The sequence below is a fragment of the Narcine bancroftii genome, chromosome 4 (assembly GCF_036971445.1).
Source record: "Narcine bancroftii isolate sNarBan1 chromosome 4, sNarBan1.hap1, whole genome shotgun sequence".
Taxonomy (NCBI): Eukaryota; Metazoa; Chordata; class Chondrichthyes; order Torpediniformes; family Narcinidae; genus Narcine; species Narcine bancroftii.
The window spans coordinates 189,514,182-189,645,711 of NC_091472.1; the positions used below are offsets into that span (position 1 = coordinate 189,514,182).

At 39.7% G+C, this 131,530-nt stretch overlaps 2 protein-coding genes and 1 long non-coding RNA gene across 11 annotated transcripts; 2 read left to right on the forward strand and 1 right to left on the reverse strand.

Moving 5' to 3' along the window:
* The first annotated feature begins 4,938 nt into the window (after nt 1-4,938).
* anapc5 (anaphase promoting complex subunit 5) lies at nt 4,939-37,271 on the forward strand. 3 transcript variants are annotated; one of them, XM_069933304.1, is made up of 18 exons: nt 4,939-4,957; nt 11,392-11,624; nt 11,700-11,779; nt 15,477-15,586; nt 16,851-17,055; nt 19,356-19,422; nt 19,865-19,966; nt 20,506-20,696; nt 22,956-23,037; nt 23,207-23,299; nt 26,527-26,708; nt 28,213-28,348; nt 29,391-29,465; nt 31,647-31,768; nt 32,001-32,108; nt 33,495-33,642; nt 34,995-35,157; nt 35,936-37,271. In XM_069933304.1, exons 2-18 carry the CDS (start codon nt 11,412-11,414, stop codon nt 36,139-36,141), a joined length of 2,283 nt encoding a protein of 760 aa, XP_069789405.1. In that variant the 5' UTR covers nt 4,939-4,957; nt 11,392-11,411; the 3' UTR covers nt 36,142-37,271. The 3 variants fall into 3 exon arrangements, with proteins under 3 accessions (XP_069789405.1, XP_069789403.1, XP_069789404.1); XM_069933302.1 differs by lacking the exon at nt 4,939-4,957 and adding an exon at nt 10,952-11,254; XM_069933303.1 differs by lacking the exon at nt 4,939-4,957 and adding an exon at nt 10,952-11,100.
* Nucleotides 37,272-37,572: 301 nt separating this feature from the next.
* Nucleotides 37,573-115,741, forward strand: LOC138761352 (calcium/calmodulin-dependent protein kinase kinase 2-like). Of its 7 annotated transcripts, none has more exons than XM_069933311.1 (17): nt 37,573-38,914; nt 43,359-43,393; nt 62,645-62,692; nt 63,169-63,222; nt 64,935-64,986; nt 68,239-68,372; nt 75,206-75,242; nt 82,162-82,183; nt 84,196-84,284; nt 85,421-85,620; nt 86,324-86,377; nt 86,506-86,579; nt 86,784-86,871; nt 86,984-87,112; nt 87,829-87,929; nt 110,150-110,200; nt 113,735-115,741. In XM_069933311.1, the coding sequence occupies exons 1-17, from the start codon at nt 38,776-38,778 to the stop codon at nt 113,805-113,807; spliced, it is 1,380 nt and encodes a 459-aa protein (XP_069789412.1). In that variant the 5' UTR covers nt 37,573-38,775; the 3' UTR covers nt 113,808-115,741. The 7 variants fall into 7 exon arrangements, with proteins under 7 accessions (XP_069789412.1, XP_069789406.1, XP_069789408.1 ...); XM_069933305.1 differs by having other exon boundaries at nt 38,825-38,914; nt 42,826-43,393; XM_069933307.1 differs by lacking the exon at nt 113,735-115,741 and adding an exon at nt 112,587-112,659 and having other exon boundaries at nt 38,825-38,914; nt 42,826-43,393.
* Nucleotides 57,923-61,673, reverse strand: LOC138760017 (uncharacterized). Its single transcript, XR_011355329.1, has 2 exons — nt 61,506-61,673; nt 57,923-61,420 (listed from the first exon to the last, which is right to left on the reverse strand). It is a non-coding gene; the product is annotated as an uncharacterized lncRNA (long non-coding RNA).
* Nucleotides 115,742-131,530: the final 15,789 nt, after the last annotated feature.

Sequence of the window (131,530 nt, forward strand, 5' to 3'; positions counted from 1 at the left end):
ACTCACACACCACCGTAAGCAATCTCTTACCAATCACAGAGCACTTAGGTGAACTGTGGAGTTTAGGGGGCAGTTGGAAAGCCACTGCTCTAAACCTTTCCTACCCATACGTCTGTACACTTGCCTTTTGAATATTGTAATTGTACCATTTTCTGTAGCTTTCTCTGACAGCTTGTTCCAGTAACGGACTACCGTGAAAAGTGATATTGCCCTTCAGGTTCCCTCGTCTCAACTTAAACCTATGATCTCTACTTCTAGAATGATCCAACCTGGAAATTAGATTATTCCTGCCCCTTCCAACCTACGTAATGCTATCCTTCCTTCGTATTGCTGGGTGACCATAACTGAACAGATTAACATCTTGTACAACTGTATCCTGAAGTTCCACTTTTGTACTCCATACTCAGCCATGAAGGCAAGCATACCAAATATCTTCAGTACTCAGAGTCGCATGAAAGTATACCCACACCACTCTCTGGACCCTGCCATGTAATGTTCAAGTCTTGCCCTGGTGTGACTTAACAAATACCAATCCATGGGGGAGAAATCAGATATTAACACCCACGCACCTTACTGTTCGCTTGTCAGAAAAGTATTTTTGTCTGGATATGAACACAGCTTGTATCCTTTTTTGAACTGGGACTGTGGTGATGGAAAGAAAACTAACCAGAGGCCAAGGACGGAGAGCTTCGCGTTTGTACAAGTTCCTGGAAGACACACACGGCCTTTTAGAGACCAGAGAAAAATTCCAAACCTAGACCAGGCTATTGCCAACGCTCCCCCCCCCCACCCACCCCTCTTGTGCGCTTCATTTCATCGGTTTCAGATTCCAAGTATAACCACCAACCGCTTACATTTTCTCTGCCCTCCCCTCCTTCCCCCAAAGCAGCAGCAAGTGATGTCTGGTGGAATTCCCAGATCCCGCTGCAGTTTGTTCGAGACAGCCTTCAATGTCCAACTCGAGCACAAGGGACGACGGCCAGACGCGACAGTACCTTCATGACAGTTCCAGCGCCTCCCGCTCCAGAAGCTACAGCCACATGTCGGTCCTGCGAACACCGCAGGCGGATTGGCAGTCCCGCCTCGCGCTCGGGGTTCGTTAAACGGTCGCCCGCTCGCGCTGCAACGCCCGTCCGCTGACAGCCAGGCAACACGGTGGGACAATGCCTGACTTCGACCAACCCGTCAAACAGCGGGCTCTGCTGCGCACAGGAAATGACGGAAGGCCCCGAGAAAGCGCGCGGGGAAACGTGGCATGGACTGGGGGAGCCCATAGGTGTGTGACTTTAGGTTCATTCCTGTCAATCCGATGATTCCAATTTGTTGCTAAATTATTTTTCAACCATGCACTCAGTTTCAATCTGACGCAAAATAATGGCGTTTAAATCGACGTGCTTAAAAAGAATACCCCACAAAACTTGCAATCTCTTTCACAAGCACCAGCTTTGGAGTGAATTGTTGATGTCCAGTTCTCCTCAAATGGACTGAGCAACTAATCATATTAAATAATTTGAAGACATTACTACAGCACAAACCGAAACATTCAAACTGTTTCAAACAAGCATCAATGTACTGATGTACGCTCAAGGAGAGTGTGGTAACCTGCCTAAATGACTATCGACCAGTGACACTCACAACAGTTTTGAAAGGCTGGCGTTGAAGCATTCCTGCCTGAGGGGCGACATGGATCCGTTCCATTTTGCCTGTTGTAGCAAAAGGTTTATGGCAGATGCCATCTCACTGGCTCTACACAAAGTCCTGGAGCACCTAGACATCAAGGGTGCATACATATCAGGATACTCATTATTGACTACAGTTCAGCATTTAGCACTATCATCCCTTCAAAATTTATCAGCAAACTCCAAGACCTGGGACTCAACACCCCACTGTGTAATTCAGTGGTTCTCAATTTTTTTTCTTTCCACTCACATACCACTTTTAAGAATTCCCTATGCCATAGGTGCTCTGATTATGCTTAAGGCATTATGTGGGTGGAAAGAAAAAGTTTGAAAACCACTGCTTTAATTGTACCTAATTGACTCGTTATGTGCATGATTTCAAAACTCCAAAGGAAATGGGCCAATGACAATTTTTCACAAGCAAAATATTTCAGTAACAATGGGGTCTAGAGCAGTGATTCTCAACCTTCCCTTCCCACTCACACACCCCCTTAAGCAATCCCTTACTAATCACAGAGCACTGATGGCACAGGGATTACTTAAAGTGGTATGTGAGTGGGAAGGGAAGGTTGAGAATCACTGCTCTAGACCCCATTGTTACTGAAATATTTTGAGAACCACTGGTGTAATTGGATCCTGGATTTCCTCCCCTCCAAACCACAATCTGAGAGGAGTGGTAAGAACATCTTCAAAATCTCCATCAGTACCAGAGCACCACTGGGCTGCTTTCTTAGCCTCCTGCTCAACTTACTATACACCTAAATTGTGTGGCTTAGTACAACAACAACATCTACAAGTTCACTGACAATACCATGGTAGTGAGTTGTATAAAAAAGGGTGAAGAATCAGATTGAAAACTTGGCTGAATGGTTCACCAACAACAACCTTGCACTCAATGTCACCAAAACCAAGGAGCTCTTTGTTGACTTCAGGAAGGGAAAACCAGAGGTATACAATCCAGTGGTCATTGGGGAAATCAGAGGTGGAGTGGTGAGAAAATCAAGTTCTGGAGGTTACTATCACAGAGGATTTTTCCTGGACCCAACACACTAATGGCATCGTGAAGAAAGCATGACAGTGCCTCTACTCCCTCAGGAGTTGACAGAGGTTTGGTATGACTGGAAACCCTGGAAAATTTCTACAGATGTGTGTTGGGAAGTGTGCTGACCGGCTGCATCACAGTCTGGTATGGGGACATCAATACCCCTGAGCATAAAGCCTTCCAAAAGGTAGTGAACACAGCCCAGGACATCACAGGTAAAACATTCCCCATTATCGAGAACATCTACATGGAATGCTGCTGTTGAAGAGAAACAGCAATCATCAAGGATCCACACCACTCAGCACACTGTTCTCAGTATTACCATCAGGAAAGAGGTATAGGTGCCATAAGACTCACATCACCAGGCTCAGTAACAGCTGCTACCCCTCCACCATCAGACTCCTCAACAACATACTCAATCAGGGACTTATTTAAGGACTCTTACTTTTGCACTTTATTGATTTTGTTATCTCTCTCTTGCACAGTTTGTTTACCTTTCTTTTTCTTTGTGTTTTTTTTGCACTACCAATTCTGGTAATTTTGCATCCCCTGTTGGAAAAAGAATCTCAGGGTGTGTGTGATGACATGTATGAACTCTTGACAATAAATCTGAATCTAAACTTTCCAAATGTTAATTTATTTGCATTTTAAAATTTAATTTTGAAAGGTTTATCTTAGGAATTAGGACATGAATCCAAAAATACAGCCTTTTTATGAATCCAAAAATACAGCCTTTTTATGGCGAAGTATTTCTTCATCAGTTAAATTTCAATGAGGCAAGGGTAACATTCTATATGTTTGCTACAACATTAAATCTGTATACTGTAATACTATTAGTTCACATGAATAGAACTAATTCCCTTGATTCATTTGAAGATAGTTGTAACCTGTCAAGGAAGAGTGAACTTTTGACAGTAACCATAAAATGTCTGAATCAAACTATTGATATGTGGAAATCTGTGTCAATTTCACAATACTTAACAGCAAAATCAATGCCACTTCAAAATCGACACCATTTATCCAAAAATCCATTTTGCAGCATCATAGACTTGTTGTTTTCAAAACACTTAACAAATTTTCCTGCTTACTAAATATCTCTGGATCAAAATAAATGGTGAAAAAAAAACAGAACTGAATTATGAGGATTTATTTTAATGATGTATTAACATGAAAGTCTAAATATTTTTTTATTTCCACCATGCATCAAGTAATCTTACAAAAATCTCATTCATCCAATCCACATGAAGATTACAGTCTTCAATAATTACAGAATGATCCCTGCAACACACATCTTTAATTTCATGATTTATCTCATGACAAAAACTACAAGTGTTATTTGGTAGCTCATAAGTGACTCCTAACAATGTTTTAAGGCTTAATCCAAAATGATTCTAATTCTATACAGGTGCCTAACCTTTTAAAGGGATCATCGGGACCAGACATCTGCCATAGTTCAGAATCTTCTAGATTTCAGAATCATTTTGATTTTGGTCCCCTTTAAGCAAATGCCTCACTCCTAGCCCCACATCTGTTCCCCCCCGGCCCCATCCTGGCCGTGGGTGGACCCCCCCTCCTGCCCCCAGCCATCTGTCCGTCAGCCCCCGCACCCCAGGTCGGTGCCAGAACTATTTTGCGCCTTAGGCCAAGCTGAGGGAATGGGGGAGGTGGTGACCGGGCTGAGCAGTGGTTTGCCATGCACTGTACAGGAGGCTCTCAACCAGCGCGTCGGTCAGGTGGAGATCAGAAGCAACAGAGTGGCCTAGGAGCTTGGTCAAAAAGGCGACCAGTATTGGCTGCTCAGAGCCAGCAGCCAAGCAGGGCAGAAGGCCGGATACAAGGTGCAGGCCGCCAGGGTAGGGGAACTCAGTGCTGGTGACTTTCAGGCGTTCCACCAGCTCATTGGGCCAGCCCTCAGGCACACCCCGGAAGTGCAGCACCAGCCGTCACCTCACCCCATCTAACTCCCGATGTGGCAGCAGGGGTGCAGTGCTGCTGAGCCCAGTGTTTGCAGAGAACCTCACTGGATCACAGCAATGGCTCAATGCAGGAGCTGTGGTCGTCTTCATTACCCATAATTCCCCATGCAGCTGGAACCACTCTGCCAGCGCTAGAGCAGTTCTAGCTGTATGGGGGAATTATGGGTAAAGAAGACACCCATTGCTGCTACATTGAGTCAGCTGTCACCTGGTTCTTTCCCACCAGGTGCTGGGGGCTGAGAGTCACTTTTTCACCGAAGGTAAGAGAGGGTGCCCATGGGAATGGGGACGATGGGGGATGGCGGTTTGGGGGAGGGGTCTCCCTCTGAAAACAGAGTTTATTACAGGAAATTAAAGTGCTGGTTTTTGGAGATTGCCAGTATTTGGAATCCCAGATAAAAGGTTAGGCAGCTGTATTATGATATTTTACCAAGATCATTTTTCAACAGTAAGCCCGCCCTCTGCTGGACATCATGATGCCCACATCATGATGTCACCCTTTTATACACCCTTTTATACATATAAAACCCTATGGTCAGTAGCCAGGTTAGTCTAAGAGAAGTAAAGGATGAGAAAGCATCACGTTTCTGAGTCTTAATTGTGTCAGTGCTACATTATCCACATTTCCATGTCCTGATGCATAGTTTCTGCTCACTACATCAACCATTCCTTTTCTCCCATTCATGTTGCAAGATTTGTTGAATCCACATTTCCATATTGGGCCCAGCCTTACAAATGTCATATTCCCTGTATGTAGCATGAATAAAAACTCTCACAACTGGAGGGAGAACAAACACTGAGGGTAGGGTCTCAGAAGGGTTCTGGGTTTAGGCAGGAAACAAGGGTTATATGTGGGCTTATGGGGACGGAGCCGGGAGGCTCTTACCAGTGAATCCCAGTTCACTGCATTCACCCCTTCCTGCAGAATTTAGGATCTGTGAATGAAGACAGAGAACATGGGTTCAGGGAAGAAAAAACTCAAAAAATGTACAGTTATTTACAAATTTACAGATTTAAGAGGTCCGGGGATCTGGAGATCCTGATGGAGCACCTTAGCACCAGGGGGCCTTGGACTCCTTGGGTCTCCTGGTTCCCTTGTGAAGGAAAAGTGGAGGGCTGAGTCTCTGGCTCTATGGTGGAGGGGGATGCACTTTCCTCCTGACCTGGATACAGAGGCTCTGACTGGGTGTGGTGAGAATGAGCTCCGTGGCTCACAGGGCATTTGAGGCAACGGGTCCTTTGTTCTGGCAGGTGTCATCCCTGATGGAGACAGTGTCCTCTATGTCATCCAGGTACTCCACATAGGCAGATGTGGGATTGGTGTGGAGCAGTTTCACGCTTTCCATCAGGAGGTCAGTCTTGCTTCTCATCACGTGCTTCCTGAGGACTGGACCAGGAGTAGTGAGCCAGATTGGGAGTGTAGTTCCTGATGCCGACCTTCTTTCAAAATTAAATAAGAGCTCATGAGGAGTAGCATTGGTCATAGTACATAGTAGGGACTGGATGGAATGGAGCGTCATAGGGAGTACTTCCTGCCAGCGTGAGTCTGGAAGGCCTTTTAACTTCAGGGCCAGTTTGACAGCCTTCCAGACCGTGGCATTCTCCTTTTCTACCTGCCCGTTCCCCCAGCTAGTAGTCCTGTTGGATGCAATGTCCCTCTCCAGCAGGTACTGATGTAACTCGTCACTCATAAAGGATGAGCCCTGGTCATTATGAGCCATGTTCGAGTTCCATAGCCGTGTTAGATTTCAGAGGACCCCCAAAACCAGCAGCAATAGATATGCACCACAACACAAAGGGGTACTTAAACAAAAGTAGTTCTTAATTATATTTGAAGAAGAAACAGAATTAAACTTTAACCTATTACTATCAACTTACTTAACCTACTTAATCCCCCCTCTAATACTAAGCACAGGTGTGTGTAATGTGTATATAAGCTTAGAAAAGTTCTTTGGCTCACAGTTCAATCTCACTGGTTGCAGGCAATTCTTGTACTGTACACATAAGTTAGCATTAATAAAGTTCACCAGTCTTTGGTGTCTAATAGGCAAATGGTTACCACTCAAGTGGGTTCTTGTTGGTCTTCAAAGAGATTCTTTTTTGTTCCAGGACATCCGCACCTGATTCCTGTTTAATCAGTCTTGCTGATGAAACTTGCCCCCTAAAGGGTTCTCCAGATGATCCTCCTTCTTTCAGATCACCTTTCAGACAGCCAGTCTTCTCCTTTGACCAGGAAGTCTTCCAAATGTTTGCCAGCTTTGTCCTTCTGGAACTGATTTCTGTCTCCTTTCCCTCTGTTTCACACCCCACCTCTCTGAGTGCAAAACTGTTGTCTCCCTGCAAAAATCACATGCTCTCCCAGGCAAGCTGTATGCTGCAATTTTGTTGCTCTTTTTGCAAAAAGCACTCTGCAAAAGTCCTGCAAATATTCTGTGTTTTAAAATGTTTGTGTGCAACCTGCTCTAATAATCCTTCCCAATACACCTCAAAATACTCTGTCACAGCCGGGATACCCAAACAGAGCGAAAATTGAATCTCGGGCCTTTATGACTGATGAAGTGGGCGTGTCTGGACATAAAATGGCGAACAGAAAGCGGGAGTACTTGTCAATGATAGAGAGGAAGTGTTCCCGTTTATGGAGGGGAGAGGTCCCTTAAAAATCAACACTGAGCTATTCGAAGGGCCTGGATAACTTGATCAAGTGCACCTTTATGGGGTGGTAGAAGTGCGGCTTGCACTGTGCAGAGTTGACAAGACCTGGTCATTTCCCTGACGTCTTCCAAAGAGTAGGGCAGATTGCGCACCTTGACGAAATGAGCCATGTAGGTAACCCATGGATGGCAGAGCTTATTATGCAGAAACCGCAGTTGGCCAGTGTACAGAGGCACAGCTTCCTCCGGAAAAGGCATCTGGAGGGTCATTAAGAGCCCCTGGCCGATAGGCAATGTCATAATTGTAGGGGGAGAGCTCGATCCTCCACCTAGCAATTTTGTCATTTTTGATTTTGTCCCTCTGACATTATTGGACATGAATGCGACCAAGTGCTGGTCAGTGAGGAGCATAAATTTCTGACCAGCCTGGTAGTGTCTCCAGTGCCTAACAGCTTCTACAATGTCTTGAGCCTCCTTTGCCATAGATGGGTTCTGGAGCTTGTAGCCTTGTAATGTCCGTGAAAAAAATGCAATCGGCCTGCTCACCTGGTTGAGGGTAGCAGCCAGGGCTATGTCTAAAATGTCGCTTTCCACTTGGAAAGGTACATTCTCGTCTACCGCATGCATCGCGGCTTTCACAATGTGGTTTCGGAGGTAGTTAAAAGCTGTTTGAGCTTCAGCCAAGAGGGGGAAATTAGTAGCTTTTAAGGGAGGGCGAATCTTATCAATGTATTGAGGGATCCACTGGGCGTAATATGAGAAAAACCCCAGGCATCTCCTCAAAGCCTTTGTGGTCCTGGGAATGGGGAGCTCCAACATGGGACGCATCCAATCGGGATTGGGGCCAATGATGCCATTCTCCACCACAGAGCCAAAGATAGCCAGAGTTATAAGTGAGCTTCAGGGCTTTCGCTGCGTGGAGAAAACTCTATGCTCTTTCAAGATATGGCCACAGATGGTGACATTATCGAGGTAGAGAAAGGTAGCCTTCAACCCATACTCATCCACCATTCTGTCCATCTGTCTCTGGAAGATAAAACCCTGTTAGTGATACCAAAAGGGACTCTCTGGAATTGCTAGAGATGACCGTTAGCCTCAAATGTCATATATGGACAGTCCTTGGAACGGATTGGCAACTGGTGATAAGTAGCTTTCAGGTCGATGGTTGAATAGACCTGATACTGCGCAATATCATTCACTGTATCCAAAATTTGAGGGAGAGGTTATGAGTCCAGAAGTGTGTATTGATTAAAAGTTTGGCTATTGTCAATTACTAGTCTAGTTTTGTTTTCCCCTTTTACCACTACCACTTGCGCTCTCCATGGGCTGATGCTAGTTTCGATGATATCTTCATCGAGCAGCTGTTGTGTCTCAGACTTTATGAAATCTGTCTGCTGTGCTGTACCTCCTGCTCTTGGTAGCAATAGGTTTGCAGTCTGAGGACAGATTTTGGAAGAGAGATCGATATTCAGTGTGGAGAGGCTGCATGTGGGTTCTGATTTTAGGGGCCCTCCGTTCCAAACTGTCACGACGGAAGGGAACCAGAATACTCCAAGGTCACGCTTTTAAGGTGACGCAGGAAGTCCAGACCCAACAACACCAGAGCACACAATTCATCAAGTACATACAGGTGAATTTTACAAAATTCCCTCCCTTCGAATGACAAATGCACGATACAATGTTAGTGAACACGCGTAGAATGCGAATGAGACACAAAGATATGCAATAATTGGAAGGATACATCTTTAGGTTGTATTCCTGCACAGACTGTGAGCCTATAAAGCTTTCAGTAGGGGCTGTGTCAATTAGGCATTTAGTGGAATGTCCATTTATATTCACAGTCACTATGGAGGTTGTCGTTCTTGAGCATGGCCTGTTCCAGCGATTTGGCAAGTTCAATGTGACTAGCCAGGTCCTTCTTACCCGACTCGAGCAGTCGCTACCTTATGTACCTCGAGCGGACCCCCGTGACTAGAGTGTACTAGATCTGTTCTTCCACATGAATGTGGCCCATAGCCGCTTTGAGCCTGCACTTCTTGGCAAGCGTCCACAAATCTAGCAGATAGTCATCGATAATCTCTCCTGGCCATTGGCAACATAGAGTGAGTCAGTGCCTTCATTGCCTCGATGGCAGCATCATATGTTGTTCAGTCCCTGATACCCTTTCGTTCCTACCCTCAAAACAAGTGTGGACCTCCTGAGTTCATCGCTGTGTAAGACGTCTCTGGTCGCGTTCAGTTAGGCATGGAAGCAGTCTAGCCAGTACGTGAACTCCTCAACCATGTCAGGGGACAGATGGTCTATCAGCAGCATCCCTGGATTGAGTAACACTTCCACCGTTTAGGGAATAAGCTAATAAAATTGTAGCGTGAATAAAAACTCTCACAATTGGAGGGAGAACAAACACGTTTATTAGCTTATAACTGAAGGTAGGGTCTCACAGTCGTCTTCAGAAAGGTTCTGGGTTTAGGCTGGAGACTGGGGTTATATGTGAGCAGATTGGGGGGGGTGGGGGGCAGAGCCAGCCATCAGCACCACATACTACCAGTGAATCCCAGTTCATTACACTGTAATAATGTAAGTTAGGTTGCTGCCCAGCATGTTTCTGTAATACCAATTGGATCACAACTAATCACATCTGCACCTGATATTACTACTATATTTTAAATATTTTTTGGCTCACTAGATTGCAGGACCTCATCTCTTTCATCTACCCATGCTATTTGTGCAGGTATAGATAGAAAAACCTTTTAAGTTGACTTGTTATCTTACTTTTTCAAATGCTGTATTGTTCAGTGACATCTTTGAATTTGGCACAAGAAGACAACATGATCACAGAAACACTTTTTTTCGCCCAACTATTAAATCCTCAATCATTATTGCTCCATCACCCTTCTTCCTCCTCTAGAGTATCGTCAAGAAATACGGTTGTAAGAATGAAAGCAACGCGGGGCTCAACTCTACCTGTCTGGTCCAGCCAGTCTGATCTACAAAAAATGTCTACTCACGTTCAAGTTGCAGTATAATCTCTTTTGAAGCTGCTATCCATGAAATTCATAACTATAAACACAACACACTAGGCCTGGGAAACCAACTCTAAAATGCCAAAGTCAAGTAACTGCAGGGGGGGGGGTAACGACTCTTCTTCCACATACGGCTTCCTGAAAATTGGAAACGACCATGACCTTCCAAATCGTTACTTTTTAAGACTGATTATTGCGTTTTCATCCCTCACCCCCATTGATCCGGAAGCTCGACGCTGCCAAAGCTTCAATACCCACCGTATGACCTGAACCTGTTGGACCAAAAATATAGTTGCAATTCTCAGCAGAGAGCTCTCGTTCGACCAGCGTAATCTCAGGACTGTTCAGTATGATTAGCACTTCGCTTTTTGGGGGCTGCTTTTAAACTCCCAAATCGCTCTTGGTTGGCACAGTTTCAGGTTACTCGCTCTCTCTGTTTACCAGTCCTGTCATCCACCAATAACGTTAACGCTTTCTCTCTTCACTGAACTGCTTGACCTGTGGGACATTTCCTCCAGTATTTCAGTCTTCCAGACCCCCCCAACTCTAACCCCCTTCCCCGCCCCTCTCTCCCTCCCCGACACCGCCCATGACCAAGAGTCTTGCTCTGCGCACATGCGTCTCCAGCACCTCACGTGGACATTTTCGCTCGCATTTAGGCCTAACCTGCAATCGTTAACCTCTGCTCTCCCCGCCGGGGTTCAGGCGGCAGGCCGTTCTGTTTCCCAGGTCAAAGCAGCCTGGAAGGAGAGAACCGAGCGCATCGAGTCGCTCTTTCGATTGTATCGATTAGTGGGGCTGGCGGTGGTTGCCTTGTCGCCTGGCAAATTTGTTCCGTTTTGGGATTCTGTGAACGGGACGATGAATGTGTTTTGATTCTGACGTGCGATAACGGGGTTTTTATTAATATATATCGTTGTCTGTTCATTAGGACAAGAACTCCCAAGTACTTTTCTTTCTCTCGTTTTCATGAGGCCTAGTGCGGCTTTGGCTTTAATGGTTTTTGTGTCCTCGTTTCAGGACTTGTAACCCCCGCTATTATGGCCAGTGTTCACGAGAGCATGTTTTTTAATCCGATGATGGCGAACGGCGTGGTTCATGCAAACATTTTTGGAATCAAAGACTGGGTCACCCCCCACAAAATCTCAATCCTGGTCTTGCTGCACGAAATGGCCACTTGTAAGGGACAAGGGACGCCAGAGGTGGAAAGCAGACGTCTCCACATGAACAAATTGAATTTACCGCTGCTGCAGGTGAGGGCACTTCTTGGTAATGCGCCTATTCGCCTACTATTTCTTCCTTATTAAACATGCGTGCTATTCTTCTAGGGTCCAGACATGACGTTATTTCAGTTGTTGAAGACAATCGAGGAATGTTGCCCTAAATTAGCGAGTGCTGTCAATACAAGGTACATGGATCTATGATACCTATTTGTGTAAATCTGAAACATTGAAGGGTATGATGACTGTTTGGAACAGTAATATCCGAAATGCAGAAGTGTTGACTGAAGCCTATCTTGTCAAATAATTGGATTGAGCTACATCAGTGAATGTTGCTCAACCCTCTGAGGATCTCCAGCAAATTGTTTGCAAGGTGCTTTCAGTACGGCTGTACATGGTCCAGGTGTGGCTCATTTCACACCCCCCCCCCCAACACCTCTACGTGGACAGGAAACCGAGCAGGATTCCCATTCATATGGGGATCCAAGATGGAAAGGATCTGAAGGGTCACTGTTGTATTGCTGCTGCTTCCTGATGCAAAGAACACAGAACTGGTACAGTTAACTCTTTATTGGACACCCAAGTTAATCTGAGAAAACCCTTACTGCTTTCAGCCTTGAAAGCGGTCTCCTTCTGACAAAGGGATGCATCAACTTTTATACATGAGTAAACAAGTTGAACTAAAAGATTACATCATTATTATGCATATAGGGTAACACCCCATGTTGCTCCCTACCCTATATCCCTGTATCAATGTTGAATAATAAGAACACTGGGTTACATTTACTCCACATTCAGCAAAAATACATTCCTTATCTGCACTGCCTGCATTCCAAAGCCATCTGTTGGTGTTTTATGAAGGTAGACCCAGTCTGCATCATATGGTGCCTTCCCTTAATCTCCCAGACATCAGTTTCCATTTTGTGTTTTAATTCACTTTAATACTACATCACCACGTACAAGTCACCAGACAAAGGGGGTACCCAATGTGGCCCTCATCCTGATCACCACCTTTGTGTGTAGCTGCATTAAGCTGTGTGTGTGGACTCAAAGTATGAGGACACCAAGAGCTGTTTTGTGAACAGAAGTTCTACCTGTTCTGGGTGTTGTGAAGGAGGGCCTGACCCTGTTGCCATGCAATGTCCCAGACAACTGGACTTTGCCACACTATCTATCTTTCAAGGAAAAGTTTCTTCCAAACACTTTTGTCCCACAAAGCCATTAGCCAGTTGTCAGCACAGAAAGAAACAAGGACTCGATGGACACAGTGGGGTGGATCCCTGAGCAGGCTGTCCAAGTCGTTTTGGGAAATACTTCATCATCAGTACTCACAAACAAGCACCAGTACCTGGCCTGGCTGGCAATGAGAGGACCCCACCCAGTCAGATCCTTCCTGTGCAACTGGAGCATCCCCTAGAATGCATGTTCTCAAAATGACTGCGATGGAGTGGAGACAGTCACTCACCTCTTTGCAGAATGTAGATTTGCTAAGAGGGTGTAGAGAAGGGTGCAAAGGTCCTTGTTCATCTCCAGCACCCCTGAGAATGAGGTCTCTGATTTACGAGTTGTTTTCAGGGACGCACACCAACCTCCAGAACTACTGGAAGACCATCAACTTGGTGAAAGACACACTCTAGTCTTTCAGGACACCGATGGCAATATGGAAATCTGCTGACTAGCTCATTATGGACTGCAGGCATACATGCTGATAGACACACTGAAGATTGGTGTAGCCAAGGCGATGGTGCTGTGGGGAAGGACCACAGTCTCGAGCCCTCCTATTACTGGGGAGGGGCTGAGACTGAGGTGAAGCCCCTCAAGCAACAGAAAGGGAGTAATAACAGTGGTAGCAACGGTTTAAATGAAAATGAATGTAACAATGGATAGTAATGGAAATGTGAAAGTTCAAAACTTGAGGGTCAAAAGAGACTTTGAACTGTTTTCCCTTTGTACATAATTTATTGTGAAATAGTCTATTTTTGGTTTAAAGAAAATTGCTGTTCCTTCAGAATTCAGCATCTGCGGTCTCTTGTCTGTCTCCAAATAATTGGAGATGGTGTGTTTGGAAGATGGTGTGAAAGAGGTGCTACGATTGATATTGTCATGCTAGGAATTTTCAATTTTAACTCCTGATTCTGTGAAGTTTCATGAAATCAGATCAAACCAGATCAAGGAAAATAAATTTGAGCTCCTGTATATTTAATGTTTGGAATAAACATTGACAATGAGGTTTATTGTCATAAATGCAAGATGCAATCAAAGTTTTACTTACTGTAGTTTGGTCAAGGTGAAGGCAAAGCTGTGGCACATTCATTATGTTAAATGGGATTGATGCAAAAAGAAGCAGTTCACAAAATCATTATCTAATTTACTTGCCCTGAATGCCATCTGGTCCACTATGATTTTCAAATCATGCCACGCTACAATTCTAGATCGTATTCTATAGTAATTACATTTTACCAGGCACAGTGGGAAGGGTTCTCTGTGAGCTTGAAGTCGACTTGAATATGTATGTGTGCAGTTGTACAAAGTAGTTTGACAAGAGTACAGATTTACGATGAAAAAGATTGACTAGTAAATGGCAAACACAGCATGAAATCATTGTTGTGGGTTTTTTTCAGGTGCCTGATGCTGTGGGAAGTAAACTGTGATTCAGCTTGTTGGTGTGCAATTTTGCACTCTTAAGCTTTCTTCCCCAATGGTAGGAGAGTCTTTCAATATGATAGTTTTCTTGGTGGTAGGAAATGCAGCTGGGGTCAATGGAAGGGATGGAGCTTTGTTTGATGTTCTGAGCTGCATTCACCACTTTCTGTAGCTTCTTCCTACCTTTGGCAGAGAAGTTCCCATGATATGCTGAGATGCATCCAGCTCGTATGCTTTGGATAGAGCATCATTGGGGAAATACAGAACTTCACCGATCTTCTAAGAAAGTAAAGGCATTGATATGCTTTCTTGATCACCGAATCAATGTGTTTGGCCACATTATGTACAAGGTCGGGTCATTGAAAATGTTGACTCTCAGGAACTTCAAGCTACATGTTGTCTCCACTTCAACGCCATTGATGTAGGTTCTTCCTCTCCTGGAATCTATGATCAGCTTCATTAGCTTTACTGCTGACATTGAGTGAGAGGTTATTACCTTGGCAGCATGCTACTTGGCTCTTGGTGTCCTTTCTGTATTAAATCTCATCACTATCTAATATTTGGTCTATGACTGGGTTTAACCAAAGAATTTGAAGATGGAATTAGTTGTGAAGGTGTTAGTTGCGCAGGTATAGGGCCAGAGGGAAATACTTTTACATCTCCTTCTTCAAATTGCAGAAGGATGAATTCCTCTGGATTCTTCACTTTTTTCCCCCCAAATACGTGCAGATTCATAGCCTAATTGGACGTTGAAAATTGCCTCTAGTAAGTGAATTTTCAAATCTGGGGCAAATTCGTGGGAGAGTAAGGTTGCTCTGTGAGCCAGTAGGGACTAAATGAGCTTAAGTGGTCTCTCATGTTGTAAGTTCAATGTAGTCCTGTCTTAGGATAACCAGAGTATTGTTCCTCCATTAGATCTATATCCTAGAATTCCTTTCTCTGCAGCAGGATGAAATGGTTTAAAGTAGTGGCTCATCTTAAGAGTGATTAGGGATGGAAAATAAATGCTAGCCTCGTCAATGATACCCAAATCCTTTAAATCAATTTTTAAAAATGCACTAGTGTACCAGGTGGCCATGGTACAAAATACACTAATAAAACGCAAGCACATTGGAGTCCTCTTCAATTAGGATAAGATGCAAGAAATTTCGATATTAATTTTTCAGAAGTAATTTTAATTGTAGATGTATTTCTTTATTGCAAATGTATTTGAATAATATTGCAATTATTTGCCTTTTTCAGAGTGAAGTTAATGGCTGAAGGAGAATTGAAAGACATGGAAAATTTCTTCTTTTCTTTACAGCATGTTTTCAGTGGTACTGAGCCAGCAGTTCACAAGACAAGTGTGATTGGTATAAATTTTTAATAGTTCGTTGAGATATCTCTTAACTCTATGATCATAGGTGTTATATAGTTTAGACTTTCTTATAAGTACTACTTAGAGAATACTATGTGATTTCAGGTTCTAGGTATTCATTTTCAATTATTTGTCCTTGTGGGGAGGTTGGGGAGTCTGCAAGCATCTGTTAGTAATCTTCAGCCTAGTATCATTATTCTTGTGTAACAGGGGAGTATATTCTCTGAACCATTATGTTTAAGTTTCTCCTTTCGCCTATCCATGTCTCTAATTGTAAAGCAAGCTGAATAATTCTTCCTGATTTGTAGCATGATCACTTGGTGCATTTTGAGTTCTGGATTCATGGTGGATGTTAACTTACAATGTAATTGGAACATGGCTATTTGGACAACCTATCGTTTTTTAAAATTTTCATATCCCTTCTTGCTTAAGTCTGTTTTATGGAAACGGTAGACTTTGGAAGATTTTGCTGAGACATAAAAGAAAATAATTGAAATAAAGTTTTTATTTAATAAAATAATTGCTGTTCAGGCTAATTATTGTATTTCCTCCATGTTTATTGGCACAAAATGCATCCCACTTCACTGTACTCTAATTTAGATTGTAAGATTCCCTTTTGCTGAGATGACCTGTCTCTCAGAAGTCTTTAAAGGGATAATTTCTTAACCTAATAAAGGGAAGGCTGAGATGAGGTTTTTCTTCCAACTAGAGATTGTGAATTTTTAGGATTTGCTACATGGGAGAGGGGGTGGTGAAAATGGTGACTCCGGATATTTAATCAATTCTCAAAGGATGCATTCTGCAAGTAAAAAGGATACAGAAGGGCAAGTATTGAGAGCAAAAATCTACCAGACTAGACCCAAAGAATCAGCTGCCCTACTGTTTTCTTTATTCATACCTAAAAGAAAATAATTGCTAAATAATCTGTGGTCTATCAGTCAATTATTGAATTTGGAATTCTAATAATATTTACCCTAATCAAACCAAGTAATCTTGCCTTAGGATTGATCCAGTATTCAATTACTTGAACCCTCTCATTGGTACTTGCTACTACCATTTGAATTGAAAGCTGAACCCATAACCTTTCAATTTGGAGCTAGAAATATATTACTAATTCAAAATTCATTTTCATATGATTTTGTGAGAAGCTATGCTACAATTCTAGATTGTATTCTATATTAATTTCCTTATTGTGTAAAGGGCTTCAGTTTGAAAATGAATTCTAGTCAGTGGGTAACTAACTCTTAATGCTTCTACAGGTCTTTTTTTGCGGCACATGATCCTAGCTTATAACAAACTGTCCTTCAGTCAGGTTTATAAGCTTTATACAGCTTTACAACAATATTATCAAAGCTATGAAAAGATGTCCTCAAGATCTACAGAAGCAGAAGATACAGATATGGAATTAACCTCTTTAGATCTTGAAGGGAAAATGGAAAAAGAGGAATTAGAATTTCCACTAAGGTAAGATCATCTTATGTTATTGTTTGTTCCTAATTACTTAAATGGAATGAAGGTTTGGTTATTTTTTTTTTTTTTAAAAACAAAAAGCTTTTTGTATTTCCTGCCAGTACCTCAACTTGGTTAAAATATTCTTAACATGGGTTTCCAGTCTTGTGAATCCTTGTTTATTAATGCTCTCTTCCTTAAGATAATTAGGTGATTTGCTTGTAACAAATTGAGTTTTCACAATTCATTCACAGGGAAACCATTTATTTTAGACAAAGACATACAGCAAGGTAACGGGGCCATTTTGGCCCACAAATCTGTGCTGCCCAATTTACATCCCCATTAACCTACAAATCCAGAACAATTCAAACAGTGGGAGGAAACCAGAGGCCCCAGGGAAAACCCACACAGACACAGGGGAGAACTTACAAACTCCTTACAGGCGGCACGGGATTAGAACCCCGGTTCTGATTGCTGGCACTTTAAAGGCGTTACGCTAACCGCTACATCAATTATGCAGCCCCATTTGATTGATTGATTCACGGGGTGAAGGAATTGTCTTGTAGGGTGAAAATTGTCTTTTTCTTTAAAGATAATTCATGAAGATCAGTGAAAAATAATACCAAGTGTCCTTGTTAATCAAGAAGTACTAAATCAAAGAAAGTTCAATGACAGCTGATTATAATGGGAATATTTCATTTGTGAACCTGCTTAGCTCCTTTGCTTCCTGGTTGTTGTCCACGAGTGTTTGTTTGGAGCAGCATTTTTCACCTTGTGTTCATAAACTCCCCCCACCCCCATTATTATTTTTGTAAAAATAGTAGTATTTAAAAACTGCTTGCCTGACTTGGGAACTTTACAATTTAAGAATTATATTTGATAATAGGTTGTGCAAAGGGGTTTTAAAGTTAATAAAATATAAATAAACTATTGTCATTTATTTCCCTCCCCCGCCACTCCCATTTGAACCTTGTAATGTGAATATTCATCACATATTTAAGTGATTTGGAACATTTCATTTCGTATGGCACACTTTAGAGTCGACTATAGATCACATTTTGTTTTGAGATCAAATATCTGATGTTGCAGATTAGCTCGTGTATCTTTTAATGGCTTTGTTGATTGTGGTTGCCAAACCCAGATTTATTTAAATATACTTCCTATTAAACTTGTGATTAGCTAGATTTTATAATAAAGGTAATGCTACGATAGGGAAAAGAATATGAAGAACATGTCGATTAAAGTGAGTTCTTGTGAGCCCCTTGCCTATCACCTTTAGGGCACCAGGTTATCATTATAAATGATGTCATTATAAATTGAATGTTATTACCGAGTCCCAAATACATTCTGACTTTTTTTTTCAGCAACATTAAAAATTGAAATGTCACTTATAACTTTTTAGAGGTGTGTTGAATTTTGTTATGGTAAAGATATTTGAGTTTACGCAATCTTTTTTTCGTGAATAAATGGAGTTAGTTGCAGTATCAGGCTGTTGTAATTAATCTTTCAGTGGTGGAATTTTTAAAGGTGAATTATATGATCAATTTACTAAATACCTGTAGTTTTAAAAAAAAAAAAAAAAAAATTGAATTAAGCCTTTCTGCTACAGGTCAATGTCCAGAATTGCTGGAACAGTCAAGCGAAGTCTCCTGATTTATTTGTACTTGTATATTCTTTTTATGGAGTGGACAGGTCTCTGATTGTTCATGGCCTTTCTGATCTCGCATTCCTGGTCTGTGAATTGATCTATTCAACTGCCTTGTCCCTCAATCTTCATTACTTTTGGTTCTTTAACCTAATGTCTAGTTAAAGTACTTTTAAGATAAATAGTTGTGCTGATTGACACACTAAAACAATTTTTGCTGGAGACGAGAACAGTTGCATATAATTAAACTTCTTCCTCATTCAATTACAAGTTGCTTATTTTAAAAAAAAAATCTTTCAAATTGGATCAATGCAAATAACATTGGAGGATCAGTTGTTGCTATGTACTATCTTTATTACTATGTTTTGTCTTGCTCTGTAGTTAGATGCATTATGGGTCCTTTTTTTAAATTTTTAATCAAGTTATCCCTGCCTTGTCTTTTGGTCGCTGCAATCATTGTTGGTATGTCATGGAATGTTTCTTGTACTTGAAGAATAGTTCACAATTTATCATCTTGCCATGATGGGTACATGAATGTTAACTTTAGCAGCTAGAACTGATGAATGGAATAACAAAATTGAAGTAATAAATTTGGCTTTATTTAAGAACATGGTTTCTCAAAGATTCGTAAAAATGTAACATAATGCTATGCCCTGGTGTTGTTCAACAGAAATGAAGAAGTTAGTGACAAAGGGCCTTTATCCCAGAAACAAGCTGAATATTTCCTTGCACAACAGGTGAAGTATTTTGTCTTTATTCCTCTCTGTCATGTAAAAGTCTGCCCGCGCTGCAAACTTATCTGTGAATAAAAAAAGCAGCAAAGAACCACAGGATCAGTTTTTAAAATACAAACAGTTTTTAATTCTGTTGTAACACTGATGGGAGAGAGAAACACTATGAAATATCAGTGATATTCCTATAGTGCTGTTACCCTATCTCAAAGTTCATACAGAAATGGGTCAATTTATATAGTAAATTTTAGATCAATGCCTACATATGGCTTCACGTGCTCTAATGAGTAATACAGGCTTGTGGTTGTTCTTTTAAATGGGATAATCCTCAAGAATTAAGGCCTTTATGTGCAGAATAAAACCATTAACTGGATTCTAATTTATTATAGCTGCTAAGTTTACTAACTTTGCTTGATAAATAATAAAAATTGGTTTTAATATTTTGTAGGCATCATTGTTGAAAAATAACGAAAATAAGGCTCTTTCACCAGCTGCTCTCCAGAAAGAATTGAATAACCTACTCAAATTTAATCCTGATTTTTCAGAAGCAGTAAGTATTCAAATTATTATAACCCTATTCAAATTCTGTTTTATAATTTTGTGGGAGAGTTTTACAATAACTCTATTAATATTGCTCAGGAAGTAAGTTGATCGCCTTTTGATGAGAAAGGGCTTAGTACTAATGATAGAATTAAAATGGACATTTTAATTATTGATAATTTAGCAATTATACAGATAAGCAATTTATTTCTTTACTCCAAGAACAGTTTGGATTTTGTACATTATTAGACTTCAGTCAATAACTTTTCTTGCCAAGAATTGTTGCTAATTTCTTTACTTTCTGTACAAAATTTTACTTTGATTAACTATACTGGTTAATTTTCTTCACTAATTACTTCATTGTGGAATTAATTTTAACTGAAATTCGGGTTGTGAGTGTTGGATGTAGATGCTTATCATATAGTGTCCCTTCTACTTTATTAAATTGAGCAATAATGAATTAAAGATTGTTTTCTAAATAAAACAAGCATGCAGTGTATAAATATTACAATGTCTATCAATAATTAATGTTTTAATTTGTGATTTCAGCATTATTTGAGCTATTTAAATAGTCTCAGGGTACAAGACTACTTCAGTGCAATGCACAGTCTCCTTCACTATTTTGATCGGCTAATTCTTACTGGCAGTGACAGCAAAAGCAGTGGAGAAGATGGATTTGGACGCAGTTTACGCTATGCAGCTCTAAATCTTGCTGCTCTAAACTGCAGGTTTGGCCATCAGTGAGTATTTTGCATTCCACTTTCTCTGTTTGTAATGTTCGATGGAAATGTTTTACTATCTGCACAAACTAAATTCTAATATTTTCAACTTAATGAAGATTAGTACCATTAAAAATATATAAAACGCTATGTTATTATTGAACTGTGGAGCATTCAAAAGTTTTAGGAAGTGATTTCAATAATAGCATTATTACTTCAGCTCCACTTTAAATATTTCTCTTGATAATGAATAGTGTTTTAAACTATTTTGAGCATAAATATATTGTGTGGTAAAGATTCAAAATACCTGTACTGCAAATGTTACAAATACTCAGCAGGTCAGACAGGGTTGTCTGAGTTCAAGGTTGAAGTTTTTGGTCAAGGTTGAAGATCAGAACTTGCAAAGGTTAGAAATAAAACCAGTTCAATGTTGGAGAGGGGACAAAACAAAAAGTCTGTTATAGTGTAGAGATCAGGAGGTGGTTTTCTCTGCAAATGGCTGGAAATGATTTGGAGGAAAGGAATAAAATCTGAAAAATCAAAAGAGGGGAGTTAGGATGAAAGGGGAAGGAAATTATGCTCGAAATGTGAAATTCAAGATTGGAATGGCTACTTGAGAAAAACTCCTGAATTCATTGAATCCTGATGCAGTTTTGGAAGGTGAGATTTACAAAGGTGAACCTGAGCTACCCATTACAATATGGTCTTTGGTCTCCTGTGCAATTCAAACAAACTTCTTAAGCCTGTGGAACAGTGCCTTTCTTTTGACTGGGCACATGGAAGCCTTCAGGGTTTGAAATTAATTCAACAATTTCAGATAATTAGTTATGCCCATCATATAGCTCACATTTCCAGCATTCCTTGTCTCTTATATTTCAGATTTTGTTAATCAATTTATGCCTCTCACAGGCACATGACCACAATGTACTGTAACAACTTGTCATTCAATTTCCCCTGGCCTCCATGCTATTGCAGACTCACTTTTGTTTCATCAGCTCAAACATTCTTCATGTGCTACATTTACAACTTTTCTTGGTTCTATAAAAAGCTTAGTGACCTGAAATTAATTACAGTGCCCTCCATAATGTTTGGATCAAAGACATTTTTTTCCTTTATTTGCCCCAGCGTTCCACAGTTTTACATTTGTAATCAAATATTTACGTGATTAAAGTGTACATTAAATGGGACACAACAGTATCTGACAGATGTTTTCATTGTAAAAAAGAAATGGGAACAACAATTCATGCAATCTGGACATGTGAGAAAGTAGAAAAATTTTGGGAAGATCTAAACCAGATATTAAATAAAATTACAGAAAACAATATACCAAAAAATCCAGAGATCTTCATCCTAAGTAACATAAAAAACAAAGAATTTGGAATTGATTTGGATGGTGCACAAAAAAGATTTGTTAAGATAGCTCTAGCCGTAGCAAAAAAATGTATTATGTCAACCTGGAAATTGGAAGATAATTTGAAAATACAACAATGGTATATAGAAATGAATAAATGTATTCCATTAGAAAAAATAACATATAGTTTAAGAAATAATATTGAAATATTTGAACAAATATGGGAGCCTTACATGAAACACAATAGAGAAAACCTAAATTAACGAAAGGAGAAGGAAATGAAAAGAATTGACTCAGTGTAATTTCTTGTTTATTTTTATTGAATGGCAACATTGTTTGACTGGTTTAATGTATCTTAGATTTTGTACTTTAAATGGATGGGGGGGAGGTAGGGAGGAGGGGGGGAGAATATGACACTATATATTTGAAAAGGAAAATGTATGTATCATGGTCAATGTGGTTTATGGTGTGAAAAATAAAAAATTAAAAAAATAAAATAAAATCTGGAATGTGCACTTTAATCACATGTAAATTGTTGGATTATAAAATTAAAACCACAGCACAAGGGCAAATAAAGGAAAAAAGTGTCTTTGACCCAAACACTATGGAGGTCGCTGTATGCCTCTCGCTCCACAGATGATGCCTGATCTGAGTATTTACAGCATTTTCTCTCTAATTCAGTTCTGATAATGATGATCTGATTACCCCTGTTGAGCCTGTAGAGAGGGTATTGGCATGGTGAAGTGATGTAATAATTTATTTCAAGTTGACATTCTGAAATAAATAGATCTGAGTTTCAAAAGCGGGTGGTACAAGAGTCAGATAAAACTGGAAAACTGAGTGCACTTTTCCAGTATAACAAAATCTTTACTATCACTGAAGTAGTATGTGCTTTCCTTCTTGCTTTCATATTTTTTTTCTTTCTATAGCGAGCAAGCCCAATATGCTTTACAAGAAGCTATTCGCATTGCCCAGGAGTCAAGTGACCATGTATGCCTACAGCATTGCTTGGTAAGAGATAATGATGGTTGAAGAAGTTATCTTTAAACATAGCCTGCAGTGTTATATAATCTGTGGACCTAATAACTTAAAAATTCTGTGCTGGAAGAGCTTTATTTACTAAATGTTGGTATTTTAAGTAAAATGTAAAGTTTGATACCTAATTTGACTTTGATTCTAGAGTTGGCTTTACATCCTGGAACAGATGAAAGGATCAGATAACACAGTTCTTGTTGAGCACTCTGTGAAAAAGGCTGGGCAACTTGGTTTACCTGTGAGTAAATATTATTATTCGTATAGTAAACAATCTCCATGTTATGAAGAAGGTTAATAAAATATTGCACTTTTCCATTTTAAAAATATAATTTTTGATTTATAAGAAACAAACTCTGGTCCTTTACTAGAACTATGTAAAGACATTAAAACAACATTTAAAATATTTGGATGTGTTTTTTTACTGTGCTGCAAACCTGGAAGTTGAGTTTGTATCTTGGAAAGTAAGAGTGATGTAGGGCATAATATTTTTGCATGGACAGAAGATTGGCAGGCTAATGGGTCAATTTTTGGTCTGAAAAATATAATGTGGAATGCCATAGGGATGTGTACTGGGGCTTCAATATATTCCAGTAAATCCCTGATATCTGGCACCCATGGGGATTGGTAGATGCCAGATAAGTGTACTTGTGACTTATTCTTACATGAACTAATACACCTGCATTAACAATAAACATTTTAAAAGACAAAAATACTATACTGAATAAACTTTGCATGAATTCATAAACCTTAAACTTAACATTTTATTTTATTTTCTGTCATATTTTTTGAAAACATTTAACCATCATTGTATCTGCAGTTCCTGATTCCTCCCCCTCCATGGAGCTTCCTGACAGACGAACAATAACATTACAGATAATTAACCCCTACTCCTCCCCCCCACCCCCCCCCCCCCCCCCACTACCACCAACAAGTTTACAGATAAAGCCTCTGACCGGGGTGACCCTGATAGCAGGGATAAGGAGACGCTTTAAGAGAGTCACCCCAATAGTGGCATCAACCAGTTTTTCATCCTGGGTGTCGCCATTGATGTTTCACATAATTTGATTCAAATAGTTGCAATGAGCAAAGCTTGACCAAGGCACTCTGCTGGTTGAATATTAGCTCCCATCTTCACCAAATTTACTTCAGAGAACATTTACTTTTATAATTTTAAACTTGCTTTCTTTTAAACCTATTGTTTTATTCTTATTTTATTTTTTTTAATAATCTTTTCCTTGGCTTTTTTTTTCTGTTGCTTGAATTCTGGGTACCAGGAGATTTACTGTAGATGATTTGGATTAAATGAGAGCAGATAAATTTGCCAAATTTGCTGATGATATAGAGACAAATTGGATACAAATTCTGAAGAAAAGAATAAATAGCTGAAAGGATATGGATTAAATAAGTAGGCAAAGATCCAGCAAACAGAATATTGTTACAAGCCCAGAGGACCCCAAAACCCAGCAGCAACAGATATTCACCAAGATAAATGGTTACTTAAACAAAAGTTGCTCCTAATTATCTTTAAACACGAAAACAGGATCAAACTTTAACTTATTACTATTAATTTAACCTTCTAATCCTAAGCACGTGAATGTAATGTGTGTGTAAGTTTAGAAAAGTTCTTTGATTCACAGTCCAATCTCACTCACTGGTTGCAGGCAATTCTTATACTGTGCACAGAATTTAACATTTATGAATTCCACCAGGCTTTGGTGCTTGAAAGGTAAATGGTTACCACTCAGGAAGGTTCTTGTCGGTTTACAGAGAGAGATTTGTTGTTCCTGGACACAAACTGATTCCTTTTAATCAGCCACGTCAGTGTCTTGCCGAAGAAACTTTCCCCCTCAGGGTTTTCCCAGATGATAACCTCTTTCTTTCAGGTCACCACAGAGTTCTTTTTTGTTTCCCTTATTTCAAGTGAAACATTAGGCAGCCAGCCCTCTTCTCTTGCATGAACCACAAGGGCTTTGACCAGGCTGAACTCGCCACCCGTGTAAACTGTTCAACTCTCTCTGCTTGCAAAAACCACATGATCCTCTTAGAACTGCAAGCTGCATTCACAGACAGTCTGTGGCTCTGAACTACTTCTCCAATCTCTTTCATCTGTTGCTTTTCAAAACAACAATCCATTAGTGAAGTCTCTTGAGCACACCCAAAGTTTACGCAAAGGTCCGCAGGAGCCACCCTTTCTTGCTTGAGCAGAGCTCCAGTATTTTCATGAAATCTGTTTTGAAGTGTTTGTATGTGACCTACACTAAAAAAACTGCTCCAATTTATCTCCCAAAAATATATCTATATACAATACAAACACAGCATAATCTGCCACAATATTACGTGAGGAAATTACAGGATTCTTTTTATCTAGAAGGCATATTATCTAATTTGTGTGAGAGATGAGAAGAAGCGGGAGCAGTGTGTTCTGGAGCATTATTTAAGAAACAACTTCATTCAGAAAGCTAATAATGTTGACACCAGAAACTGCAGATGCTGTAATCTGGAGCAAACAACTGATTGCTCAAGGATCTCTATGAGCCTGACATTATCTTATGGAGTCAGAGAGATATTTGATGTTTTGGGTCACGATATCAGGATCCCTGTTAGTCCCTCTAACTCCACAAATATTGCTAATGGCTCAGTGCAGAAGTAACTTCTGAAATGCAATATTCAATACAGGTCTCCTTGTTAAGGGAAGGATGTTATAATGGTGGAAGCCTTGGGAAAGCTTTTCTAGGTAACTTGGAATGATAAAAGATAAGGTGGACAAGCTAGACTTGAATTTGCTGGCGGTCAGAAGAGTGAGAAGGGACTTGATTGAAACATGGATGATTTTGATAGGGTGGGGACTAAAAGGATGTTTCTTGTCTGGAGAATCAAGAAATAGTGACCAAATTTTTTTTTAAAAATACGCTTGCTTATTTGAGATGGATTTTGGAGAGTCAGGGCTCTTCAGGAATTCTCTTACTTCAGTGATCATCAGTCTTTAAATGTTTTTAAAACAAGATAATTGATAAACAAGGGAGTGAAAGGTTGCTGGGAATACATAGGAATGCAAAATGCAAAGTTATAATGAGATCAAACAAGGTTTTATTAATGACAGGAGAGGCAAAAAATGATAGCTCTTAATTTGTGTGTTTGTATCATGCCATTAAATTATCAGTGTGTTTATTTAAAAAAGTAAATCTGATAATTGCAAGTAATGGGAAATGAAACTAAGGGAGGTGTGGAGGGTTATGAGTTGGGTGCAGGTCAATGGGACTAGGTGGGAGAAAGTGTTTGGCAAACTGGCTTGTTTCTGTGTTGTAATTGTTATATGGTAGGTTCTAGTACCCAGTAATGGCAAAGAGAATTTGCTATCTCTGTTTTGGCCTAACTAAATATTATTATACTTCCAGACAAATAAGCTTGGGGAAATATGTTGGCTTGTCAAGATCAAAGAAAAAGATATCCCTTTTTGTTTTGCAGTATCTGGCTTCTCTAGGCATCCAATCACTTGTACAACAGAGAGCTTTTTCTGGAAGATCAGCAAACAAGCTTATGGATGCTATGAAAGATTCTGATATGTTGCATTGGAAGCATGGACTTTCAGAGCTTATTGATGTAAGCATAGCACAGAAAACTGCAATTTGGAAAATGTATGGACAAAGGTACATAACATTTAAATTTGGCCCTCCAGAGCATGTGTATATTCATGTTGTATCTCACATTTTGTAGCAAAGAAAGATGAAGGTGAGTTGCCTCACCAATTCTGTTAGGTTTTTAATTGGCAAAATATTTTCCAGTGATTTGAAAGAAGTTATTCTCTGTCTTATTGATAGGAATTGACATGTTGTCAAGTAAACCTTTTCTTAGCATCAGAAGGTTAATATTGTTGGTCAAGAGAACGACTATAACATAAACAGAGCATGGTGTTCTCCTTTTCAATATTGTTACGAACCCAGGGGACCCCAAAATCCAGCAGCAATAGATATTCACCAAGACAAATGGTTACTTAAAAAAAGTTGCTTTCAGTTATCTTTAAACATGAAAACAGGATCAAACTTTAACTTATCACTATTAGCTGAACTAACCTAACTTAACTCCCTTCTAATTCTAAGCACACGTGAATGTAATGTGTGTGTGTAAGTTTAGAAAAGTTATTTGATTCACAGTCCAATCTCGCTTCTCATTTTACAGAATTTAATATTTATGAAGTTCACCAGGCTTTGGTGCTTGAAAGGGAAATGGTTACCGCTCAGGAAGGTTCTTGTTGTATTTCAGAGAGAGATTTGTTGTTCGCTGGACACCCACAACTGATTCCTTGTAACCAGCCACTTCTGTGTCTTTCCGAAGAAACTTGCCCCCTCAGGGTTCTCCAGATGATCACCTCTTTCTTTTAGATCACCACAGAGTTCCTTTTTGTTTCTCTTATTTCAAGTGAAACATTAGGCAGCCAGTCCTCTTCTCTTGCATGAACCACAAGGGCTTTGACTAGGCTGAACTAAGCAGTCAAAATACATCTTCCAAATGGGGTTTTCCACAAGCTTGCCAGCTTGTGCTGTTCCAGTCCCAGCTGCTGCTGCTGCAGACTGTCAAACTGCAGTGCAGAACTGAATTCTCTCTCTCTCTCTCTCTCTCTCTCTCTCTCTCTCTCTCTCTCTCTCTCTTAGAGCCTGTTTTTCTCTCTGCTTCCAAAACTACATGACCCTCTTAGAACAGCAAGATCCACTCCAGACGGCCTGTGACTCTGTGTTCTTTCATCTGTTGCCTTTTTGTAAACAACAATCCATTGGTGATGTCTCTTGGATACTCTCCAAAGCTTTTGCAAAGGCTCGGCGCCAGACTGTCTAGCATGAGCATATCTCTTTTAAAGTGTTTGTATGTGACCTACATTAAAAAACCTGCCCCAATTTATCTCCAAAAAACATATCTGTAATCTCTCACAATATATATTTTCATAATCAATTGCATTTTTTCTTCCCCTTTTTGAGTTCTTTAGCAATAATCTAGTGCAGATTTGATACTGGATTTGCACTCTGTTTCCGCAGTTATGTATTTATATATGCCTTGTGGCACACAGTGGATTTTCCAAAAATGTTTTTGTATGATCTCTTTTTTTAAAAAAAAAGTAATAATTTGCCTGCAGTAATTGTTTAATTTTCATCATTGCAGCACAATGGCACTGCAGCAAGCACAGCTTCTTTTGTACATGCACAGTTTGGAATCTGTAAACATGGATATCCATCAAAACAACACTGAGGCAATGGCTGTGGTACTTTGCCATTTGGCAGAACTTCATGCAGAACAAGTAAGTTGGCTCTGATGAGGCTTTTGTCTGCCCTTCATTCTTTGCAGGTATTACTATCTAGATAAAAGGTTCAAGCATTTTTATCTGGCATGACAAGTACCTGCAGATGCTGTAATCTGGAGTGAAATGGAGTTTATCTCTTGCCTGTCTAAAAAGCCTTGTATATTGAGGCAACTTGTATTCTGTTTATTGCAATGTGGGATGCCAGTGTTCATTAAAATTACAGGAATTACTCTTGTGATTTTTCATACAAGTTCATTTTGCATTATTTATTAAAACTGGTCATAAGGATATATTGATGTTTGTATAAATTTGTCAAATCAAATAATGTGTTCTTTTCAGATCATTTGTACCTTTCAGGTTGATGCATGCATAAGGGTTAAAATGATTTAAAATGACTTGCAAACATATTTTTGCAAGAAACCAGCAGCTAGAATATTTACAAATTCCATGAGTATGTCTCCATAGTAACAGCCTGTTAGCCAACATCTTTTTCTGCATGTTTGAGCTAACAATTTAGTTTTGAATTTGCTTTTGTACACACTTAAGGCCAGAGTAAAATGAAGATAGTCTGGACAATTCTTTTTGACTGTCCTTTTGAATCTATCAACATTTTATTCTGTTTTATTAATTGTTTTAAGTATAGTTTAATTGTTTTAGGAGTTCAAATAAACAGTGGAAAAATTCAGCTAATTTAGAATGAACTTTTCATTAACAAGTCAAAACAACACCATCTGTATGCTGTATGAGCAATTATAAAGGGACAGAGTTGCAATAGCATGTATAAATGAAAACAATGGAGGTCCATTTGAAAGGGATAATGGATTTATACATTGTATAACCTTTCGACTCATGCCAAAGCAGTGATCCAAAATGTAAACAGGTTGTCATTAAACTCCTTTTAATTTGGAGCAATAAAATGTTTTTGCTTTTCTTTGAATTCTATAAATTAAGAGCCCCAAATGTTAAAAATGCTGTAATAATTCAATGTTGGGCTTGTATTTGATTGTGAGTAATGCAAATGTTTTCCTTTTGGATATAGGGCTATTACTCAGCAGCTTCTGAAATCCTGAAACATTTAAAAGAGCGATTTCCACCCCACAGCCAGTACGCAAAGGTATACTGACAAATTGCAGTCTACTATTTAATGCACAAAAAATTACTTTAATAGTTAATTGTCATACCACAACAGATGTAAATGTATTTTATTTCTCAGTTGAGTTTAAGGAGAATTAATTGTCCAAAAAATTACTTCATTATATAACTATTATGAAATAAACAATAATTGGCTATATTGTTCCTTTGAATTGAGGAACTTCTAATTGTAGATAGACAGTGTTACCCTGCATCTGATGGCTAGATCTGCTACATATTGCCAATTTTACAAAATCTGGAGTTTCTCAAATATGTGTTTTTGTAATACTCTCACAAAGCTCTTCTAACTAGGTGGAATTGGACTGTATTGGCATTGTGTTTGGATTATGAGTTTATAACCATGTTCTGCCATATTTCCCCTTCTTTTCCACCCCCCAGCATATTTTTGTCTGATGAGAGTCTGAAAGAACACAGTTAAAATTCCCTTCTCATCCATTGGTTTCAATGGAATTGACCTGGAAGAAGAATCAGAATCAAGCTTATTGCCTTGAACATGGGACACTTTTTTTTGTTTGTGTTGTGGCAGTAGTATTGTGCAGAACAAGGTGGAAAATTACTATAAATTACATTTCCATAAATACAATTTTTTTTAAAGTAACTAGTGCATAAAAGAGAAAGTGAAGTAGTGTCCAAATCTAATGAAATATAGCTGCTGGCATTACCTTTTTTACATTTGCATCGACATGATGGTCCCAGGATAGATTGTCAGAGATGTTGACATCCAGGAATTAGAAGTTTCTTACTGGTGACCCATTGATTCCCTCTACTGAAGTCTGCAATCAATTCCTTGGTTTTGCTGACATTGAGTGCAAGGTAGTTGTTGTGGCACCACTTGTCTGGTTGATCTATCTCACTCCTGTACCCTTATTGCCATCTGTGATTTCCACCAATAACCATGGTGTTATTGCCAAATTTGCAGGTAGCATTTGAATTGTGGCTAACCACACTGTCATGGTTGTAGAGAGAGAGAGAGAGAGAGAGAGTAGAGTTCTAGGCTAAGCGCACATCCTTGAGGTGAAATTTGGCACGTATTGAATTAAATCCTGTTCCTGACAAGTAAAAAGGAATTGGGTAAAATTTGACAATGTACCTGAAATACATTTTGTTTTGAGTTGTCATAACATCTTAATACATAATCCTTTATCTGAAACCCTTGGGACAAGACACTTTTTGGAATTCGGAATTTTTCAAAATATAGTAACAGTGGTGTGTTAAGTAATTGCACTGATTTCAGATTCACGCAAAACTAAAACACTCCAACTAGAAGCAGGGGCTTATCTAGGATGTAGCAAGCATGGCACATGTCCGGGGCATGACTTGAAGGGGCCAGCGCGACTTGAAAGGCTGCAGCCCCCATTTCCCCCTCAGACATGCAAGGAATACTTATTCATCCTCTTTCATCATCCTAGTGTTCACTCTCATTTATACAATGCCAAATACAACATGGCAGCCACCAAGGCCAGCTCTTGTGAGACCTCATTGTCTCTGTTTATTTTGATGCAATGGGCACCCTGTCATATTGCACTATTTTGTTTTTATGTGCCCCTGATTAGAAGGGTCTGTGGGCAGGGTGGTGGTGGCAGTGGCACTTGGCCGGGGTGGGGAGGGGGGATAGGGGTGGTAAATGAAGTGAGATAAAGAGACCATAAAATTCCTAGCACTGATGGGGGTGGATTGTGTCAGGTCACGTTTGGTGCCAAACGCGAGCTTTGGTGTACAGACGACATCCACGGGGGAAAAAATGTTCGTTTTCAGAGGTTTCGGTTTTCAGAATTTCAGATAAGGTTATGTATCTGTATTGATTTTAGATATTTAGGTGAATCTGAGAAGCTATAATCTTTAATAGCGGTGCTTTGGTAATAATATAACTCATCTCATTTTATCTAATCAGGTTGTTCAAATAAATCCAGCAGAGATAAAGACCCTTTAAAAATGATAGTTGATTATGAACAAAAGCAGTTTTAGAAAATCTTGTTTGCGTGCAATAAATGTTGATATTATGAACTAATATAAAATATGCATTGAATTCAATGCTGGTAAATTTGTATATTATGATTTTTTAAAAATCTCTTAAAAATGTGATGCCAGTTTTTATTTATAGCTCTAAATGATGTTTTTAATGTTTCATTCCTCTTCCTCAAAGCTCTGGATGCTCTTTGACCAAAATATACAGTTTAATCGAGCTATGTGTGATGGGAAATACCATGTCGCTGACTCCCTAGTTCCTGGAATAGCTGCACTTAATGGGCCAGAAGGACTGTATAGGTAAGTGTAAGGAATAGTCTCACTAAATGGTTCAGAACAAGATGAATGTTTTTAACTTCATACTACGATATTCTGCACTTACCAAAAATACTGCATAAATTCTTTGAAAGTAACCTGAATTTATAATGGGATGATATTTCAAAATATTTGAACTTTTCAGATCTGAGTTTTTATTAATTAATCTTCTTGAGTACTGTTTTACAAAATTAACTTATTTCTCTGATCTTTAAAGGAAAGCACTTGTTTTGAAAGCACAGAATCAGATCACTGAGTCGTACAGATTTCTGCAAAAATTGTTAATGCATTGTCAGAAAAAGAAGTCAACAGAAATGTTGATTAAGTAAGTTGATGGTAAATATAAAAAGTTAAATGTCACCAAGGCATGTGAGCTAATTGTATAAAACAAATTATTTTCCAATTTACATTAAATCTAAAGAAATTTTGTCACCTTAGTGTAAAATTCCATGAATGCAATAATGAAGTACACGCTCACAATACAATGGAAGGATTAGGATATTTTATTATGGTTTTCAAGTTTAATTTTGATTTTTAAAGTTTGTAAGTCAGAATCAGTGTTATAATTTAACAATGATCACAGATGCAGTATTAATATATTGAAAGGAAATGACGAATATCTGAAGGTGCACTATCTGAGAACTATTTAAAACTTGTATTTTGTGATATGATTACTGAGAATATAATGAAGCATTTTATGAATTGGGCTGCATTAATAACATGGGCATTATGTTCTCTTTTTGACTGTACTTCAATGGTTTAATGCATGAAGTGTTGAATCTTGCATTCTAATACAATTCTGGGATCTTGGGTGCCATTTGTAGAGCAGAGCTAAAAATGACCAGATTTTATGCAGACCTACACCAAGTTTATTGACCTGTACGGTTTGGCCACTTACTACCTTCAATATTTGAACTCTGCAAATAGTTACCTAGATATAATCAAATCATATATTTGCTGTAGATATTGCTGATTAAAAATTGTGGTTTGAGGAAAGACATCCTTTTTGATGTGCTTCATGAAGAGCAAGTTATGTCACCCTCTCCCTGGTTTGTTTCTAAACTGGTTTTAGTTGTTTATGCCAACTATTTCAAACTCATTCCATTTGTTGAGTCAGATTATGTATCAGCAAATGTCATCATGGCAATCTTAATTTTATTTGTTTTAATTGGTTGCTCCAAAAATAATATGAAGGCAAGATTAGCAATTAAATCTTTTTTGGGGATAGATAAACCATGTGCTGAAACTGACTTCATTTTTTGTGCTTCTCTGTGATTAAAATCCATTTTGATGTAGTGAAATGTCATGGTCGGATTCTTCTATTAGTATAAATGTTGAATTCTTAATATTTTTGATTGCAAATAATCCTAAGGGAAGTTGATAAAGCAAAAGTATAAGATGCAAGGTAGCACAAAAGAATTTTGGATGATGTGCAGTAAATAAAATGGACAGGTGTCACGATACTGTAGTTATCAAAGAAATTGTCTGCCTTTTCTACAACAATGGGTTGAAATAAATGGATCTAAAATAATTGTAGTTTAGTTGAAAAGGTGGCTTTTTAGCATTTTCAGAAAAATAGCAGTTGTTGCTCAGTTGAAGTTAATTTGGAAATGAAAATTTTAAGTTGGCTATCTCTCAAATCAGAAAATTGAATATGTGAGTAAAATTCATCAGTGAGCTTTGTTAAACATAGGTAACTTTGTAATTTTAGAGTTCTTATTTTGGAGGCTGAGCTTTTTTGGCGTTCCTCGTGTCATGCGGTGGCAGTTCCTCTACTCCTAAAAGCATTGGCTCTGAGTCGTGAATATCAATTGGAGTATCTAACCTCAGAAGCCATCTTGCACTTGGCATTTTCGCAGGTAAGCTATGCCAAAAGTATAAAGTGTGCCTGTTACATGTGAATGAGGGATTGCATATTCTTGTTTGGGCTTAAATTTGGAGAACTCCACTAAAACCTTTTTTCCCCTGTTATTCCTTCTGATTGAAAGGTTTGTCTAATGATGGTAGACCAACAGCAGCATAGATATAGAAACATAATATTATGACAAAACAAAGCATACTACTGCAGTATGTCACTTTTTTTTAAAACCACCTATTTCTTATCCAACTTGAGCCCAAGCTAGCATTTCTAAAATGTCTGAAAGTGTAAGATATTTTAAATATGCAATGAAAGCCACTACTGAATTTAGATGGAAGGGATGCTGTTTAAATTTTGTATCACCAAAGGAATACCTGCTGTGATATTGAACTTTTATGCAAGTTCTCCATTGTACTGATTTTTTTTTTGTTGCCTCATGCCATGCAATTCTTTTCTCTATTGACTTTCAGGTAAGGCTATTAATATTCCAAGGTGTACCATCAATTATCTAATAATATTTATTTTAAAAAAAGGAAATGCAAAGGCATTCCTGAATGTGATCATTTAAGGGGAAATATTCTGTAGTCACCCTTGACTCGTACTTGAGACATGATAGCAATTTAATTCAGTGCAAGATCCTAACCAAAGAAAATGCTGGAGATGCTCATCTGTGTAGGGAAAGTTAATTTTTCAGCTTGAGAAACTGCTCACAATAACCATCCGACACTCTACACTTTACTAATCAATATTTATTTATTTTTATATCTGTCTATTAGTCCTGCAGATGTATTGTTTGCCTGTATGTGCATGATATCTGGTCGAATGCCTGCACATTTTGCACCGAGGACCAGAGAACGTTGTTTCATTTGGTGGTTGTTGTGCAATTGGATGATAATAAACTTGAACTTGATTTTCATAAATACTGCCTAATCTGTTGATTATTTCCAGTGTTTTCTGCTTTTATATTTCCAGCATTCAGTTTTTGCTTGAAGACCATTTAAAATCAGTATATTAATTTTCAAACCAGCTATTTATATTGTAAACATTTTTTTTTATTTACCATTACTGATTTCTTTGTGGAAGAATTGATATTTGGGGTAAATTGTGTATATTTTGATGCTTGAATATGCTTACAATATTTCTTCACTAAGTGTTTCCCATATCACACAGAAATAAAGCTGGAACTCCACCATAGTTTCAATATGGTTTATAGTGCACTTAGTTGTCAACTTGCACAGAAATATACTTGTACAGGAAGTGAATATAACTGGAAGATTCATCCTTGCACATGTGGAGCTGCAACAGTTTTACACTTAGAATATTCAAGATTTTTTTTTTTTTTTTTAAAACTAGCTGATGCTTGGAATTCCAGACCAAGCTTTGAATGTGCTCCACATGGCGATTGAACCCATTCTGGCTAATGGAACAGTCTTGGACAGAGGACGGGCTATGCTTCTGTTGGCAAAATGTCAGGTTGCTGCTGCAGCCTCTTGCCCTGTTGGAGAAAAAGCTGAGGGTAACTATCTGAAGTCTTTTGACTTGCATTTTATGCTTATAAAACTTGCAATTGTATGTATAAACAGAAGTCATTTTAAAAAAAATGCTTTCTCTGGAACTGATGAATTTACTGATGTATATTCTGAAAATATTTCAAACGGATGTTTTTTGTTAACCCTTGGTAAATAGACTATTTTAAATGTAGGAACAAATTTTAAATATATCACTACAGAATGAGTAATATTGCTTTCAATCTTTCTGATATTTCCAAGTCAAATAACTTACTTAGAAACATATTTTCTTATTACATTTGTAGTTTTGGAGTTCAGCTTAAATTCCTTGGTGTTTCACTTACAGCCATTATTGAGCTCTTGTAGCCACAATACTGTACTTGTATGGTTGATCCATTTGAGTTTCTGCTCCGTAGAGATCCCCATGATGTTGATTGTAGAGGATTCATCAGCGATAATGTAATTCAGTATCAAAGATAGATGGTTTGTTAACAATGCTCATTGACAGACATATCTGTTACTTGTATCATAAGCCACCCCATGTCTGCCTGGATGCAAAATTAGACTCCATTTAATGGAAATCTACAAATAAGAACTAATAATGTTCAAGAAGGAAGTGCGTTGAATTTGTGCCAATCTGAAGGCTAAATATTTCAAGGTCTTGTCATTTGCAAAAAGTGCTCATAATCAAATCAGCATATTGATGATGGCTGAAACATTGTGACATGATTCAGTCACGTTGATTGCCGACGACTGACGTGCTTTCTATTTTTTTTTCTGTTGAAGCATTTGAATCAGCAATTCAAAATCTGAATGAAGCCAAGATGTATTTTGAGAAGGCAGATTCCAATGAGCGGATTAGAGAAGTGCTTTACTTGCAGGCAAGGCTATTCAACACTCTCGGCAAGACAAAAGAAAGAAACAAATGTGCTATGATGTTCCGTCAGCTGCACCAAGAATTGCCAACCTATGGAGTGGCTCTCCTCTCATAACTAACAATACATTTTAATACTGCTTAATGTGATATGTAGAAAACTTTAAAGTAAGAGTATTGACAGAGGTGTGTTGGCAATAACATGCTGTATCAACTAGAAAATTTGGGACTAGCATGTTTTTGCAGGTTTTGAAGCAAAGAAAGATAACAGCAAATGGTCTAATAGTGGCACAGAAGTGCTATGAACTCCAACGAACACATCTGAGTTAATTAAGCAAGGTGTTCTCCAGGTCAGATTAATTGAGAGGATCAATGGATTCATCTCCATTCTGTTTTGAAGCTCGTGTCACTTCATGAAACCATTTAAAATGAGTCACAATCAAATACAAAATGAATTTGCCTGCTATGATTGTAAAAACTTTTACTTTTGTAGGTTAATAGCCTAATGTGTAATTGCTGAAAGAGCTTTTGGTTCTCTCAAGAAATTCTGTAACATAAATAACATCATTTGCTTTTGAAAGGTGTCGATGAGTTGTCCTGATCATGAGTTGTTTTATGATTTTGGTTATCAGTTGTTGTTTAATTAGACAGGCAATGTCCAGGTTACAGAAAGGGTTGTGATCCTGAGAACAATTCATAACATTTTTGTTGTAAATTGGGAGTACAGGACACTAAAGCAAGGACAGAAAGTGCAACTACCAGCTGGCCTCACTACTTAGTGCCCCCAGCTCTGCACTGCTCCACACAGCCTCCAAATGTTACAGCATGGGCGATGGTTGTGGGGAGAAACCTTGCTCATTCTTACCAGGCAGTAGATGACTGCAGCAGCCAGTAAATCCGCCAGCACAGCTACTGAACCCATCCCATTTTCTGCTGAAAATATCACCTGTCTCAGCATCTTAAGCTGCATGGTCAGGTTCTAACCACATTGGCTTGCTGCAAATCATTAGCCTCACCTCACAGACTTACCTGTGAAGCTCTGTTTTTAAATTAGAAAATCCTGTTTCAAAAAATTTAATGACAATTTTGTAAAGATCATTTAAATAAATCTCAAATTCCTGAATCAAGCTTTTGGTAACCTAGGGACTGCCTGTATTCCTCTCCAATGTCAGTTAATTGTGGCAGAAGTATTCTAAACTATGAAGGTTTCCACTGTTCCCTAAATTCACAATAAATGGCCATCATTGACTTCTTTGTAATGATGTGATGCAACAGTATTGTAATTTTAACAATTTTATTAAATTTGTTGCTGATTATATAAAATCCTGATGCAGGATTGCACCATCATTGAAGATTGGGATCATCTTGGAGCTTCCTAGTAATTGTTTAAATGCACACTGCAATTAATGACTGGATATGGAAGGACTGCAGAGTTTCAATATAATTTGAGATCACTTTGATCTGTGCATATTTCTTCTGCAATACCCAATGATGCCTCCTCTGTGCTGTCAGACTACCCCATTTAACACAAGTGGTCTTTGTTAAAACACACCGAAATGCTGGGAAAACTCAGCCAGTCCTTTCAATGTCTTCAAGGGCTCAGGCCTGAAACGTCAGCAATATTTCTTTTTTTCCTGTAGTGGCTGAGTTCCTCCAGCGTTTTAGTGTGCTTTTACTACAATTACAGTATTTGCAGCCTATCATGTTTCACTCAAGTGATCTTTGATTTAGGTCTCAAATTTTTGTTTTAGGTCTCAAATTTTTCCCTCATCTCTTTATAATGGCAATGTGTGTTGCTCAGGAAATTGTGCAAATATTTTAAAATAATATCTCGAGGTGGAGAATTGTGTCTCCCAAAACAGATATAAATGACCATCACACAATTTACCACATGTAGATTTATGGTCAAATTACTTTATTCATTTTTGTTCATCACTGCTTGCTGCAGATGCAATCTGGCGATAACATAGGTTTTCAGTGAGTTGGCCACATCCTGCTCACCTTTTTTTTATATAATCTTCAAGCTCCCACCAGACAATGTGTACAGGAAACTTTAATTGCTGATGCCTTCTGGATAATCCTGAAGCATAAGCACAATAATTTAAAATTGTAACGTTGTTCCAGAATTTAACTTTTGATGGCATATCAAATCTTAGCAAAGAAAGTTTCCCTCAAATGTACAGGATCCCTGTGCTGAGAACATTTTCCTTTGATTTTTTTTCCCCCCTCTTCTGTCTTCATGTAGATTAATTAGCCAATCACAGATTCTTGTACAGATATATAGTTTTTGTGATTCATTTGCCATTAAAACTTGACCTAACAAAATACGATTTTCAGGATATTTGACATTTGTGTTATTTATTCTTTTGGGGGAAAACTGCAAATGAATAAATTCTGAATGTGTCTCGATGACTGACAGCTGCTTCTGGGTTCCCCCTCGAGCTGCACATGTGCAAAAGTGACCCAAGTTGCTGTCTGTTTCACTTGGGTCATCATAAACCCAAAATCGGAGCCAGGACAATGTCCTAGTCAAACCCTCTGGAGAGGTTTTAGGAAATAAAGATTTATCGCTTTTTCAGAGCCTATTTCCTCTTGAAGATTGTTGAATTCAGGGTTGCTTTCACTGCTCTGAGCAGCTTCAGGGCTTGGTGGCTATTTCTGTCGCACCTTTACCCCGCCCCCTCTTGCATGGTTCCTCCTTGCTCGAAGGCCCAGCCCGGCTTTGAACCCCGCTGCCGATTGGCTCAGGCAAATGCCCATCAAAGGCCCGCCTCTTGCTCTGAGCAGGCGCTGCAGAGGGAGTGGATGTCTGTCCCACGGACGAGGACCTCCGGCTTGTGTCTGCAGGCCCCGACAGGGTTGCTGTCGTTTCCGGACGGGCAGTCATGAAGGTATTGTCAGGTTGATGTTTTCGGACCTGACTTTGGGCATTTCCCCGGAGCTGCGCCCAGATAAGAGTGAAAGGCAGCAGGAAGGACTTGATGTAGTTTCGAAGCAGCTTTTCCCGGTTTGGGTAAAAACCCAGCAGCCTCTCCATTAATTGCTGGAATAGGCGATCGTGGGCGGGAAAAAATACCAGGGATTCTATTTCACTTTTGGCATTTGGGCCGGAGGACAAGCGAGGCATGTTTTTATTAAAAGTCCAGAGCGGAGCCAGGGATCTTTGCTTTAGGCCAGGGGTTCTTCCTCCGGTCTCTCTCATCGAGGCCGTGCCTGTCGCCCAGGAAACGGTCTGCAATCTCCGGCTGGATGGAGGACCTTCTCGTTCATTCACAGTCTCAAACCTTATCAATGCCCGCAAGAGATGGCTTTATTTTTGCGTGTGTATATGTGTGTGGATGTTCAGTATTCAAATAGCCCTCGAATACAAATGTGATTCCCCCGCCCCCCATAAACGTTTTTGAATTCTGCTTCTACATTACCTCATTTCAGTAATGTTAATCTGCACCATTTAGTCCTCCAGAGGCTGGTAGAATTTTGTGATGGGAGTTGAGTTGCACTTCATTCAGTCCCACTGACCAAAATCACCCTATTTACGATTCTCCCAATGGAAAATGCATCTTTGAGGTCAGATGAGTAAAATCACTGCGTTTTGATGTCCTTGTAAAAGGTTGATCTTTATAGAACTCACACTTTGTATGGTGTCAATGTCCAAAAATTAAGTCACAAGTATTGGTTGTTTGCAATTATTTGTGGCTTTGCATCGCTGTGAAATTACCTAGCAAAAATGCTAAACACAGTGACAACACAAGAGTTACTATTTGAAATTTGTTGAAACTTTGTAGTTTTTTTTAATGACGAATGAATGTATATTAAAAGTCTTTACACTGTGAGCAGAATTTTTGGCCTATTACTTACATATCTCAAGTAATATGTAAACTTGTATTTTGAAACATAATTTCTGAGATGACATCTGCATTCTGTAAACTTCGTCTTCAAGGTCTGGGTGTTCCCTTCCCTTAATTTAATGTCCATCAGTAATTGCACAAGATCATGTGATGGCTGCATTCTTGAACCATTACAGAACCTCTGGTGAGGGTACTTTGTAATAAGCTATTGGGTAAGGAGTTCCTACACTTTTTTGTTGTGAAAAAAAGAAATGGGAACAACAATTCATGCAATCTGGACATGTGAGAAAGTAGAAAAACTTTGGGAAGATCTAAACCAGATATTAAATAAAATTACAGAAAGCAATATACCAAAAAACCCAGAGATCTTCCTCCTAAGTAACATAAAAAACAAAGAATTTGGAATTGATTTGGATGGTGCACAAAAAAGATTTGTTAAGATAGCTCTAGCCGTAGCAAAAAAAAAGTATTATGTCAACCTGGAAATTGGAAGATAATTTGAAAATACAACAATGGTATATAGAAATGAATAAATGTATTCCATTAGAAAAAATAACATATAGTTTAAGAAATAATATTGAAATATTTGAACAAATATGGGAGCCTTACATGAAACACAATAGAGAAAACCTACCGGGGACATTCACTACCTAAATTAACGAAAGGAGAAGGAAATGAAAAGAATTGACTCAGTGGAATTTCTGGTTTATTTTTATTGAATGACAACATTGTTTGACTGGTTTAATGTATCTTAGATTTTGTACTTTAAATGGATGGGGGGGAGGTAGGGAGGGTGGGATGGGAGGAGGGAGGGGGGGAGAAAATGACACTGTATATATTTGAAAAGGATGTATCATGGTCAGTGTGGTTTATGGTGTGAAAAATAAAAACTTTAAAAAAAACCCAATGATGATGGAGAATATATTTCCAAGTCAGGGTGGTGTATCAATTGGATGTAATATCCTCCCCCACCTGCTTTCCTTGTCCTTGGTGACAGAGGTTGTGCATTTGTCTGGAGCTGTTAGAATAGCCTGGGCAAGTAAATTGCATTTTGTAGATTGTACACAGCAGCCGCTGATTGATTGTGGTGGTAGGATCGGGCTGCCAGTCGCAGACTGCTTTGACCTGGATGGTGATGAGAGTCTGAAGTTGTTAGAGTTCCACTTTTCCAGACAAGTGGTAATATTCAATCATTGTCCTTTATAACGTATGCCTTCTAGAGCAAGGAGGCAAGGTTAGGAGGCAAGTCACACTGCAAGATAAAAGACCTGCTATTATAGCAGTGGTAACGTGTGTGGTTGGTCTAATGAGGTTTCTGGTCACTGATTAAAGGGGAATGGAGATGACATCTCTTTTACAGTAAGATGAGTGGTTAGATTCAGATTTGTTGGATGTGGTCATTGCCCTGGCATTCCTTGTGACACAAATGTTACATCAAACCTATCAACCCATGCTCCACTGTTGTGTCTCGCTGCATGCAGGTGTTGACTGCTTCTTTGCTCAGGAGTTATGAATGGCATTGAACACAGTGTGATTGTCAGTAAATATCCCCAATTCTGACTACCCAGATTAGATCCAAAATTGTAACTGAACATTGGTGATCATATCATTGGAGAGCAAATGTTGACACATTGTACACATGTGGCATAACATATTCATGCAAAGAAAAATACAAAAAAAACTTAGACCTTTTTACTAGTGTTAAATGAGTGTGTGCATTTATGAATTTCAAATGTTTATAAAATGTTATGCTTTGATCTTTGAGAGTGAATGAAATCGATGTGTGCAAATAAAGAAAAAGTCTAATCTTTCAACCAACTGTGCTTTCAACTTGTATAAGTACTGCAAAGTAACATGCCAGAAAGGTCTGGCCTGGTACCTATTGTATGAAGCAAATGTGGAATTCTACATTCCATCCAGCAACAAAGTATTGTTTTGCATGGATTACTCTATTTACTGTATGTTGCATGCCTACAGTATGTTGTGGATAGAATTGGAGCACATAACATACAAGGAACCCCTAATAACCTGAATATGCCTGAGATTGTCTATTATCTGAAGCTAAGCAGACTCAGGATTGGTCAGGGGAGACTGCCGAGGTGCTGTAGGTTTCTATGATGGGCGCTGGACAAAGTAGTGACTCTCTGTCTGCCGCAAGTTAAAGAATTTCATGTATTTTCCATTCTTAATGTAGTATTATGTGACAATAATGAAACCTTCACCTTTACAATTGAAGTATTTTTTGCACAATACAGTGATCTGGTGGCATACCTGAATTGGAGCGCATGCGCATCTAAAATAAATAGATTTAAATAAAAATGCACAGGAGAACAGGTGGGGAATTTTAGAAATTACTGGAATTATCTGAATTAAGATCTTTTAAAAAAAAAACAAAGAAATTAAGCTCTGATATCCACAGCAGTCTTTATATTTTTTCTTGTATTTATTTGAGGTTGGCACAGTGACAAAGAACAAACTCAGATTTAAATGTGAAAGTTAAGAGCAAGAAAGGATATGTATCCTATGTGATGACCCTCAGCTAGGTTCCATATAGACTAATGGGCCTCTACATTTCAAGGTTTTTAGCTGTGCTAATTTTGTTACAGCAACAATTTATTGCTGCTATATGCTGTGACTCCTCTAACCTTTCCTTGAACCTTTCTCAATGGCCCAATACAATCCTTGACCTTTTTTTGATTTTTGATGTAGCTGCAAAAGAACTTCCACAATTATTATTGACTTTCTTTTGGCTCATTTGAGCTTTTTTCCCTTTTACTGTTGATATTTATTGTTGAATATAATCTAAGTTTTTAAAAACTAAAGGAATGTAACAGTGGGAATGAATTCAAATGGTAAAATGTTTATACTGTCAATAGAAGTAGTTCTCATTGGATAATTCATAAATAGTAAATGTGATTTAAATATTTATCCTAACCAACTTGTTATTTCTTTAGGCAGCTCTAGGTCATGTGACCTGTCCATTCGGATAAAACTAGGAGAGGCACCATGTCATCATGTGTCTCAAGCAGATCTGCTGCCAAGAGACCGATTAGGAAAGATGAACAACGTGGTTACAACGTCAGTCAGCCAGATATTACTAGTAGCCTATCATCCCTAAGCATTGACCTAGGCATGGAGGCTTTCATTATTGTAACAGAATGTGATCAGAATGTTGCCGGCAGTGAGCTAGGACTGAATGGAGAAGAAATGCTGGAAGATGAACCTATGCAAGAGAGTACTGAAGAGATCAGATCATTTTGTGATAAAGCTTCAGGACGATTAGAAAGAGCCAAATCAGAAGATGTCAGATTGCCTAGAGTCAGACTAAATATGTCCAATCGGAAGCTATCTCTTCAAGAAAGATCCAATTTAACTCAGTCATCTGGATGTTGTTCAAGCATTAATGGACGTTATATTTATCCTTCTTTACCATGTTCTCCACTTACATCACCACATTCTTCTCCTCGATTGCCACGCCGACCAACAGTTGAATCTCATCGAGTGTCAATTACAGATCTGCAGGTAGGTGCATCACTCTTGATGTATTTACATGTAAAAGCACATACACACATAAAAACAGTATTTTGTTCTCTGTTTACATAAAATAAATATGTTCAGAATAATTGAAATAGAGCTTATATTGAAAATGTAATTATAAGCTGTTTTTTCCAGAACCCTATTTGTCTTCAATATATCAGAAAAGTTTAGTTTCCAGGAAATTGAAGAATTATTCCTGTTGAGATGACAGGTGTATTTGCCTTCTTTAAAGAACTGAATAAAATAATTATAATGAACAAAATGTTAACCATATCCTTTTTATAGTTGTATGTCGAGGGCTAAAGTTGCATGAAGAAGTTCCAAAGTCGAGGGTCAAGATTGAGTGGTTACTATTAATAGAAAACTATATTTTTCAGAATCAATTTGTACAATTGCACACTTTTCAAATTGTAGTAGGTGTATAAGAAATGGCTGCAACATTTTTCATGATATGTTTTAATTTTAATACAAATTTATTTTTGGCAAAGAACCCAATGTACCAACTTATCAACATTACATAATTAGTTCATATAGCACAAGAAATAAAATTGTCTGGTTCTTGCATCTTGCAGATCTCTTGAGTCAGTTATTCACTGGATAAGTGTTACTAAAGTTTCTATTAGATGTATGTGAAAGTAGTGAATGAGACAGAATAACTGTGCGTACCTCCTTCAACTCATCAATCCAATGATGCTTTACTATATCCATGTTAGTCAAAAACTATTATTTTAATGCTGGAGCATTTGTTCTTCTTCCACATCTCCCAAGTATTTCACTATACAGTGATACCTGATCTATAATACATTGGATGAGATGTATCAGCTAGATATTGTGAAATCAGAAAACTCCCACACATGAAATAAATCTCCATAGGTTTCAAACTTCATCGAGCAAGATTGAGTTCAATTTATACAAAACTGAGATTAAAATACTCTGTGAAGTGGGAAATCTGACTGCAGCAAGGAAAGTTTGAATTTTATTTGTTGTAGGCTCATGACACAGCTGGGAGATGCAAGGGTAGCACTGGTAGTTAGATGTGAAATACACTGTTCAGGGAATCGTGGCATTAGTTGGACATTTTCATTTAAACTGTTCTGTTCTTTCCCCACTTGCCATTACACCACCAACCACTTTTCTCCTCCTCCAAAACCCAAGCTCTGCTTTTCTTTTTCTCCCACTTGCCAACACCATCACTTGCTCTAGTCTATCAACCTGTTAAAATAAGTACAGTACAACTTCGATTGTCCGAAATGGTTGGGACTTGAACCTATGTTGGATAAATGTTTTTTTCGGATAACTGGTCTTTTTTGAAAAATAGTCCAGTAGCAACAGTAAACCACTTGTATCAATGTTTAACAATAACAAGCAACAAGGGAAGGCTTTTTAAGCATTAAAATAATGTTTAATTCTCACCCAAAAAAATGCTGGCTGCTGCCGATTACATAAACAAACCCAATGCAGCTGCCGATCACCAAGACCACCCAACCACCTCCACCGATCTCCAAGACCTCCCAACCGCTGCTGCCGATCCCTGACACGAACCCACCATGGCCGCTGATTCCCGGTGAGGCTTTCCGGGCTGGTGGAACACTCACTGGCAAGTCAGCAGGCTCCTGTCTCCCGGTCACTGGAGCTCCTGGCTCCGAATCCTCCCCTCGGCCTACCGCACACCAGGGAAATAAGCCAAGGGGAGGAGTCTGGTGTGCCAAGGAGGGAGGGAAGAGGATGGGAGGGGAGGGAAGGGAACACCACTGAGCCCGAAGATTCTTCCGACACCTTGCGGCTGGGAGACTGGCATGCAGTTTGAGAGAGAGAGTTGGAGAAAAAGGTCAAAGGTAAAGAAGAAATGGAAAGAGAGAGGGGAGGGAGTTAGCTGAAACGAGGACAATCGTCGTTCTAATTTCATGACGGGTGAATTGTTTTCAACCTGTGAGGTCAGTTCAGCTCCCATAAAAAAAAGGATAAATGAGGATCTCTGATTTGTTTCTGATATCCTCATTTATTCAATTTTTAAAAAAAATTCAGATAAATGAGGATTTTGGAGAATCTGATTTCAGATGATCGGAGTTGTACTGTATTACTACTCGTATCTTATCTTTGAATAATTATTATAAAAATGCATTGCAGGTGATCAATTAATTATTATGGGGGGTGCTCCTAGAAAATAGTTTGTATCACAATTTTCTGTAATGTGAAGCACAATCATCTGTTCATACATTAAGAAATTGGAGTTGAAAATAGTGTTTATTTACTCCCTTCCCCCCCCCCCCCCCCAACTTAATACCGTGAGCGCAAATTTTATTCCATATCACAAATTTTTGGATTACGATTTCTGAATTTTTTAAGGCCAAATTTCTTTTAGTAAAAAATGGCCATAACACAGGGGTCGTTTATAATGTGTGTAGGAAAATAATGCAATCTTTTGAAGTAATTCTTTGAAATGCTGAGTATGCATTTTGATACAATCTTGATTTTTTTTTTCTCTGTTGAATCATATATTGTTGAATCAGAATATTGGACAGAACAAAGTTTTAAGTAAGATAAAAGTAATTAGCTTTCTGCCCATCCCCTTGCAGTTATACTTTTCACCAATTGACTGGCAGGAAAGGGATATGGAGTAGCAATCAGTTGAAAAGACAGCAGAGGTGATTTGGAGCATGAGTGATGGCCAAAGCAGTCCGGAAGATGGAAAGTGGCAGCCATGGCCCATATTAGCAGGAAAAATATGAAACACTGTGGTTTAAATGTTAGTGCACAAGTATGGATGGAGCCTATCTTTCTTTGCATTTTGTGCAGTTAATTTAGAATTAAACCTTTTAGGAAATAATATGAAAGCTTTTCTCCTATGATGGCAGTTGTGCAAAATTGTAACTTATGCTTTGTTTTTTTTAAAAAACAAAAACAGGGTGGATCAATTGAAAATTTTTGTTAGGCTTCAGGTTCTGACAGCTGTGAGACGAAGGCAGGTAAATGAGATTTTAAGCAGAGACTGATTAACAGAAACTTTTACTGTGGCACCATCCCATTTTTGATTGCCATTTATGTTATTTGATTGAACCTCCGCTCAATCAAAAGTTGGACATCCAGGATTAATTATATGGAAAGGATAAACTCCTGGAAGAAACTGCAGGTATTGATTTTACTCCAGCTTCCAGAAACTGGAGTCAATTATGTCTCCAGCGTTAATCATGGGTAACATTCAGTCTTATGAGACAGAGGTTTATCATTCTGTCCCCAGCCTTTGTCAAATTAGATCTGAGTGTAGCTTTTTATTTTTATTCACATTGGCTGTTTCTGGCAAGGTTGTCATTTATTCCTTGTCCTTAATTACCCTCAGGAAGGTGGTCATGAGCCACCATCTTGAAGTGGTGATAAAGTTAATCTTGGTCCACTGGAATTGCAAAGGGTTAGTGCATAAAAAGCTTCAATTCTTGGTTCAGCAACTTTTTCTAGTAATTGTTTGTGTCAATTTTTAATATTTTTATAGTCAAGTTGACTGTTAAAATATTCATCCATGAAGAAATGGGATCTGGAAATGATGAGGAGAGCTTTACTGCTGCATAAGTCACTCTACAATATCAGGTGTCATTCTCTGGAAAGGGTGGAGGAAGAACCTTTTCAGATGTTTAAAATTAAGATCACTTCAGACTGCTTGCTCTGGAGTCTAGACCAAGGGGTCACAATCTTTTTACTACAGAAGTCTTCTCTAATCTTAATAAATATGCTGTGGACTACTTCTAAAAAAAATTTTCTTAGATTAACAATTGGCCATAGAATTGAATGCATTTGTTCATTACTAAATAAAATTTGTGATTATGCAGAATCATACATGTTTTCAATTTGATGAGGGGTTTTGTCAGACAAAGAATTCCAGATGACTCTCTAGAATGGGGGAAAAATAATCCTCATATTCCCTCTTGTACTTCTACTAATAATTGAGAAAATCCACTCTCACCAGGACCCATAATTTTATGTCTGAATTAAACCCCTCAAATCTCTGTTCCAAAGAAAACTATCAATCATATAGAAATAGAACATTATAGCACAGTAGAGGCTCTTCGGCCCATGATGTTGTGCCAACTGATATAAGCCTACTAAACAAGCTAAAACTTCCCTACCTCACACCCATAACCCTCTATTTTTTTATTGTATCCTTGTGCCTGTCTTAAACTCTTTTAAGTGTCCCTATTGTACCAGCCTTCACCATCATCCCTAACGATGCATTCCAAGCACCCTCTACACTCTGTGTAAATTAAAAAAAAAGCCCTACCTCTCTTAAACCTTCCTCCCCTCACCTTGTACGGATGCCCTCTGGTGTTTGATATTCTCACCCCAGAAAAAAAGTGCATTCTGTCCACCTTGTATATGCCTCTCATAATCTTGTATACTCTATTAAGTCACCTCTCTTTCTTCTTCGCTCCAAAGGCTTAAATGAGCCCAAACTCTTTTATCCTTGCCTCATAAGACACGTTCTCCAATTCAGGCATCATTTTATTAAATCTCCTCTGCACGCTCTCCATATCCTGTAATGAGGCGACCAGAACTGAATGCAATATTCTAAATGTGGTCTAACCAGAGTTTTCATGAGTTACAACAGGGTGGCACATTTGGTGTAGCAGTTAGCAAAATGCCTTTACAGTTCCAGTGATTGGGACCAGAGTTTGAATCCTGCAAACATGCTAATCATGTTAATAGATGACAACAGCAGTGAACCCACCACAGATCACTGCAACACACCACTCATCACTGGCCTCCAATCAGAAAAAGTAGCGCTCCACTACCAACCTCTGATTCCTTCCACTAAGCCAATTTTGGAACAATTAGGTTAGCTCATCTTGGATCCCTTGTGATTGAACCTTCTGAACTAGCCTACCATGCAGTACCTTGTCAAAAGACTTGCTAAGGTCTATATGAAGCCCATTGCCCTGTCCTCCTCGATCTCCTTGGTAGATCAAATTTCAAACACACAAAGCTCTGCTGGCTTTCCCAAATCAGTTCTTTCCTCTTCAAATGCTTGTAGATTCTGTCCCTCAGAATGCCTTCCAGTAATTTGCTCACATCAGATAGCAGGTTCACCTGGCTTGCAATACCCTGGTTAGTGCTTGCAGCCATTTTAAATAAAGATGCAATATTTGCTATCTTTCATACCTCTGATATCTCACTCGTGGCTGACATTAATGCAAATATCTCTGCCAGGATCTCAGCACTTCCTTCCCTGGCAGAGATATTTGAATTATTCCTACAGTGTCCAAGGATACAATTGGTCATTCCCTGGGGATGAATCCATTTTGATATGTTGTAAGACTGCTAGCTCCTCTTCCTTTCGTCAATGGCATCACTGCTCATTTGCCACAATTCTGTAGTTTACAGGCCCTTCCCAAAAGAAGTATTCACTTAAGAACTTTTTGTTTTGTGTCTCCACACATTGGATATCATGTTGATCCTTTAGACCCATACTCACTTGTGCTTTGGTCTTAATGACCTGTCAAATCTTATAGGTTTTTCCTTCATGTCCTTTTTTTTCCTTCTGATTTCCTCTTAAATGTATTCATTGAAATATTAACTTTATCCCAGTTGCCTATACCTGACGTGCCTCCTTTTGTCAATATCCCTCATCAATCGGCATTCCTAAACCAACTAGCTGTACCCTTCACTCCAACAGGAATATGCTGCCCCAAACTCTCCTTGTCTCACTTTTAAAAGTCTCCCATTTGCCTGACTTCTTTTCAACTGTAAATGACCTCTTCTAATCAACAACTGCCAGGTCCTGTCTTATGTCTTCAACTTTGGCCTTGCTCCAATGTCAGACTAATTTGTGGGCCATTTCCATCTTTTTTTCCATAATTACTTTAAAACTAAGAATTATGCTCACAAATCTCAATGTGCTCACCTCCTAACACTTTAGTCACTTAGCCTCTCTTCTTCTCTCATAGGAGGACCAGTGATATCATTTGGTTTGTACCTCAGTTGGTTAAGAAAATATTCCTAAAAACATTTAAATTCCACTCCTTCCAAACCATTTGCAGGATGGGAGTCACAGTTAATATAAGAGAAATTAAAAATCACCTATTATTATGACATTATTTTTTGCGATATCTGTGATCTCACTGCGTGTTTTCTCCCATTTGTTTTTCAGTCCTCTTCATTAAATCCTGTGATTTGCCATCATTTATCCAATTTCTCTTCAATCTAATTACAAATCCAGGTATCACCACTAAAGGAGGAAATCTAATTATTCATCCACCCACACACATCAATATAATTACTTCTACACCCACATAATCCTCATCTATACAATCACCCTGCCCTGTCATTCTCACACCCACCGAGTCCTTGCACAAACATGAAGGAAAAAAGTACAAACTCTTTATTTCTGTCCTTGGGGACAGAATTTGATGATTTTGAACATGATTTATACCCTGATTCCCAGAATATCCATTTTAGATTTTGTCAATATAGAATTGGGGCAGGCAACAATATTTATTTCTCTAACTTTTACTTTCTATATGGGCATTGAAATAACTGATGAATATTGCCCTTTTTGCCATCTTTGCATGTTAACTGAAGGAACGACCTATTTTAAATTTAGTTTTGTATTATGAATTTAATGATCTATGATCTTAAGGGAAGAGTGATCATAATATAGGATAAATTTATGGAAGATTAAAGTGATTTGAAACAAGGGACAATAAACAAGTGGGCTGTTGTTTAAATAAACAAGACATGGATTGCAGCAAATGTATAACCTTTAAGGTTATAAACCCAACAGGGGGAGGTAGTCCAATCACAGCTATTTCAGATTTCAGCAAATGAAGGAATATGTGGTTTAGCAAATAAAAACAAAATAAATTGAAAAACTTTAGATATGTTATGAAAACAATTAGTGAAGGTTAATGCTGGTCCCTTACAGACATAGGATGGGAGAAATAATATTGAAAATAAAGAAATGGTGGAAAAAAATAAACAATTATTTTCCATCTGTATCTGCAGTAAAAAGAGCAGAAAATGCAGGAGAATGTAGGTAGAGAATGAACGAGGAACCAAATTTTTTTTTTTAACTGCAAGCCAATAAATCTTCTTGCAACAGATGGCTTGAATCCCAAGTTTTTAAAGAGGTGGCTTTGGAGATGGTGGATACTGTATTTTTTATCTAAAATTCCATGGATTCTAGAGTGGAAGTTCAGGACTTGTGGCCAAACTTTCCTGGAACAGTTGTGTCTCTAGAAATACTCAGCAGGTCAAGTAATCATTGTGGAAAGGAGAAAACTTATTGTTTCAAGTCTAATGAAAGGTTATTGATCTGAAACATCAACAGATGCTGCTTGATGCCCTGAATGTCTGCAGTAGATTTCTGTTTTTATTTTAAATTTCAATTTAAAATTTGCCTTTTGTTTATAATGTGTCTGCTGTATTTTGTGCATAATGTGTCTCTGTCATTGTTGTCATTGACTTGGAAAACTACCTTCTGTGTAGATCAGGGGTGTCAAACTCAAATTCACAGAGGGCCAAAATTATAAACTTGGACTAAGTCGTGGGCCAAACTAAATATTTATTGAAAATTTTCAACAACATCTGCATGTTTTCTCTTCTTTCAACGTACGTAATGTTAAACTTTTTCTTATTAAAATAAATGTTTAATAATAGTTTTGGTTAAACTCTTTCCAGAAGAAGCATTAACAAATGAGAAATAAAATATTCAATAAATAATATTTCTCTATAGCCTTTAAGCTCCTTTTAAATGTATTTTTTTCACAAGCCAACAAGTTAAAAAAATAACAACTTGCTTCAATGACAAACAGGTTTGTCTTTTAAAATGATGAACATATAGTCTGCCTCCCACCTGTCTTGAAAGGTCCTGTTTTCTGTCTTTGGTTTGGCCATTTTTCGTAAGGGGTTTATTACATGTGAGTTGGGCGACAGGTCGCAGATGCTAATGAAAGTAAAGAGAGGAGGTGGGGGCGATTAGCGGGCTGACGGGCCGGCGCTAACGCATTCGCAAAGCATTCTGGGATTTGTAGTATTAGCTGTGCATGCGCTATACTGGCGCGGCGGCCAGCGGGCCAGCTCTAATACATATTTGATATGATCTTGCGGGCCAAATATAATTATATCACGGGCCAAATTTGGCCCGCGGGCCTGAGTTTGACATGTGTGGTGTAGATTATACTCCAGATACCTGCAGGTGGGAGCTTGGGCTCCTGAATAATCTTGCCAAAATGAGCCCATCTTTTCCATTCTTGAGGTTTTGGGTATATCTGCCTGACCTGTGATCTGTCCTGCCATTTTAGCTTGTGCAGAAAAACCCAGCTGGAACACCACAGACAAATTAGAACAATTTGTGAAATAGTAGCTGTAGAAAGTTGCAGAACCTTCCTGATTTTCCAACCACCATTCCAAAGCTGCCAACAATGGACTGCAGAAGTAAATGACAAGGGGCTGACCTTTTTGTAATAGTAAGATACAGAGAGTGGAATGCAAAGGAAGCCGATTTCAGAATACCAAGAATCTTTCCAGAAAAGCAATGCAACTTTAGTTGCAAACTTTCCAAACAAGCATTGCCCATTGACACCAGATCCACATCTAAAGCACCAAATGGCTGATGCTTACTGGTGGTGCATGTTTGGATGTGCAGTTGGAAAACAAGGAAATGAAAGATGCTGGGAATCTGAAATGAAAGGGGAAAACATTGGAGATAACCAGAAGATCGGGCAACACGTTGAGAAAGGAGCAGTTAAAGTGTCAGCCTTTTCATCAGATCCGAAAAAGACAATTCGGCTTTTCTCACTTCCTGTTCTTTGTACTCAACTTATAGATTTCAAAGATTTCAGATGTATTTTCAGAGTGCATCACATACAACCCTGAGATTCCTTTTTCCTGCAGGCACGGTAGAATTACCACTAATAGGAAGTGCTAAAGTAAACTGTACACAGCGTAAACATGTAAACAAATAAAAGAAATGTAAACAGATAACGAATGTAAACAAACTGTGGAATACAGAGATAACAATAGGCACAGTACTTAGAAATGCGTCTTTCTCTTAAACACCTGAGAATGTCAAGCTCATGTATTGGAGCATGATAGGTAAGTTTTTAATAGTGTAGTATGCCATAATAATAGTTTACAACATTCTGGTCCTTAATTTACAGGCATAACCTAAGTTTTTGTAATTCCCCATGCCCAACCGGAAACTTAGGCTTTTTAAAAATGTTGTATTTGTTTATCCTCTTCAACCTTGGTCTTTTATATACGTTACATTCTTTTTGTTGTAAAATGTTTCATTAAAATATCTTTTTCCTTCTTTGTCTGCTGTCTTTGCAAATTCTTTAATTGGTTTCACCATTCATAATGGATATTTGGCTGGAATCCCCATAACTTGTATGCATGACAGCAATGGACATTGGAAATGCATAATTCAGTACAGGAGGAATGAGTAACTGGAGGGTTCAGATCACATGGGAGCATACTTTTTTGTTTGTGTTTCCCAGGATGTATGTACTTGAGAAGCATAGGATATGAGGGAGAAGAGATGAAGTAATGCCAGAACTTTCCTAAGTGAAGAATGGGAGTTTTGATGCATTGTGAAGGAGTTGTCACTAAATTGAGTAAATGTTCACTGAGAGATTAAGGAAGGAAAGGAGGGTAGCAAAATAAAATGACAACATGATGAAATCACTCTGTAACAGAACTTGTTGATTGCAGAGGCTGGAGGAGGAAACCAGTGAAGGTGTAAACATATTAATTTCATTAAAGCAGATAATTTTAAATGAGAGATGCATAGAGTCACATGAGATTATCAAAAGAGGTAAAAGAGAAGGTGAGACCAGGGTATGATTGTGTGATAAGTAAAGGATTGGTGATTGGGTTGGGTATGATTGAGGTGGAGGTGAAGAAGGATCTTATGGATATTATCTAGGGTAGAGGGTGAAGAGTGGAATGCTTCAGTTGGAAGGGGAGAGACTGCAAAGGCAGAGAATCTAAAATTAGAGACTATACCTAAAAGGTTAGGAATAGAAAGTCTAGAGAAGATTGTTTTCTCTGCATTCTTATGTTTTTTTGAGTGCCCACAAAATCCCATTCAATGAAGTTCAGCTGCAATCTTAGACCTTTGGACCCACACACTCTTTAGTGGGAAGAGAGGATACGTGTTGCAATTTCCTTTGACTGTTATTGGATAGTGATGAAAATAATCATATAATCATGCTCTGGACTAGCTGGTTAGAGGAGATAAGACAGAGAATTTGGGATCCAGTGTCCATTTTCTGGTGATGTGATCACAGTCTGGGATGTCAGGGTGTGATTCAGCAGCCTTTAAATTAAACTTTATCATCATCAAGCCTAAATGTATTATAAAGGCAGAATGCAAATAGCAAAATTAACCTTGTTGTAAGATCAAAGTTCAGTTTAATTTTATGCCCTTTGTTTTTGTCTAGATTACATTTTTTGACAATTTTTATCATAATGTTTTCTCAGGTTTCATTCACATCTACTATAGGAAGGATCTTCCACTAGGACTGTAATTGGTAAAATTTTTATCCTTGTACTACAATGAGATTAACTTAATGAGATTTCTCAAGAAATAGTAACCTTCAGTTACGTTGCATCCACATTTAATTCCAGGAGTGCAATGTACATCTGGAGGATTAAGTGCCATATATTATGGTGTATGTCGACCCCCCCCCCCCCCCCCATTTTTTAGCCTAATTTTCAGGGTTCTATGGTATATCAGGTGTATGTCGATACCAATTTTTTGGATGCCTGAATTGGCCCATTGACCAACATACAAGTCGACGCCCAAAGATTGCAGTGTCCAAGATGGGCATATACATCAACCCCCTCGCCACCCCCCCCCCCCAGAGATCACGCTGATTGATCTACTGGGCATTGGTTGGAAGTGATTGCTATCATGGAGGGTCCATTGACACAATGCAACTCACAACGAAAGTATGAAGCGAGTTTTAAATTGAGAGTGATAGAAATGGCTAAGAAAACCAACAACTGCTGCTGCAAGAAAATTTGATGTATATAAGAAGATGGAAAGAGATTGGAAGAAGAAAGAAGAGACTTTAAGAAACATACCAAAAAGGCAATATTCATTGAGAAAAGGAATCACTCAATGGCCAGAGTTGGAAAATCACATTGCAGAAGGGGTACATGAACAGAGACAAGATTACTACATAGTCAACTAAAATAAAATAATGTAGCGGCGGCTACACTGCTAACTGAAGGATCGCACAACCAGATGGGTTGAGTTCAGTGAGCAAAACTGGTTTATTGCAGGCTGCCTGGCTGGTCTTATACTCCCAGCCCGGACCTGGTTGAGAACCGTGCTGGGGGGCCCTTACGTCACCGGGGCGTCACATGGGTTGCCAAGCGTGGGCTTCTGAGCCCGGTGCCGAGGTCGGGAGGAAACCCCCGACGGCGCCATTTTGGCCAGCTGCCCTGCCGCGTGCGTGTCAAGCGGGGCCGATTCGCCTGTCTAATGGCCTCTCTTCTTGGGTTGGGCCACAACTACTAGCTTGGTGGGGTCGAGGTGGGGTGGCTTTAACCTCTCCACCGTAAACAGTTCCCTCTTACCACCAATGTCCAGTGTGAAAGACTTTGTACGGCCCTTCGTATGGTCTTTGTAGAGGTGCTGTGGACAGGCCCCGCCTGATAAAAATGTACTTTGCAGAGTACAGCTCGCTAGGGACGTAAGAGGCCCGTGTGCCATGTCTGGGCGGCGGTGGGGGTGTGAAGGAGTTCTTTTGGGCCCGAAGGCAGGGAAGTAGACCATGCGGTGACTGCTTGGGGTTGTGAGGTGCGTTGACAAACTCACCGGGTAGGCCTAGCGGTGCACCATAGACCAGCTCGGCTGATGACGCCTGTAGGTCTTCTTTGGGTGTCAAGCGGATGCCCAGGAACACCCAAGGCATCTCGTCCACCCAGTCGGGGCCGGTGAGGCGGGCCATAAGTGCTGACTTAAGATGGCGGTGCAATCACTCGACTAGCCCATTGGCCTGTGGGTGATAAGCCATGGTGTGATGTAGCTCAATCCCCCGCCTGTTGGCAAGCTGTGCCCAGAGCGCAGAGGTGAACTGGGAGCCCCGATCACTGGTGAGGTGGTTCGGGATGCCGAACCAGGCAACCCAACCATTCAAAAGCGCTCAGGAGCAGGAGTCCATGGAGGCATCTGACATCAGGATCGCCTCGGGCCAACGAGTGGTGCGGTCTACCACTGTGAAAAGATAACGGTTACCTCGGGAAACAGATAAGGGTCCGACAACGTCCACATGTATGTGGCTGAACCGTTCCCGGATGTGTTCAAAATCTTGTACGGGCACTCTGGTGTGCCTGTGTACCTTGGAAAGCTGGCAATGGGTGCAGGTTCTGGCCCAGTCTGCAATCTGCTTCCAAAGCCTGTGCCAGATGAAAAGTTCTGCCTTCATACACACGGTGGACCTGATGGATGGGTAGGAAAGGTCATGGATATGGTGGAAGACTTGCCTGCGCCACTGCTGGGGAACCACTGGTCGCGGGGTGCCCATGAAGACATCGCACAGGACAGTGCCCTCACTGTGAGGAATTAGAAGGTCCTGGAACCGCAGGCCCACGATGGCAGTCCTGAAGGCCCGCGTCTCCTCGTCGGATTTCTGGTTCCGGGTGAGCTGGTCAAAGTCGAGGCCGGGTGTCAGCGCACAAATGGCCAGTCGTGAGAGCGTATCAGCGACCTCATTGTCTTTCCCTGCCTTGTGCCGAATGTTGATGGTGAACTCTGATGTGAAGGAGAGATGACGTTGTTGGCAGGCCGACCAGGGATCTCTTGCCATAGAGAGCGCCCGAGTGAGGGGTTTGTGGTTGGTAAAAATGGTGAAAGGCCTCCCCTCCAAGAAATAGTGTAAATGACGCACTGCCAGGTACATGCCCAGCAATTCACGATTGAAAGCGCTATACTTGCACTCTGGCGGGCAAAGAAGTCGGCTAAAGAATGCTAGTAGTTTCCACTGTCTGTTCACTGCTGCTCCAGGATGGCGCCGACGGCTGTGGCTTAGGGATCAACAGAGAGCGCCATACGCAGGTCGGTGTGTGGGCGGACGAGCAGGGTAGCCTTCGTGCGGGCATCTTTAGTGGCTTCGAATGCCCTGCTGGCCTCTGGAGTCCAGGCAAGTGTCTTGTCTTTGGCCACGATGAGGGCGAAGAGCGGCTGCATGATGCGCACAGCGCCTGGAATGAAGCGGTTATAGAAATTGACCATACTCACGAACTCCTGTAGCCCCCTGAGGTTGTCTGGGCGTGGGAACTCCCTGACTGCAGCAACCTTCGTAGCGGCAGGTGTAGCTCCTTCGGCGTGATGGTATGGCTCAGGAACTGCATGGACTCTTTCCCGAACTGGCATTTGGCCGGATTGATCATTAGGCCGAAGTCGGCCAGTCAGGAGAAGAGGGTGCGCAGGTGAGACTTGTGTTGTGCCCGGTCTTTGCTGGCGACGAGGATGTCACCCAGGTAAATTAATATGAAATTCAAATCCCTGCCCACTGTGTCCATAAGGCGCTGGAAGGTCTGGGCGGCCTTCTTGAGCCCGAACGGCATGCGTAGGAACTCAAACTCGATGGCCATTTTGGGTATGTCCTCGGGGTGCACCGGGATTCGGTGATACCTGCGCACCAGGTCGACCTTAGAGAATACCCTCGCGCCATGCAGGTTGGCCATAATGTCCTGGATGTGAGGGATCACGTAACGGTTAGGTACTGTCACGTCGTTAAGCCGTCGATAATCTCCGATAAAGCCGCCAGAGGCTTTCGGGACCAGGTGGAGTGGTGAGGCCCAAGGACTATTGGAACATCGAATGATCCCCAGCTCCTGCAGATGCGAGAACTCATCCTTCGCTTCCTGGAGCTTATCCGGTGGGAGCCGGCGTGCCTTGGCATGGGAATGTAATGAAACACTCCATGGAATGGCAAGGCAGCGGAGTACTGCGGCTTGAGGAGGGATGGGAACTTGTCCAGGATACGTTGAAACTCGTCCTTGGGCATGCTGACCTTGACCATATGCGGCTGCTCTGTGCGGGAGGCGTTGAGGTGAACGGATTGGAAGGTACGGGCATCTACCAGTCGCCTACCTCGAATGTCGACCAGGAGTCCGTGGGCGAGGAGGAAGTCGACACCCAGGATGGCGGTTGGGAGGGACAAAACGGTGAACCTCCACAAGAACTTCCACTGGCCAATCTGGAAATGGATGGTCTTGTCTCCATACATTCAGATCTCCGTAGAATTGGCTGCACGGAGGGGAGGTCCTCGAGGCCGGTTCTGGGACTCGATGGCTGTGGCCAGGATTACGCTGATCTGGGATCCGGTGTCGACAAGGAAGCATCAGCCAAATGGTGTACCGCCACAATAAGAACATTTGCACTGCAGTGGGTAGACACACCCAGACCTCAGTAAAGATTTGGATGCTACAGTAGGCTGGTGCAATAATTTCATAAATAGGATAAATCTGGTATTATGACAAAAAAAAAATTGCAGAGAAACTACCAAAAGATTTTGATCATAAAGTTGTAAGTTTTCACTAGTTTATTACATGTAACCAGCAGAAACACCAGTTTGCATTGATAAATATCGGAAATCTGGCCGAAGCCCCCATGAAGCCCCCCATGATAGACAATAGAACAGTAGAATGGAAAGGTGTTAAAACTGTGCAAATCAGAAGTACAGGCCATGAAAGGACCAGGTTTACTGTGGTGTTATCATTCATGGCCAACGGGACGAAGTTACAACCCATGGTCATCTTCAAATGCAAAATTAAATCGAAAATGAAGTTCCCTGCAGGTATTTTTGTACATTTTCGTGAAAAAGGATGGATGGGTGAAAATGATGTCAAACTATGGATAGACAATATGTGGAACAGGAAGCCAGGGGGTTTATACAAAGAACGGAGTTTGCTAGTCTGGAATATGTTTTGTAGCCACTTAACCAAGAAGACTAAAAGTAGATTAGCACTACATAATACATGGTGGTTATCCCAGGTGGTTTATTGCAACCTCTTGAACAAGCCATTCAAAGAGCATGTGCACGAGGAATGGAATACATGGATGTCGAGTGCAGAAAAGTCATTTACAAAAGGCAGGGCAATGCGTGGTGCATTACTTGATATGATGTGTAACTTCGTGCTCAAGGCATGGGACAAAGTTAGAGACTGATAAAATTGTTTAAAAAGAGCAGTATCTCTTGTGCTATTGATGGCATGGATGATTTATTGTGGGATATTGATGATGAAGCTAAAACCGTCTCATCAGATACAGACTGGGACCCATAAAGAGTGAAAGTATGGATGTGCTTGCCCCCATCTTTGTCTCAGACGATGATAGCGAGATTGATTTTGAAGGGTTCTAAATGTGTTGTTTTCAGATAATGATAGTGATTTTAAAGTGTTTTAATTGTGCTGTTTCAATAAAAATCTCAATGAAAATCTGTTGCAGTCGGCTTTTATTTTGGTTTATCAAGGGTGGACTTATTTGCCGAATTGGTTTTTTATGAGTCAACTTGTATGCCAGATCAGCGCTGATTGGATTTTGAGCTGAATTTAAGGTCTCAAAACTACATCCAGCATATGTCGACCCCCTTTTTTTGTGTTTCGTGACTCGACTTGTATGCCAAAGTATACAGTCAGTAATTTTTGTTGCGAGTACTGGATTTAAAAAAAAACACTACAGGAACAATTGGTAATCGATGGATTGCTCCTCTCACTTTGGATTGGAAATTTTAAAGCAACAAAGCAGGAAGGGAGTTGCCATGTTTTTCAATCATTGCAAGGTGAGTTAATGGCTCAGAAGGATACAAATACCAAGCTTTAAATATTATAAATTCAATGATTTTAGAGTCTATATTTTTACCTCTTAAATTTCTTCTGTCTGACCTAAGGGGGAACCGCAGATGATTCAGAATGATATGGAGATAGTTAATACAAAACATTTTAAGACCCATATTTTTTCGAGCAATAAAGGGTACAGAAGGGTAATATTGTTCAAGAGAATAAATGATGAAAATTAGATTGCCAGATTATTTCCATAAGTCTGAATTATTGAAACAGTTTGACTTCAGGATCATAAATCAAAGATTGGTATTAGAAATATGAAGAAAGTAGTTAATAGAAACTCTTACTTAGATCTCAACACTTTTTATACATTAAGCTGCAAAAACCTTAATTTTATGTAAAACATGAAAACAAATGTGGAAAGTGGAGAGAAATTAATTACAGTTCACCACCTCTGTACAAGCATGATGGACCCTCTTTAATGAAGGTTTTGGTGGGAGGAGAGGAGCTCAAAATATTCACAACCCTTTGCATTGTAATCATTTAATTTCACCCCTTCTGTTGCATTTGTTAAGACATCCAGAACCCAACTGACATTTCCCAAAAAAAACCTGTGATGCATTTGAATCTGTCGATAATAGAAGTCAAAAAGCCATGTTTTTCTAATTAAAATGAGTTCTCATGAAAGATCATCAAACCCTTGGGTCTTTTCCTCTCTTTGCATGGGCTGCCTGACCTCCCGAATTATCTCTAGTGTTTTCAGTTTCATTATTGTTTCTCACAAATATTGGTATCCCCCTTTGGAGAGCTCGGAAGCTTTTCTTCAGATTCTTTGTACAGCAACGAGTCTCTTCCCATGTTGTCTTCTCCTTGAACCCATTTATTATGAATTGTTTCCCTCCTCCCTTTTGTGTTTCTTTTCTCCAAACCTACATGTTTCCAATGGTAAATCACCAATTAAATAAGATTTTCAAAACTGGTACTTTATCATTTTGACTTGTCTTCCTTTGTGCACCAATTTTCTTGTTCCCTGCTTGCTGCATCTTTAAGAAGAAATAAGCAAATACATACTGATTCCGCTGCTGCAGGAATAGCACTAAGTAGGTCCAGTTCAAGCATTTAATTTAAACAGCTCTTTTTTTTAAACAGTCATGAGCATGAACTCTGATTAATTTGTTCTTCTCCATTCAGCAATGCAATCACTTAGACCACCATTGGTGCTTTAGTTATGGTTTGCTCAGGGATCTGGGTCACCTGGTGTCCTTTCTAAATATTGATCATGGCAAAAAAAAAAATAAGACCATGCAGGAAACTAAACATGTATACATAATTTGGTCACCAGATGGAGGTAGTGCACTAACTTTTAGTAAAAGTACGATTTCAACACTGCTTTCAGGAAGAGTGAGATAGAATGTGAAAACTGACAGAATTCTTTCCAGGTTTACCTTTACGTAGTGGTTTAATTTAGATTTTTTTAAAATCAAAGGCTCGTTGATTTTGGAGACAAATCCTACCAAAATTAATCTGAAGCCAAACAAGATTTTGGTGCCAAATAAATATGAAGGAATTTGGAAAAATAAATTAATGGCATTTAGAATGTCATTGAAAGCTTAAAAATTTATGGATACACAAAATTCCTAGTACAGTGAGAAGGATTCTTCTGCAAGCATACTAACAGGCTATCTGTTGGCTACAGGGAAGAAACGTCTTTAAGCCTGTTGATGTGTGCTTTCACACACGAAAGCCTTCTCGATGGAAGGGGGGAGAAGACACTGTGTCTGAAAAGTGATGGGTCCTTCAGTATGCAGGGTGCCTTTCCTGGTCAATGGGAGATTTCCATGGAGGAGAAGGAAATTTGTCTTCTGTACTGAGATGCATTCACTGCCTTCTGTAGCTTCCATTACTGAGTTGTGATGCATTGAGCAGGTATGCTTTCGCTGGTGCACCTGTAGAGGTTTTTGAGGGACAAGGGGGATTTCCTTCGTCTTGGAAAGTAAAGTCATTGGTGCACTTCCTTGACTGCCATATCAATATGCCTTCCCAGGACAGGTCATTTGGAGATATTTATTCCTAAGAACTTGAAACTGTTCATTCTTTTTTCTTCAATACCATTCATGTGGACAGAGGTGTGAACTCTGCCCTCTCTGCTTAAGTCAATTATCTCCTTCATCATCCACAGACAAACTCAAACTTTGGTTTTCAGTACATCTTGAGAATGTTAAGTCTCTGCAAAGAGTTGCATAAAGTTAGTAAACCTGCATTATACATTGATGTTTCAAAATGCTTGCTTTTGAAAAATTAAGGAAAATACTTTTTAAAAAATTTCCAACAGCAGTGTTGATGATTAGGATTAGATATAAAGTTTAAAGGATAATTATAAATGATCTATAACATGGCAACAATTTTACTTGTAGCTTTTATCCAGTAAACCGTCATTGTTTGGTCCATAGAATTAAAAAAAAAATTCTGTGTACATTCTTTTTTGGATTACTTAACTTTAAATAAAAACTGAATACTGTTTTCTATACCTTTTGAGTTCTTAAGTGGGTCAATTATTAGAGAACAAAGGGAATATCTGTGATGAAATGATGACCAAGGGTGGCCAAGGTGACATCATTTCTTCTCACTCTCATACAGCAGCGAAACAGGCCTTTTGGCTCACTGAGACAAAACTGACCACCAAATCCCCAATCCGAACCTAATCCCATTTTATGCTTTCCACTTTACTTTCAACATCTCCTAGGTTCCACCATTTAGCTACATAATAGAGGCAACTTGCAGGAGGAAACCATGTGAAGGCAGTTGATAAGGTCATATGGAAAACATAGACATTGTACGTCAGGATTCAACGTGGGTTACTGGCACGTGATGCAGCAACGTGTCATCTTAAACTGCTTTAGAAGTGAATGCTTGTTTATCATAGCTAATCTGTGTGGAGTAGGGTAAACAGAGGAAGACTCTTCATAATACTGAGTTAAGAGAATAAAGCAACTGGTCTTGAATTCCACTGGAAGGCATAAAGACAGAATCAGGCATACCTGTAGAGATTCTAGCAGTGGAAGAGACTTCTATTCAAAGATACAGTTGAAAGTGCACTGCAGGACAGTCTCTTGATATTGAAAATAATAAAGGGATGTATTTAAATAATTACTTTCCGACACCTTCAAGTCAGAGTATTTTGGATTAACAGCTTCACTCTCTCATGTTTTGTGTAATCAGAAAATATAGTGTCCTTCAAATAATTTGGGTATTTTATTCAATGTTTGAAAATGTTTACAATTTAATGAATATAACCCACTGTGAAATTAATGAGACTGTTAACATAAGATATATTTGCCTGTGCATTTGCAAATTAGAAACAATCGAGGTATCATGGGCCAAGTAAAAAATTGACTGAGGCAAAGTCTTAATGACGTTTTATTCATTAAATTTGTTTACTTTAACAAATAGGATTGTGTGCAGTTAAACCAGTACAAGCTAAAAGATGAAATTGGAAAGGTGAGTATTTTTGTTAAATTCTCAATCATGCTTTCTAACTGTTGTCCATGGTGTTGCACTTTGGCATTGAATATTGGGAATATATTTTTTTTGTAGATGGCCTATTTTCAGGGAGAAAATAGCTTAGATAGTCTATCCAACAACACCATATTTCATTTTGACCATGTGACTGGCAAACCATAATGGACTACGCAAGTTTCCAACGCATCACGTGAATTCTATGCTTGAACTTATTTTGTTGTTAATATTTACACACTTACTAATTTTGCTTATCATGATGTAAATAATTTATGTGGTAGCTGACAATCAATTCTATTAAACCAACAAAAAAGTTGCTGCTTAATCCAAAAACATCATAATTTGTACCTAATGATTCAATTTATTGCATGATGTAGTCCACTTTTGTAGATGTATGCTTCTAATGGGTGAACCTCATCTCATAATTGTCTTCTGAATGTATTTCTTTTTTTGTGCAGGGTTCCTATGGAGTTGTCAAACTGGCATATAATGAAGACGATAATACCTACTATGTATGTATTGAGGAAAAAAATCAAATATTCTTCCTGTTGATTGCACCAAATCAGGAATGTGATCTCTACCCTTACTTGTTTTATGTTAATAAATATAATCTATTCACATTATTATAAGAGCCATTTAACATTACTCCACCCACCACTTCAGAGTGATCCCTGCATCTTCAAAATCCTTGTAGCCCAAGGAGTCTAATAGAGATCAAGGCCTTGTGGAGTGGACCATCCTGCCAACGGCAACCAAACTCGGGCAGAATCTTTGCCCCCCCCATCCCCAATAATCAGACTTTCAAAATTTTCAAATAGATTTAAATAATTTTTTCGTTTAAAAATGATGCTTTTTGCCTGATGTAAATTCACTAAAATGTATTAATATCATTAAAATTAGATTCACCTACCTTCACTTTTTTTGTCTAGGTTCGACCACCATTCAAGTGAATCTTGCTGTAGTACAGCCATTCTTAACAGGGACAGTAACACATTGAAGTAAAAGCCTTGTTTTCTTTTCACCTCGCATAACATCGTTTTTTTTAATGTAATTGGTAGGAGAGTACAGAAGAAAGCAAAACTTGACTGCTTCACAGGGAAGGGGGCCCACAAACATGAAGCAGAGTCCTAGGGGGACCATCGCCAAAAAAAGGTTGAGAAGGCCTGCTGTCGTAGAACACTAGCTGAGGGCTGTAGAGCGCGTCGAAAGAATCAAAGGCTTGTTGATCCAAACCAAGGCTTTTATTAACTAGAAGACTGGAACATATCACGTAGGTCGACCAGTCCAGAATGATCTGGTCTGGCTAGGAGCAACCCTTTAAGACCTGCCAGTTGGCGTGGCTACGGTCTCAGCCAATCACAATCATCCTACACTACAATCTATACATATACACATTGGTGATAGAATCTGTACTATCACAAGGGCTAGCTGTGAAATGCACTTGGCGTCTCAGTGCAAAGCATTTGTACCCTATCACAGAATTCTGCTAATAGAGCAGATGGTGGGATCCTCTGGCATTTCCTAACTTCTTTGCGTCATTGTTGAGGCAGGGAAATTGTGATTGTATTAACTGATTCTCAGCAATTTGCAGGTGTTACTTATCTGAACCATCAACAAAATAACAAGCAGGTTTCAATCAATTGACACATTTGTCCCAAAACCATTTTGTGTAGTAAGTATTCACTATTTGATACATTAAATTTTGTGCAGAACAAACAAAATTGTCATATTGATTAGTTTAACGATTTTAATTATGTGTTTGGTTATCTTTGTTAAGATTTGTTAAACAATGTTTTAGAGAAAAAAATGGTTCATTCCAATTTTAATATTTTAAAATATCCAAGTGTCTAGTTATTTAAAAAATATTAAATCTCACAGCTTTGACACCTGTAAAGCTCAAACAGGCCTTTGGCAGCTTTCAAACACATTACAGGTGTGGAATTTCCACAGTGAAAGATCTGGCAATGTTTGAGCCTTGTTTATGGAGTCCAGGATATTTGGGCCAGTGAGATGGACCCTCTACATGTGAATATTGTTAGGTAGCATACGGATTGACTGCAGGTGAGTGGTAGATACCAGACAATGGTTTATCACCTAATCCAGTAAATGTAGCCACATTTCTTGTATTCTTTCTTAAATGCAGGACCATTAGAGTTTTATCTTCCTTCTTAAGAATGAAATATGAATTATAAGCTTCGCTAATAATAAATAATTTTCTTGTCAGGCAATGAAAGTCCTTTCTAAAAAGAAGCTAATAAAACAAGCTGGATTTCCCCGTAAGTACCCTTTTTAAAAATCAATCACCAATATTTCTGTAGTGATAGGAATTAGAAAATGGAAGCGGACCTTTTGACCCAAAAAAGTTTATTATTTTCCATAACAGCAGTATGGAAAGGCATGCATTCATCCTTTTACCCCATCCTTTACTCTGCTTATCTCAACTACCTTCTTCATTCTACCATTCTGCAACCTTGTGAAGAAAATATTTGCCTTGACCTGTCTCAAATTTTGTTCTGTGTTTGTTTCCAAATTGTTGTTATCAGTCTTCTTTCTTCCTTATTTTAAACACTTTATGAAATAAAATGCAATTTTTTGGTTTACAAATAAAATTGATACGAAGCAACATGCTGCCATCTGATGCTGATTCTCCCATGGTTTCCTCTAAAGAGGTTCTCAATCTCAGCTGTGCAGTTTGGACAACTTGCCTAACAATTTTCCCCAGACAAAAGGAAAGGGAAATCTATTTGTGTCACCAAATGGAGACAGCCATTTGATATTTGTAATGGAAGGAATTCCATTAAAAAAGTTGCTGAAAAAGGAAAAAAAAAATGAGAATGTTTAAACTTCGATACATTGATCTTAAGAAAGAGAATAAAATGTGTTGATCAGTTATAATATGCATAAAGGGTAACTTTGTGCTCCCAGAGATGTGCAATATTGGAAATTATTGGGACCCAACCATATTCTCTTCAGGGTCCAAGATCACAAAATTGTATCTCTTGGGCTGGTTATAAGAATGTAAGAAATAGGAGCAGGAGTCAATCATCCAGCCAGTCGAGCCTGCTCCGTCTTTCAATGAGTTCATGGCTGATCAGATGATAGGCTCAGCTCCACCTACCTCTCATTTCCCCATATCTCATAATTCTCCTATTATGTAAAAATGAATCCGTCCTTTGTGCAAAAGCCTGTATTTTTTAAAAAATGCCGGCACGGCCAGAGCTGCTGAAAAGGAAGTGCTGCAGTTGGTACAGACTTGCGGAGAGTAGAACCCTCCGCAGGGTTCTACTGCCCAGTCCAACTACTGATGATTCAATACAATTTTTAAATAGCCCATTAAAGGAACCATCGATGTTTTATTTTAAAATCCTGTTATCGTGGGGTCTGGGCCCAAGATGGCGGCACCTGTGCTGGCAGTGGCCTTCAGGGGTTACAGACTCCAGGGAAGCAGAGGGCTGGTGCAGGGTACCAGAAATGGGGAGATCAATCCCTTTTGAGAAGGAGAAGCAGAGGGGTGAGCATGGCGGCTGACCAGTGAGGGTTTGCGGCTGAAGAGTACACTTACGGCTCCAGGCAAGGAACCCAGGCAAGCTGCAGGCTGCTGGTGACTTGTGGTCAAAGGACTCACACCAGGCTGCCGGAGACTGGCTGAAGGGGCACCTGGTGTCGGAACCAGGATGTGAGAGGCTGCCGAGGGAGGGAAGGCCTCCCGAGGGGTTTCGGGTGCTGAAGACACAAAATGCTGGACGACGTCTACGGAATTTTGTGACTTATTTCTGATGATGTCGGAGGTTTGGATCTGGAGCTTGGGTTGCCAATGGTTTGGGCTGAAGTCTGTGTGGTTGCAGAAGCTACAGAAGTGCTGGAGGTGAATCCACAGACACACAGTGAGTCTGGAAGGACTCTCTTTTGCTTCACTTTCTCTGACTCTAAGGGGTTGATGCTAATGAATGTTTGTCTGCCTTACAGCAGACTTAAATGCAATTGTGTGGTCACTTTACATCTGTTTTATTACATGACAATAAAATTAATCTTGAAAATACTAGATATCAGATGCTGTGATGTCTGACTTACTGTTCCACTTCTAGACTAGACACTGAATCTAGCAGTGGCTCTGGTTTTCCGTGAGCTGAAGCTATTAGTCAGTCGTTTTTACTTTTTCAATATTTTTATCCATTTTGTTACTTTTTAAATCTATTTGAATGCAAGAGGTGTTAAAAGTGATGTAAAATGTCAAAGGTGATTAGGGTGGCTCGTGATGATGGGGTATCTGGTTCTAGAACCGATCTCTGCTTGCAGCCAACTGCGCCTCACAGAAGGTTCGTCAAATGGTGGGCCCCAGCACAACCCAATCTGCAGTTTCAACAGAATTAAACAGGAAAGCCTGAAGACACTGTGATTGTAGCGGAATCCACAAAAGAACTGGAGAAACGTGGCAGATTACCTAGTGTCTACAGAAATTAAGGGATAACAAATGTTTTGGCCCTGAACCCGTTGTCAAGGTTCAGCTGTGGGATGAAAGCAGGTCAAATGCAGGAAGTGGTTGGATTGAGCATGTACATTGTTTTACATTAGGCCCTTTCATGCCAGGCCTCCACTTGGAGGCTGGCTACAAGCGTGGAGGGAAAACATAAACTTACCTTTCATGGAACAGCCCTGAAAGGCTGCTCCTGCATCGCATTCATGTTGAGCAGCACCTTGTAGCACCCTCTGGAGCCAGTGGAGGTGGGGGCGACTGGTGCCGTAGTGCCGCTGTCATAAATATGTGGCAGAGCGATGGCCGTCTTCCCTACCCATAATCCCCCATGCAGTTGGAACCGCTCTTTATTTCCCAGAATAGTTTCAGCTGCATGGAGGATTATGGGTAGGGAAGACAGCCATTGCTCTGCCTAGTTCTGAGCCACTGACGAGCGACCCAGTGAGATGCCAGAGCGGCCGGCAGAGCTGTCACAGCCTGCACCAGCGACCTCTGCCCTGATGAACCCTGCCCTGACAGCTCCCGCCAGCCGCCCCTAACCTGAGGGGGTCATGGAGGGAGAGGGGTGAGTGGGGGAGAGGGGGAGAGAGAGAGATGGGCTGATGGCGTCATCTTGACGTCATCAGCCCACCCCTAACCAGCCGCTTGCAGTGGCTGTACATGCATGTGAGGTGGCGGAGCACTGCGCTCCAACGATGGTCCTTCCCGAAAGGGATTGCAGTTGGCACCTTGGAGCCAGCCACGGAGCATTCATAGAGCTAAGTCTCCCAAAGTAAGGGCGAGAATCTCTGCCTTTACAATCGGACTTTTTCACTGCATGAAAGGGCCTATTAATTTGTAAAGGAACTCTCAATTCAATTCTCAAAAATAATTTGCAATTTTTTATGTTTGAAAGAAAATCCTACCAGCATTAGACTTTACAGATGAATGGCAATTTTTAAAAATGTTGTCATTCATTTCATATTGAAATACAAAGTGAGAGAATTACTTTAAGAACAGATACTTAGTAATTATTGTGGCTACCGAGAAAATAATGGTCCTTTACCTCTTTTAGGTCGTCCACCACCTAGAGGTGCCAAAGCAGTTCCACAAACCTCTGTGCAGCCAAAAGGACCTTTGGATTGTGTGTACCAAGAAATTGCCATTTTGAAAAAGTTGGATCATCCAAATGTGGTCAAGCTAATTGAAGTAGGTTTTTACTTTTCTCTGATCTACTGGAAAGAGTATACATGTGGAGGGGACCATAAGACTGAACAGAATTGGCTATTCGGCCCATCAAGTCTGCCCCACCATTTAATTATGAGCTGATCTATTTTCTCACTCAGCCCCACTGCCTGGCCTTCTCCCCATCACCTTTGATGCCCTGATTAATCAAGAACCTATCATTGAAGTACACCCAATGACTTGGCCTCCATAACCACCTGTGGTAACAAATTCCAGATTTACCACCCTCGGGCTGAAGAAATTCCTATGCATCTCTGTTCTAAGCAGACCCTTCAATCCTGAAGTTGTACCCTCTTGTCTGAGACTCTCCCACCATGGGAAACCACTCTTCTACATCTACTCTGTCCACCCTTTTCAACATTTGAAATTATTTCCACCACCCCCCCCATTCTCCTAAATTCTAACAAATACAAGTAAAGAGCTGTCAAACACTTGTATGATAATCTTTTCATTCCCAGAATCATCCTTGTGAACCCTCTCCAATGTCAGCACATATTTATTTAAATGAGGAGCCCAAAACTGCTCACAATACTCCAAGTGAGACCTCACCAGTGCCTTATAAAGCCTCAACATCACATCCCTACCATTATATACTATTCCTCTTGAAATGAGGACCAGCATTGCATTTGCCTTCTTCACCAAATCAGGTCAAGTTTATTGTCATCTGATTGTACAAGTACAACCTGATGAAACGGCATTTTCCGGTTCTCATTGCAAAACATGCAGACACACAGTCAGACATAACTCTCATACAGACAAACAATACTTATGCAGGACAAGTATAGTTCAGCATTTTTACTGACCGTGGGAAGAAGCTGTTCCTCATCCTGGTGGTGCTGGCTCTGATACTCCTGTATCTCTTCCCCAATGGGAGCAGCTGAAAGATGCTATTTACAGGGTGGAAGAGGTCCTCCATGATTTTGCATGCCCCTTTCAATCAACGATCCCAGTAGATCCAGTCGATGGTGGGACAGAGAGTCCAGTGATCCTCTCTGCTACTCTTATTTTTGTGTGCTGGAGAAACTGAGTATAGTTTGAAGTTCTAGTAGTTAACGTACACAGTCAAAAGAACAGAGTCAAGCCACACATGACTTGATAGAGTGAGATCTAAAACTCAAGTGGCTTATTCACATAGCACATGGACCAAGTGGTGGTCAAGTCACAAGCCAAGGCCGTTCAGTCATAGCTGTACAGAGCTTGCATTTTACCATATATGGTTATTGTGGACATTTCTTGGGTGCTAATTAGATCATTGACATAAAATAATGAGGTTAATGACTTAGTCGTGAGATGCTTATAATACATCAGCATGGATGCTGACTTATAGGATGCTACATTTATGGTCTGATCCATTTCTCTGCAGTAACCATAGAGCTCCTGTAGAAGGTTGATATAATGGTCGCTGGTAACTTGCCCACTTCAGTCTTCTCAGGAAGTGCTGTTGCACTGACAAGTGAGAAAATTTTGTGTGTTCACAATAGGCCACTAGTTTAGTGACCTACCTGCTCCTCCCACCTTCCTTCGTATCAACTGCTTGATAATGGAACAATATTGGTTATCGGATTTTTTTTAATATGATCCCTGAATGCATGACCTTAATTTGTCACTTTTAAAATACTGTTTCAGTTTGTGAACCATATACAAGCACTCAAGATGCCTGGTTTTAGTATATTCAATCTTCTCTTTTTTCTCTTTGGCTTGGCTTCGCGGACGAAGATTTATGGAGGGGTAATGTCCACGTCAGCTGCAGGCTCGTTTGTGGCTGACAAGTCCGATGCGGGACAGGCAGACACGGTTGCAGCGGTTGCAAGGGAAAATTGGTTTGTTGGGGTTGGGTGTTGGGTTTTTCCTCCTTTGCCTTTTGACAGTGAGGTGAGCTCTGCGGTCTTCTTCAAAGGTGGTTGCTGCCCGCTGAACTGTGAGGCGCCAAGATGCACGGTTTGAGGCGATATCAGCCCACTGGCGATGGTCAATGTGGCAGGCACCAAGAGCTTTCTTTAGGCAGTCCTTGTACCTCTTCTTTGGTGCACCTCTTCTTTGGTGCACCTCTGTCTCGGTGGCCAGTAGAGAACTCGCCATAATAATATATTCATAATTAGAGAACAAATATTTATTAATGTATGGTTTTTTGAAGGTTAAATCAGAAACCTACTGCTTGGACATAATTAGAGAATATAGAATAATATAATGAACAGGTATATGACTAGGGGGGGGAGGGTATACTTTCTAACATGTTGTGGGAACCTGCTTGAGATGATATGGATACCTGCCATTTCATCACTTGACCATAGGGTGTCACCTGTGGCCACTCACTATATCAAGGTGAGATAATCGCCTATTGAATTCTTCTGACCTTCCCAGCTGGAGATAGGCTGTGTTAGGTTTCTTGGTTGATTAAAGTTCCATTTCAATCTCACGCTCTACTTGGTTGATGTGTTGCTACACTGCTAAAAGATAATATTACCCAATCACCTTTTGTGAACTTGCTGACACAATGATCTGGATTCTCCCAAGTCGATGCGAGCAAGGCAGGGACTTGCAGGTGTAACCTTAAGTCCTAAACTTGGTGATGGTTGATGCCAGATGTTTCAGTAGTTCATTGGCGAAGCTCATACCCACTGAGATTCTACTGGGCATCTGGCTGTCAACTCCTGCAACTGGTTAGATATGGCAAAGGATCCAGTAGCCCATTCGTTTCAATGGGGACTGTAATGACATGGGAAGAAAAAAGTAGGATGGTAAGTTCCTTTGTAAAATTGTTTTGTTTTGCATTATTAATTATTCAAAATATCTTTAAAATGTTTTAATTTTTAAAATTCCTTTACTTTTTAATAATTAGCATATTTATTTTGAAGTTTTCAAATATTTCTGATCATTGACATTCTAAAATGTTCACAAATTTTGAAAACTCAGCCTTCAGGGAATTTCTCACGTCTTCTCCTTCATGCCATTTGAGGCCCTGCCATTGTTCAGGTGATTAGAATCTGGAATGGTTCAGGCCAATAAGATCAGCCAGATGATCTTGGTTGTGAAAGGAAGTACTTACTGTGAAAATAGAGATGGGATGAGAGTTTATTGCCATGTGCACTCTCAATGCACAAATTCACTGGAATTCTTGTTTGCTGCAGCTACACATGTAGAATGTAAAATGCACTAACATTTCCTTTCATTTGGTCTTTTTTTACTCATTACATAGCTTTGAGTAGCTGTGTTTTAGTCGTGTAGTTCTTATTTTTTGTTTTCTCTGGAGCAGAAATAGCATCTTGTGTTGTCTGATGTGTCATCGTGATTATGTGGGTAGCATTCTGGTTTCTGGAGGATGTAATTTCATTTCTAACTGTGTAGTGTGTGCTGGTTTTAAATGACAATAAAAGCTACTACTACTAAATATAAATGACCTAATGAGAAAAAAATAGGATAGATAAATATTTATGCTTGTAGTTAGTGCAATAAATAATTGTTTCAATACCACAGGCAGGTATTTTGGTGGTCCCAGGGTAGTTTAGAGCAGAAGCAGGCTATTCAGCCTATCGAGTCTGTTCTGCCATTCCACCATGAACTGATTCATTCTCCCGCTGAGAGTCACTCCCCTACTTTCTCCCCATAACCTTTGATACCCTAACTAATAATTATGGTGAATTAGGGAATTAGGTGCAAAAGGAGGAACAGAGTCCCAGAGGGAAATATTATTCAGGTCTCGACCTGTTTGTCCTCATTCCCAATGAAGGGCTCTGGCCTGAAATGTTGTCTACCTTTTGCTTTCTATGGATGTTTCATGACCTGCTGAGTTCCTCCAGCCCCTTTGTGTATTGCAAGCCAGAAACGTTGGTTATGTCTCTTTACCTTTGCAACATAAAGTACACTTTGCTGAGTTTCTCCAGCATTGTGTTTTTACTTCAACCACAGTGTCTGCAGACTTTTGTGTTTTACTTCCCAGAGTACTGACTTTGATTAGAAGTTTCGCTGGTGTGATGCTGAGCAGTAATCAATGAACAGGAGCCTAACATAGGTGTTCTTGAGGTACGTGTGATCTAATGCCGAGTGGAGGGCCAGCAAGATAGCATCTGCTGTTGAGCTTTGTGACCATAGATGAATTGAAGTGGGTTCAGGTCCTTCCTGAGACAGGAGTTGATTTGCTCTGTGAACAATTTCTGAAAGTACTTCATCACAATGGACAAGTCTGCTCCTAAGACTTGTGGTCTTGTCATCAAAGGTCACGGGAAGAAACAAGTGAATGGAGTTGGATGGAAAAATACATCAGCCAAGGGTTAATCTTGAAGGTCTTTTCACATCAGCTTATGAAGCAAGTGTAAAATGCATTGAGCTCATCTGGAAGAGATGCTTCACAATTACTGATGGTATTTAGCTTTGCCTTGTAGGAAGTGATTGTGTCCAAGCCCTGTCACAGTTGTCAAGCTTCTATCTGAGATCTTCTAGTTTACATAAACCCAGATAGATAGTCTTTGTAGGGAGACACTTGTTCAAAGATTTCATGATGAAGGTGGAAACAGCTGTGGCATATTTATTTAGGCCCAGTCTACTGAATCCAGACCATCACAAAACTGCTCTTCTGTTTCTCCAGACCATTTCTTTCTTTGTCTTTTTAAAATATTTGTATTAATTTGATAGAGAGAAATATTACATGTGTATATTGCTTAGATATTAATTCATTATATAGCTCTTATCATAATGCAATACAGAATATGAGTCACATATCAATTCTACATTGTCTTATATAATTCTTTTTTTGAATATTTTATTTACAATTTTAAATTGTATAACATCAATTTTAATATTTACATACGGAGAGTATATAATTAAATTTATAAAAACAACCTCCCTCCCCACTGACACCCACCCTCCTCCCCCTTGTACCCACTAAGAAAGAAGAAAGGAGACCATCATTTAAAAAATATTCAACTGTGAAAACCGAGACACCACTCCAGAATGGATTGATAGATTAAATCTTCAAACCAAGAATTTTTAGGTATGGACTCCATACTTTTACAAAAAAATGGTATTTATCCCTCAAATTATATGTTATCTTTTCAAGAGGAATATAGGATTTCATTTCAATATGCCATCTTTGCATTCCTAAAACTAAATCAGATTTCCAGGTAATGGCCAAATATTTTTTAGAAACAGCCAAAGCTAGCGTAGAAATTCAATTTGATACATAGTCAATCTTAATCCTAAGGCAATCGACCTATTGTCCCCTAATAAAAATATTGGATCAAGCAGAAGACTCACATTTAATACTTTTTCCAAAATTAATTTAACTTGTATCCAAAAAGTCTTAACCTTAAAGCACTTCCAAATTCTTGAAAAAAGTGAAAAATCCTTGAGAATTCACCTCATATTCTAACATTGTGACTATCTAAATAGACCAATCTCTTCTAGTTGTAGAAGTAAAACAAAAATAAGAGCAAAAGAAAAAAGTAAAAAAGGAAGAGAGAAAAAAACCCATGCTATCCTAACCATCTCTATGCAGTCGTACTATTGATGAAGTGCTTTTCCATTTCTGCCTGTATGCAGGAAGGAAAAGCACAGTCAGAAGGTCTGACTTCTAAATTCAGTTATAAAATTATTCACAATTTTGCTTCAAGATTTATATACATCATTATTTTCACCATTTTGGAAAGTAACTAGATTAATATTGAATTTTTTAACCTAAACATGTCAGCATCCAGTTTCCTCTCATCAACATATTTGGGTACTTCCATTACTGCTTAATTAAGATTTAGTTTGAAAGGGGTTATAGTGACTCTATTTTATCTGGAATGCTAGAATAGGCACATATGCATTCAGGATGCCGGTGATAGATTGACTTTCTTGCATTATTTTCTTAAATGTAGAACAATAGCAAGGTTAATTCGAATGACTCCAAAAATACTTCAGCTAAAATGTTTTTTTTGCATTGGATGTAAGTAATTTTGCCACAAAATTAAAATATCCATTTTCAATGATCAGCTAAACACCAAGATAATGTACCCAAGGTGATGAAATGTTCAAAATTTAGAATGAGAAGATTTATAAAAATTGATGACCATGTGCTGTGAAGTGTCTGTTTATCATTTAATGTAAGTGTATCAAAGAAAGAAGTGGAAGATTCGATAACCCAATAGGCCTTTAGAGAGGATTTAAGTTTATTCGTGGATATGAACATTTACAAAAACAGAAATTAAATGAGCACTAATAAACTGATATTTAAAACTGCAGTGATGCAAAAAAGCAATATTTATTTTAATTAGTTTTTGTCCAGTTTTGTTTTAATATTTATTTTTTGTTTATTTTGTTCACAGTCCATTTCTTACATATTCAATGTAATATTATTTAGTTTTGCAATTATGACCTGCTTTCAATAGTAGTTTCGTGATTAGGCTAATAATATGAACTCATACTTTTCAAAGATAGCTTGAGAATTGGTATTTTCACATTGGCAATCTGTAATAGAAAGTAACATCAGTAAAAATGCAGAATTAATTAAAAGTAATTATCAAGCTCTGAGATTGGTATGAATTTTCTTTAAGGATGGAAATTGATCTGGAACTACAACTTTAAAAAGTAGACCATTTTAAACTGCCCTCTGAAATGCAAACAGCGACAAAGTACTACATTACACAAACAGGAATTCTTACAATTTCACTGCCAACAATAATAAATACTGTTAAAAATGTTTTGTAGCAAAGGGAACAACTTGAATATTGTTTTGATTGTTGCTGTGAGTCCTGATCATGTTCTTCCTTGGCTTGGCTGAAGTATAAATATGTTTAAATTATATTGTTCTTACTTTACAGGTGCTTGATGACCCCAGTGAGGACCATTTGTATATGGGTATGTTCAAATATAAACTTCTGTTCGTCAATATAATTTGTATTCCAGAGTTGCCTAATATTTCAAATGTCAGTTCTAGTAAATTGCAAATATTTCAATTAATTTATAAATTATGTTCAAATGATTAAATAATGATTTTTCCAATGTTTCAGTGGTAGGATGTAAAAGGTATGATTAGTAAGTGCAGATGACAGGAAAATTGGTGCTACGGACAGTGAGAAAGATTGTCTGTGGATACAGCAGGATGTAGATAAGTTGGAAAGTTGGTTGAAGCATTGGCAAATAGAATTTAATCCTAACAGTACAAGGTGATCCATTTCGGAAAGTCAACTCTGCGTAGGGTAAATAAAATAAACTATTGAGTAAATGGTAGTAAGAAATGTTAATGAACAGATTGGGTTTCAATTCCACAGTTCCATGTAAGTGGCCACACAGGTGAATAGGATGGTGACGAAGGCAAATGGCATGATTACCTTCAGAGGTTGGGTCATAGCATATACAAATTAGAATCTTGTGTTTCCACTTTACAAAGTGCTAGTTAGGCCACACTTGGAAAATCATGTAAGATTATGAAAAACAAAAAAGTTAGATGGCCAATCTTTTTTCTACAATAGGGGTATCAAAAATGAGACATCGTTTAAAGGTGATATATGGGAGCTTTAAAGGAAATATTGGGGTAGGCTGTTTTTTAAACTGAGCGTTTACCTCTACCTCATGGTTTATAGAAATGTTTCCATTGTGACGCTGCCACAAAACAACAAATTTTGTGACATTTAAATGACAATAAATTCTGATTCTGATATCTGCGACATGCTACCAGAGAATGTGATGGAGTCAGATACATATACTGTGTTTGGAAGGAATTCAGGCAGGCACTTGAATAGGAAGGATACAAACTTAATGCAGGCAAATGGGATTAGTGTAGATAGGCAAAAAAGTGGTTGGAAATTAAATCTTCATTGGGTAGAATTGTTTTTTTTCTCCAGCTGGCAATTTCACAGAGAGCCACCTTTCAAGTCAGCTCTATTATGACTTCTGGGCATAAAGACTAAAAGACTGAATTTGGTGATGAACTGGTCTGATTCCAGACATCTGGTCCACTGAGCCAAGGGATCAGATATGCTTTGCATCCTAACCTTCAGCTATGGTTGATATAGACCAAAGGTGTGCAACCTTTTTTCTAAAACTTGTATTCCACCTTAAGTATTCCCTATGCCATAGGTGCTCTGTGATTAGTAAGGGATTGCTAAAGGTGGTATGTGAATGGAAAGAAAAAGTTTGAAAACCACGGACTCGTGATGTGCACAATTTCATAACTCCGAAGGAAATGGGCCAATGACAATTTTTCTCAAGCAAAATATTTCAGTAAAAATTGGGTCAAAAGCAGTGGTTCTCAACCTTCCATTCCCACTCACATACCATCTTAAGCAATCCTTTGCCAATCACAGAACATTTATGGCAGTGGTTCCCAACCTTTTACTTTCCACTCACATACCATTTTAAGTATTTCCTATGTCATAAGTGTTCTGTGATTAGTAAAGGATTGCTTAAGGTGGTATGTGAGTAGGAAGGGAAGGTTGAGAATCACTGCTCTAGACCCAATTATTACTGAAATATTTTGCTTGAGAAAAATTGTCATTGGTCCATTTCCTTTGGAGTTATGAAACCGTGCACATAACGAGTCAATTTGGAATGATTAAAACAGTGGTTTTCAAACTTTTTCTTTCCACCCACATACCACCTTAAGCAATCCTTTATTAATCATAGAACACTTATGGCATAGGGATTACTTAAGGTGGAATGTGAGTTTTTTTAAAATAAAAGGCTGCCCATCCCAGTTCATTGGAACAGGGATGCTGAACTTTGAGCATGTCATTGCTTTGTCAATATTTTAAAATAATTTTTAGTATTTTGAATTTTTAATTTCCTTTTATGTCTTTATTGTTTGTTAATATTTTTAAATGTCTCATTATCTAGAGATATACAAAAATAGTAGAGTGGCCCTTTACAGTTGCAGTCAAGGCATAATATGGATAGGAGCCACCTCTGGAAGCCTAGTCAGCACTTGTGACTCATTATAGCTCATAGGGTTTGGAGGATCAACTCGATGGGCAATCTGTGCCAAATCAAGTTAGCGCTGGCAGGCGGGCACGGTAGTTAGTGAGTTTGGGTTGAGTCACATTCAGCACAACCCAGCCCAATCAGTTTTTCATTTTGTAGACTTTTCTATACCTTTATTACTGTATTCAACAAGTTATATTAGAGTGCAATCTCTTACGTGATTTTAGTGAGAAAATGTTGGCATCACCATCTCCCAAGATATTTAATGCCCATTTCAACAAAGTCTATTTGCAAGTCCGACAGGGTCTGTGGAGAGAGAAGCATATTTAATGTTTGGCATAAATTATATTTCATTCGAATCAAGGAAAGGCAGAGATGAAGTCGTACAGTTTTGTATCATGCAATCAGGCCCTTCACCATAACTTGTCTCTTCCAACCAATCTATTTGCCAGCATATGGCCCATATTTCTCTAAAACTCCTAATTTTTTTTGTTTAATGTTCAAGGAGAAAGTGGGAAGAGGAGAAAGAATAAAAAGTGTTGTCTGTGTTTGGGTGGAAATCAGGTGGAGTGACATGATGGTGGTGCTAACTGAGAGAAGATGGTGACATGGGAAGTGTGTGATACAAGACTGGAATTGTCTGGTTATATGAGGCTGTTGAATTCAGCATTGAGCTGTGAACTTTGCAAAATGCCTGAAGAAATGAGCTGAGTTCACCTTGAGCTTCAATGGAGCAGTGTAGGAGGCTAAGGACACAGGTCTGAATGGTAGTGGATGGAAAATTAATGTGTCAGACAACTGGAATCCAGAGTCACCCTATTGGATGGAACAGTTGATTTCCAATTGGTTACCTGTTTGAACATGATTTCCCATCTATGTCGGAGAGCACCAAATCAGAATGCTAAATATAGAGTGTTTTTGTAATTTAATATACTACACGTAATAGTTTTTATAAATTAGTTGATAGATTTTTGAGCTCAAAATGAATCAGGATATATGGAAAAAGAAAAAGAAAGTGGACTTCAAGCACTGAATAAGCATGATCTGATCAAATGACAAGCAGGTTTAAGAGACCATATAAACAACTTCTACTCTTGTCTAAGTCTTGCATTTTAAGTGATGTGTGAAATCTGTGTTGGTAAATTGCATGAAGTTAAAAAGAAATGTAGAGAAGTTAGTATTATTTTGGAGAGTATTTTTTTAAAAAATGCCACTTTTTAGCCAAGACATTTAGACATACATAAAGCATGGTAACAGGCTCTTTCGGCTCTCAAGCCCATGCCACCCAATTACACCAAATGACCTACCTCCCTGTATATTTTGAAGAGTTGGAGGAAACTGGAGCACCTGGAGGAAATCCACACAGACATGGGAAGAATGTACAAACTCTTTACAGACAGCACTGGATTAGAACCCTGTCGCTGGCACTGTAACAGCCCTGGATTAGAACCTCAGTCGCTGGGACTGTAACAGCACTGGATTAGAACCCCAGTCGCTGGCACTGTAACAGCACTGGATTAGAACCCCAGTCGCTGGCACTGTAACAGCACTGGATTAGAACCCCAGTCGCCAGCACTGTAGCAGCACTGGACTAGAACCCTGGTCGCCAGCACTGTAACAGCACTGAATTAGAACCCCAGTCGCTGGCACTGTAACAGCACTGGATTGGAACCCCAGTCGCTGGCACTGTGACAGCACTGGATTAGAACCCCAGTTGCTGGCACTGTGACAGCACTGGATTAGAACCCCCGTTGCCAGCACTGTAACAGCACTGGATTAGAACCCCAGTCGCCAGCACTGTAACAGCACTGGATTAGAACCCCGGTCGCCAGCACTGTAACAGCACTGAATTAGAACCCCAGTCGCTGGCACTGTAACAGCACTGGATTAGAACCCCAGTCGCTGGCACTGTAACAGCACTGGATTAGAACCCCAGTCGCTGGCACTGTAACAGCACTGGATTAGAACCCCAGTCGCTGGCACTGTAACAGCACTGGATTAGAACCCTGGTTGTCGGCACTGTGACAGCACTGGATTAGAACCCGAGTCGCTGGCACTGTGACAGCACTGGATTAGAACCCCCGTCGCCAGTACTGTAACAGCACTGGATTAGAACCCCAGTCGCCAGCACTGTAACAGCACTGGATTAGAACCCCAGTCGCCAGCACTGTAACAGCACTGGATTAGAACCCCAGTCGCCAGCACTGTAACAGCACTGGATTAGAACCCCAGTCGGTGGCACTGTAACAGCACTGGATTAGAACCCCAGTCGCCGGCACTGTAACAGCACTGGATCAGAAACCCTGGTCACCAGCACTGTAACAGCACTGGATTAGAACCCCAGTCGCTGGCACTGTAACAGCACTGGATTAGAACCCCAGTCGCTGTCACTGTAACAGCACTGGATTAGAACCCTGGTTGTCAGCACTGTGACAGCACTGGATTAGAACCCCAGTCGCCAGCACTGTAACACCACTGGATTAGAACCCCAGTCGCCAGCACTGTAACAGCACTGAATTAGAACCCCAGTCGCTGGCACTGTAACAGCACTGGATTAGAACCCCAGTCGCTGTCACTGTAACAGCACTGGATTAGAACCCTGGTTGTCAGCACTGTGACAGCACTGGATTAGAACCCCAGTCGCCAGCACTGTAACAGCACTGGATTAGAACCCCAGTCGCCAGCACTGTAGCAGCACTGGATTAGAACCCTGGTCGCCAGCACTGTAACAGCACTGAATTAGAACCCCAGTCGCTGGCACTGTAACAGCACTGGATTGGAACCCCAGTCGCTGGCACTGTGACAGCACTGGATTAGAACCCCAGTTGCTGGCACTGTGACAGCACTGGATTAGAACCCCCATTGCCAGCACTGTAACAGCACTGGATTAGAACCCCAGTCGCCAGCACTGTAACAGCACTGGATTAGAACCCCGGTCGCCAGCACTGTAACAGCACTGAATTAGAACCCCAGTCGCTGGCACTGTAACAGCACTGGATTAGAACCCCAGTCGCTGGCACTGTAACAGCACTGGATTAGAACCCCAGTCGCTGGCACTGTAACAGCACTGGATTAGAACCCCAGTCGCTGGCACTGTAACAGCACTGGATTAGAACCCTGGTTGTCGGCACTGTGACAGCACTGGATTAGAACCCGAGTCGCTGGCACTGTGACAGCACTGGATTAGAACCCCCGTCGCCAGCACTGTAACAGCACTGGATTAGAACCCCAGTCGCCAGCACTGGATTAGAACCCCAGTCGCCAGCACTGTAACAGCACTGGATTAGAACCCCAGTCGCCAGCACTGTAACAGCACTGGATTAGAACCCCAGTCGGCGGCACTGTAACAGCACTGGATTAGAACCCCAGTCGCCGGCACTGTAACAGCACTGGATCAGAACCCTGGTCACCAGCACGGTAACAGCACTGGATTAGAACCCCAGTCGCTGGCACTGTAACAGCACTGGATTAGAACCCCAGTCGCTGTCACTGTAACAGCACTGGATTAGAACCCTGGTTGTCAGCACTGAGACAGCACTGGATTAGAACCCCAGTCGCCAGCACTGTAACACCACTGGATTAGAACCCCAGTCGCCAGCACTGTAACAGCACTGAATTAGAACCCCAGTCGCTGGCACTGTAACAGCACTGGATTAGAACCCCAGTCGCTGTCACTGTAACAGCACTGGATTAGAACCCTGGTTGTCAGCACTGTGACAGCACTGGATTAGAACCCCAGTCGCCAGCACTGTAACACCACTGGATTAGAACCCCAGTCGCCAGCACTGTAACAGCACTGGATTAGAACCCCAGTCGCTGGCACTGTAACAGCATTGTGCTAATCACAATGCTAACTGTGCCACCCAATGGTTTTTTTTTTAATGGTTACATATGAACATTATAAAAACAATGATTAAATACTGAAGAGGTGTAAATGGAAAATGGACAGGTTTCCTACTTTTACTCTGTATACTGTGAAATTTTTAGTTAGTTCAAAGATTAAGTTCACTAACTGGTATTGACACAGATAAAGATTATGACAAAGTATATCCCTCTTGGGCAGTAAAAGGTAGGGAACAGATTCAGACACTGGGGAAATGCTAATGTCGACCCTACTTATGTCTGATGTGCATTTTCTGGGTCATCCTGGAGAAGGTGAACAATGACCAGCATCCTACAGCCGAGGTTACATTTTAAAAGTATTTAGCTGCAACCTGAATATTGGCATAGCGGTTAGCACAATGCCTTTACAGTGCCAGCAATCGGGACCGGACCTGGATTCTAATCCCATGTTGTCTGTAAGGAGTTTGTACGTTCTCCCCATGTCTGTGTGGGCTTCCTCCGAGGCTTCTAGTTTCCTCCCACCGTTCGAAACGTACCGGGGGTGTAGGTTAATGGGGTGTAAACTGGGTGGCATGGATTCATGGGCTGAAATGGCCTGTTACCGTGCTTATGGCTGAATTTAAATGTAAAATTCCTGTATTTGGCTGTAACTTAAAAAGTACATTTGATTCTGATGCTACTGGAGGCTCATACTTTCAGAGCAAGTACTAATTACTGACTGGTAGTTTTGCTCATCTTCATTTTAAATAAGCGAGTCTAGAAATAATACTGGGTTCTCCTGAGTCTAAGCGAGTCTCCTCTTGAATGCATACTAGCTGGCATGGACTAAATTGAAATTTGGACTGTGCATTCTTGACGATTGCTTTTATAAAAATATTTTATGAAACTATTGTAAGCAAGTGGAAATGAATTTTATATATTTGCAGTGTTGATGTAAATTTTAAAATATTAAAGTACCAACTTGATAAAACAGTGGGAGCTAAAATATAATCTGTAATTGTATTTTTTTTTTTAGTTTTTGAACTGGTGAAACAAGGGTAAGTAATATTCCTTTTTTAAACTTGCTGCCTAAGCAACAACCTGTTTTAATAGTCATTGGCTTTTATCAATGCCTCTTCATGAACCTTACCCCAAATATAACTCAGGTAGCTTGATGCACTCTCTAATATGTTTTTTATGGAGAATCACCACCACTTTAAGAGCTCCTTGTCAGAGTCGGTCGCAATTTTGAGAACGAGCTTCTTCCTATATGTGGGAGTCATACAAGAAGACCCAGTACTTGTGCAATTTACTTACAAACACAAAAATATTAGAATCAGGGTGAGGCCCAGTAAAGTTCTCAGCTCCCTTAAACCTGCTGCACAGATATAAGAAGTATTGTAATTTCAAATCATGTATGCAACTACCTCACACAAACCACCATCACCACACCACCCCCCCCCCCCCCCCAAGGATCCGTGTATCTACTTCTATTGAAAAATCTGCTTCTACCAATGATGGCGTTCTTAAGACCCACCTATTTTAGTCATTAATGTCTACACAGTCTTTATACTGCCTCCTTTTGTGATAAATGTTTGCCTTGGCTCTCTTGCATCCATTAGGTCTACAGTTGGTCACAAGGGAAGCTGTTCTCTCCGGATCCACCTGAACAATACCAGGATATTGCTTTTCAGTCCAATTCCCCTCTCACTCTTTCTAAACTCCAGTGGATACAAGCTCACCCCATCCAACCTTTCAGCCACAGGACAACTTACCTCATCCATTTATTAGTTCAATAAACCAATAAACTGCACCCTTGAATAAAGTGACCCAACTGTATTTCGTATTCTCTGTGGTTTCATCAATGCAATTTTTCGTTGTAGCGTTACCTCCCTACTTTTGTATTTAATTCCACTGCTAACACATAATCACTTTTTATTAGCTTTCCTGATTACTTGCTGTGCCTGAATATTTGCCTTTTGTGAGTCATGTGCTAGGACACTGAGATGGCTCTGCATCATGGAGACGGAGATCAGTGGTCCTTTGCTATTTTTACCACTTTTTGTCCCCTATTATTAATTATTTGTCATATTTTGCTCATTTATGTAATCTGTCTATATCCCTTCGTGATGTTCTTATATCCATTTACATTTAAGAGAATTTTTCTAAATAAGAATAGATGCTGGAAATTTTCAAGAAGAGAAAGAGATGCAAAAGCTGCAACCTCCTGCACTCCCATAACCTTTATCTCAGGTCCCAAATTACACTCATCCAAAATACCCTCCTCAGTTCCTGATTTCAAAGCCCAATACATTTAGGAAGGTGTCTGCCCTGAGGCCATTAAGGAGCCCTTTTTGCCACTGGCGTTCTCAATTCCGTCCTGATACCTGGTTCTCACAAGGCAGTCTCCAGCATCCCACAACCTAATGTGAGGACATCAACCACCAAGCACCTCGCTGGCCTACTTCCTTTGAGGGTCCTCTCCCAGGCTTTCCATCTTGGCAGGGTGAGCCAGGAGGGGGTGGGGGGGGGTTGTTGTTCCTCAACTCCACTCTGCAGTTCCTTCACACCCTGCAAATCTCATCATCTAGGCTGCCAAACAAGCGTGTTGCTATCTTGGGCGGTCTTTAAACTAGTTTGATTTCCATTTGAAATTGATTTTTAGGACTGTGGCATTTTTATATTGACAGAGGATTACAATATTGTGTTCTATATTAATTTCTACACTTGCTGAGCATTATCATGGATCAAAGACCTATCGATAGTTCTTTGCAGCCAATTGTCATAAATTTAAAATGGTGGCCATGGAAAGGAAGTATAATTGACTGCTTTTGTCGGGTTTTGTTCACATAAAGCTTCCGGATCTTGAGTTAGTATGGCTGTGATGTGGAAATTATACTGATTTCCTTGCCCTGCTTTTATCTACACAAGCAAATGATAAATTTCTAACCTCTCCAAATTGCATTGCAAAAATCATATGCATTCATCACATCTTAGATAAAAATAATTGATGTGGGACACTAGCCACACCTGTCAGTTTTTAAATGATTATTACTGTATATTGTTTCAGCCCTGTGATGGAAGTTCCAACTGATAAACCCTTGACAGAAGAACAAGCACGATTCTACTTTCAGGATTTGACCATGGGAATTGAATTTTGTAAGTGCATGGACTCCTTTGTGTATCTGTCTAGATAGAGAGGGAGAAAGAATAACAGCTCTTCCCCATTGGGATGGTGATCCAATGACAAACTCTCTGAGATGGGAAACTAAAAGTAGGAAATTATTGGAAGCAATCCTCCCCCAAATCATCCTTTAATAAAAATCTGTGAACAAAATATTCAACTATTCGGGCAACGTTCAGATAAGATAAACTGAGGTAACTTTTCAGTTCAATGAAAAATTAGAATAAAGATGAAGCAAAGAACAAGGGTGGAGAAAACATAAAGGAAGGTTGAAATAAAGCAAAAGGCAGGAAAACAATTACCATAGATGTAAAAAAAAAACATTAATAGTGTAGGATGAAAGGGGATTGGTGACTAATGAGAGGAGATTGACAGTTAAGATGTGTGTATGTTCTTACCCCTGTCTACATGTTTAGATCTGGGATTCATGACCTCATATGGTGGGTTAGCCATTCAAAACTGGATTGAGAAAGAATTTCTTCATCCAGAGTGACACAAATCTTTGGTATTCTTGACTTGAAAGAGCTCGAGTGCTTCAGTTGCTGAATGTCAAATGCAAAAATGATAGGTTTTTGGAGGGGGGGATGGTCACAAGGAAAATGACATTCACATAAAGAATTTCCATGATCTTATGCAGTGGCAAAAAACGTGCAATGGGCTGAATCGCCTGATTTCCTTTTGTTTCCATTATGAACATGACCCCAAGTATTTGCATGATATCCTCTCTTCTTTTTCCATCCTCCGTTCTCTGACCTGAAAACCTGTATTTCTCTCTGTAGGCTCACTGATCTGAAGCATTTACTGTTTTTCTCTCCACAAATGCTATCCAACCCAAATGATTCCAGAACTTTGTTCTGACAATAGTTTACTTCAATTTCCATGGACACAGTTACCAGGATAAGTTTGACACCAAGTTTTGATGTTGCTTTACATTTAATTATTTCCAAGGTCTTTTGGATTAGTGCAAGTTATTTTTGTTTGTAGTAAGGAGATTGGTGCAAAGTAGGGAGCATTACCCTGTCCCTCCTGCCCTGAGATTTGGTACTGCCCAGATAATTATCAACATGAAAATAACCAAGATAAATTTAATTAAAATGTGTTCTGTATGCAGTGCACTATCAAAAGATCATTCATCGTGACATTAAACCTTCCAATCTCTTGGTTGGAGAAGATGGACGCATCAAAATAGCTGACTTTGGGGTTAGCAATCAGTTTGAAGGGACTGATGCTCTTCTAACCAGCAGTGTGGGCACTCCTGCATTTATGGCCCCAGAAACCATTTTAGAATCCAGAAGGAATTTTCATGGCAAGGTAAAAAAAAGTAAATTTAATTATCTTTGCAAAATAATCATATATTTATCTGTGCTTCTTACACTTGTGCCACGTTAAATTTGTATTGTGTTAGAACTGAATTTTAGTTTTGAGATTGAGTACGTTTTAATGAAAAGTATGACCATTTTACTCGTCTTAATTTGTAAACCATCCATTTCAGTGATAAACCTGTTACCTTCGCAAAAGTTGTATTTGGCTGAGGATATTTTAAAGCAAGTTTAAGATCGTATGTTCTTATTGTGGATCAAAAACAAAACTTACATTTTGTGGAGTTGATTTTGTGGTCTTGAAAATGAATGAAATACTAATACAGCGCAGGAACAGGACCTTTGGTCAACAGTATCTGCCCCAAACTTATTGCCAAATTAAAGAAAATCTTTTCTGCCAGCTTCTGATCAATACCCCTCCATTCCCTGCATCTTCATCTGGCTATCTAAAACCCTGTAATAACAAAATTTCTTGCAAAGAAAATGAACTGAAATAAAATCTTTGCTGAGAACAATTTATTTCTCTGCAATTTTCGTTGTTGGGAAATCCACCTTAGATATTTCCTAACTTCCATATATAAATGGATATTGTTACTTTCTTTGAGGTATGCTTTTTCAAGATGTTTTCTTTAAACGGTTGCTTCAGATCTTTCACATTATTTATTTTTGAATTGTGATTCTATTTCTCTGATTAGGCTTTGGATGTTTGGGCGATGGGTGTTACATTATACTGCTTTGTTGTGGGGCAAGTAAGTAAAAATTAATTCAGTAGTTTCTGTAATAGTTTGTAATTTAACCCTATTTATATTTTGCAAACTGCAGATCAGTCTATAAGAGGATGTATGTGAAAGTGATAATGCTCTGTTTTTATGAATAGTGTCCCTTTATGGATGATCAGATATTAAGTTTGCATAACAAAATCAAAAACCACCCTGTGGAATTTCCTGAGCAGTGAGTATTTAGCATGTTTATATCTTGTTATTCAATGTAATCATTTTTTCTAGCTTAATTTATTTGAATTGTGCCATTTCCCACTCGAACAAACATTCTTCATTTGTAAACGTAATCTTTGAGAAATGTGATAATGTGGAAAGTGTGCCCCTCCCCCTCTCTTCTGGTGAAAATATTTGTGTTTTTTTCAATTTTGCAAACTAGGTCAGAACTCTCTGAAGAGGTGAAGGATATCATTTTAAAAATGTTAGATAAAAACCCAGAAACCAGAATTACAGTTTCACAAATCAAGGTAAATATAGATAAATATTTTAAAAGTGGATAGTCCTTACAGTGATGTATATTAAATGGCCAAGAAGGCTGAAGAACCTGTTGTTATGGTTTCTTTTTCCCGTAACTTGCAGTTGCATCCATGGGTGACGAGATATGGTGCTGTAGGACTTCCGACAGAGGATGAGAATTGTATACTTGTTGAAGTTACTGAAGAGGAAGTTGAGAATTCTGTCAAACATATTCCAAGCCTAGCAACAGTGGTAAAAGATTATTATATTAATTTATTGAAACACAAAGTAACTCATTGTGGGTCCTATATTAATACTGTAATAGCTGTACAATATTGTACAACCTTGCTGGGAGAAACATGAGAGATCATGGAAACAAATTATACATGCCTTCTGTCACTTGAGTTTTTGATACCCTTTATCATATTGGGTACTTCATGGAATGTATTAATAGATTCTTCATTTTTGTGTACCATTAGTCCAGCAGCAAAAATATGCAATACCTTTTATAATTATTGTCATCTGCAAGATATTGCTCCATAGGCAACTGTTTCTAAATTGGCCTCTATTCCAAAGATAAAATTTCATAAACACAGCTAAAATCCATAGTTGCATCAATGAATTTGGGCCAATATCAGCCAATGCATCCACTAAAGAGAGCTGTTTCTGCATCCGATCATTTTTTTTATCCTTTCTTATTCAAGAAATTCAAAAACATATTGTTTCTATCTTTTATGCATTTCATAATTCCTTTAAATGTGTTGTTCTGGAGAGGTAAATGGATTAATTTTGATGTCTAAAAATAAATTCAAAAGCTTTTTTTTTTCTACACAGTTTTCCTATGGCTTTTCTCTATTGTTAGTACTGTTTAAAAATAAAATTAGATTACTTGTCATGTACATCAATGGCTTGAGTTGTTTAATGAACATCTTGATGCAGAAGTTATAAAACTGGTGCTTTTTCTCCAGATTCTTGTTAAAACAATGCTACGAAAACGATCCTTTGGAAATCCTTTTGAGGGAAGTAGGAAAGAGGAGCGACCTTTGTCTACATCAGGAAGCCTTCTTAGGTAAGTGGACAGTTTTAAGACATTAGATTTTTGATTATTGTGTGCAGTTTTGGTCAGCGATCTACAGGAAGGAATAAGATTGAAATAGTCTAGAGAAAATTTATAAAGATGTTGTGAGACCTGAGGATCTAAGTTATTGGGAAAGGTTGAAAAGTTTAGAACTTTATTCCCGGAATGTCAGAGAATGTGGGGATATTTGATAGAAGTGTACAAAATTATGAGGAGTATAGATAGATAAACGGTAGCAGGCTTTTTCCACAGAGGTTAAGCAAGACAAGAACTAGAAGACATGGATTTAGGGTGAAATGTTTAAGGGGAACATTCGGGGGAGCCTCTTCACTTAGAGGGTGGTGAGAGTGTGGAACAAGCTGCCAGTGGAAGTGGTGGATGTGAATTTGATTCCAATATATAAGATAAATTTGGATTGGTACATGGATAGTAGGGGTATGGAGAGCTGTGGTCTGGGTGCAGGTCTGTTAAGTACACTATCACATCATCCGCAAACAGACTGATTTTATATTCCCTGTCTTTTATTTTTATTCCTTTTATATTATTATCTCTTCTTATCGATTCTGCTAGTGGTTCTATAGCTAGCGCAAACAATAATGGTGATAGTGGGCATCCCTGCCGCGTTGACCTGCTTAAGTTAAATTGCTTTGATACATGTCCATTTACTGTCACTTTCGCTAACGGACCCTTATATAATGCTTTAATCCAATTAATATACTTCTCCGGTAAACTGAATTTTTGCAATACTTTGAACAAGTAATTCCATTCTACTCTGTCGAAGGCCTTCTCTGCGTCTAAAGCAACTGCTACTGCCGGTGCTTTATTTCCTTCTACTGCATGAATTAAGTTAATAAATTTACAAATATTGTCTGTTGTGCGTCTTTTTTTGATAAATCCAGTTTGGTCTAAATTTACCATTTTCGGTACCTGTTCTGCTAATCTGTTCGCTAGTAGTTTAGCTATTATCTTATAATCTGTGTTTAGCAGAGATATTGGTCTATATGACGCTGGTGAGAGTGGATCTTTCCCTTGTTTTAGTATCACTGTAATTATTGCTGTTTTACATGAATCTGGTAAGTTTTGTGTCTCATCAATCTGGTTGATTACATCCAGGAGGGGCGGTATTATTAGGTCTTTAAATGTTTTGTAGAATTCTATTGGGAGTCCATCCTCTCCTGGTGTCTTATTATTTGGTAAATTTTTTATTATCTCTTGTATTTCTACTGTTCCAAATGGTTCTGTTAATTTATTTTGTTCCTCTATTTGTAGTTTTGGTAGTTCAATTTTAGTCAAAAATTCATCTATTTTCCCTTCTTTCCCTTCGTTTTCGGTTCGGTATAATTGTTCATAGAATTCTCTGAAGTTTTCCTTAATTTCTTTTGGATTATATGTAATTTGTTTGTCTTTTTTCCTTGGTGCCAATACCATTTTCTTAGTTTGCTCTGTCTTAAGCTGCCATGCTAGGATTTTGTGTGTTTTTTCCCCTAGTTCATAATATTTCTGTTTTGTCTTCATTATATTCTTCTCCACCTTATATGTTTGTAATGTTTCATATTTTATTTTTTTATCCGCCAATTCTCTTCTTTTGGTTGTATCTTCCTTTATTGCTAATTTTTTTTCTATGTTTATTATTTCCCTTTCCAACTGCTCTGTTTCCTGATTATAGTCCTTCTTCATCTTGGTTGCATAACTTATTATTTGCCCTCTAATGAATGCTTTCATTGCGTCCCATAGTATAAACTTATCTTCCACTGATTCCGTATTTACTTCAAAGTACATTTTTAATTGTTTTTCAATAAATTCTCTAAAATCCTGTCTTTTAAGTAGCATGGGGTTTAATCTCCATCTATACATTCTTGGAGGGATGTCTTCTAGCTCTATTGCCAATAACAGGGGTGAGTGGTCCGATAATAGTCTAGCTTTATATTCCGTTTTCCTAACTCTCCCTTGTATGTGGGCTGATATCAGGAATAGGTCTATCCTTGAGTATGTTTTATGTCTAGTCGAGTAGTATGAGTATTCCTTTTCTTTTGGGTTTTGTTTCCTCCATATGTCCACAAGTTTCATTTCTTGCATTGATTTAATTATAAATTTGGTTACTTTGTTCTTCCTGTTAATTTTTTTCCCCGTTTTATCCATATTTGGATCCAAATTCAGATTGAAATCCCCTCCTATTAGTATGTTCCCTTGCGTATTAGCTACCTTCAAAAAGATATCTTGCATAAACTTTTGATCTTCTTCGTTAGGTGAATATATATTAAGTAGATTCCAAAGCTCTGAATATATCTGACATTTTATCATAACATATCTCCCTGCTGGATCTATTATTTCCTCTTCTATTTTAAATGGCACATTTTTGCTAATTAATATAGCCACTCCTCTTGCTTTTGAATTATACGATGCTGCTGTTACATGTCCTACCCAATCTCTCTTTAATTTCTTGTGCTCCAATTCAGTTAAGTGTGTTTCTTGGACAAATGCTATATCTATTTTTTCCTTTTTCAGTAAATTTAGTAGTTTCTTCCTTTTAATTTGGTTATGTATTCCATTAATATTTAGAGTCATATAGTTCAGCGTAGCCATTTTATATTTTGTTTATCTTCTCTTTCCGTTTTTCCATCATTACCTTTCCTCCTTTTCCATTTCTGTTTTCTTATTTTCAACTCTTTACCAGACAACATTCCTACAACATCCAACATTTTCCTTATTCTCCTATTTCTATCTTCTTTATCCCCAATCTCCCCTTCCCCTCCTGAGTTGCCCTTTATCCCTTGTCGGACAACCACATCTCCCCTCTCCATTTGGATTTGCGAATCCACTCGCAAGCGTCAACTGATTTTGCAGTGACCGCTCTTTTCCCCCACCCAGCCCCCCCCAGAAAAGATTTAGCTTTTTATATGTCACAAAGGTCACTCTTTTAGTTCCCTCCTTATTCTCTCTATTCCATTACCTTCCCTTATTAATTCTTGTCTATACTCTCTATGTTTTCCTCTAATTACAGATACTTTCACATATGCCCATTGTCTCTATTCACTCTTATACCTCTTTACCCGCATACATATCAATCGTGGTCATTTTTACCCTCCTTACCCATCTTCATCCCTCAGTCTATTTTTGTCTTTACCCACATACATATCAATCGTGATAATTTTTGCTCTCATTACCCGTCTTCATCCCTCAGTCTATTTTTGTAATTGTTCTGCAAATTTTCGTGCTTCTTCTGGATCCGAGAATAGTCTGTTTTGTTGTCCTGGAATAAATATTTTCAATACCGCAGGATGCTTCAGTGTAAATTTATATCCTTTCTTCCATAAAATCGCTTTTGCTGCATTGAACTCTTTTCTCTTCTTTAGGAGTTCAAAGCTTATATCTGGATAAATGAAGATTTTTTGCCCTTTATACTCCAGTGGTTTGTTGCCCTCTCTTACTTTTTCCATTGTCTTCTCCAGTACCTTTTCTCTTGTAGTATATCTTAGGAATTTTACTACAATAGATCTTGGTTTTTGTTGTGGTTGTGGTTTAGGGGCCAATGCTCTATGTGCCCTTTCTATTTCCATTTCTTGCTGTAGTTCTGGACATCCTAGGGCCTTAGGGATCCACTCTTTTATAAACTCCCTCATATTCTTGCCTTCTTCATCTTCCTTAAGGCCCACTATCTTTATGTTATTTCTTCTGTTATAATTTTCCATTATATCTATTTTTTGGGCTAGTAATTCTTGTGTCTCTTTAGTTTTTTTATTAGATTCCTCCAATTTCTTTTTTAAGTCTTCTACCTCCATTTCTGCTGCTATTGCCCGTTCTTCCATCTTGTCCATTTTTTTCCCCATTTCTGTTAAGGTCATATCCATTTTATTTATTTTATTTTCTGTGTTGTTTATTCTTCTTCTTAAATCATTGAATTCCTGTGTTTGCCATTCTTTAAATGACTCCATGTATCCTCTAACAAGAGCAAGTACCTCCTTTACCTTGCCTTTCTTTTCTTCTTCTATTTCCCTGTACTCTTCCTCTTCCTCTTCTTCTTCCTCTAGGTTGACCATCTGTTGTTTCTTTGCTGCCCTTTCCTCCTCTTCTTTCTTGTTTCCATTGTCTTCTGTGGTCTCTTCTTGCTGCAGGTGTTCTGCAGCTGTCGTTGCCGGCTGTGGAGATCGACTCCCCAGTTGGTCCCCCCTCCCGTCGGTGTGTTTTTTTTCATGCGCATCGCGCATGCGCGAGGAGTCGCGCATGCGCGGTTGCGCACTTTTACTCGGCTCTGTGAGCCATTGTTGTAGTTCTCTTTCTACCGACCTGAGGTAGTGGGGTCTTCTCTCCACAGCGGGCCTCTTCGGACAGGTAAGGCCTTCACCTTTTTCCTCCGTTGTCTTCTCTTCCTCTCTTCTTTCCGTTGATTTTGATTTTTCTCCTTTTGTCTCCATCTTCTTTCCACCTTTATACTCACTTTTCTTTAACTTGTATTTCTGTGCCTTTGTATTTTCTCTTGTTTTTCCCGACTTTTCTGGAGAGGGCTGGAGTTCACCGTCCGGCCACTACTCCATCACGTGACTCCTCCCCTGGGTGCAGGTCAATGTAATGAGGTGAAAAAATGGTTTGGCATGGACTAGATGGTCCAAAGGCCCTATTTCTATGTTGTAGTGTTCTATGGTACTGTGGGCATGTAATGGCTGCAATTACCATTGTGGATTCACTGTGGTTTCTACAGGCACATTTCTAAAACAAAGGTGTCATATTGATAAAAGGATTGACCCTTCACTTAATATCTGGTAGCAACATAAGAGCTCGATATAGCCGCCAGCACAGCTATTTTCTACCCCAATGCTTCAGCCTGCACCCTTTCTCACTTTGCACACTTCAACTCATTAATTGCATGAAGGATTTACTACTGATATTATTTAAAGGAATCATTACATACTTGCAGGTAAATGGCTCATTTGTTTCTTGTACCTAATTCTCTTTATCATCGGTATAGTTTAAACTTTCAAACATCAACAATGATGAGTAAGGTAGTCTGCAAATTGCCATAGCAGTTGCTTCTCCAAATGGGTGAACTTACTGGGATATTTTTCTGGAGATAAAAGAGGAGAAGGACTCTCAGCAAGACAACATTGCAGGGTAGGAAACAACCATCATACCTGGGGTTCAACAACAGAAGTGTGGGTATTTAATTAAGGAAAATATTATTGAAATATATCACTTGCTGTAACCACGTTTCCAGCCTCTCAGGGTAATGCTTACATTTCTAGTGTTTATGAAGATGAGCTTGGATGCAAATGCAAAATAACTGCAGTGTTCCAGCCAAAGATGTTGGCAACATCTATCTGCTTAGCATCCACTGCTGCACAAGGAAGGTGATTGACATGCCTTCCAAAAGAAGATAGCTATATCTTCTTGTTTTCTTGTCAGAGAGAAACAGGATGTCTCAAGATTTACAAGGATTTTAGGCTTACCCATGGTTTGGAGTGCAATTGACAACATGTTCTTTGCACATGCGTCATTTAAATTCTGCCCTGAACAAAAGCTAATTAGATTCTCTCAAGTGCAGGTAATGTTCAACTAAGATATACATTGTAGAAGTCATCGTTTCATCTCTTGGCTGTAAATAAATATGCAGTGCTCTATTAATTCTTGGCTTTTGTTTTTAAAGTGCATTTGGGCCTGGAATGCCTGTTGTGTCATCACTGCGGTTTCACCGTGGTTTCTATGGGCACATTTTTAAAGCAAAATACATCAGATACTATATTGATAAAAGCAATGACCCATTCACTTGATGTCTAGATATAACCAGCAACAAGGCTGTTTTTTATCCCAATGCTTCATTCTGCCCCATTTCTTAATTTTGCTCATCTGAATACAACATTGCGGCTGGAAGAAATTACGAATCACACAGCAATAGTTAAAACCAATAATTTTCCATTAGGTGATATGGGTATCCACTGATACTAGAGCTCATAGAACATTACAGTGTAGTACAGGGGCTACGAAAAACAATAAACCTTCCCTACCTCTTAATCCTCCATTTTATTTCATCCCTGTGGCTGTCTAAGAGTCTCTTAAATGCCCCTATTGTTCCAGCCTTCAATTCCACCCTTGGAAATGCATTCCAGGTATCCACAAATCTGTTTTTTTTTAAAAACTTACCCCTGATGTCTCCACTAAACCTCCCTCCCTTCACTTTGTACCCCTGATGTCTCCTGGTGTTTGCTACTCCCACCCTGGGATAAGTGCTGACTATCCACCTTATTTATGCTTCTCATAATCTTGTAGACCTCTATTAAGTCACCCCTCATCCCTCTTCACTCCAAAGAGAAAAGCCATAGCTCTACTAACCTTGCCTCATAAAACATATTTTCCAATCCAGGCATCATCCTGGTAAATCTCCGTGCCCTTCTCCAGAGCTTCCGCGCCCTTCCATCATGAGGTGACCAGAACTGAACACAATACTCCAAGTGTGGTAAGAGTTCTCATGTTTGCAACTCTTGCATAATAAGCAAACAATGAGAGCCATTTTACAAGAAATCTGAAAAAGCAGACCATTAAAGTACCAATTTGAGTGTCTGGATCTCTCTGGCCTTTCACAAGACTTGACTAACCAAGATTCAAAATTATGTATACTGCACAATCTTGCCATCATTCCTTGCCTTCATCTATTGGAGGAAAATTAGCACACTATGAGAAACAGAATGACGCAAAGTAGGAAAGGGGGCCAATATATTTGAACAAATAATTTAAGAGCAATGACATAAACCCCAACCCCAAAACTCTAAGAGCCAACAACCCTGTACATTAACTCTCTCTCATTAACTCACTTGAGAGTACCGAATAACACTTGAAAAGTATAGAGTTGTGAGATCATGACACAAGCTATGTACCACTGCTTTTACTACAATTTCACGCTGCTGAAGATCCAGCTGCGCTGGATGGGTCACGTCTCCAGAATGGAGGACCATCGCCTTCCCAAGATCGTATTATATGGCGAGCTCTCCACTGGCCACCGTGTCAGAGGTGCACCAAAGAAAAGGTACAAGGACTGCCTAAAGAAATCTCTTGGTGCCTGCCACATTGACCACCGCCAGTGGGCTGATAACGCCTCAAACCGTGCATCTTGGCGCCTCACAGTTTGGCGGGCAGCAGCCTCCTTTGAAGAAGACCGCAGAGCCCACCTCACTGACAAAAGGCAAAGGAGGAAAAACCCAACACCCAACCCCAACCAACCAATTTTCCCTTGCAACCGCTGCAATCGTGTCTGCCTGTCCCGCATCGGACTGGTCAGCCACAAACGAGCCTGCAGCTGACGTGGACTTTTTACCCCCTCCATAAATCTTCGTCCGCGAAGCCAAGCCAAAGAAGAAGACACTCTCACCCACATCTAGGCTTGACATTAAAAATAACTTTCTTACCAGGCTAATCTTTAACTCACTATGGATTACCTAATAAATCATTTGTTCCATTGACTGATGGAGATTTTCTATACTTAAAGTCTAAGTATGAGTGGTGATCTGGTTGGTCTTTTACTATACGTTGTTATTTGAAATATTGTTCTGAAGACGTTGATTCTCCACAAGTATCTTTATGTGTGAATAGAACCCAACAGAATGAAGTAAGGCCACTCAGAGCGGACACAACGCTGGAAGACAAGGACAGTTATCAAGGGCCTGATGTTTTAGGGATTTCACTTTCTGAACACAACTTTATAAAGCTGCTGAGGCCCTGTGTTCACACATGAAAACATATTCATCTCCTCTTCTATTTCCAGAAAGAAGTGAAACAAATGTGGCTTTGCACAAATTGTAAGCTTCCTTCAGGTGGAGGATGCCTTGAGCTAAATCTATGTGATCTTGCAAGCTCCCCATCTGAATTTAGTTGTGTTAATCGATAGAATTGTACTCCACTCTACATGATTAATGTGGTGAAGCCACTACTGTATATATAATTGATGTGACCTTTTATGTTTGACCCTGCTCTCACTGGCCGGCTCGTGACTCCTCCCCTTTCTCCCCCATAAAGGCTTTCATGCCACAAGCCTGCCCCCAGTTCGAGTCCAGGACAGCAACACAAGGGATGCTGTCCATCGCTTGCTAACAAAAGCCTTCAGTTCCAATAACTTCAGTCTTTGCGTAATTGATTGTGCATCAATTTTATTAGCAAGAGGGCTCACAGTCGAGGTGAGATTAGTGAACAGGGGCGCGGGGGGGGGAAATCCAGAGCGTGGAGAGGCCGCATGTCGGATGTAGTGATTGGGTTTGGGGCTGCTGGTTGGCCAGGTGGTGAGGGAGGGGTAGGTGATTTAAAAATTGCTCGTTACAGACCATGAGGGGAGAGTGGGATGCATCATACTCCATGACACTCTTTATGTTGCACTAGAAGTCTAATTCCAGTAGGATGGGTGCACAGAGCTGTGGGAGTATTAGGAACCTCAAGTTATGGTATACCATGCCCTGGACAGTCAGTGTTACTGTACAATTGCCACGAATGTTTGCAGAGTAGGATTCGAATGCTTCACCCCAAGGGAGTAGTGCTGTACAGTAGTGTTTGGGTGATTGAAGCTCTCAGTGCTTCCACTGTCAAATAGACAAGCAGTGGGGGCGGCCGTTTACCTGGACGTCCATCATGGCCCTGGAGAGTTGATGTGGTCTGCATTGATTCAGGGTTACTGATGCCAGCGTCAGCTCGTAGTCCGAGGAGTTCCATTGGCTGCCGGCGGTCCGGTAAGATGGCAGTCGAGATGGTGGCCCCCATGGTGCACCATAATTCACTGGAAGAGAAGAGAAGACAGAAGTGACTTCATTGCGGTCGGTGATCTCCCTGGTGCGCTTGCGCAGGGGTCCAGGACCCCGGAAGTGATGGTGGAAGTGACTGCATCAAAGGTGGCAGCGCCTGCTCGCACACAGCACTGCTGGGCTTGGGGTTTTGCCTAGACTTACAGACCTTCACGAAGTGTCCCTTCTTCCCGCAGTTGGAGCAGACGGTGTCCCTGGCAGGGCAACATTTCCTTGGATGCTTGCCCTGCCCGCAGAAATAGCACGTTGGGTGGTCGCTAATGGTAGCTGAGGTCAGCTCAGGACAGGAGGGAATTTATGATCCTACCTCCCAAGATGGCGGCGCCCATGTTCCCCACGAGGCGGCCGCACGCTTGCTGTAGAACGATTCTGCATTGTGGATGGCCACTTCCAGAGTGCTCTCCAGTTTGATGGTAGGCTCAGCTGTTTCTGTTCAAGTAGCCTCTGCCTCACGTAATCAGAGTGGATTCTTGTTACACAGGCTTATCTGATCAGCAGCTGTGTACGTTGTTCTGCACTCACAACCTGGCAGTCCCTTGCAAGCTCATGCAGGTGCAGGGCCATGACAAAGTCATTGAATGTTACTCTGGGTCACTGCTTGCGCGAGTGGTGTGCGTACCGTGCATAGACTTCATTCACCTGTACCTTGTACTGGTCTTTCAGGATGTCCATGGTGTCTCTGTAGGTCTGGCAGTCCCGGACCATCTGGTAGTCTCGGTGCCCGATGTATGAAAATAGCAGATGGAGCTTGTCTTCGTCGTCCTGGATCACAGCTGCAGAGGCTGTGAGGAACTTTTCGAAGCAGCGGCACCGGAGCTCAAATTTGTCAGCTGCTTCGAGTTCTCTCAGGTCGATTTATAAGCGATCCAACTTCAAGTATTTGTCCACATTCTGAGGGAAACAAAATCTTGCTAATAAAATTGATGCACAATAAATTACGCAAGGACTGAAATTATTAGAACTGAAGGCTTTTGTTAGCAAGCGATGGACAGCATCCCTTGTGTTGCTGGCTCACACTGACCTGGACTCGAACTGGGGGCAGGCTTGTGGCATGACAGCCTTTATGGGGAAGAAAGGGGAGGAGTCACGAGCCGGCCAGTGAGAGCAGGGTCAAACATAAAAGGTCACGTCATTTATATATACAGTAGTGGTTTCACCACATTAATCATGTGATTCTCCAGCAGAACTAGTCTGGAATTTCACTCCTTAATTCCCTAGTTGGCGAGCAGAATCACTGCTGTTTATTTGGCTCTTGGGCATCTGTGTCTTGCACCTCAATACAAGCTGATCCTTTTTCCATCCTGGCTTATTAAGTGCTTGCATTCAGACTCCAAACACTAGTTTGTAAATGTAGGATTAAGTGCTAATATATCTTCATCAGTTGTGACAATTTCTCTTCCTGGGAAAGTCCCCAGTCTATGTAAATAAAATGTAAAAAGTGAGTGAAATTGGGCTGAGAATGAGAAAAATGTCTGCAGCTAATGTGAAGAATAGGAAGACAGGAACAGGAGAACCAGAAGTGCTGAGACCATCATTAATTCTTTCTGTGCCACCTCTTGTCGATGGACACAGTGTTGACCATTCTCAAGGTGACCAATGTTGTGCCTTTGTGAAGGCTAAAGCAAGCAGGTATTCTGGCTTCCAGTTTGCTTTTATTGTTATCTATTCTTATGCATCATTTTATCCAGAAAGTGGAAAGAATTTGAGTGAATGTCCTCTAATGCGACTGCTATGATTGATTTAGCCAAGTGTGTGTCAAGGCTGAGAGTTTTGGATGTGGGACGTAAAAATAGTAGGTATATGATGGTGAGGTAAACCAAATGAAATAAATACAGTAAGTCCTTGAATAACGTCATTTTGTTCAACGTTGTTTGTTATGACATTGATGAGAAAAGAACATTTATTACTCCTTATTATTGTTTGGGTTTGAATCAAATGCTGGAAGGTGCTTCCTCCTACAAGTTTTACTTTTCAAACATTATTTCCATGAGCGCTAAACGTGCACTGTGAACCCCTGCTGATTGAGGCCACAAAACGCAGAGGAAAAAGTGTTACATTAGAAACAAAATTAGAAGCGTTAAGGAGATTTGACAATGGATAGTGAACTGTGGATATTGGAAGAGCTCTCGGTCTGCAACCAACAATTTTTCAAACAATTTGCAGTAATGCCACAAAGATTAAAGCTAATGATCAAAGTATAACACCATACTTACAGCTGCTACATAATTAACTCAGAGTAGAAGCAGCATAATGGAAAATATGGAAAGACATGAATATCTGGATGGAAGACCTGCATCAGTGTAACTATCCATGTTCACTAATGCCCATACAAATGAAAGCTTTAAGTTTATTTGAAGAACTAAAGAAACAACGGGCTTCCAGTGCTTAAAGTAATATCTTGGTGGAAAGTCGTGGTTTATTGAAGCATTTTAATGATCACTCAAAATTGCACATATAGCATTTCGCTTCTTCCAATAGTCGCACCACAATCATCAACACCATCAATCATTCCACCCCACCTGAGGTCCCTCAGGAATTTCTTGCAACACTCCTAACCCTCACCTTCTGTAGCCTTTCTCCCCATACCAGCCATCGCCACTTCAACCACCGTCACTCACTGATTCACCAAAATTGATTTGATAATTTTTATTTGTTCTTAATAGTCTTTCTTAAATGTCTGTATACCACACATTTAGTTCATTGTTTAATATTAGAAGTGGTTTGGGTCATTATTTAGAAGTTTGGTGATATTTTGTGACAGGAAATAAACCGTAGAAACTTAACTCTTTTTGTCATTGAGCCGATGGTAAAATTGGTTTCATTTAACGTTTCACTTAAAGTAACACTTTCCAGGAATGTATCAACGACATTAAATGAGGCCCAGCTGTAGTTGATTTCTGATTTGTGGATATTGATGTCAGGTAGATGATTGGTATTGAGAACAGAGTCATTCAGAGTTTTCAACCCACCTTGACAATATTGTATCAAATCATTGAAACAAATTCCGACGCTGCGCCCATGTTCTTTGACCTACATCCCTGTCAAAGGCCTTTGCTAATACTTTCTTCAAGATTCAATTTATTGTCATTGTAATAAAACAGGGTTATATTACATGAAATTGCCTTTGTCTGCTGTAATGCAGTCAGATTTTCCATTGACAGAAATTGCATGAAGTGCGTCTTGGAGTCAGAGAAAGAAAAGCAAAACAGAGTCCCCCCACCAGAGTCACCGAGTGTCCGTAGATTTGCCTCCAGCGCTTCCACAGCCTCTGCAGCCACACAGAGTCCAATCCAAATCACTGGCAACCCGAGCTCCTGATCGGAACCTCTGACATGGTCAAGAACCCTTCAGCGCCCTCGACACCCCCTCACATCCAGGTTCCGATACCTGGTACCCCTCTAGCCAGTTTAAAGCCCATTTTCAGCAGTCCGCAGCCTGGGGCGGGTCTCCTGACAACAGTCTCCAGCAGCCCACGACTTCTGAGGGTTCCTCGCCTCAAGTCACCAGCAGCCCGCCACGTGCATGGGTCTTTCAGCTGGAGAGCCCCCTCACTGGTCTGCCACCATGGTCACTGTCCTGTGGGTCATCTTCTCTGTTTCTCCTTCTCAGATGGGAGGTGTTCTCCCTGATTTCTGGTGCCCTGCACCAGGCCTCCACTCCCCTGGAGTCTCCAACCCCTCAAGGCTGCTGTCGATCAGAGGCACTGCCATCTTGGCGAAGATCCCGCGGTTGTGGTATTTTAAATAAAGTTACAGACGGCTCCTTTAGTGGGCTGTTCAAAGCCTGTGCAGAGCTTATGGCATTTGACTGGGCAGTTGGACCCCGCAGGACAGCTGTATCTCTGCTCCTCACTCCCCGCGGGTCTGCACCAACTGAATCCCACAGCCATTAGAGCGGCTCCTAGCAATGCTGCCTTTTTCCCATCTTTCACAATCAAAACCTTCAATCTATCTCCTGACGTGTACAGTCCACCCATTCCCACCACCCCATTCCTATACTTTGTGATGTGCTTCTTTCTGCCTCTTGCATCAAGATTCCTTGGGGAGTTCGGAGAGGTGGGTGGGTAATTAATCTCATGGATTGCACAAACTTGACAAAATTCTTAAGAATTGGTTTACTGCACTTGTATCCAGCAACCAACTTATGCTTTAAAAATTGCAAGCAAATTTAAGTAACACTATTTCTGGCCTTTGTTCAGTCGATGAACAGGACTGGTAATGGTAATTTTTTTTTGTATGCAGACATAATCAGCATAAACATTTTTTCCAATATGCCCATGTTTTTTTTTCCAGAGCCTAACCTTTTTTGTGATTCGTAACTGGCACTTCTTATTAGAGAAGTACAAAAAAAAACTCAGCCTACTGAGTAGTAAAGGAAAAAGTGATAAACCTGCCAAGAAGTAAAACTGAAACAAAATATGGATTAATTCCAAGTGGACGTAGAACACTACAGCACAGTACAGGCCCTTCGCCCTTGATGTTGTGCTGGCCTATATGTTCCTACAAAAAAAACAACTAAAGCCTCCCTATCTCATAACCCTCTGGTTTTCTTTCATCCATGTGCCCCTAATGTTCCATCCTCCTCCACCACCCCTGGCAAGGCATTCCAGTCACCCACAACTCTGTGGAGAAAAAAAAACCTCTCATTCTTCTACACTCCATAGAGAAAAGTCCCAGCTCTGCTAACCTTGCTTCATAAGATTTATTTTCCAGTCCAGGCCACATCCTGGTAAATGTCCTCTGCACCCTCTCCACAGCTTTCATATACTTCCTTTAATGAAGTGACCAGAACTGAACACAATACTCTAAGTGTGGTCTCACCAGAGATTTCAAGAGCTGCAACATGACCTTTCAACTCTTGAACTCAGTCCAACGACTAATGAAACCCAACATCCCATAGGCCTGCTTAACTATCCAATCAACCTACGTGACAACCTTGAGAGGTGCATGGATTTGGACCCCAATGTTTACCACACTTTTAAGTATCCGATCATTAACCCTGTACTCAGCCTTCTCGTTTGACCCTCCAAAATGCTTCACCTCATAATTATCCGGATTGAACTCTTTCTGCCACTTTTCCGCCCAACTCTGCATCCTGTCTCTATCCGTTTGTAACCTACAACAACCTTCAACACTATCCACAGCTCCTCCAACCTTCGTATCAAACTTACCCATCCTTCCACTTCATCTAGGTCATTTATAAAAATCACAAAGAACAGGGATTCCAAAACAGATTCCTGCTGAACTCCACTAGTCACTGACCTCCAGGCAGAATTATTTCTGTCCACTACTACTTTCTGCTTTCTATAGGCAAACCATTTCTGAATTCACATACCCAAGATTTCATGGCTGCCATGCCGCAGAACTTTCCCTCAGGATTTTTAGAAGTCTCTCATGGGGAACTTGTCAAATGCCTTACTAAATTCTATATACAGTAAAATTCCCATTATGTGACACCAGCAGGGATCGCGGATGTTGAATATGTGAATTTTCCACTTGACTGAGACTCACTCTTACAATGTCTAACTAATACACCTGCATTAAGAATACATGGTTTAAAGTAAAGTAACTTGAAAAAAAAAGTGTTGTAGTCTTTAATTATGTAAAGTTCACTTTAATCAGGTAATTTCCGTAACTTAAAAAATTTAAACTTGAACGCTGGTTGCTGGCGCTATAACAGTGTTGCACTAGCCGCTATGCTAACCATGCCAGTATCATAATTAACCCCATCCCCTCGTGCTGACAACCCGACTCAACTCGGTGCCAGTGTGCCGGTCAGGTTCACTTTTCTGAAGGAAGGACACGTGTTATCCTCTGATACGAACAGGATGGGAATATCAGGAGGTGTGTGGGGTGGTTCTTCGCTGTTATTGTCATCAGATTGGGCATAGGAGGCATTGAGTTCCTCTGGGAGCAAAGCTTTGCCAACAGCGCTACTTCACCAGACTCACCTCCACCAAGTGTCTCAGCCAAGCCCTTGGCGCACCTTCCTTTATATTCAAACCCCATTCACGAGAGCTGTAACAGCATTGTGTTGGCTGCTACACTAACCGTGGTGCCATCATTATTAACCCCCATCCCACAGGTTTTATGATAAAGCCTTACTAATATATATTAATATATTAATAAAGGCAAAGACTCTTACCAGGCAGGGATAGGGCGATACTTTGGGAGAGTTTTCCCAGCGGCGAGTGGCATTGGCCAGCTCTTCATCCTGAACCCTTATTCAAATGGTTGCTATGGACAGGGCACGACCGGGGAGCTCTGCTGACTGAATGTTTGCTCTCAAGGGGTTGGGAGAACGTTTACTTTCACAATTTTAATTTTTTATTTAAATCTTTATTTATTCTTATCAATCACACAAAAATATCTATCTATTTATTTATTTATTTCCTCGGTGGGGTGGGGAGGTTTGCCGGTTGTTTGAGTTTCTAGTTGATTGAGTGCCAAATAATGGGGATTTTACTGTACACCTCTACCATCCTACCTTCATCAATTTTTAAAAAATCTTTTCAAAATACTCAGTTAGACTTGTGAGGCACGACAAGCCATGGTGAATGTCCCTAAGAAGACTGTACTTCTCCAAATGCTCATAAATTCTGTCCTTAAGAATCCTATCCAATAGTTTGACCCAAGACTCACTGGTCTGTAATTCCCAGAATTCTCCCTCCTACCTTTTTTTTAAACAGGGAGATGGCATTTGCCAATTTCCAATCCTCTGGCATCTCCCTTGTGTCCAAGGAGAACACAAAGATCATTGCCAACACCCCAGCCATTTCTTATCTCCCACAGCAACTTGGGGTACATCTTGTCTGGCCTTTATCAATCTTAATGTCTTTAAGAAGATCCAACAGTTCCTCTTTCCTAATCTCACAAACCTGTTCTTTTCTAATCTTGCCTTGACCAAGGTTCTTTTCTCTGGTGAAACATTGGTCCATACAATATAGAAAAATTCCACTTGCTGCATTGGTTAACGTATCCACATCATTGCTCAGATAGGAGCTGATAAGCTTCAACACCAGCCTTTCAAAACAAGTGGTTCTGGTCAATAGTCATTAAGGAAGTGGTATGATTGATGCCTGTTTGAAACAGGTGGGTACCATGCCCTGCTGGAGTGAGATATTGAAGATATCTATGAATATATTGGTAAGTTGGTCAGCACAGATTTTTAATATTCAGCCAGGTACTCCGTCCAGGCTGGATACTTTCCTCAGGTTCACTTTTCTGAAGGAAGGACACGTGTTACCCTCTGATACGAACAGGATGGGAATATCAGGAGGTGTGTGGGGTGGTTCTTCGCTGTTACTGTCATCAGATTGGGCATAGAAGGCATTGAGTTCCTCTGGGAGCAAAGCTTTGCCAACAGCGCTACTTCACCAGATTTGGGTTTGTAACAGGTTATGGCATTTAGGCCCTGCCATAGCCATCAGGTGTCCCTTGTTGTTTCCATTTTCATCTGTAATCTCCACTTTGCCGGGGAGATAGCTTTTCACAGGTCGTATCTGCTGCTTCTGTAGCGATCTGGGTTAAATGCCTGTGGTCTGGCTCTCGTTGTTCATCCAGGGCTTCTGGTTGGGTAAAACCCTGAACAATTTGGTGGGAATGCACTCATCCACAACTGTTTTGGTAAAGTCTGTGACAGCCCTGGTGTAATTGTTCAGAGTCTCAGCTGTGTCCTTGAACACCACCCAATCCACTGACTCGCAGAAGTCCTGTTAGCGTTCTTCAGCCTCCTGCGACCACCTTCTAGCTGTCCAGATCTCCAGAGCCTCTTTTTAGGTTCTGTCTGTATAAAGGCAGAAGGAGCACAGCCAGGTAATCCGACTTGCCAAAAATGTGGTCTCAGGAAAGAACCGTAGGCCTTCCTTATCTTGGTATAGCAGTGATCGAGTATGTTGGGACCCCTGGTACAGCAAGTTGCATGCTGGTGGTAGTTGGGCAGGGTTTTCTTGGGACAGGCCTGCTTATTGTCGCTGACTAAGATTTATAGTGTGTCGGGCTGGGCCTTCTCTTGTTTACTGACCTTGTAGCTCTGCAAGTGCCTGTTTGTAATCAGTATTGGGAAAGATATAAACTCCGGTGTAGATAGAAGGGTCTGCATTTAATTGAGATTTGATCTAAGGCAGTAGAGCAGGAGTTCGATATAACTCCAATTTCCATCCACCACCCAGTATTAATGAGAAAGCATACACCGCCCCCTCTCCTTTTCCAGAATCTGAGTTCCAATCCAGTCTATGAATGGTGAAACTGTCTGGTTGGATGTTGTGAAACCGTCTGGTCATTTAGCAGTCCAGTGGGTTCTCTGTTAGCCAGGTCTCAGTGCAGCAAACAAATGAGATTTGTCTTATGTGTCTCAGATAAAGTAGCCTTGCCCTCAGGTTGTCAATTTTATTCTGCACTGACTGGACATTCACCAGTAATATGGATGGTAGGGGAGGTCTCAGGCCCCTGCGCTTCAATCTTGTCCAGAATCCAGCCTTCACTCCATGTTTCCGACCTCAACCTTGGTGGTGGCCTTTCCTTTTAAGGCCTCTGCCTTCCAGCAGGTCTGTACCTGACTCAGCCATTACCCGAGAGATTTGTAGATCATTAACTATGTTCAGCAGCTGGTCGCTCGTTCCCAACTACAGCATCATGCTACCTCTGAACTCTCCTCAATGTGACTTATGACTTTCAGAGACTGGATGAGGTTTACATGATTATATTTAATGCTGTTTTACATGGTGGTCTCATCATAGATTTGAGCACAATTGTATTTAGTAGCATTTTGAAGGAGAATCAATTTGAAAAAAGGATTTTCATCCATAGACAATAACATGCAGTCTAGACTTATTAGAACCTCTTCAAAAATGAAAGCTCAGTGATGTGTAATACTTCTGTTTTGTATAATGATATGTAGTTTCTCTGGGATTAAAATGATATGTCAGTGGTCAAAAAGATGAAAATGTACAGTAGATGCCCTAAAAGGCTAATTAGATCATTGGGTATACCGAACACCAACCATATCAAGTAGTTATATTGTCCTTTAAATATTAATCTTTAAATGGATCTATTAAATTTTTTAAAAATTAAAACTTATTACATTAAAATCATTCATCTATTTCTGCATATCTTAAATATTTTCTGATTATGAATAGTAATTTTGCCACATTGATACAAGGTTTACATATTTTGCAATCTGATGGGCTTACAGACTTAACATAATAGGTTGTGGCTGCACACTTTCTAGATACGAGTTGATATTGACGTGGATTTGAAGGATACATCCGAACCTAATCCCTTTTATGAAAACTAAGCATTAACATTTGTTTTTGCTCAAGGCTCTGTGTGAGGAGTTTAACCTCGAGCCTTCTAACTTCAAGCTTGGGTGACACTGGGGAAAGGTGGCCAGAAGGGGAAAAGGTGAAGAAAGGGTTGCTTTTATTTGTCAGCTTGCTGACATCTCAGTCCATAGTCTCATGCACTGCCAGACTGAGACCACCCACAAATTGAAGGAACAACACCTCATCTTCTGTCTGGGCTCTGGGCTCCTTCCAACCAGGTGATTTCTCTGGCTTCCGTTTAAACCCCTCCCCCCCCACCCCCATCTGTCTCTATCTATTCCCTTTTCCCTTTGTCTCCCTTCATAGAGTCAAAATCAATTTTTGCCTTTCCTCTTATCATATCCAATTAACACCTTGTGGCTCTGGGCCTGATTCCCCCTTCTCTTTCTTGTCTTTAATTAAGATGCCGCCCACTTTTTGCTCATACTGTACCTTGAAGAAGGACTCGGGCTCGAAATGTTGATAATATATCTTTACCTCCTATGGACACTGAGAGATCGGCTGAGTTCCCCAGCATTTCTGTGTGTATTTTACTTTCATTTATCAGACCCATGTTTGTTAACTCTAAATCTTAACTGCCTTAAAGTGCCCACATTGAATAACTTTGAACTGTGGTCAGTTAAGAAATTTATTGAGCAAACATCAAGCAAACTGTTTGCTGAGTGACTTTAATGTTCTCACAGCAATAAATATCAAGAACTTTTTGTGCATTATTATGGGTATCATAATAGCATCCAAATATTGTTTAAGTTGAAGCCATGAGGCTGCAAATTCTGGGCACAATTGCAAGAATGTTGGATTTCTGGTAGCACATATGCTGTTCAGCTGGACCTTGAACTGATGCTGGGTTCCCAGTGGTAGATTGGGAGACAGCCATAAGCTAAGATTCAAGATCTAGAGCAGGGGTGATCAAACCACGGCTCGTGAACCACATGGCTGTTTGACATGTAATCTGTGGCTCGCGGAAATATGTTGGCTGGAGAAGATACCAGTGCTCCTGAAGCCACCCTGCAGACAGACACGGGGGTCCCGGGACAGCCACAGCCCGGGCTGTGTGACAGAGAGGGAAGAGGGAATGGGCACTGGAGGAACGGCCCTTGCAGAGGATCGGAGTGAGCAGCGCATGTCGCAGTTGGGTTCTCCTTGCTTGGGCTGAGCCACACCACAGCAGAGCACTGCTAATGTGGGGTGTATGGTAAGGCAGTTCGGCAAAGCTGAAGATCATCTTCAGGGAGTGGCCGCGGAGGTTGGGAAGCCAAGGCTGGGCCACGAGAACCCCAGTGAGTCATGGCCTGCCCCTGAGATGGAATGTCTGTCCTGGCACTCTTGCAGGGGTTAAACAAGATGATGGGGGTGGGGGAGAAACTGGAGAGGTTCCAAATGAGGAACTCATCCGGGGGCCAAGCCAGGTAAGAGCTGGAATTGGCAGCAGCAGTGAAGGTCCTGTCAGTGGCCACAGGCAAGCCCTGACCACACCAGATGAAGAATCAGCACAAGGCAATGCAGAAATTACACTGCTCCATAACCCCAGTCTCTTTTCCCAGTAGCCACTCCCCCATCCTGCCGGCGACTGGGAAGAGGGGAGTGGGACTGTGGGCCCCCTGGCCTCGCCCTGCCACAGGAGGCAGCTTTGCGCACTCAATTGTGGATGCTGCAATGGTGCCTGTAAATGCAGAGACCAGTGGCCACAGCTTTTCCAAAGGGAACACATCAGAAACGGCAGCAGGAATTGTCCATCCATCCCATCGATCCTGCTCCCACATTCAGTGAACTCACAGCTGATCTAGGGCATGGACCCAGTTCTGCCTTTCTCCCAGAACCCTTAATTCCCCTATGCTTCAAAAATCTATCTGACAGTATCTTAAATATATTCAATGAGTCAGCCTCTACTGCTTCCTTGGGCTGAGATTTGATTATTGAAACTCATACAAATTAGCAGTTTAAAAATTACATACATGAATAAATATTATTACATACATATTTATATAAACTTTTTGTAACAAAATAAGAGTGGAAATTGTGCTGACTGGCTGGATCACGGTCTGGTATGGAAACACCGATTTACCTGAGCGTCAAGCCCTCAAGAAGGTATTGGACACAGCCCAGGACATCACAGGCAAAACCCTCCCCACCGTCAAGCACATCTACAGGGAACGCTGCCATCAGAGAGCAGCAGCGATCATCGAGGATCCACGCCACCCAGCACACGTTGCTGCATCATGAAAGAGGTATAGGTGCCACAGGACTTGTGCCACCAGGTTCAGGAACAGCTTCTACCCTCCACCATCAGACTCCTCAACGACAGACTCAATCAGTGACTCGTTTAAGGACTCTTATTGTCCACTTTATTGAATTTTTATTCTCTCTGTATGCACAGTTTGTTTACATTGTTATCTGTTTACAGTTCTTTGTTTACATGTATACATTGTGTACATTTTTTTTGCACTACCAATAAGTGGTAATTCTACCTCACCCACAGAAAAAAGAATCCCAGCGTTGTATGTGATGTCATGTATGTACTATGACAATAAATCTGAAATCTGAGTAAAAAAGTGTATGTAATATTTTTTCATGTCTTGCGGCTCTAAATATATGAAATTTATTGTTTATGGCTCTTGCATTCAGCAAGTTTAGGATATCCTGAACATCCTGGTTTAGGGAATCATTGACGAGCAAGGTTGGAGGGCAAGGGAAAGGACTGGAGGACTCCATTTCTAATGGAGATGAGGAGGAGTTTGGTTTTGATTCTACAGAAGGTTTGAGGCTAGAAAGTTGGCCTGGGCTTACCCTTGGAAAGAGTGACTAATGATTAAGCCCTGAAGGCCGAGCGCAAGAAGTGGCCTAAGAATGGGTCTGTGAGTTAGAGATGAATATACAACTGGCCAAGATCTGGACCCAATGCTTGGTGGGGATGGTGGTAATGCCAGGTCCTTTTGTGCCCTGGGTCAAAAACATCATTAGATAGGAACATTCAGAAATGTTAAGGGATCAAGAACATTAGAGGTTTGAAGGAGGACACATTTGAGGAGCATAGTGTCTCAGGGAGTTGGAATACAGCAATTGGGGCGATCTGGGTCTGGAGTTGGGGGCTGGGGTGGAGGAAGAGATTGGCATGGAACACAGAATTATACATGGTAAATAAATTTACACGGATAGGAAAATGGTTGAATGAAAAAACAGAAGTGGGATAACTGTAAATTGTTTGAAGAAGTTTAGTGAGTGGTATTGTATCAGGGCTGATAAGAAATGTGCGCCACAAGGATCCAAAGCATTTGAGCAAAGAAAAAGCATCCCGACTCCTCAATTGATCAGATTTTATTATTCTCGCTGCGCAGTGCAAGACCTCAGCCAGGAAGTGCTCATTAGAGTTGCAGAGAAGACTAAAGTATGCCAGGGAATAAAAGACGGCAGTGAGAGAGAGAGTTGCATAGAAGATCACAAGTAAAATCTATAATGTTAATTAAATTCTAAGCATTGCAATTTCATTCCAGATAGGATATTAGACAGTAGATTAAAAATTATTTTACTCCTAAATGTACCAATTCTCAAAAGATCGACAGCTTTCTGGGTAAGAATGCAACTATATGCCTTTCAGGAGTATATACTTATGACTGTACAGATGTTTTACTTGTGGAATTTCATTAGTATCTGAATTGGTATGAAGTTTATCAAGGACCACTAAGAATATTTAGGGTACAAGATTGTTCGAAAGTGATTTTCTTTCTCCCCACTCTCCAAGTTGCAATACAAATTGTAATCACTGGCTTGTTTGTATATGATGTTAACATATTTATTTTCTTACTGCAAAAATATTCTGTGCAGCTTTGTTCAGGTCACATGGAACTGGGGTTCATAAAAGCAACACCTTGTATGGTGAGCTTCCCACATCTTTCTGGTCTTTTATCAAGTAGTTAGATTCAAAAGAAACAATTCTTTTGAAGCTTGCCTATCTGAGAAAATATAATCAGAAGTAATTCTGTCAAGTAGATTATTCATGATTATTAAAAATGCCACTGTCACAGCAGAGTTGAATGTTGTTCACAAATTCAACATAGAAATGTAAGTATCGGTTGTCAAACACTTGTTCATTCTTGTGTAAACTTTCCCCTAACTTCCAGAAGAAACAAGTCAGGAAATGTGAAATACTGCTACATGCATAGTAGTCAAAGGTAAACATTTAATTTGAGTATACAAGTTTGCAAGTTATTTCATGCAACTAATAATTTTAATTACAACATGTTTTGTGCCATAATGTGTGAACCAAGACCTTAAAGGGTATCTGTATGAATAATTTTTCCCTTGTATTTTTAAAAGCTATTTATAGATTTCATTTTGATTGATAGGAGAAACAGCTTACAACTTGTAAGCTCCTTATTAAAATGTTATATTTATAATATTTTCACTGATCATCTAGTGCATACTTGATCACACTTTGTCTTTCAAGTGGCTTAAATATGTATAGTGGAGTACATTGGACCAGGTACAAAGATTAAATCAGATTTCACGTTAATTTACATATAAATCCTGAACTATTGGCCCTAACAGGCTTCAGTGTTCTGATTTTGTATTGATTTACCTTTGAGACCAAAGAGCCAGTTAGTCCCTAAACCAGTGCAATTTAAACCTACCAAAACAGAAATTAAGTGTACATACACCTGAACTGTCTCAGATACTCACTCTTATCAATGTTCATGGATGGCACTGGGCTATTATATGCTAATAATCTAATATTAATGAAGGCTAACCAGGTTATTTTTAAATCAGCTTACTCCTTTTGATAATTGAATAATAGAAGATGCTTGAACTTGAAGTAAATCTATTTACCTCTTCTTTATTGTCATGTTAAAATTAGTCCTTTAAGGGTAAACATTGCAGGTACCCACATCGGTTGGCTGATTTCCATTGGACAACAGTGGCCCAAAACAGACCAGACAATGCAATGGAGAATTAACTTTTCATAAATTTCAATGTTTACAAATTTGTTATCCTTCTATTGGAATGGATCACACATTATTTAAGAGGGCAGCTATTGTTGGGGAAAAATAATATACTGTGTTTGTTGCCTGCATGGTGCTTCCAAAAGCATGCTTAAAAATTTGAGAGGTAATGAACAAATAACCCGTTGCTACCACAGAATTGCATATTGCTTGCATACACAAGTTTGTACTTTGCCAGTAATCAAATACTATAAAGAAATATCCAAGTTAAGTCAGATCTGCAATTGGGTCATTTTCACTGTTCTTGTCACTTACTGTACTTGGGGCCCATGATATTGAATTAAATGTTACCAGTATTCCCAGAGAGAATTCAGGATTTTGCAGTGGTAATTCATTCTTCAAACAGTTGTTATTTCTCTTTCCTATTTTTATTTTATCTGTTTCATTTTATTCTGGCAAATTTGTAGCAAAGTCAATATATGGCAATTGATAAATTTCACTGTTTATATTTGATTAATGTAAATAAAATGGGATTAAATATATTAAATGGCAAATACTTTTTTTTGGTTTGTGATTTATTTTTCTTGTGATCAAAAATATTTTAAGTATGTCCCTTTTTCATGTTTTGATGTATCTGTCAGCATGAATTAAAGTGGTGCTTTGTCATCACCTGTCAACTGTAGTTAATGTTTAGATATAGGCCACCATCATTTCACCAGTATATTCCCCTTTTCCTTGGAAAGAATCAGGATTCCATTTATAATTTTCTTACATCCCAACTGGTATTGAAGTTTTATTGCACGAATCTGCCTTTAAAGATGAGTAAACACATTCATTATTACTTGGTACACGTGAGTGGATGACTGCAGAGTCATTTATTTGTCCATTTACAATAGGGCTAATAAAATTTTTGCTAAAGATGTAGGAAAGAAGGGGCTAAATGTAATAGCAATTCATGGAGCATCTGGGAAGGGTATGGAGCAAGTTGATTGGAGGGGACGGCGAAGAAACATTTTGTTTTATGTAAATCTTGTTTTGTTTTCCCACATTGTCTCACTCATGTTTATACTTCAGTTTTCATTGTTCTCCAAATCTTTCTTCAGTTACTGGCAAATTCAAACTCTGCATGAAAATAAATCAAATAGAATTTCTGTGCAATAAATGTATTCTGTCTGAGTTGTAGTTTTGTCATGTGAGAAAGCTCTTGTATTTCACAATTATCATACAAAGAGATCAGGAAACAGTTGAACAAAGTCATGTGTTTAAGTTGTAACTAATCTATTTTCAGATATGATCTTGGTTTATTGTTCAAGGAAACATACCATGTTGTCTTTTCATGCACACAGTGTACTAAGTATTAACATAACCACTCCAAGTTGTCTAGTAGAATCCCTGCTTAATGAAAGTTAATTGCAAATTAATTTTTTTTTAAAGTGTAGCATGAAAGGAAGAAATCCTCAGGAAAAATTGTAAGGAAAAGGTATTTGGCACAGAGTTAAAGTTGTGTCATTTACTTTGAAGATATTTTATAGAATTTATAACCTTCAAGACAATATTGCATAGTTGAATAAAGAAGTGGGAACAAAATGAGTAAATATGAATTTAAAATTTATTTCAGACTAAGGTCACTGTCAGGTGAAATTGGATGTTTGCAGAGTTCATCGTTTAAATAAGGAACAGTGCTCAATGTGGTAAATAATTTGAAATTTTAAAAAAGTAAATGGGTCATCACCAATGACCAAAACAAAATCTGTAATTACTGAAAAGGTACTTATTTTCCATTTCATTATAAACTAACTAATTTTGTTTTACTAATCTTAATTTGTATCTGAGGAAAAAAAATAGTATGAGATATTGCAGTAGGTCAGGACTGTTACCACCATATCCTTCTATGAATTATAAGGCTTCCATATTCATGTGTCTTCTGTATTGTTTGCAATTGAATGGCAAAGTCATCAAACTGTATAAAAGAATTGTTTTACTTTGAAATTAATTGTTTAATTATAATATACACAATGGGTGCATTATCATTTACATCTATTTCTGTATCATTTTCCATCGTCTTGAAATTCTTATCCGTACCTTTATCTTTGGCCAAGAACTTCAATACTCTCATGACTGACTTATTGCATAAACTTGAGATCATCCAAAACTCTTGTGGCCCATATTCTATCTTCCATCAAGTCTCATTGTTAATAATACCTATGTTTACTGACTACATTGCCTCATTTTGAAAGTTTTCATTTTTGTATTCAACTATCCATCATCACAGCCTTTCCCATCTTTGAAATATTATCCAAGATTCCTGTGTTCCTCAACTTCTGTCCGCTAATGAATCCCTGATTTCTTCAATCCAACATCTTCCCTTGTGCTTTAACCTCTAAAATTAATTTCTTGTGTCCCTGCTATTCCTTTAAGGCATTCCATAAAAACTGTCTGCTTTTTCAAATATTTTGACCCAATTTCAAAGACAGAACTTGCATAAAGTGCCCTTTCTAGTATTATTCTCACTGGTGACATATGGAAGGTATATATAGAATTTTTTAAAAAGCATAATATTTTAAACAACCATAGATGCATTTTAAAATGTTTTTAACATGCCATTTAAAACATTGTCCATTGGTTTCCATAGCATGAGACGTCCAGGTAATTCTGTACGATTTTCATCTTGAAATGGAAAACAAAGCACAATTAATTTAAAATTTTTAAAAATCCAATTGATGTTTTTGTTACATGTTGAATAGGATGTATATTTTCTTTCAATAGAAAACAAAGTAGTGGAGAAAGTGTGAAGAATTTTGAACTACCAGACGTTGGAGAGGATGAAATTCTACCATGAGATTATATGCAATAAATGACATATGCATGTTTCTTTGGGTTCCCCCCAAAAAAATCATCAGCTGGTGTACTTTGCCAGATGTGTCAGAAACCAAATGAATGCAACAGTATGGCATTTCTTCAGTTGTAAGTGACCAGCTGCAAATTTCACACCTAATAAAGTTCATGTATTTTGTGCTTTTGCATGGAAATTCTTTGAAATAATTGTCTGAAATACTGATGTATTTGTTTTAAGGCATGGAGATAGTTGATGTACAAGTACAGATGTTTGATTGGTATTAACATTTTAAATCGTAACACAGAACATTTTAAAATGTAAATTTTGTATTTGTGGTAAAGGCATATGGGGTCCAGAATTTTACCTTAAAAACAGAAAAATGTAGATTCTTTAACTGATTTCTCATGCCATGATACCAATCGGAATCCATATTGCAAAATGTTTACAATAGTCACTTAATATAAAGTCTGCTTTTATTAAATTTTTAATCGTATTTCCAATGCAATATGATGTCAGTTAAACATATACAATAGTTTAAATGCACTAAATATTATTTTGCTTAAAACTATATGTAGTGAAGACAATTTTATTCATAATCATTGATAATCAGTTTGTATAGAAATGCTAGATCCACGGCAGAACCGAGTTGCTAGTTATTTTTGAAATAGTGTGGCAGATTAAACGTATTAACAACCATATTGTTCACCCTTGGTTTTTAAGATGGCTGTAAAAATTGCCTGTGTAATTTCCTGTATGCATTTCAGTGTCCAAGTTGTCCCCCTTTTCAGAGAAGCTGTAATCATTGAAAGTTAAACAAGTGCAAAAACAAAAGGCTACGATTTATTGATACATTTTTGTAGAGGGCAAGTACCAATTCTGAGGTGCAATATGCATTAATCAATGCAATGCATGGAATAGTTGCTTTATCTTTGTGAATTACTCAATGTGTGAATTCTGTTCAATACACAGATCTTTTCATAGGACTGAATAATAGATTAAATGGTATAAGCTTTAGTAAATGCACTGGGTGAATGATGTTTCCTTGCAGATGGTCATACCAATTTGATGCATTGTGCATTATGTTCAAGTACAAACTTAATGTGTAATGTAGAAAAAGAGCCTTTTGCTATCTATGTAACAATTTAAAGATTGGGTGAAACCTGTCCACTGCTCCTTTAAGATGCTCTTTAAAACCTACCTCTTTTAGCCACTTATCCCAATATACCTTTATTTGCCTGACTGTTAGTATGTGTCCAATTACCTTGAGGCATTTTATCATGTTAAAGCTAATGTGTAAATAAGTTCAAGTTGTTGATTATATATTTTAACCTTTTGAAAACAAAGGACACAGTGGCCTTCTCTCCTTTTGTGATATTGACAGTTTTTCAGTGTTCAACTCAAAGTTAGTTATGATATCGCTGCAATATTTCTGGTATTGCCAAATACGAGTACATTTACTAAAACTGATACACGTTTGTTTTATACAGATGGCCAAATATTAACTGCATTATGTATTTAAGAAACAATTCTATTTAATAGGAGTGAGCATCTTGTATACTTAGATGTTCCTAACTTTATAACTTTGCTCTGCGTAGCTCTTGGTGAACTTATATTTGATATTTCATTCTCAAAAGCATTGAATTTATTTGTATAGATAAACTGTAATGAAGTTAAACTTTAACTAATGTCTTGAAATATAGACTTTTTTTTGGAGCTGGAAGCACTAGTTAGATTTGATTCCACAATTTAAAATGGTTAAATTATATAAATGTGCAAAATGCTAAATTTTGTGATGGATTGCAGATATTAGTGACCATTTGATGTCAAGTCATTTGTCTTCAGTTTTATTAAAATGGATTTATAGAAGTTGTAAGAAAATTGTCAAAGTTATTTACACTTATTAAATGTTTTCAGCCATTAAAAAACCTGTTATGGTCCATGTGTTTGATTTTGTGTAATGATTTTTAAAACTAACTTGCATCTTCTAAACCAATGGTTTTCAAACTTTTTCTTTCCACTCATATACTACCTTTTGAATATTTTATTTCAATTTTTTCAAAAATATACATAATAAAATCTTCAATATCACAATATATTAAACTTTTACTTAAAAATAACAACAAAAACAAAACAGTCTCTCCCTTCCCTTCCATACAAACGAATCTGCACACCGTCAGAGCTTCTTCTTTGGCTTGGCTTCGCGGACGAAGATTTATGGAGGGGGTAAAAAGTCCACGTCAGCTGCAGGCTCGTTTGTGGCTGACAAGTCCGATGCGGGACAGGCAGACACGATTGCAGCGGTTGCAGGGGAAAATTGGTTGGTTGGGGTTGGGTGTTGGGTTTTTCCTCCTTTGCCTTTTGTCAGTGAGGTGGGCTCTGCAGTCTTCTTCAAAGGAGGTTGCTGCCCGCCAAACTGTGAGGCGCCAAGATGCACGGTTTGAGGCGTTATCAGCCCACTGGCGGTGGTCAATGTGGCAGGCACCAAGAGATTTCTTTAGGCAGTCCTTGTACCTTTTCTTTGGTGCACCTCTGTCACGGTGGCCAGTGGAGAGCTCGCCATATAACACGATCTTGGGAAGGCGATGGTCCTCCATTCTTTTACTTAAAAATAACAACAAAAACAAAACAGTCTCTCCCTCCCCTTCCATACAAACGAATCTGCACACCGTCAGAGCTTACATAGCTTCTAAATATATAGAATACAATTGGGGAAATCACATATGTATAATAGTAACATTTGCTCCAAGAAAAGTGCAGAGAACAAAACAAAGGACTCTACATCACCTTTGTTGACCTCACCAAAGCCTTCGACACCGTGAGCAGGAAAGGGCTTTGGCAAATACTAGAGCGCATCGGATGTCCCCCAAAGTTCCTCAACATGATTCTCCAACTGCACGAAAACCAACAAGGTCGGGTCAGATACAGCAATGAGCTCTCTGAACCCTTCTCCATTAACAATGGCATGAAGCAAGGCTGTGTTCTCGCACCAACCCTCTTTTCAATCTTCTTCAGCATGATGCTGAACCAAGCCATGAAAGACCCCAACAATGAAGACGCTGTTTACATCCGGTACCGCACGGATGGCAGTCTCTTCAATCTGAGGCGCCTGCAAGCTCACACCAAGACACAAGAGAAACTTGTCCGTGAACTACTCTTTGCAGACGATGCCGCTTTAGTTGCCCATTCAGAGCCAGCTCTTCAGCGATTGACGTCCTGCTTTGCGGAAACTGCCAAAATGTTTGGCCTGGAAGTCAGCCTGAAGAAAACTGAGGTCCTCCATCAGCCAGCTCCCCACCATGACTACCAGCCCCCCCACATCTCCATCGGGCACACAAAACTCAAATCGGTCAACCAGTTGACCTATCTCGGCTGCACCATTTCATCAGATGCAAGGATCGACAATGAGATAGACAACAGACTCGCCAAGGCAAATAGCGCCTTTGGAAGACTACACAAAAGAGTCTGGAAAAACAACCAACTGAAGAAAAACCTCACAAAGATAAGCGTATACAGAGCCGTTGTCATACCCACACTCCTGTTCGGCTCCGAATCATGGGTCCTCTACCGGCATCACCTACGGCTCCTAGAACGCTTCCACCAGCGTTGTCTCCGCTCCATCCTCAACATCCATTGGAGCGCTTTCATCCCTAACGTCGAAGTACTCGAGATGGCAGAGGTCGACAGCATCGAGTCCACGCTGCTGAAGATCCAGCTGCGCTGGATGGGTCACGTCTCCAGAATGGAGGACCATCGCCTTCCCAAGATCGTGTTATATGGCGAGCTCTCCACTGGCCACCGTGACAGAGGTGCACCAAAGAAAAGGTACAAGGACTGCCTAAAGAAATCTCTTGGTGCCTGCCACATTGACCACCGCCAGTGGGCTGATATCGCCTCAAACCGTGCATCTTGGCGCCTCACAGTTTGGCGGGCAGCAACCTCCTTTGAAGAAGACCGCAGAGCCCACCTCACTGACAAAAGGCAAAGGAGGAAAAACCCAACACCCAACCCCAACCAACCAATTTTCCCCTGCAGCCGCTGCAACCGTGTCTGCCTGTCCCGCATCGGACTTGTCAGCCACAAATGAGCCTGCAGCTGACGTGGACTTTTACCCCCTCCATAAATCTTCGTCCGCGAAGCCAAGCCAAAGAAAAGAAGAAATACTAACATTTATAGTCCTTTTTTTATTACTGTATCTGGGCCCCAATATGGTCCAGGTATAGCTGCCAGATCTTTACAAAACTGTCATATTTATTCTTTAAATTATGTGATTTTTTTTTTTCCCCCTATAGATATACAGTTGTTCATTTCCACAGTCCATCGTCCTATAAGTAGAGGGGAATCGGGCTTCCAGGTGATCACAATACATTTTTTGCTTCCCCAGTGCTATTTTTATAAATGAGATTAGATATTTATTCTATTTGTTGCTTATTTCCATAAAATTGCCTAATAGATATAGCAACATGAAAGCCTCTCCTGTTATCCCAGTTAGTTTTTCTGTGATGTCTTGCCAAAATGGCCTCACCGTGTAGCATGTTTAAAAAAAAAAATTCCTGTCTCAGTCCCACATCTGAAACAGCTCTGATATTTCTGTTTGGATCTTTATAACTTCTGTGGGGTAACTTATAATTGGTGTAAAAAAAAATTATACTGAACCAATCTGTATCTTGCATTTATAATTGATGTCATGCTGTCCTTACACAATCTGACCAGCTTCTTTCTGAAATCACCACACTCAAGGCTGACTCCCATCTTTCCCTTGACCTCTCTAACCGTGGTTTTGCACTATTGCTCTGGAGGACATAGTACATTTTTTGTTACAAATTTGGTTGTATTCCCAATCCAAGCTGTTGGTTCTGTTTCACTAATTTCAGGTAGGGTCAGTGTTGGTCCTCATCTTTCTCTTAAGAATGATCTAAGCTGGAGAAAACAAAAGAAGGTCCCATTGGCCACTCCGTATTTGTGTTTTAGATGTTTGAAGGACGTAAGAGTAGGAGTCTTTAATATATCTCATGTAGTGCCTTTTAAAGTTATCTCACACCCGATATTGTGTGGGAGTTACCGCAATGAGCGGTTGACCCAGGAGGAGGTAGCAGTTGCCTCCTGCCTGGTTTTTTTTTCTTATTAATTTTTGGATTGAGGAGTGAAGGTTTATTTTTTATTATTTTTTAAAAATTTTTAATTTTTTTTGTAGTTTTAAGAGGGGGTAAGGGGAGGGAGTGTTTTTTTTCTTTCTCTTTTTTTTCCTTTTTTTCCTTCTCTTTTTTGCGTGTTCTTTTAAGTAATGTTTAAATTTAAATTTGTTTTTTTTTAATACTTACGGTTTTAATAATTTTATTAAGTATAAGAAAGTATTTGCTTGTTTAAAAAATTTAAAGTTGATGTGGTTTTTTTTTGTAAAGTTTATTTAGTAGATAAGAATATTTGAAATTTAAATCTGAATGGGATGGATAAGCTTTTTATTTTTTATTTAACTTCAAGGTGAAAGGAGTGGTAATTCTGGTTTAAATTATTTTATTATCTTAGTTACAGAACGAAGGGAATAATGGTGAAAGTTATAAATTGAATTGTACAATTCTTAATAAGGCTTGAATTTTGTTTGTTGTTTATGCTCCATTTGTTGAAGATATAGTTTTTGTTGTAGATGTGTTTTTATTATTTGAATATGTGAATTTTAAAGTAATGATTGGGGATATTTAAATGTGGTATTGGGGCTTTTATTGGATAAGTATTAAAGAGCAAAAGGGAAAAATGGTGGAAGAGTACTAAAATTGAATTGTACAATGCTCTTAATGAGGTTTGGATTTTGTTTTAAGATGGTGGTTTATGTGACTAATATGATGATAGATGTGAAGTTAGTTGATATTTGGTGAAGGTTTATTTTTATAGAGAAAGTTTTTTTTAATCTTTTTTTTTCTCATGCTACAATTCCTTTTTAAGAATTGATTATTGTTTAATGTTTTTGGTTTTTTTTGTAAATGGGTTTTTTTCTCTTACATATATTACTAATCTTATTAATCCTTCACTCTTTATTGTGGGGGGGGAGAAGGAGTCGGTTAATTTGAGTCGGTTTATTAATGTTGTGTAATAATTATTGGGGGGGTATAATTTGTTTAGATTACTGATGTTGTATTGTAATTTCATTATTTCATTTTTAAATTTTTTTTAAATGTAATCTTATATCTTATTCATGTTATAAAATCTTAAATAAAGTTTAAAAAAAATGTAGTGCCTTTTAAGGCAGAGCTACAAAGGATAACACTGACTTGCGTTGTAATCAGCAAAGAACTGTTTTAATCTCTCTTTAGACCACTTTTTAAGTCACTTCCTTCCAGTTCGGCTGTTCCAAAACCAGAAGTGATGTTGTTACACTCCTGACACACTTCTCAACCTGCGGGCTTCATCCCTGAGGTAGAGGGGTCCAGCACCATCTTAACATGGACACATGGGACTCAATGGGGGAGTGGAAAACAAAGGATTCTCTCTATAAATGGAGTGCCAAATCTCAAGAAAAAAAGACAGATAATTCCATACTAATACAGAACGTGGCAAGAATTTAATGTATGTATAAGAAAAAAAAGTAGGGATATCAATAAAAGCACCATTATATAAAAATGTTTTACTGCCTATGAACATAGGCAATAGAATATTAAATTTGTGGTATGACAAAGGCACAAGACGTAGTGGGGGGGGGGGGGGGGGCTGTCTTCCACAAAGAAAGCTGCAAAATATCTAGCCTGTGCAGCTAGGTAGTATTTTTTAAAATCTGGAAGTCTACATCCTCCCAGCTCATAGTCCCATATCATTTTTCCAGCGTAATTCTTAGTACCTTTTATTCCATAGAAACTGTCTAATATGATTGTTTCATAATTTAAAGAAATTTTTAGGTAACAGAATAGCTAGCAATTGCAATCTTGGCATTACTTTCATTTTGACGCAATTCACCCTTCCCACTAGAGTAATCACTAAATCTCTCCAATTCTGTAGGTCTTCTTCTATCTTCCCTGAAAGAGGAAAATAATTTATTTTATACAGATTTTAAGTTATTGTTAGTTGGTATTCCAATAAATTTTATTCCTTCTGCTTTCCATTTAAATTTACTTCCTTTTTGGTATCTTTCATATTCAAAATATGTGAATGGCATTATCTCACTTTTGTCTATATTTATTTTATAACCAGATATTCTTCCATATTTTTCTAGTGTTCCTTGTAATTTTTCCAAAGATTTAGCTGGGTCTGGAGATATAATAGCACATCATTGGCAAATAGATAAATTTTGTGTTCTTGTCAATTTTGAACTCCTTTATATCCTTATCCCTTCTTATTATCTCTGCCACTGGTTCAATTGCAATGCTGTTTTCTCAATCTACTCAAGGGGAACACTGCCAACATCTGATTATTGGTTATAATTTTAGCTTCTGGTTTATGGTATAAAGTTTTTATCCAGTTTAAAAATTTTCTGCCTATGCCAAATTTTTCCAGTATTTTAAATAAAAAGGACCATTCCAAATGGTCAAATGTTTTTGCCATGTCCAGGTAGACTGTAAATCTTGGATTCATTTTGAATTTTTCCATGTGTATTATATTAAATAATCTTCCTAGACTATTTGAGGAATGTCTCCTTTAACAAATACCTGGTCTGTATGTATCAATTTTGATAGATATTATCCTAATCTATTAGCCAATGCTTTTGCTGGTATCTTATAATCGCCATTTAACAGCAAGATTGGTCTACATGATGAAGTTTTTAATGGGTTCCTTTTTGTTTGGGTAACACTGTAACAATCATGGTTGAGAATGATTCCAGGAGAGTCTGTGTTTCCACAGCTTGGTCCAGAACATCCATTAACAGGGGCATTAATAATTCTTTGAATTATTCGTAAAACTCAGGTAAGAATCCATCCTCCCCCAGTGATTTATTAACCTGTAGGGTACATAGCCCTTTTTCAATTCTTCTCTTGTAAAGGGAGTGTCTAGTTCAGTGGTTCCCAACCTTTTACTTTCCACTCACATACCACTTTAAGTATTCCCTATGCCATGAGTGTTCTGTGATTAATAAGGGATTGCTTAAGGTGGTATGTGGGTGGAAAGAAAAAGTTTGAAAACCACTGTTTTAATCATTCCAAATTGATTCGTTATGTGCACAGTTTCATAATTCCAAAGGAAATGGGCCAATGACAATTTTTCTCAAGCAAAATATTTCAGTAACAATTGGGTCTAGAGCAGTGATTCTCAACCTTCCCTTCCTACTCACATACCACCTTAAGCAATCCTTACTAATCACAGAACACTTATGGCATAGGGAATACTTAAAGTGGTATGTGAGTGGAAAGTAAAAGATTGGGAACCACTGGTCTAGTTCTATCTTTTTTCCTAGTTTTGGAAGTTCAACATTTGACAAAAATTCTTCCATTTTATTCTCGTCTCCTAGTAATTCGATTTTATGTAATATTGTCTAAAGATGTCATTAATTTCCTTTGGTTTATATGCTAGAGTGTCTGTCTTTGTTTTTATAGCATTTATCATTCTTGATGACTCCTCTGCTTTAATTTGCTAAGCAAGATAAGACTTCACCTAACTTGTATTGTTTAGTTTTTAATATGTTTGTATTGTACTACATCTTAGCTTTTTATTCTCCAGTAATCTGTATTCTTCTTGTAGTCCTGTTCTTTGATATTTCTTTTCTAATTCTATATCTTTCTCCAAACTGTTTACTTCTGCCATATATTCTCTCTTATGTTTCTTTGAATAGGTTGTAATTTGTCCCTTCAAATATGCTAAAAATATTATTAGTAGACAGCTGATATGTTTTGCAAAATTTTTCTTTCACTTTAAAAACTCACATAAGTCTGTTCTTTTAAGTAGCGTGGTATTGACATGCCATCTGTATACATTTTACTGCTTTTCCATTATTGCAATAGTCACTGTTAGTGGTGAATGATCTAATAGAAGCCTCGCTAGGTATTCTGTTTTATCACTCTACTTTAAAAATAAGTCAATCCTTGCATGTGAATCATGCACCCTTGAGTAAAAGGAGTAGTCTTTCTCTGTGAGATTTAATTGTCTCCATATATCAATAAGATTTAGATTCATCGTATATGAAATTGTGGTTTTTGCCGTTTTCACCCTCATTACTATTCTTGCAGATTAAAATCTCCTCTAACCAATATATTTTGTCTTCCCTCTGCTGTTTTTAAGAAGATGTACTTCATAAACCATATAACAATTACTGTATGGAAACAGGCCATATCGGCCCTTCTAGTCCACACCGATTTAAGTGAAACTCCACTAGTTCCTCCTATCTGCTCCCTGCCCATAACCCTCCAACCCCCTCACATCCATATACTCATCCAACCTCCTCTTAATTGACAAAATTGACCCTGCTGCAACCACCTCTTCCAGAAAGTCATTCGACTCAGCCACCACTCTCTGAGTGAAGAAGCTACTTCTAAAGTTTTGCCCCCCAACCCTCAACTTATGACCCCTCGTTCCAATCTCTCCTACCCTCGAGGGGAAGAGCCTATTCACATCTACTCTATTTCCCTCATAATTTTATACATCTCTATCAAATTCCCCCCTCAACTTTCTATGCTCCAATGAATAAAGACCCAGTCTACTCAGTCTTTCTCCGTATTCTAGATACTGCAATCCAGGCAACATTTTAGTAAATCTTCTCTGCACCCTCTCTACCTTATTGATAACCTTCCTACAATTTGGAGACCAGAACTGCACACAATATTTCAAAACTTGGCCTCACCAATGCCTCGAACAGTCTCAACATCACCTACCAGCTCCAATATTTAATGCTATAATTTATAAAGGCCAGCATGCCAAAGGCCTTCTTCACCACTCTATCTACATAAGAATCCACTTTCCAAGATCTCTGTTCCTCTGATTCCTCAACGTCCTCCCCTTCACTGAATGTGTCCTATTTTGATTATTCTTCATAAAATGAAGCACTTCACACTTATCTACATTAAATTCCATCTGCCCATCTTTCAGCTCACTCTTCTGAGCGTCCAAATCCTTCTGCAGTCCACAAAAACCCTCCTCACTATCCACAATTACCCCTATTTTTGTATCACCTGCATATTTACTCACCCAATATACCACCCCATCATGCAAATCATTAATGTAAAGGACGAATAACAAAGGACCCAACACCGATCGCTGAGGCACACTGCTCGTCACTGGCGTCCATCTTGATGGACAATTGTCCAGCATGACTCTCTGGTGCCTATCTTCTAGCTACTATTGAACCCATCAGACTATCTCAACATTAATCCCTAATGCCTGAACCTTCCTCACCAACCTTCCATGTGGAACTTTATCAAAAGTCTTACGGAAATCCAAATAGACCACATCTACTGCTCTACCTTCATCAACCTTTCTAGTCACTTGCTCAAAAAATTCAACAAGATTTGTCAAACATGACCTTCCCCTCACAAACCCATGTTGGGTGTCCCTGATCAATCCCTGCCCCTCTGGATACTTATACATATTATCCCTAAGAATACTTACCATTAGTTTACCCACCACTGACGTCAAACATACTGGCTGATAATTGCTAGGCCTACACGTGGAGCCATTTTTAGCGGAACCATGTTTCCAATCCATGGCACCACACCTTCCTCCAGTGACTGTTGAAAAATCACTGTGAGAGCCTTCGTTATTTCATCCGACTTCCCTTAAGGTCCTGGGGAAAATCCCGTAGGGACCTGGAGACTTAGCCACCTTTATATATCTCAGAAGTTCCAACACCCACTCTTTCCTAATCCCTATGTTTTCCATAATTACCGCTTTTGCCTCACTTACCCTACACAATTCCATATCCCTTTCCCTAGTGAATACCAATGAGAAGAACTCATTCAATATCTCCCCCATCTCATTTGGGTCCTCAGACATTTGTCCGCTCCGATTCTCCAGAGGACCTATTTTATCCCTCACTCTCCTTTTGCTATACATATTTGTAAAAACTCTTTGGATTTACTTCCACCTTATTCGCTATAGCCACCTCGTACCTTTTCACTTTCCTAATTTCCTTCTTAAGCTTCTTTCTACAATCTATGTATCTTCCAAGCATCTCGTCCATACCTTGCTTCCTGTATTTAATGTAGGCCTCCCTCTTATCTCGAACCAACTTCCTAATCTCCCTTGAAAACCATGGCTCTCTTGAACATTTGGCCCTGCTTTTTATCCTATCAGGAACATAAAGATTCTGCACCCTCAAAATCTCAGCTTTAAATCCCCTCCAATTCTCCTCTACCTCCTTCCCAAAAAACAAATCAGCCCAAACCATTCCCTGCAAATCCCTTCTCGTTTAATCAAATTTGGCTTTCCCCCATTCAAAAACCTTCATCATTGGACCAGAACTATCCCTTTCCATAATTATGTTGAAACTAATGGTACCATGATCATTGGATCCAAAGTGTTCTCCAACACACCTCCATCACCTGCCCTATTTCATTTCCCAACATTAAGGTTAGTTCAGAAGGTTAAGACACAAGGTATCCATGGAGAGGTTGTAAACTGGATTTGAAATTGGCTGAATGGGAAAAGACAGAGAGTGGTAGTGGATGATTGCTTCTCAGTCTGGAGGCCTGTGATTAGGGGTGTGCCTCAGGGGTCAGTGCTGAGACCATTGTTGTTTGTTGTCTAAATCAATGATCTGGATGATAATGTGGGAAATTGGATCAGCAAGTTTGCTGATGACCCTAAGATTGGAGGCATTGTGGAGAGTGAAGGTGGCTTTAAAAACTTGCAGAGGGATCTGGACCAACTGGAAAAATGGGCCAGAAAATGGCAGATGGAATTTAATGCAGACATGTGTAAGGTCTTGCATTTTGGAAGGACAAACCAAAATAGGACATACATAGTAAATGGTATGGGATTGAGGAGTGCAGAGGAACAAAGGGATCTGGGAATATAGATACATAATTCCCTGAAAGTAGCGTCACATGTAGACAGGGTTGTAAAGAAAGCTTTTGGCATTTTTACCTTCATAAATCAAAGTATTGAGTACAGGAGTTGGGATGTTATGGTGAGGTTAAATAAGACATTGGTGAGGCCAAATATGGAGTATTGTATGTAGCTTTGGTCACCAAACTACAGGAAGAATATCAGTAAGATCAAAAGAGTGCAGAGAAAATTCACTGGGATGTTGCCGGGTCTTCAGGAGTTGAGTTACAGAAAAAGATTAAACAGGTTAGGGCTTTATTCCTTGGAGTGTAGAAGAATGGAGGGACATTTAAGGTTTACAAAATTATGAGGGGTATAGTCAGTAAATGCAAGTAGGCTCTTTCCACTAAGATTAGGAAAGATAAATATATGGCTTTAGTGTCAAAGATTTAGGGGGAACTTCTTCACTCAAGAGTGGTGGGAGTTAGGAATGAGCTGCCATCTGATGTAGTAAATGTGGGCTCACTCTTAAGTTTTAAGAATAAATTGGATAGATACATGGATGGCAGAGCTCTGGAGGGATATGGAATGAGTCAGGTCAGTGGAACTGGTGGAAAGATGTTTCGGCACAGACTAGAAGGGCCAAATGGCCTGTTTTCTGTGCTGTAGTTTTATTTATGGTTCCAAATTTAGTTGTGCAGCATGGTTAACAGCCCCTTTTGCCCACAAACTCGTGCCATCAAATTACACCCGATTGACTTACACCCCGGTACATTTTTGAAGTGGGGGAGAACCCCAGGGGGAGAATGTTCAAACTCCTTACAGACTGCACAGGATTCAAACCTTAGTCCTGATCGCTGGCAAAATATTTCAGTAACAATTGGATGTAGAGCAGTGGTTCTCAACCTTTCATCCCCACTTGCATGCCACATTAAGTAATCCTTACTAATCAGAGCACCTGTGGCATAGGGATTACTTAAGGAGGTATGTGAGTGGAGGGACGGCCATGCAGAAGATCGGAGCAGACACATTTTGAAAGAGCTCTCCATAAAAAGTATTAAAAAGACAGAAAGCTCAAAAATCAGAATTTTATCATCAAAAATGGATAAAACTAGTAATAAACAACCAAGGCAACCAAAAACAAAAATTGAAGAAGCAACATTGAGTGAAACCTGATGAGGAGTGGCACAGGAGGGGCCTTGGGACTGGCTGCAACCAGCAGAGCTGGCCCAAGATAGAGCCAACATCCTGAATAAGTTGGAAACTTTGTGCACTCATTTTATGAGCATTGAATCAGCAATAAGAGACATATCAGAAATTAAAGAAATCATGGAAGATTTAATGGAATGAATGACTCAAATGGAGGCTGAGCTGGACAAAAGACAGGGTAAAGGCTCGATGAAAAAGCGAAAACATGGGGCACAGACAGCAAAGATCAATCATATGGAAAATTTCAGCAGACGCAACAATGGCTTTTAGTGGCGTGGGACCCTGAATGAGGCGTTTGTCCTGGGGAAGCACTCGCCTCCAAGTCCTTGCCCGGCAGACGGTGCCTAAAGCTGAAAAGCTAAAAGGCACCGTGTTCATCTTCGCATGTGAAGGGATGGGCCATGGATGGATGGGAGCCCTGCCTTGGTCAAACAAAGAAAGGAATTTGATGAAGTAAAGAGGCAATCGTAATCCAAAAACTTAAAATATTCAATGATTTACCAGTGATTCTGAGGGTTAATGTCCCAGAAGATAATTGTCGAACTTTCAAGAATAAAGAAGTGAAAGAGTTTTTACAAAAGTTGTGAAGAGATTTGAGCTGCCAGATAAGAAGATCGAAAAGACCATTTTGGATCGGGACTAACTAAAGGATGTATCTTTATTTCTATTTTGTAGTACTGAGCTGTGTTGTTTTTGCTGCTAAAAGAAAAATAATTGTAATATACACGGAGAGCTCTGGAAAGAAAGGAAGGTGGTGACCCTGTTTTAAGGGGTAAATGGCGCCAGGAGAGGAGCAGTTTTAAAAAAAATGGTGCTAAAGGGAGGGGCTCTTCTTCTTCGGAAGATTCCGCAGGTATTTTTTGTGAGATTCCAGTTCTATTGTTTAATCAGCGTCAGAGCTAGGGATGTGTGTTTCTTAAAAGGGAAATGTTACAGTATTATTTAAAAAACTGGAAAGATTTTATTGTTATACAATATTTGAAAAATGGTATGGATAAACACTAAAGTTTATTAGTTTTAATATTAACAGTGAAACTGGCCAGTGAAAATGAAAAGGGACACACCTAAAGAAATTAAAAGTGGTTATAATTTTTCTGCAGAAAATGCATCTTACCAAATTGGAACATGATATATTAAAAAGAGGATGGATAGGAAAAATAATATAGTCTTCCTTTGGTTCAAAGGCAGGAGGGGTGGCGAATCTAATTAATAAAAATACACCAGTATTAATAGAACATATATTGATTGACCAAGCTGGAAGTTATGTAATGACACATTGTAAAATTTATGGAGAAGCATGGACATTTATGTCCCAAATTATGGCAATGAAGCCGAATTGGTTCAGGCGGAGAGTCGGAGGAGGTGGCGACTGGAGCTTGGGCAGTTTTCTGGAGGAGGAGGAGGAGCTTGGAGAGACTGAGGGGATTAATTGGTCTAGGGCCAATAAAAGGAGGGTAAGAATGAGGAGCGGACGAGCATCTCGGGATTAAGGTAAGATTGTCACATTTTCTCTTGTAGGGTGAGGGGAAAGAGACAGGATGTGTAACTGCCCTCAGTGTCAGATGTGGGAGGTCCTGGAGTTTTCTAGCTCCTGGACTAGGTGTGCTGAGCTGCAGTGTCTCAGAGATTGAGTCAGGGAACTGGAACTGCTACTTGCTCTGGTCAGGCAGAGTGAGGCCGTCATAGACAAGACCAGGGCCACGGGAGGAGAGTCAGTGGGTTATGGTTAGGAGGGGGAAAGGGAAGGGTAAGGTTCAAGAGAGAGCCCCTGAACCTGTAGTCCTCAACAATTGGTACTTCTCCTTGAGTACTGTTGGGGGTGGGGGGGGGGCGAGAGTCAGGCTGGGAAAGGCAGCGGTGGCTGTACCTCTGGCACAGGGTCAGCCTCTGTAGCCCAGAAGGGTAGGGAAAGGAAGGGGAGGGCAATAGTTATAGGGGATTCGATAGGAGTACTGATAGAGGATTTTGCCATTACGACAAAGCAAACCGGATGGTGGTTTGCCTTCTGGTGCCAGGGTCTGGGATGTAACTTCGCATGTCCATGACACCCTAAAAGAACCAGAGGTCATGGTATATGTTGGTACCAATGACATAGGGAGGAAGGAGGAAGTGGTCCTAAAAAATGAATATAGGGAGTTAGGTAGGGAGCTGACAAGAAGGACCGCAAAGGGGGTAATCTCTGGATTACTTCCTGTGACACGTGATAGTGAGGGCAGGAGTAGAATCAGGTGGAGGTTGAATGCGTGGCTAAAGGGGTGGAGTAGGGAGCAGGGATTAGAGTTCTTGGATCACTGGGACCTATTCTGGGGAAGGTGGGACATGTACCAAACGGACAGGTTACATCTGAATCCCTGAGGGACCAGTATCCTGGTGGGAACATTTGCTAGGGCTACAAAGGGGGCTTTAAACTAGTATGGTTGGGGAAAGGGGTCCATGTAAGGGAGGACAGCAGAGAGAGGTTTTGTCGGCAAAGAGAAAAGGCATAGACAAAATTTGAGGGTGGAACGGCAGTTGATTGAGGAGGAAAGGGATCAGTGCTATGATGGAGGAGGGATGATGGTAACAAATAATAGTGTGAACAGTAAATAGGCAGAAGGTAAGATGTGAGAAATCTCTGAAATGCATCTACTTTAATTCAAGGAGTATTGTAAGGAAGGTGGACGAGCTGAAGGTGTGGATAGACAGTTGGAAGTATGACATGATGTTGATTAGTGAGACGTGGTTGCAGGAGGGTTGTGATTGGCAGTTAAATATTCCGGGATTTCATTGCTTTAGGTGTGATAGAATTAGAGGGGTAAGTGGGGGGTGGGGGGAGTGTGGCACTACTTGTCAGGGAAAATATTACAGCGGTGCTGAGATGTGATAGATTGGAGGGCTCATCAAGGGAGGCAGTGTGGTGGAATTAAAAAATAGAAAAGGTGAGGTTACAATTATAGGGGTGGTTTATAGACCACCTAGTGGGGAGCGAGAAATAGAGGAGCAAATGCGTAAAGAAATAGCTGAGATGTGCAATAAGCACAGAGTTGTGTTAGTTGGGGATTTAAATTTTTCTAATATAGATTGGGAGATGCAGTCAGTGAAAGGTCTGGATGGCTTAGAATTTGTAAAATGTGTGCAGGATAGCTTTTTCCAACAGTATGTTGAGGTACCCACTAGAGAGGGGGCAGTGTTGGACCTTGTCAAAGACCTTACTAAAGTCCATGTGAACAACATTCACAGCCTTTCCTTCATCTACTTTCTTGATAACCTACTCAAAAAACTCAATAAGATTTGTTAAACACAACCTACCTCACACAAAGCTATGCTATCCTTAATCAGCCTTTGGCTGTCCAAATACTTGTATATCCAATTTCTCAGAACCCCCTCCAATAATTTGCCTACTACTGATGTCAGGCTCACTAGCCTGTAATTTCCTGGTTTACTTTTGGATCCCTTTTTAAACAACAGAACAACATGGGATACCCTCCGGCACTTCACCCATGGCTAAGGACATTTTAAATATTTCTGTCAGGGCCCCTGCAATTTCTACACTAGTCTCCCTCAAGGTCCGAGGGAATATCGTGTCAGGCCTGGAGGATTTATCTACCTTTATTTGCTGTAATTTAATTTAGATCAATTTTTCCCTTGCAAAGTTGTAGATCAAATATTTCAGGTCCAGCATACATAAAAATATGTACTACTTTGAAGTAGACCAAAAGATTACTTTTTTTTGCAGATTCATATGTGAAAGGTCAGTTTGGGCTTGTAGCAACTACTTCCCATTATAGTTGCTTGGATGCCAAAAAAATCTTGTTGTCTATGACACGTACAAACAAATTCATACTAGAGTTGAGTTTCCCAAAGTTTATTAAATGCTGTTAATCAGTCAATAGAAATGACAGAAGAAGCTTTTACCATGCATTTTGCAGAACCAAAGAAACTAACATTTTATCTCTCAAACAAGCAGAGAAAATGAGTTATGACCCTGAAGCAAACCTGTTGCTAAGAGACTGCATAAAAATGTTAAACAAAAAAACCACAGACAAGTGGCGAGGATGAAACACATTTTAGCCCCTAAAATACCAGCCCCTAATTATTATGTTTATAAATAATAATTATCATAAAGGAAAAAAATTCAAATATAGTATATCAGGTAAAATTCAAAAGAAAATTAAATTATCAAAATTTTCTGCCTCTTATAGAAGACTGATTTTGGTAATTGGTCTGTTCAGAAAGTCTGTTTTAGTCTTGATCTGAACTTGACATACAAGTCCCCTTTGGTCCTGAATAATATCAACAACCTTCCCCATCAACCAGGAATTTCGAGGTGCTGATCACGACATCCCCAGATGTGGAATTGTGCTGGATCTTAGACCATTTCTGTCGCTTCAGCAACAGGGTAAGATATTCTTTCACCCATCTTTTCCAGAACAAATCCGATATAAATTGCACCTGTTTCCACCTGCAGCGAGCATGTCTTCTTTCTAAAATTGCCCTGGTCGCTTTGAAGTTTAGTCTTAAGAAGCAAAAGGTGGTTCGGGGTAAGTGCCTCAAGATCATTTGCATCTGTAGAAGCCTCAGTGACTGGACAACTAATGAGGATAGCTTTTAGACTTTGCATCTTTAGGGTGGAATAAAGAACC

What these genes read in the sequence shown, in the direction of transcription:
- anapc5 (XM_069933304.1), top strand. Translation starts at nt 11,412, where the DNA reads ATGGCCAGTGTTCACGAGAGCATGTTTTTTAATCCGATGATGGCGAAC. An exon ending in TATGCCTACAGCATTGCTTG is followed by an intron (nt 23,038 to 23,206) that starts GTAAGAGATAAT and finishes CTTTGATTCTAG; the next exon opens with AGTTGGCTTTACATCCTGGA. An exon ending in CTGGGCAACTTGGTTTACCT is followed by an intron (nt 23,300 to 26,526) that starts GTGAGTAAATAT and finishes TTTGTTTTGCAG; the next exon opens with TATCTGGCTTCTCTAGGCAT.
- LOC138761352 (XM_069933305.1), top strand. Translation starts at nt 42,878, where the DNA reads ATGTCATCATGTGTCTCAAGCAGATCTGCTGCCAAGAGACCGATTAGG. An exon ending in AAGACGATAATACCTACTAT is followed by an intron (nt 63,223 to 64,934) that starts GTATGTATTGAG and finishes TTTTCTTGTCAG; the next exon opens with GCAATGAAAGTCCTTTCTAA. An exon ending in AAAACAAGCTGGATTTCCCC is followed by an intron (nt 64,987 to 68,238) that starts GTAAGTACCCTT and finishes TACCTCTTTTAG; the next exon opens with GTCGTCCACCACCTAGAGGT.